This window comes from Camelus bactrianus, chromosome 23 (assembly GCF_048773025.1).
Source record: "Camelus bactrianus isolate YW-2024 breed Bactrian camel chromosome 23, ASM4877302v1, whole genome shotgun sequence".
Lineage (NCBI taxonomy): Eukaryota > Metazoa > Chordata > Mammalia > Artiodactyla > Camelidae > Camelus > Camelus bactrianus.
In genome coordinates, this window is record NC_133561.1 from 11,963,812 (window position 1) to 12,107,990 (window position 144,179).

General features: G+C 43.9%; 1 protein-coding gene across 3 annotated transcripts; it reads left to right on the forward strand.

The window, feature by feature from the left end:
• Positions 1 to 249: 249 nt before the first annotated feature.
• On the forward strand, positions 250 to 79,448 carry TGFB2 (transforming growth factor beta 2). 3 transcript variants are annotated; one of them, XM_010974013.3, is made up of 8 exons: positions 250 to 2,029; positions 16,312 to 16,395; positions 50,255 to 50,418; positions 68,339 to 68,471; positions 68,596 to 68,706; positions 70,354 to 70,416; positions 71,648 to 71,801; positions 74,763 to 74,926. In XM_010974013.3, the coding sequence occupies exons 1-8, from the start codon at positions 1,684 to 1,686 to the stop codon at positions 74,785 to 74,787; spliced, it is 1,080 nt and encodes a 359-aa protein (XP_010972315.1). In that variant the 5' UTR covers positions 250 to 1,683; the 3' UTR covers positions 74,788 to 74,926. The 3 variants fall into 3 exon arrangements, with proteins under 3 accessions (XP_010972315.1, XP_010972313.1, XP_010972314.1); XM_010974011.3 differs by having other exon boundaries at positions 251 to 2,029; positions 70,239 to 70,416; positions 74,763 to 79,448; XM_010974012.3 differs by lacking the exon at positions 16,312 to 16,395 and having other exon boundaries at positions 251 to 2,029; positions 70,239 to 70,416; positions 74,763 to 79,448.
• Positions 79,449 to 144,179: the final 64,731 nt, after the last annotated feature.

Consider the following 144,179-nt stretch of genomic DNA (forward strand, 5'->3'; position numbering starts at 1 on the left):
CTTCAACAGACTGGTCCAAAATGACTATATAAAGTAAATACCATAAATCACCGTTGTCAGGGCGCACACTCCACCTCCTCGCTCCCTTCCCCGCCGCCGTCCTCATTTCCACACCCCCTCAACGGTTCAGGGAGAGCTCGTGGTCTAAGTAAACGGGAGGACTTCTGACTGTAATCCTAGCACGTCACTTTGTTGAAGGCAAACACGTGGTTCAGAGAGAACTTATAAATCTCTCCTCCCAGGCAAGATCGTGATGTTATCTGCTGGCAGCGGAAGGTTTGCTCCAAGGGGAGCTCCAGAAGCTCCCAACGAGAGAGAGAGAGAGAGAAGAAGAAGGGAGACGGAGAGAGGCAGACAGAGATACAGAGAGACCGAGAGAGGGGCAGAGAGAGAGACACGCACAGAGAAGAGCGAGGGAGAGAGCAAGTGAAGGAGGCCAGGGGAAAGGGATGGAGAACCTAGGATAACGGTCTAGAGAGCCATTCGGGGACGAACCGAGGGGCTGCCAGGCTGCAGGAAAGAGACAGCAGAGGAACGGCTGCAGGCTGCCAAGTGCCTACCTACCCTAAGCGAGAAAGTCCAAGTGGGAGAGAAACCAGGAGAGGGTGGCAAAGGGTGGGAGTCCAAGGGAACCCCCTCGTAACCCCCCAGGAATAAATCCCCCCAGTCAGCGCGGCCCGGGGCTGCCGCTGCGGTCCGCGGGGGCTGAAAGCAACGGCGGCGGCAGCCGGTCGTCTGTTGCCGGGTTGGCGTTTGGAGCGAGAGGAGAAGGAGGAGCAGAAGGAGGGAGCTGGAGGCTGGACGCGTTCGCCAGCGGCGGCGGCGGCGGCGGCGGCGGCAGCAACGTGGAGTAACCGGGCGGGTCGGCGCGCCGGCCGGGGTGTCGGCCCCCGAGCGCAGCTCCGGGAGCAGGATCCTCGCCGCCTCCCTCCGCTGTCCCCGCGGCCCCCGCCGGACCCGATCCAGCCCGAGCGCCGCGCTGAGCGCTCCCGCGTCCCCGCCGCGAGCCGGGCTCGCCCCCCAGCGCGCGCACGAGGGCGCGCGCGCGCACACACACACACACTCACACACTCACACACACACTCACACACGTGTGCGCTTCTCCGCTCCGGAGCTGCTGCTGCTCCTGCGCTCAGCGCCGCAGTGGAAGGCAGGGCCGCACGGCTCCTTCTTTAAATATCTAAATTGGAGCCGGCCGGCCTCGGCGGCCCCCCTGACAGCGCTCCCGGCGCCCCTCCCGCCGGCGCGCCAGCTGCCAGCCCCGGGACCTTTTCATCTCTTCCCTTTTGGCCGGAGGAGCCGAGTTCAGATCCGCCACTCCGCACCCGAAACTGACACACTGAACTCCGTTTCCTCCTCCTAAATTTATTTCTGCCTCATAGCCACTCGTCTCTTTTTTCCCCATCTCGTCGCTCCAAGAAAACTTTTTCTGACTCCCCAAAGTGAGGGTTCCCCCTGCCCATCGTGCATGAATATTTCCACTTGGGGAACGACCTGCCTTTTCTTTTTAAAAGAATTCAAGCAAGATACCTTTTTCTCTCGGACACTGACTCTCGATTGTTTGCAAAAGTTTCGCATTAAAAAAAAAAAGCTACCTGATCTGTACTTGGAGAGTTGTTGTTTTCTTTTTTTTTTTCTTACTTGTTTTTACTTTTTAAAAAAATTTTTTCCACCTTTAAAAAAATGCACTACTGTGTGCTGAGCGCTTTTCTGATCCTGCATCTGGTCACGGTCGCGCTCAGCCTGTCTACCTGCAGCACGCTCGACATGGACCAGTTCATGCGCAAGAGGATCGAGGCGATCCGCGGGCAGATCCTGAGCAAGCTGAAGCTCACCAGCCCCCCAGAAGACTACCCCGAACCCGAGGAGGTCCCCCCGGAGGTGATTTCCATCTACAACAGCACCAGGGACTTGCTCCAGGAGAAGGCGAGCCGGAGGGCGGCCGCCTGCGAGCGCGAGCGGAGCGACGAGGAGTACTACGCCAAGGAGGTTTACAAAATAGACATGCCGCCCTTCTACCCCTCGGAAAGTAAGTACTGCTTCACGCTCCCATTCCCCGGGGCTTAGCGCTGCCCGATGCTTCCAGAACCTCAGCCACTCCAGGGATCGCCCTTCCCTCTCCGGGTCCCCGCTGACTCTTTCTCCTCCTCGGGTCCTCCTTCCCACCCACCTCCTTCCCAGCTGTGTGCCCGAGGACGTGAGGCTTTAAAACGTGGACCTGCGACTTTATTTTCTCCATTTTTCCCTTCCCCCAACGCCCCCGTCTTTTATAAGGCGTAATTCTCTTTTTCTCTGCCCTGGAATTCTCGACTCGGCCACCAGCTAGGAGTCAGCCCTCCTCTGTCAAACTAGAGGCGCTCCCTGGGGCAGAGTTAAACTGGGGAACCTTGGTGGGTTTGTTTTCTTTGCTCCGATTGGCGTGGAGCCCGCCGAACTGGTGCACGAAGGGTTAAAAAAAAAAGTGGCTCAAAACTAGCCTCTCCGGAAGGCGCCCCTTTCCGTGCCGAACTATCAGCTGATTCCCCAAGCCTCCTCTATTGTCTGTAACTCCCTGAAAATGTCAGCATCGCCAAGTCAAAACCCGATTTGGAGACCCCTCGGAAAAACCTACCTCCAGCCCCTCAATTCTTGAATCTATGGCCGTAGCGAGGTGTTTACATTCCCCCAAGGCGAGATCTTGTCACCACGTCCCCCTTTGATTTCACCTGGAAAGGTAGAAAGGACAACTTCGCTTCTGACTATGTTTCAAAAGGGTTTTTAGTTCACGTTACTTTTTCAGAATTCACTCAAACCTGCCTTTTTAAAACCGCCGGTGTGGCAGGTCATTTTTCCTTCTGTGTTGATCGTTTATCTTTCTCACTCTCGAGCCCGGTGCTCCCTGCCCTTTCATAGGCTTCCTGCATTACTTCGCTGCATTCCTGAATCTCAGCATAGAAGACAGCCGATTTTTTTTTTAAACTGGCTTCTCTGAGGGCAGTGTCCTCAAAACCAGCTGGCATACAGTAGCGATGGGAGTGAAATGATTTATCCTGGAGTTCCTTGGGGGGAAAGGAGGAGGACAGTTAGCTTAGAATTATTTCCAAGTTCTTAAAAAGAAAAGAAAAGAAGCATCCAATGATACCTGAGAGGGTTAAATACCAGGAAGAAGGGGGAAAAAAAAAAAAAAGCTCCAACATTTTCCTATTCCAAATCCCAAGCCGTGCACTTTTCATTGGTTGCCCATTTCTCTCCTCCCCTTTCCATGGCCTATATACTTGCTGGCTGCCTTCACAAAGTCTCTGTGTCTTGCCTACATAGATTGTATGGCCATCCTGGTAATTTTATCCTAGAGGTTCTAATTGCAGGGTGGTGCCTTTCTTTTGTAACATTTATGGTTAATTTGACAAGTCCTAGTTCCATGACTTGCCATGTCTTGTTTTTGATGGTCTCACAGCTCAGGCTGAAGAATCCAGCCCCTTCCTGGCGACCTCTGTTTTGCTACGCCTCCACCTCTTGTTCCAGAGCCGAGCAGAGGCAGGAGATCCTGGCAAGCAGGATGATTTTGTTATTGTAATTATGGCATCATCCACTGTATTTATCAACGGTGGTGATAAAGGCACTCCCCCCTGGTGATTCCCCTGGGGAAGTAAAGTGGTCCACCTGGGGTGGAGCCAAGGTAATATTAGGAAAGAAAATTCATTGTATTTAATTCAGAATCACTGAGACCCAGCAGGGAGTGAAGTCAGCTTGCTTTCCCGAGCACGTGCATCAATTCTGCTGGAATTTGGGCAGACTGCAAGGGTGTTCAACAGACCTTGAGCAAGCCACCCCTTCAGCGTTTACCTGCAAAAGCTCTAATGAACCACCAGCACTTTCATAGCCGAGAGGAGGTCTGATCTCTTCATTAGACAGGTGTGGAGAGAGCAAGTTACCCAAGAGGGTGTTGATTCTTTGATCTTTCAAGCACTGTTCAGTCTAAAGAACTGAGATGATCCAACCCAGGATCATAATCATCACCGAACTGGACAAATTCTCAAATTATTAGGATTTCAGAGGTTGACATCTAAGCTCCATGTGTGAATTTCCTTCCGCATTCACTCTCAAGTACTAAATTAATGAAACCCTCTGACAACTACAGAATAAAATAGGTACTATCAGTTTGCTTACAAGGAATACAAGCTTTTTAATCCTTTTGTTCCATATGGAAGTTTTGAAGCAGAAAGCTGTATTCAGAGCAGGTCTGATACTACTGTGCTAGGACTGTGGATAATTTTATAGAAAGTAGGTTAACTGATTTTCCAGCACTTTCTAGTTCTACTGGAATATAGTGAACCCTTCCAAAAAAAAGGAAGAAAAGAAAAAAAAATCACTCCACCATATTTTTAAAGGGCAAATTGAAAGTACAGCATTGGCTTGTATACCAACTTTACCTCTTCAGGACTTTTCTGCCTTTTAACTCGGTCCTCGCTGAAGTGGCAGTGGAGAGAGAGCATGTCTGTCATTTCTTGCAGTGAATCCGGGGAGGGTCATAAGCCCCAGAGAGGAAGGCATGGGAAAGATCACTGGTTCATTTTTTACCACCAACTTATTAGCGTTCAGGGAGTGACTTCAGCTCAAATATTACAAAAATGCTCTAATTATATTCAATGAGCTATATATCATTACAGATTGTTGACAGACCATTGTGGGACATTTTATAGAGTTCAGACTAAATATTTTTAGCAATGCGGAGTTTTAAAAGTAAAAATATAAGAGATATTGTATATGCCTTCAGGCATATTTTGTCTTAAATATTATCCTTGGCCCAGTGTACTATATAAATACAGTAAATATGAATAGAACTGGCCAGGTGCCAATCTCCTAGGATGAATTTTAGTCAAGAAGGTATTTATGGGATATAAATAATACTGTGTCAACATTTGAAGAAGGGGCCTGATTAGTTTTAAATGTATTCGTATTGATCTTTTCACATGCTGTTAGTTTAAGGCTCAAAGTGGAGTTATGCTAAGGTTTACGGATACTTTATCCAGTGGGAATTAGTGGACTTCTTGTCCTTTGGACAATCCGTTTGAACTTCAAGGCACATCTGTTCAAAAGACACTGTACCAGGCTCTAGAAATTTAGGAGGAGTGATTCCACTTAATAGAGTAAGAATCCACATGATAAACAATTAAAGTATATAGAAACTTGGTCAGTCAAAAAAAGGAAGAGACAAAAAGTTGCCTTTTCTTTCTTTCCCCTCCCTTTTCCATTGTTAACAAATCAGGTAGTATTGTGGTTCTAATTCTGGTGATTTTGTACCTCCCTCTGCACCCCCTACCCCCAGGGAACGTTTGGGAATGTCTAGAGTCATTTTTGGTTGTCATGGCTGCGAGTAAGGGGCCCTACTGGCATTTAGTGAAGAGAGGCCAGGGATGGAGCTAACCATCCTAGAATGCATGGGACAGGTACCCTTCCCCCATCCATCGAAGAATGATCCATTCCCAAATGTCAGTAATGCCCACGTGGAGAAGCCAGGGTGACCCTGGCATTTATCTGGGGTTACTGAATTCTGCCAGTAGTGCCATTTCAAGAGTACCAACTTAAAAATAAAGCATCTTTAGGATCAAAAGGACATCAAAATTGAACAGGAAGATAATCAGAAAGTTATCTTAAATAACTGAGAGTATGAATTAGACTTTTTTGTATGGAGTACACTTTATTACGAGTATCTTAAGGTGCCTAAGTTAGAGGCAGCAGAGCTTCCCATTCATTTAGCTTAAGTAATGATGTTGCCCCGCCCATCGGTAACTGGCTAACTTCAGTCAGCTGCTGTGTGATGTTAGTCAGAACAGAGAAAAAAAGAAGTGAGGAATTATCTTGGATTTTCCTTGCAAGGAAAATAAGCAGTTCGTGTTAATAAAGAGTGGAATCTCCAAGCTAAGCAGCTAAAGAAAGTAAATAATCGTGTTGGTTTATTCTATCATATCGAATTAGATAAACCAAAATATACAGCCTGCAACATCATGGTGAGGTTTCCTTTGTAACTTTCACATAAATGTTAAACATTTAATACCAAGCCATCACTTTTTCTATTTCCCCTGTAATTTTCCAAGTGAAATCGTGGAATCGAGAATGAATATCAACAGCACTGTGGTTTGGGGGAATGTGACTTAACATTCTATTCATGGATGTGTCTCTCTTTACACACAGCACGGGATGATTGGCCAGTTGCCCAATGAGGAGAAATATTAGTGATTGCCAGAACATAGTAGCACTTTTGCTTTATGTCCAGGGTTTTTTTTCTTTCTTTTTCAGTAGAACTATAGTTGATTTACAATACTGCGCTAGTTTCAGGTGTACAGCAAAGTGATAAGGATTTTATTTTTTAATATTCTCTATGTTTGGGTGTGTGACACACAGAGAGAGAGAGAGAAATAAAAGACAGACTTGAACCCCTTCCCTTGACTTTTACGATGTGATTGAGTTATTACTACACAACAGACCAAACTTTCACTCCCCCACTTGTATTGCATCATCAGTTGTACTAACTCTAGTGCCTAATTGTGGTTACATTTAACTTAGGCCACATTCTCTTCCAGGATTTCCTCTTTTCTTTCTTTTACTTTTCAAAGACTAGGAAAAGCCCTCAAAGAAATAGTGTTTATAACTGGAGCAGTTGGGCCATCTTTGTTGCCAAGGGAGGTCAGACGGCTTCAGGCAGCTCCTGGGGAGTCCCCATCTGATGGAGGCTAGGCTTTGGGAAGCTGGAGGGGTGGCTGGGGGACCACTTGACCTGGCAGAGGCTCCTGGAGCCCTCTGCGTCTCCACAGCGCCCCCTGGGGTCTACTCGAGGAGTGGCACTTTCTGAATGATGCCTTCTCCCTGGTGAAAAGATGCTGATCTAATGTAGTCACAACATCTTTCACACAAAGATATGAAAGGATGACAGATCATTTTTCCTAGAGGAAACCGAGATGTGAGAAAAGGACTAATGACTCATTGTTGATCCCATATCCAATCTGGGTTAGAACGGAGGAGGTCACTGACTCCTAGGTTTTTGCCCAGAGATGACAACACACTTCAGGCTGCATTTTTAGAAGGTTAGGGAAATAGACTGGAAGAGCCTGGCCCTGGGAGAAGTGTGGGAGCTGACCACTGAGGTGGGACCCTGGGTCGGGGAGCGGGAGGAACTCCTGTCTCCTCGCCAGTCCCACCCCTTTCCAGGTTCAGTATTAAGGTAAGCAAGTGAGCAGAGAGACTGCAGGGAAGAGCTCTGGAAACAGCCCCGTCAGCTCTCTTGATGGAGCATTTCCGGTCCTGAGGGATCCTGGAGAGAGGATTTGGACTTGCCAGATGTGCTTGCTCTCCTGGGCAGCCCTTCTGCCGAAGGGTGTATCCACTTTGCAGATTCGGAACAGCTAGATGAAATGTGCCTCTGGCCGAGATAAACAAATGTTTCCATTGTCATTTTGAAACCATATGGTATGCTTTTGTTTTTAGTGTTCTTTAAACAAAGATAGTTTTTCACCTAGAGATGCAACCTTCCCCAGGTATTTTAAATTGAATCACATGCTAGGGATTCTTTGCCAGCTTTGTTTAGACTGAAAAGCTTGCTTCCGTCATTTGTTTGGGAGAAATTCGCATCCCGCTGCCACCACAGGTGGGTTTGGGTGGGCGGTTGCCATTTGCTTCATTTCTTTCCTAACCTCTGGAGAGCCAGAGGTTGAGCCACACTGCACGGGGACCACCACCTTGCTTCCCAGATTGGCACGGTGGCCTCAACTCTGCAAAAAACTCCCCCTTGACCTCTTCCCTACAGTCTCTGAATTGCCTTCTTGTTCTTCTCTGTTCTGGAACATCTGCCTGTATGGCGGTGAACTTCACTTAATCAGGCCTCCATTTCTTCATTTGCAAAGATGAGGAAGATGCTGGCTTCCTAGGGTTGCCAGGGATGGACCATGATGTGTAACGGAACCCCGGCTTCTGCTTCTGGCACTCAGTAGTGCCTTCTCTGTGCTGCAGCTACTAATCATCGAACCTCAAACGCTATTGATTTCTCAGGTGCACCATTATTTTATGTGTCACTAAGAGAGAAGTATCCCTGACAATTGACTCTAACGTGCCATTGATTATAAGCGATATTAAAGAGAGGCATTTCAGAGATATTAAAAGGTGATTAAAAGTGATGCTCTGGGAATCACACCCACCAGCCTGGGATGTCTGGGGATCTCTGTCTCATTCGTTTTTTATTAAGTTCCACTCAGCGGATCTATTTCCCAGACTCACTTGGATCGGTCCTTAGGTGACTTTTGCCACTTAAGGGGCTGGCGACTGAGACTGGCAGGCTTGGGAATCCACCATGTTTGGCAATATCTAGTCCTCATATAAGAAGACCTTGAGCATTTAGGCTTCTTGGTAAGATTTCAGATGTCTTACGGAGCACCAAAGATTTTTCAGGGTCTGGTCCCTCCCCCTTGCTCTCCCCACCTCTCCCCATGAAGACAGCTCCAGCCAGATCACCCTCTTTGCCTTTACCCAAATAGGCCATTTATTTTCGTGCCTCCAAGCCTTTGTTTATGTTGTTTCTTCCACTTGGAGAGCCATCTTTTAACACCTTTATAAACATCTTTGGAGGTTTAATCAGCGCCATCTCCTTATGAAACCGTCTTTGGTTTTCCGAGTCATATTTAATTAGCTCTTCCCCTGCACGCCCACAATACTGATATCCATCTCTCTCTCAGCGCCTCTTTTCTTTTGCTGTGGGTAAAATCCAGCTGTGTTCTGACCTGTCTTCTTCTTCATTGGTTGGTCAGCTGCCTCGAAACAGGAACCAACACGGATGTATCTGCATTCTTCCTGCACACTGGTTTTGCTCAATCCATGCTCAATCAATGAATGAGTATTTCCCTTTAGAGAATAAGGGAAGGGTCCATGAGTTCAAAGCATTAGGGCCAGGAGATGTGCAGAGAAGGAAATCTCACCTTCTCTATCAGGGAAAACATGCCTCATGCATCATGTCACTGTGCTGAAGGCAACACTAGGCTTCTCATAACCATCCATTTTTTTGTTTCCAGTTTTGCATATAATAATGAAAATGATGGCAGTGATGATGATGGTGAAAGCTACCTGTCTTTGGGTACATACTGGGTGCCAAGCATCGTTTTATATATTTTACATGTTATTTAATTCCACAAGTGACCCTATACGGTCCATGCTAATATTCTCCCTGCGACATATGAGGACATGGATGTAACTATTTCTATCAGTGATGTCTTATTGAAAATAAGGCTTTTAGCTACGACAAATCATAGTGACCCTAAACAGAGACCAGGAAATGGAGAGCATGACTTTCCTTGCCCTCTTGCGAAACGATGTAGAACAGCCAAGAAAGGGTGGTGACTCTCCCCTCCCACCGGGAGTTACCTTCATAAAAGCTCTGCATTCTTTCCCTGCAGAAGGGTATATACTTTTGAAGCCTTTCACACAACCCTGGGTCTCTTTGCTTACCTCTAGCACGTTCTGCTTTTATCTCTGCCCTTGGTCGATGTAAAAATTGTGATTTAGCAAGTCTCCTGGTCTTGATCTTTAACTGCAGCTGTATTCTTCACAAAATTTTGGATACATTTGATGGATAGGGATTTGTCTTTGTCTTGTGGAAAATTAATTTCCTGGGGGGCAGGCAAGATGGTGTTGTGTGATGAGCACGGACTTCAGAGCCAGACGGACCCAGTGAGTAAAAGGAGGAGAATGAATGGAAAGGAATCGCACCCGAGGAAACGTGGTCCTCCGCCTGGTAGCCCCTTGGCTCTCAGCACACGTTATTACAGCTGCCCCGCTGACATTTAGGTTGCTTCCTGCTGAGTTCAGATCTTGGCTCTGCCATCACTGGCTTTGTGGCCGGGTCGAGTCCCCTTCCCTTAACCTGGTCTCAGTTTCTTCACTTGTAACGATGAAGAAAATGACACCTGCTTCCCAGGGCGGCAAAGGGATTTTTGATGCTTGTCAAAGAGACGCCTAGTGTGGCCGCTCCTGGCACTTCCTGGGCTGGCTTTTTACGACAGCTATCATTCATTCCTGATCTCAAAGACCGTTGATTTTACGGTGCACCGTTATTTCAGATGCCACCGAGGAAGAAGTCTCATTGCCAATTAATTGTAATGTGCTAAGCGAGGATTGGGACTTTAGAAGTATTAAAATATGAAAAATATGGAAAATCAGTGAAAGCACCTAAATTTCATGGGGCGGAAGAATGGCAGGCCTTGGGCACACAGCAGAGTACTGTACCAGAAAGTCACTGAAAATAAAATTAATTGGGACATGGTATCTGCCTCAGAAAATGCTTCTGCTTAGTCAACTTTAAGAGCTCAAGCTGGGAGTATCCACCGCTGGCACCAGAAGCAGGAGGTCCACATCACACGGTCCTTCCAGCCACGGGGTCTTGCTATGCATACTCAGTGCACGAATATCCAGTTTTTATTTTTTATTTTTTGGTCATCACAAGATGTTACCAGTTGTTTCAAAGGGCAATTACATTTTAGGAAAAAAAAAAGTTGGAATTGTGTTAACTGATCTCTCTGGATATGCACATGTGTCACATAGCACTCACCTCTTAATCTTTCTGGGCCGTAAAGGCTGAAATCCAACGAAGGACCAAAGGATGGGATGCGGGTGAAGGTGGGGGTCATCCATCAAAGGCTAACATGCAGAAGGGGCTTCTGGGTGATGTCTTCTGGGCTGGTTCAGCCCCTCCTGCCAGGTCCCCAGTCTCATCACCTCCCCCTGGTGAGAGTCTGTGCTGAGAAGGAAGCTGGGATGTTTGGAGTCTGGGCTGAGCCAGGTCAGGCGGCTACGATTAGACTCGGGAAGACCTCTGTGACCGGGCATCCGCCACAGCAGTTTCTTTGCTGTCAGGAGATTCATTGAAAAACAGACCTGGGCAACAACATGCCAGTAGGGAGCAGAAGTCTCCAAGAGGAAGACGGATGGAAGGAAGGGGAGAAGGTGGTCAGGAGGCACCATCGCAAAGGGTTTGAAGAGGAAATGAAAACTGGGGAGGTGGTATCAGAGAAGAGAGGCCACACTAGCCCCGGGGCCGCTGTTCACACAGCAAGACCCTCTCTGCGGGAAGTCACATCCTGGCTTTCCTGGGGCGACTGAGTGAAACCACTTCCTGGGTGTGAGAAAACACTGCTGTCCAAGAGGAATGGAGTTTACTGGGTCTAGCATCTTAGAAGGAAGGAAAGCCTTGCACTGGCCAGAAATCTATTCCCTGTGGACCAGCCCCATCCCTTCCTTCTCAAAAACGAGCGCTTGGATTTGGTTCTGCCTGATAAGTCAGAAATGTGGGGCTTAGATGTTCCTTTAATCACAACAACTTGAGGAACTTCAAGCAAATGGAAAATGCTTTCTGGATGTTGCCAAGCCCAGACCTTCTGAAAATAGTTCAGATGCATTTCCAGCCTCCTCAGGCAGCTGTTTGCTCTCACGCCGGCCTGTTCCGCGTCTCTGTTCACAGAGAGAGCGCCCTTCTTCCCCCGGGCCTTCCCAGCAGCCTCCGTGGCCGTGGTGACCAAGCAGGACATCCCTTGCAGGAAGAGACACGGTGTTTCTGACGGGAGGGTCAGGCTGTTGGAGAGCAAGACTGCTTTTTTTGGAGCTGTGGTTTGTTTCAGGAAAGGCTGTAGCATCCTTCCATTCTCATGGAAGAAAAGGAAAAATGTGACTTCGACCGTGGCTCCATTCACTTGGCTTTCCCTATCTAAGCCACAGCACCCTGACAAATACCGCGTCTGTCTCCACAGGCTAGCTCACAAGTCGCTGTTCATTCATAACTTTCGGCTGTTGTAAGAATCCTCCTTGGTCATTTCATCCTGGGAACCAGAATGCAAGGTTTGGTTTTGAGAAGGCCACTGAAGCGATCACAAACGCATTGGTCTTTGCAGATCTCTGACGAAGCGCTGTCTAAAAGAGCAAACAGTATTTTTTTCATGCATTTCAAGAGCACTAAGATGGTCCTTATTGCCAACACATAAATGGGAACTTTCTGGTAAATACAGCCTACTTTTTAAATTTTGGATTCATTTCAGACTTGGTAATTCAGCACTTCTGAGACCAAATTCATCAGGGGTTATTCTTTCTCTACCATATGTAACAGTAACTTGGTCATTCCTTCCGCGGGGCAGGTGGTTCATTCTTATTCAGTCATTTATTTCCACATCCATTGACTTAATCTCATTTTCACTTCTGCTTTGATTTCGTAATGATAATACCATGGAAGTCGTTTCTGCTTGCTTTATAGTAGACTCTTACAGTAAGCTGCTGACTGAGAAAGGCCAAAAAAAAAAAAAAAAAGAAAGAAAAAAAAAGTGAATGACTTATTCTGATTCTACTTTAGAAGGAGGGGAAAAAAAAAGAAAATCACAGACTGAGGACATTTCTTTGCAGAAGGTGGATGATGTGGTAAAGGAACTGCCCCCTTGGAGGCTGGTCAGGGCTTACTGTGGGGGAAGTGACTCCATATCCAAGCTCACACTTTAGCATCTGGGGCTCTGGAAACTAAGGAGAAAGAAACAGAGGTAGGAGTTGTACCCGAAGTAGCCAGACAGAACCAAAGGTGAACTATGGCTGTCTCCTCTGGTTCTAAGACAGCAGTTCTCACCCTAAGGTGTGTCTGTGAATAGTCATTTTGATCTGAGCAGTAATTTAGTCATTCACTTGTACCTCGTAGTATTAAGCTTCAGGTTGTTAAGTGTAGGGTTTTTTAAATTATTTTTTATTTTTAAATTTTTTTTGGGGGGTAGATAATTAGGCTTATTTATGTATTTAATTTTTTTTTTTTAGTGGAGGTACTGGAGACAGAACCCAGGACCTCATGCATGCTAGGCACGCACTCCACCACTGAGCTATACCCCTCGCCCCCTTAAGTGTGTTAATGGAAGTCTCTGGTCAGATCTGTGACCCTTGTCCTGAGCCGGCCTCTGTTCCACCTACCCAGCTTGCGCTTTTCTCCTCCAGAGAACGAGATGACGGGTGCTGGTGTATCTTGGAGGGAGACAGATTTCAGAAGAATTCCACTGTCAGAGAAATCAAGAAGGAAACTCTGCATAGCGTCATGTCTAATTTCATTAATTCTTTTTGGCAGTAGTCCTCAGATACTAGAAAGAGGGTCTGAGCCAAGCTGACCCCCAGTCATTATACACTGGGGATCAGCCATTGGCCCTTTCTCAGTAACAATGGCTGGGAATTCTCTGAGTAGAGTAGAAACTCACAGTCTAGTGCTGGGAGGAACTGATAGTCCCCACCTTGGGAATTTTTAGGATCACGAGAGATGTTTGTGTGCAGGGATGCAGAGCAGCCGAAGCAGGAACTGAGTTGGCACGAAGGTGACTGGAGCATTTTTTAATGACATTTAATCTTCTTCCTTAAGATATCATTGCAGCAAACATGGCTTGATCTCTGTCTACACTTTCATACTACATAAAACCATTCTTGTAACGAGCCACCCTTATGAGAGGATAGGTTTTCCTAGATCCACCTGGTTGCGTTGTTTTGAGGTCAAGGGAAATTTTATAAAAAGTCTTTCTAACCTGTAAGTCACAAAAGCCTATACCAGTGGTTCTTGAATTTCACCGAGCAGAAGAATCACCTGTAGTGCTTATCATATGTGCCGATGCCCAAACCTGTGTCCCCTACCCTCCAGCCACCTTATTATTTCAGTAGTTTTAACGTGAGCTCCAGAAAACTGCATTTAGACAAGAAGGTCAGGTGATTTTCAAGCAGGTAGTTCAGAAACACCTTCTGAAGACACTGCATTTTTGTTTCTTTGCTTTATTTCTTGGCTGTGCCATCACGAGCAAAAATGAGTCCTAACACTTTTATAGTCTTTTAGTTATTTTGTAAATTACCCATGCAAAATGTTCAGGCCCAAACTTATTCTATCTTATGACCTATATGAGCCATAGTCCCCCATTATCAATTAGGGCGTGCCTAATACCCCTACAAGTTATTATTTCTCTAAGATTGTTGATGTGTCAGAGTTTTCATACCGTTTCACATTTAAAAAGCATTTCGCAGGTACCCCAAACCTCATTGATCTGAAAACATTTATCCAAACCACAGTGCCACTTCAAACACGTAGATTGTTGAAAATTGATTTTTAAAAAACTAAGCTGCTTTCTTTGGCCTAAATCATCACTGTTAGCATCACTTATATCTCCATCCAATTCATGGTCTGAACTTCTGAGGCACTGAGTCTGCACCCGAGCACCCTGTCCTTTGGCCCTTCTTAAAAACAAACAAACAACAACAACAAAAAGAGGATGAGGAGGAAAGAAAGGATCTTAATACTGTCTCCTGATAGCAGAGTGAAAGTAAACCTAAGGTGCACACTTGAGGACTGCTGGTTGGAAACTACAAATGGCAGTAGTTACCTTGCCTTGTCCGCACACCGACCTCCTTTGCCCTGGGCGACCTGGGGCGATTGCAGGGACTGGATTCCGGTAATAGAATCGTCCCTCTTCTGCACCACAACATCCACTGGCCTGAAGAAGGTGCTGTTTCCCAGGAAAAGGAGTGAAGTCCCCCCAAGAAACGCACAGGGCCATCGCTGGGAGAGAATGTGCTGCTAACCAAGCGGCCCTCTGCATCCCCTGCCTTCCTCTGGTTATAGTCCTTGAGATTTTTCTTTAAGATAACTTGCAGCATCTCTTCTTAGAGGTCAGCTATGAACGAGAAGACTTTGTTTGACTTGCTGATCCTGTGACAAACAGTTTATACCCAGGCTGTAGCTTCCTGTCTTTGCTGACGGGTTATTTTGAGGGAATTTTCTTCGCTGTGAGTCTGTGGAGAGGGCTCTAAAAATAAACAACATGGTTGCTTATTGGTGAGAACATGTGTGAGCAGATGTCAGCTGGCGACGGCATGTGGTGGCAACGTGATAGCAGCGTGTTACAAAGACCTGCGTGGAGGGCCCTCGTCTCCCCCGCCACGCGGCCCAGCCCGAGTCCCGCGTCTCAATTAAAGAGGCCCCCGACTGGGAGGGGTCATCCACACAGGTGTGAGAACACATCACTAGGATCGTATCAGTGGGCGGAATGTTGGAGATGGGGAGTTACAGGGCACGGAAAAAGTCTTCCTTACCTGTTTTCAAATTGAGAGATAAAAGGCACAAATCTGGGAGAGAGAGATAGAAAGACAGACAGACAGACAGACAGACATCCTCAAGGCCTTTTTCTTTTGTCCAAAGAAGTTTGCAAGGCAGGTAACACACCTTAGGTGAATGGGAGCCAGGTGGGTTTTAAATTTCATGCAAGGAGTTGGGAAAAAAGCATATTCATGCCTGACCTAGGAGGCAGTCAGCGATTCATCTATCAGATAAGTTACATACCTAGCATTATGTCCCTTGATCTCTTTTATCCATCAGTTTCTTTTGACTGTTTCATTGCAATCTTCTAAAAACCTTCAGGGACAGCATTACGTCAGCTTCATTTCATAGCAACAGAGGCTTGGGTGAATCAAGGCACGTGTTCAAAAAGATTTCCCGAGGAAACCCAGTGACAGAGCAGGAGTGTCCGTCTACATTCTCTCGCGCAAAATTCCGATAGTTATTACTGACTGTGCCACAGACAGGACAGCCCTGGAGCACTCAGCAATGTTTTCTCTTCACCTGGAGGTGTCTGGGGTGTAATTTCTCTCCTAAGAATGTGGTGGGCCATATACGAGATCTAGTTGCTGCTGTTGTTTTAAAGAAAGTTCCGAATTTCAGGATGTCATAACTTCCAGGGCAGATATGTTTAATCCATTCCAAGGAGCTCCAGAGTTTTAAGCCATAGCCGAGCAGCCCCAAACCAACATACACTTGAATTTTTGATCATTGGAGAAGGAATTTTCACGTGCGGGTTAGAAATCATGACAGGTGGCTTGAAGAAAACTGAAATGGAGGCCAAACAAATGGAAAAACAGTTACCGCTCTTAGTAGATAAGGCCGTCTTTTGTCAAAGAGGTCAAGGCCTTCCCTGTTCCTCCTTAATGTAAGCCAAGGTATTTATTTTACCATTTCGGTATGTAAATTGCACACTGTCGTTTTAACACTAGAATATGTTAAAGGGAACCCTGAACTCAGGAGCCTGACTGCCAGTGAAGGGACGCCAGGAGATCTGGGGCTAGAACCCACAGTCCCTCATAGACCCTTACGGCCTTGTCCCCTGGCCCTGAGTAGCAGGGACCTTCAGGTTCTGGGGGAACAATAAGTACATTCAGTGAGTCCTTCTTCTGCGTTGAATCTTTGTGTAGCTCTGTACGAGGTGTCTCCTCAGTAAAATAGCTAATGACTGTGCTTTTTAAAACTCCTAGCTGTCTGCCCAGTTGTTACAACACCCTCTGGCTCAGTGGGCAGCTTGTGCTCCAGACAGCCCCAGGTGCTCTGTGGGTACCTTGGTGAGTACACTCGTCTGCTTTATACCTCATTTGATGTAGAGATAGCAATCCATCTTGAGTGTGTGTCTCCTGTGGGGAACTTGTCCGCGGCGAAGTGGAATTCTGATGTGCAGCCTTGTAGCTGACCGCCAGTTTGGGAGTCTGAGTTTGTATGAGAAAAACTCATGAATGCTTTGAAGTCCTATGATGACTTGATCGCAGTGGGTTGTGGGTATCTGAGATCTGTGCTCCTGGGGTTACCAGGTGATGGACAGATTCGTCTCCTGGCCCCCTTGGAGGATGCTCTCTGGAGGGTGGAACAGTCTGGCCAGGATGTCAAGGGTCCTTTTTTTGGTGTCTTCCTTGAATCCATGTTCTTATTTCTGGCATAGAGCAATTGCTCAATTAATGTCTCTGGTACTGAACTGAAAGGGAGAGGGAGATTTTCTCTCCTTGGCAGTTCTGGCGGGAGGCCTGTGGGAAAGTCATGCGGATGCCATGGTTTGCCACCTGCAAATTGCCATTTCTGGGTTGCATGAGAAAATGGGGTTGTGGGCAAGGCGTCAGCTGACTGAACCTGGGAGCTGGCCATTTGCTCAGACCACTTAGCCATGACCATCAGAACAGGTGCAGACTCGTCAGGGCCAAGGCCACAGGTTAGGCTGGGGGCCACCGAAGCCGGAGGTCTCACCCCTTTCTGATTTAGAACATTCATAAATTCAGCCAACTTTTATTAAGTACCAGCGTTTAGTGTATGCTGGGTAGTGAGCCCACAGACAAGACCAGGTCTTAGCTGACCCTGACACTCCAGAGCTCTGGCCCAGTGGTCCCTGATCCATGTCAGGAAGGGAGAAGATGGACTGCTGTCCGGATACTGGGTCACTCGCATTTTTGAGGCCCTGAGGAAGCTTGTATTATATGGATTCTAAATACCGGTGGAGGTCCCGCATAAGGACAAAGGAAATGTCTTTATTAGCCTAGCAGATGTCTGGTTCGCTCTGTTCCCCTTCTGTGCCCTTTACCAGACCTAACCTTGCTTCTTAGGAGTCAAGGAATCAAGAAAAGAAATAGTTTGTTTATAGTGGCCTAAGCTGGGGTTTAAAAAAAAAGGATTTATTGAGAATATACATTTATTTTCATCTAGGAAGCGTCAGAGTGGCTGGAAGCTGCCATGTGAATCAAAAGAGTAAACGGTGTAATCTGTGCTTTTAAAGCTACTTATTGTGTGATAGACGATACGGGACTTTCGTTTTTTGTTTTTAATCTCTAAATTTGTATTTTATTTCACTGTTTAAACCCAGGAGTTAATTGTCTGATTTTTTTTTTTTCTCACCAGCTTTTTGGAAAAGACAAGGGAAGGGGATGAGAGAAGGAAAACATTTGTTGACTTCCCCTTATGTCCCTGGGACTTAAGGCCGTCATCCTCATCCGCCCCATGCTGGGCGGTCAGGGAGGCCCAGGGGGACGACCCCCACTTGTCAGGACACTGTGGCTTGGAGAGGTAAATGCCTGGTCCTCTGCCACCAAGCTCACTGATGACCAGAATCTGAATTCAGGTCTGGCCCTGGGCCCTCCAGCACACCAGAGAGACCACCTTCTTTTTTTTTTTTTTTTTTGTTTTTGGTCTTCCTTTTGCTTTCCCTTGGGAATCCTGTCTTATTAATTTTCTACTTCTCTTATCTACTACTTTGGGCTAATTTCCTTTTCATCTTTTCCTCCCCAGTAAGCAAGTTGAGAGGCCTGCCTACCCTAGTTCCTTGCCTGGTTTCCCTTCTCAGACCCGCCTTCTCACTTGGGGTTATTTTCGGTCACTGAATCCCTGCAAGTTTCCCTCTTTCTTTGGTTAAAAAAAAAAAAACCTCTGGAAACCCACCCTGCTCCTCCAAGTCTGGGAAAATCAGGAGTGCCTCGGAGGGTGTGGCCGGGGAGAAAGAAAGATGCCCGGCTTCCCGGACAACGGGAGGCTCTCTGGCCCTACCTAGCTCCGCGCCTGTGAGCAAACCCCACGGACCCTTCCAGACCTTCCATGCAAGACTGCTGAGCAGTGGGGCTCTGCATTTTCTTTCTTTCTTTCTTTCTTTCTTTTTTTTTTTTTTGTTTCTGTTCTTAGAAATAGTAATTGAGTAAAAATGTAAGTGAGCACATGCCAGGGGGCAGGCGTCCAGGGTCAGGGTGAATTTCTCCATGCTGAGTGTGATTCTGAACACTCGTTAAGTGGAGTCTGGCCTGTGCCAAGCAGCTCAAGGGCCATCCCTGTCACCTTGTGTGAACCGCCTCTCGTTCCAAGGAGATGCTGGGAGCGGCCGCGGGGTGTGTGGGACCTGTGGCGCCCCTGGCTTTTCTCAGTCCCTCCGCAACCTGGGCCTAGCTGATCACAGCGCGTCCTGACCCTGATGGCTGGACTGGCAGTGCTGACGCTTCAACAGCTTTAAGTACAATCCCCTGGAGGAAGAAGTCGTCCTGCTCATCCCAGGCCATGCAGCTGCTACATCATTTTGCTGCCTTTGAGTTCACTCTACCCCAAAACGTAGGGCAAAATGAGGTTAACCTGCCTGAAGGTTTTCCTCCTAAGACATCAGAATCGGGAATCGATAAGCGGTAGGGACAGCCTCTCCATGAAGGAACAGGTCAAAAGCCATGAAGGTGGATTCAACTTTGTTTTTCAAGCATTTCCTGAGCAAGATGGTTTTCACTAGCTTGGTTGAGATTTAAAGATGGGCTTCTCAAAAGGTGGCCGCCATTTGTGCATCCCGAAGGGTCCTAAGAAGCAGATTCCCTGGCCTGTCTCAGCCCTGCAGGGTCAGAACCACTGGGGCGGGTGGAGCCGAGGGGCCGCCCCTTCGGGAGGCTCCCCGGGGAGGCTGGTCTCTCTGCAGCTCAGGCCGCGCGCGCGCTCTCATCCTGCCGGGCTGTTTACTCGCAGTCCTTCAGCACCAAGGGCGCAGGTCCAGCGGGGCCTCTGTTTGATCAGCTGGTCCTGCAAGTGTGAGATCCTGAAGCCATGCAGGGCTGAGGTTTCACCCTGTGCTCTCCATTTTCCCCAGTGCTTACAGATACCAAGGTAGATCTGAGGTTAACCACACTGATCACACGTAGCCCTGGCCCTCCATTCTCCACAGAGGGGGCCACGAGTGTGCCAGCAAGTAAATGATCACACGGGCGTGTCGGAGCCTAGTCTGAAGGTGATGCATGGGAGTGAGATCCTCCATTCGCGTCCCAGCTGTGGATTGGCAAGGGGCTTTGCAAAACTCACGTGTCTTAAGTGGCGTATAACGTATAATGTGTAAGTCAGTGTATAATGTTTAATTTGCTGAGGGAGTGTTTGGTCGAAGCACTGCTGACCTCTGCATGGCCTGAATCCTGTTCTGAGACATTCCATGGGGTAAGGATCTAGCCAACAATGGAATGTAAACTTGACGATCTCAGCCAAATTCAGCTGCAAGGAACTGCAGTTTTCTCTCTCTAAATACTGCTTTTCTCAACCAGATGTATGAGAGCAGGTGAGAATCTGACCCAGATATTAAAAAGAAAAGTTAATGATAAATCAGTTGGTATTTTCTTTGTGCAAGCCTATATACCTCCTGATACTTTTATGTTGTTTGGGAACCATCCAGTATTTGGAATCCAACCATCTAGACCCAGTCTTCTATAAGGACTGTGGTTTTGACCATCACACTAGAGGAATAACCAGTTCTTCTATGTGGTCTGGGTCACTGAACAGCCCACAGGGCTACTGAAGTATGGCAAGAATGACTGATAGTCTTAATTCTACAACCCTACGAGCCTTCCATTAAGAGGTCTCTACGTTAACTACAAAGATAGATGTAGTTTGAAGATAAATGTCAAATGCATGCAGAGATCGTGGGATGAAGATTCATATTCATATTTCACTCCACAGTGTTTACTGTATGCTGTGTGACTGTCACCAGTGAATACCATCAGTGAATAAAACAGCGAAAAACTTTGCCCTTGGGGGAGCTTCACATTTTGGGAGAAAGAAGAGAGCTGACTAATTTAAAAAAGATGGGATAAGAATGGTGGAATCTGATCAATGTTACAGTGGAGAAAAGTAGAGTAGACTTGGGGGGTGGGGAGGGGAGTGGCAGTTTTTGGTGGGCGGGGCACGGAAGGGCTCGTTAAGAGGGTGACATGTAAACAGAGCCTTGAAGGAGGTCGGAGGACAGCCTGGGGCTGTGTGGAGTAGAGCATTTCTGGCAGAGGGGACAGACGTTGTCATTCCTGGCAGACTCAAGGATCATCCAGAGTACCCTAGGAGATGAGGTTAGAGAGAGAATGAGAGATGGGTCAGATGGGGCCTTCTAGGTCATGGTAAAGTCGGTGGCTTTTCCTCTGAATCAAAGGGGGAGAAGGGCGGTTTTAGCCAAGGGGTTCCTGTGGCTCTTAAGTTGAGAACAGTCCCCAGGTGACCAAGGTAGGAGCACAGAGTCCAGTGAGAAGACCTTTGTAATGCACTTTTTTTTTTTTTTTTTTGGATGGGGGAGGCAATTCGGTTTATTTATTTACTTTTTTCTTTTAATGGAGGTTCTGGGGATTGAACCCAGGACCTCGTGCATGCTAAGCACACGCTGTACCGCTGAGCTATATGCGCCCCAACTCCACCCCCAGAAAGGCACTTTGCAGCTGTATTTCTAAGTGAAGCTGCACCAAGAATTTCAAACAGACCTCCCTTGTGCTGAGTTCATTCTTCAGCAGATAATGCGATTGGCCGGCTCCAAGTGGGTTCTATATGTAGAATCTCTTTTTTGTGGTTTTTGCTTGTTTTAAATGAATACTCCTAAGTCATTGGCAACCCATCCCCTTCCTTTCTGGAAAGAAGCTCTCTGCACCCTTCTGTGTATGAAAATAACCTCTTGGGCCTCACATCTTGTGCTGACAAGTGAGGAATGGCAGCTGTTGGAGGTCGTACTTGCCGTAACGCCTAGTCACAGCCATCCTCCGCTCAGTGGCCAGGGACACATGGCACCAAACTCATAGGTGACCACGGCTGGCCTCGGAGACTGACAAACTAACTGCCCCTCCCTTTGTGAAGTGGAAAGTTGGGCTTGGAAGGGTCTTTGGATCTGTCTAGCTGTGCCCAGAGCCTTTGCCTAAACTTTGAAGTGAGGTCATGAGCCAGGGAATTTGTAAAACTATGTCTCTTATCAGTCAGAAAGCATTTCTGTTGGATGAGAGTTTGCTTTCTAATTTTTAAGTTTTGAACAGCAAGACTTTACGCTGGGATGTAGATCTGACTCCTTCATCCATCTGTACGAGACACGTCCCTGGACTCTCCTGTGGACCAGGGGACTAGCTCTGTCCACAGAGGGAGGAACGCAGCATAGACCTCGTCTTCAGGACCCTAAAGCTGAGTGACAAGGTCAGGCAGACAAACAAAAGCGAGAGCCAGCACCATGTGGTTGATTACAAGTAAGGGTGTGAGAGGTCAAAAGAACTGCTTCACTTGCCTTAGAGAGGTCAGGGAAGCCTTCGTGTGGGAGGCGGTATTCACTGCTTAAAAAGATGACCTTTGAAATAATGGTTTGGCAGTTACCCAGTAGCAATCGGAAGCTGCTTATGTTTTCTGGAAGGAGGAGATTGGCCCTGTCATGTCCTTTTCTTCCTCTGTGAGCTCGAGTGACTACCATCTCGATGAAACAGGACACAGCAGAAGCACCTAGCAGTCTTTGAAAAAAAAATCGGTGTGTTCCTACAGGAAACCCACTTTGAAATACTGAGGCTGGAGAACAGGGCAAGATCATTGTATCAAGTATCTGTTATTCAAAGTTGACACAGTCAGGAGCCATAATGGACCTGTTGCATAAGAACACCATGGCACCACGATGTGCTGTGACATAATGGAACTCTGTGGAATGACATTATTTCACAAGTTCAAGGTCACGATCTAGAGCTTTCCTTCTTCATCTCAAGGGCACATCGCCAAGATGGATCTCTCTCTCAAATTATACTCACATCGTACTTGGATTTGTGCGCTGGCTGTGGCTCTGCCCTGTGACACTTTGTTGTGGGACTCAGGCTGAGAGCACAGCGTCTAACCTGGGCATGCTGACCTCTGTCTGGACCTCATGAGATGCGGCAGTTACCCCCACCCACATGGGGCCAAGCCAATAGGACAGGAAGGGGCACAAGAAAGGGTCCATGTGGGAGTGGGCCCATGGGAGAAGGACAGACTCCATTTTGAACGAATGATAGTCTTCTACAGTGTAGGCGGAGGAGTTGGGGGAGAAAGAAGGATTTCTCCTGTGGTACCACCTTTCTGTGTTGTGGATATGCCATGATTGGATCCACAGTATTGCTTTTATCTGTGGGATTATGAGGAGCTTTACAATGGATATTTACTAAATAATTAGTAGGGTGACTTTATAAGACAGACATAAATGTCCTTCTCCATTTTTGTATCTGACTTGTTTGTTCCTCCAACTGAGATAGGTTTGTTTGATGTCGAAGGCACAGTAGGTAGCAGTAGGTTTAGGAAGCAAGTCCTGATGTGTTATGTGAAATTTATGTATGTCAGGGAAGCTCTGGAACTCAGGCTTACCTCCAAAACATGTAGTCATATCCCTTAGCCTTAGGGTCTCAGGCTGCTTCCGTGGTCCTGACATGCCCGGCATGTCTGGTAGATGTTCTTCATAGTAAGGATACAGGCTGAGTTTCCATGAGACTGTAAGTCCGCAGATGCTTCGCTGTTCGCTAGAGGGACCATGACTTCCCTATTTCTTATCTTTCTTGTGTGAGTTCCATTGCCAGTTTAATGATATAAATATCGCACGCCATGTGGTTCCCTAGACTTCTGTGTAAACTGAACCTTCGTCTCCTGACAATGACCTGTCAGGTCGACGCCTTAGACTCAGCCTCCTTCTCACTGTGTCCAGTGAGAAAACTGGAGAGGAGCCCTGCCTGGCCTGGGGCATCTCCTGTGCAGCTCTCAAGACAGGGAGCACCATCCATCCATCCGTCCGCCCGGAGTGCCCCAGAGCACGCTGGGCAACTTGGTGCCAGCGAGGTCGTCGTCGTCACCGCAGCCTATTCTTAGTAGCAGGTGCTGAGCTTTTCCATCCTGCGCTTGGGGTCAGCGGTGGGAAAGAGCAGGAAAAAAAAAAATGAAAGCATTGTTTTGCACATGGCTGGACATCTGTGTTTCTGAATTGCCCTGTTGTGTGGCTGATGCAACTGCTGAAGCTGTTTTGCTGAATGTGAACTTTGTCCACCGACTGGACTCTAAATTGGTTTTGGATCCTTGTGAAATCTAAACGGTCAGACCATATTTTTCTAATCTTCGGCTGGACTGGCTCCTTGCTCTGAAGTGGAGCTGACTCGGATGTGTTCACATTCGCCGCGGGGGTTGCTTCTCTATTTTCCTGGTCTGTGTTTCTTGTTTTCTCAAGACTGCTACTTACCTCGTCCGCTGTGCATGTGCGGGAGAGTGGGAGGGCAGCTCCCTGGGGGCACTGCGGCCACTGCGGCTTCGGGGATGGTTTACTGGAGGGTTATTGTGAGGGAGAGAGCAGACTGATTGTCGGAAACTAAACAGGGGAAGCACCAGTTTACCCACTAGGTCCGCTGGTACCATGGCAAAAGCGTGGACTTGGGCTTCAGATATCAGAGCCCTCAGATCCCTTATTGGAACCGTGGACCCTCGGGGCTGTGGTCTTTCCTTGGTCGTCCTAGTGCTGAGATGCTCAACCCCACTGTGCACGAGAATCAGCTGGGAGGTGACTGACGCACGTCCAGGCTGGGGTCCACCTCCAGAAATTCTGATTCAGTTGGTGAGGGGTGGGGCCTGGCATCTTGTTTTACAAAAGCTCCCCAGGGCATGCTAATGTGCATCCAGAATTGAGAACCTCTGTTTTGGGAGTTAACGGAGCTTTTGCTACCGTGATTTTCTGTCTAGCCATCCACGTTATAATATGAGTGAATTTCTGTATGAAGAAAAGGCATATGTCTGAGTGAGGGTGTTGATAGATGAAGGTGGATTCTGTCTTTAGTAGTAACAAGATGAATACTAATGATCTCACGAGCCGCCAGTTATTGAATACTTAAATTAGGCACTGGGCTAATCTTTATGTTAGCCCTAGAAGAGAAACACTTATTATTCTCCGTTTTCCAGATAAGGAGACCGAGGCTTGCAGACATCATGTAATTTCCCCACAGTCACACGGCTACTCAGTGGCAGAGCCAGAGCTTGAACTCGGTCTGTCTGGTTCCAAAGCTCATCGAATCAATCGCTCCCCTAAGATGATAAACTTAAATATAAACAAGAAGATTTGGGGTGAAAGGATGAGGTGTCAGAATTCACTGAGTGCAAATACGTTATCTGTATGATAAGGAAATCATTCTTTTCTGAAGGAGGGGAAAAAAGATATGTTTGGATGTCTTCCTTTTTTTCTTTCTTTTAAGTCCAGTATTTCTCTCACAAAAACCTCTGGAAATTCAAGGCAGGCAGCAGAACTCAGGGTCTTGAACGCAGATGTCAAAATTAGGCAGCGGCTTCAGAGTTTCGCTCATCCTTCTGTGTTCCTCGTTTGTGGGATGGAGATGGTTTCTTCTTACATGACCTCGTGTGAAGTATGACGCATCCTTAAGTGATTCTCTGGTCCAGACTGGGTAATCCCTGAGGTGTGCAACGTCAAATCTGGATGTTTCTCATTTTGCTCCCTAGATAGGACCAACCTTTTTTTTTTTCTTATTTTTTTAATTTTTAAAATTATTTTTTTGTTTGTTTATTTTTTTGCAAGCTAGTAAATCTGAGTTCTTACTCAAACTGCTTCATTAACCCTTCAATGCCTATTAAGAGATCAGAATGGTACTGGGCCAAGGCTTTAGACATTCCACCCCCAGTTCCTGGCCATCCTATCTGTCCGCATATGTTTGAAGGAATGTTGCAGATCGAGGCATCCAATAAAAATTTGATAAATGAGGGAGTGAATGAATTTTGCAAATATTCATAGAAATAGCACCTTGCATATTGCTAAGGACTTCTTGGGAAATAAGCAAGGTCTTAGTCTGTTGGTCTGCTCCCAAGAGGCCACTTGGTCTGTTAGCCAACTCTTAATTCCTACCTGGGGGAGCTTTTTGTACACTAAGCATAGCAATATTAATAGGGTTAAAACAAATCTTATTATCGCCAACCTCTGTTTATATTTCTCAGCCTTGATGAGAGGATCCTGATTTTTTCTTTACTCTCAGTAGTATGTTTCGTGTTATAAATGATGAATTAATAATTAGTCCCCAGGGCCCACCAAGAGCAGGAGAGAAGCTCTTTGCCAGCCCATAGGGAAGACAAGGCCAACTTTGATGCATTCTTGCCATGGATGGTCCCATGGGGACACCTGGATTAGCCCCTGCTCCCTCTGTGAGTTCAAGCTGCTGTCACTGGAGTTACAAAGGGCCAGTCGGGCCTCTGTTCTTAGGTCCTCAGCCAGACAGCACAAGTATTTTTAGGGCTCATCTTGTCGCAATCTAACTTCTGCTTGAAACTTTTAACACATGCAGTCTGCCCTGAAATGATGTTTAAACTACTCTCTGGGTAGTGGAGGAGGGCTCAGATTAGTCCTACAGCCTTTCAGCATTTTTTTTTTTTTATTACTAAATATCCAACAGGCTGAACAGAGGAAATTCAAGTCTAACCCTGGAGGGACCCCTGTTTAGTCATCTGTCTAGACAGACGAGTTCATATAATGGGCCTCTCTGTTTCTTCTGCTTTGTTATAACAGACGGTGGTCCCTTCCTTTAAACTTTGTGAGGATGTCAGCCTTCGGTTGTTTTGATCCCAGCTTACTGTTGATAAGCCAAGAAAGTGACTCACACATGAGCCAAAGATGACTCTTAAGTGTGACACTTAGTCTGTGATATAACAGAAGGAAAAGACAGGCTTTGCATCAAGGAGAACCCTGGGTAAAATCCTGACTGTGAAATATTGGGCAAGTCAGTTACCCTCTCTGAACCTCGTTTTTCTCTTGAAAATAAGAATTAATTTTGAAAAATAAGCTTCTCTAATGGTACTTTTAAAAAAAGAAATTAACACATAAAAATGCCTTGCCTGTGGTAGGGAGCGAATGAATTATTCATTCATTCAATCATTCATTCATTTCAAGGTGATCAGTGAAGATTTTAATGTTCTTGCTTTTGTGTTCTGAGAACCAAAGGAAACCCAGAAATTCCAGCCCATGTTTTTAATATCAAGTTACCATACATTGAGAAAAGCAAGTGAGATATATTTTCGAAAACTTAGGAAAAAAAATTAAAAGTGGTACCAATTTCTACCAGAGGAAAATGATACTGGAGATACTGTTTAAAAATTGGTAGACGTTAATAAGGCAGAATGCCATCCTATGTCTTGTCAGGAGGGTTCGAAACTCTCAGGACTTGCCTAAAAGGACCATGTGTTTTAGTGACTATTTCTCCAACTAAGGGATACCTCCGTCCCCCTTGTTATTTTAATTTAATTCCTTCCTGGATTGTCCCTGAAAATGATGAAATGATAAATGATAAAACAATGATGCGGAAAATATTGTTTTATTTAATTTAATTCAGTAAATATCCGCCAAGCATACAGGGTCTCAAGGGCTTGCTACCTGAATCACACAGCTGGACAAAAAATAGAGACTAGGGATGGGTCCCTTCTGGAAGAAGCAGCACAGACAGCCCAGAGGAAGGCACTGGGGGTCACGTGCACCAACTGCCTTGCACAAAGCAGAACAGCAAAAAGTTGCTGAATGATATTTACAAGCCGAGGCCAATGGAAGCACGAAGACAAGGTGATTGGTTAATGAAACCAACTCTTTTTTTTTTTTTTTTAACATCTTTACAAGATTTCATTTTCCCATCCAGGAACATAAGATACCTCTTCATTTATTAAAGTTTGATTTTTAAATCCTCCGTACAAAGATCATTCTAAAATGTGACTAAGTCCTGAATGTGAGACCAACTTTTTAAAAAAGTGATCCATGTCGTACATAGAGCAACAGATATGTGTCCTGGAGTAGCCACCGCCTCTGTGTGAAAAGGGAAGGAGGAAAGTTAGCGTCTCCTTCATCTGTTAAAGGACAGAAGGAAATGATGTCTGTGTTGATAGTGAAACTTTTCACATTTCGGAGTACAGTTCCTGACACTCTCGTATATTGAAATTCCATTAGAATCCAGCGCTTTACGTGGCTTCAGATATGGTATGTCTGAGTCATGTCTCTTTCAATACAACTGCAATCAATAAAAAACCCCAGTAAAATGCGGTTAACCACAAGGACATCCCTCCCCACCGTCCCCGCCCCCAATCAGCACTGTGATTCATTCTGTTTTGTGCTCCTCCCCTCAATAAACTCTATATGGAGAGAGACTTATGCTTCTCCAAGTACAAAGAACAGAAAGTCCCAGTCTTGTGCTGGTTGCCTGTTCCTGTGTTGTATAGCTTGCCCCACGCCTGACCCCTGGGAAGCCCCATCCTGTCCCTTGTCCCTTGGGTGGCTGTGGCCAGGGAGAAACTCTGCCTGGGGTCATGGGTATGCAGGATAGATGTTTCCAGAGGAGGTGGCCTGAGGTCCAGAAGGCCTTCCTGAGTAAACAGTTTTGCCCTCTCTCTTCCTCATAAAACTCTGCCTTCCTCCTGTCTCCTCTGTATAGTGAATGCTGAGGCCTCTGAGCCATCACCTCCTTCGTTTTGATCCATTCTGTATCTTGTAGTGCTTTTCCCCTTCTGTTCTTACACAGAAGGGACCTGAGGCAGGAGTTGTGATTGCCTGGGGAGGCCAGAGGGGAGGAGGAGGAGGGTGATAGACAGACAGGTGTGCAGAGGACAGAGACAGCCTTCACCTGCTGGCCCTTGTTTTTTTGTTTTGTTTTGTTTTTGTTTTGTTTTTGTTTTTACCACTTTAACCATTTTAAAAATTTTTTAGGAGGGAGGTAATATTATTCATTTTATTTATTGTCATTATTTTTTATTTAACAGAGGTACTGGGGATCGAACCCAGGACCTCATGCCTGCTAAGCATGCCCTCTACCACTGAGCAATACCCTCCCCTCCACTCACTCTTTGGACTTGGCGGCTGCTACCAGCCTGAGCAGCCACTTCCCTGGCCGGCGAAGCTAGAGGGGAGTCTGCCAGCAGACTCCAGCTGTCATCCCGGAAGTCCTTGAAACATGACGTTCCGTCACCCAGAGGGGAAATCGGGACCCACAATTACCTTTAACTGTCAAAGCAGACCAGGAGAAGGTGCACTTTTTTCTGTGTTCTTGGGAAAATGGTGCGCCTTTCTTTGACCTGCCTCGTGCTCCCAGCCAGCTCGCACATTTCTTCTCAAGGTTGCTATTTAGGGGGAGGTTTTATTTAAAAGTTCTGAGGTTAGGTCTCTGGAAGGCAAGATGAAGCCAATTGAAAACCGTCTCCTTTATCTCTTCTCTTGACCACGGGAAGTTCAGTTCTTTCATCCGAATCAGCGAAGGCCAAAGTTGAAGTCGCTGGCTATGATATCATCTAATTTTACCACTCTCCTCTCCTTGCTTCCAGGTAATGGAGAGAAGTGAATTCACATACGTTCAACTGTGCTTAACTTCTTTTACTTATCGGAGGAGCCAGTTACTCTTTGCTAAGGATCTCTGACTAGTTTCGTTTATTCACACTTGGTATCTGGTCCATAATAACAATAACAGCAGCAGCAATAATAATAATATTTATTCCTTCTACTAAGGTAGTGCCGCTTCTACCCCAGGTTTCTGCTAAGCACTTTGGAGAAACTGATTCATTTGATCCTGGCAATAATAGATAGGCGTTATTCTTTTCTCCATTTCACGTAAGAAAAAAACCAAGGCAGAGAGTTTAAATCACTCCCAAGATCAATAGCTAAAATGTGGACCAGCCAGCACACCCCCCTCCCCCACCACCATAGTTGCCACTGTCATCATGCCTCACTCCTGTTCATTGAAGCTTGAGTCAGTCACCAACCACGTGACACTGAAGCAGCAGGGTGGTGTAATGGCTAAGTTAGGCACCAACACCCGGAATGAAAGTCGCTTAGGTCTGTGCATTGAGGGAAAGGCAGTCCACTCTGAAAGTGGGGTCCACTTGGCCCAAAGTATGGAAATCATTTATATGTTGGAAACCTACACGGTGCGTGGACCCCAGCACTCCTGCGGGTCTCCACTGAAAAGAGCCGTCAGCATGCCCAGCTCTCTTCAGATGGCTTTTTTTTTTTAAAAACTCACCCCTTTGATTAGCAAACAGTACAAATGTTTATAGAGTTGGAGGATTTTGAAGATCTTTATTTGAATTGCACAAAGCAGCCAAATGCAGTTTGGCCCTGGGCTGCAGCATATATGTGTCTGGGTGCCAAGAAGCAACTGCGCTCCGCCTGGGATGCCGAGCATTCCAGACCTGTTACCTTGTAAGTGTAATATTTACCAGATTTTCGCTTCATCTGGAGATGGGGAGCAGAGCTGCCCGGAGTGGGGGTGGGGCCGGCTGCTGGGAAGGGAGCTCATGGGCAGAGGAATCCCTGCGTGAGCGGGGAGCCGGGAAGGTGAGCACAGAGCTGCCAGAAACAAGCCCTTGTGCTGGCAACTTGGAATCGAGGAAAAAATAACAGAGGCTGAGATGCTGGGGCTCAGCACGAACCAGGCCCAGCGCTGGGTCTTTTTGCTTTCACCGTCCTAGTTTATCCTCCCGGCTCTAGGCGGCAGATGCTGACTTGTCCCCATTTTACAGATGGGGAAAGCGCAGTTGAGAGAGTTACATGGATTGCCCAAGGTCAGGTAGCTAGTTCTGTCCCAAGGTCTGTCTGTATTTTTACTTTGGTAAAACTGGTTTAGAGCAAAGGGTGAGGGTGGCCCAGCAGGCCCTAAGCATCCCCTGTAACCTCTGTCTATTCTCTCTGCCTCTGACCTTCCCACCATCCTGCAAGGCTGGTGTTCCTCACATTTTACAAATGAGGAAACTGAGGCCTAAAATCGTTAGAAGATGCGCCCGAGGCCAGCTGTGAAGTGGCAAAGCCAAAGCCGAATCTGGGTCTGCTGAGTGAGTCCCGAACCGTAAATCTCGTTGGTTACAGCGCGATGTCTTCATCGAGCACCAGTGCCAAGATGACAAACAAAAAACCAAATCCTAAAACTCTGGACAAGCCCTGAGCTCTGTGATGTGCCTGAAAGAGAAGGGGCTGGAGGCTGAGTTCCAGGCGGTCTGTACTGAACCCCATATGTCAATAAACAGAGCTAGTAAATGAGATAATGTTATTAGGAGTGTGTGTGTGTATCCGTGCACACACAGTGGGGCCATCCTAGGCTGGAGCAGGGGAGAATTATTTTCAAATTGAAGAGATCAGCAGTTGCCAGAGAAGCACATGGGTAATGAACCATATTTTACTTTCATCATCACTTCGTGGGATGAGTAAATAGTGACAAGATCCCTGAGGTCAGCAAAAGGGGACGGTGAAAGCTGCCTCTAGGTCTTCCTGCCCTTCCGGGATGGGGGCTGCCATGACCCTCAACATCGCCGCAGTTTTTTATTTTTCATTTTTTATTTTTTTGCGGAGGAGTATTTGTGTGAAAATGAGACCAGAGCATTGGAAACGGCCCCCCCGCCCCCAGCCAAAGTGCTCGGGGCCGTCTTCCAACGAGGCTGGAAATATAAACAGAAGAGCCAGCTTGCCCGGAGGCCCCTGCAAGGGCTCTTATTCGCCACTGCTCCCTTTGCTTCGGGGGATCGTGCTTTGGTTGAATCTCACCCAAAAAGCAGTATTTTTAGCCGAAGGTGGAAAATTAGAAAAGCAAAGGTGTGAAATGAAGCTCTTTGGTTAGTGTTGTCGGTGGGAGAGCAGTCCGTCGCCCCCAGCGTAGAGAAGGTGGCTCCAAGACTCACATCCAGACTCGGGCAGGGCCCCTGACGCGCGCGGCGCCCGCTGCTGCTCGCGAGATGGACACAGGGCCTAGTTTTAAGCACTTGGTTTCACTTCCACACTCAAGTGGGTCGTCAGCTTTTTTCTCTGTGGAAATTCAGAGTTTTTTCTCTTCTGGCTTCACAGTGCCTCTGTGTCCTGTATTGGACAGTTGGTTACAGGAACTGAATCCAAAGAATGATTTTCCATCATTTCCATTTTTTTTTTTTTGGCATATACAACAGGCCTTGGTTATGCTACTATTTTTTTGAGTGGGTTTTGTTTCATGAGTGGATTTGGTCTCTAAATTCCCTTTTCTGATTGGGCTTTGGTGGTGTCAGGGGTATACTGTCTGCCTGAGTTGGAGTATTTCCCTATTTCTTTCTCTGGAAGAGTCTGCATGGATTGGAGTGATAGGTTTCCTGAAAGTCTAGTGAGACTCCTCCAGCTGCCTGGGACTAGTATTTCTTTTTAGGACATTTCATTATGGGATTATTTAAAAAATATTGATATGCATTTCCATCCTTTCATTTCTTTTTTCCCCTATTCTTAATGGAAGTACATACTGTGAAACACACAGGTCTTAAGTGTGCAGCTTGATGAATTTTGACAAAAATGTATCTTCAACAAAATCTTTTTTTTAGTTATTGAAGTATAGTCAGTTTACAATGTTGTGTTAATTTCTGGTGTGCAGCAAAACGTTTCAGTCATACATGAACATACGTATATTTAGTTTCATATTCTTTTTCATTGTAAGTTACTTACAAGATATTGCATATAGTTCCCCGTCCTATATAATTTAAACTTGTTTATCCATTTTATATTTAGTAACCTTCAACAAAATTTTAAAGCAGAAGAGGGTGGAGTGACTCTCGTGTAGTGAAACAGCCAGTGTTTAGGGAAGAGTCAGGTTTAGGAAAAGGAGGATCAAAGTTACCAACTCCTGCTCCTGACATAAAGCTGAGATCCTCAGATCCCACCCCCGACTCCCTGAGGAGCGCATGTTTTTAAGGGGCTTCCCTTTCCAAGCACTGGTGGTACGTGGAGCTCCAATGTGAGCTTTCTCTTTTGATCACTCATCTCGACTTTTGAAAGTAAATATTTATGGGGGCCAGGAAGTTGTCTGTCCTGTGACACAAGCCTACTCTAAGATGTTTTTAGAGTCCTCTTGGAAATAATTGGAGTTTTGAATTAAACACTAGAAAGGTTTCAAGGAAGAATCAAAAGCAAAAGGAAGGGCAATTCCCAACGAGGAGGAAAGAACTATGTGCCAGAGCCTCTGACTGCTGGGCCTGCCCTGGGATATTGCAGGAGAGCTCTCGGACTGGATTCACGATATAAACAGGGATTTAATGGGAAGCCTCTGAGCACAAATGCACCCACGTTTAGACGGGATCTCAAACTACTGTTTTGTTGATGTGTAATCCTCCTGGTATTTGGAAGTGATCTTTTAGGAAGGTCAAAACTGCAAGGCAGGAAAGCATGTGCCTTTTTTAAAAACAAATCATCAAATGAACTTATTTACAAAACAGAAACAGATTCATGGACACAAAACAAAATTGTGGTTACAGGGGAAGGCGGGGGTGGAGAGAGAAATGGGGAGTTCAGGACTTACAGATACTAATTATATGTATTAGTATATATCAAACAGATAGACAGCAAGGTCCTACTGTACAGCACAGGGAACTATATTCAATACCTTGTAATAACCTATTAGGAAAAAGGGTATACATATGTGCGTGTGTGTGTGTGTATAACTGAATCACTATGCTGTACATTAGAAACTAACACAACATTGCAAACCAACTATACCTCAATACAAAGAAAAACAATACCTCCATCAAAAAAAAGTATCATCGATTATAAATATGAATCTACATTAAGAAAACCACAAGAACATTTTGAAATCCAGTAGCAAGGTTGCTGATTTGCCCCTCAGAGGTCCCTTTTCTGTTTGATGGGAAAGCAGGTGGCAGGGCGGTAGAGAAGGAAGGAGTCACAGGTCTTCAGTGTCGCACACGCTCCTATTGGCTTCATAGGCAGTGGGAATTCTTACTTAGAAGGGGCAGCCCTTGCATAAACCGTTTATCCCTGTAACCACAATGTCTGGGAGTTTTTTTACTGAAGAATTTTAACACAGCTACATGTCAGAGGATTCGCAATATTTGGTGATGTCTTGAGTCAGGTTTCAAGGAGTTAGAAGTTGCAGCAAAGTTAACCACAGGGTTCTGAAGAACTTTCCATGAAACACATTTTCAAATAAGAAATGTTGCCTTTGGACTTCTTCACCTAAAAAGGCAGAGCGTAAATACATACTGACAAAAAATGTGCCACATTCTGGAGCCTCCCCAAAATTGTGAAATGACACAAGAATGCTTTCCCTCCACCCATTCTTTCATTTCGACCTCACAGTTTGTCATGTGTGGCGATTTTGTGGCTATATGACAGTTCTGTAGTGAAGAGCTATAGGGCAAGTTGATTTAAGGTTGATTTAAATAATATAAAGTAATTCACAGAGTTTTTCCCCCCTCTCCTCTGCTAGAACATCTTGATTCATTTTTTTTAAAAAACGAAAAAAGAAAAAAGGAATTACATAGCATAAGTGTTCTCCATGCATTGGATATGTGACTATTTTTAATGATGGTGCATTGTCATTTATTATTTCATAGGATTAGAAGTTACCATATTTTTGTGTAGATAATTAAACTTGTTGTGTATGTTGGAATAGAATTAGAATAACTTGAGATGGAAAAAGCATTAGCAGGTATGTTGGGAAAGCTGAGAAAATCAAGTACATTAAATGCCCTACTATGTGTTACAAACAAGGTTGTGTATGAAACGGGTCACCCCTTGAAGTGAAGCACTGACAGTGGTACACAGTAAGTCACTTCCACTATGGCTCCACCACTTATTGGCTACATGACCTTAAATAAATTATCTAACCCTCCTAAGCCCCGGTTTCCTGACCTGCAAAATGGAAATGAAAAGAATGTCTACCTTATCGAGTCTTTGCGAGGCGTAAAGGGGGCAATGCAGGTGAGGCTTGGAGCTGCGGCTGGTATTACTGGCATCTTACACTTTGAGAGGCTGACTTTCCAGGCAGTGGATTTACCCTGCATTTGCTTCACGTCATTCTTCATTAAGCTCGGGGGCCGTAGGCAGTCCTTCACAGCCCTAGGGTTTAGCCCAAAAGGGACAGAAGGCAAAACTCAAATCTGTTGAGAATGGCTGGATACAATGCAGCTTGGAAGATGATCCATGGGGGGTTCAGGGGAGCTAGGGAAACAAACGAGAGTTGGCCGCAGGTGCTTTGGAGGCTGTCTGTGGACACGCCGTGGCCCCGGGCAAGTACCGTGCATAGGACTGATGACTCTGATCTCATAGCCACCCTGAGAGTGGCTCAGGTTTTGTGCCTTGTAGCCTGAATGGCCCTTCCCAAGCTCAGCCTCTGAATCCTCAATGCTATCTGGTTCCTTCCCCATCTTTCCTCTTTGAGGAAAACTGAAGATCCAAACTACTAGAACCAGACTTGTCTAATAAACCTTGGGACAGTGTCACAGGTTGTCAGGGTGGTCACATTTCAAAGGCCATCTGGTCCTGTCATCTCTCCTTGACTCTCGTCATAAGCCTCTGGCTGTTCCCAGGGAAGTTTCAGACTCCTTCTGTGGATGGTTCCAACACTTAGAAGCCTCATCACTTACTGACCTTTGGCTGTTCTGGGACTTTCCACCCACTGGTCCTTGAACGAACTTTTATTGGGAAGAGAGGGGACGTGGAACAGTGGGAAGACTGTGGCCTTGGGTTCAGATAGATGTGGTCTGCAATTTCCAGCCACTTCTGTGTTCTCGCAGCATGCACAAGTGACTTGCCTGCTCTAAACCTGTCTTTTCATTCATGCAAGTGGGTGGTGGGAATCATCCAGCTCATGGTCGGCACTGTCAATAAGACAGCACTTGTGTAAGAGCATTTCATTTCATCTCATAGGCATCTCGTGAGATAAGACTATGAGATGTCACTCATAAGAATATGAGATGTCGCTAAGGTTAAAAATGAGATTATATCCAGTAAAACACATAAATGTGAGTACTTTTAATAGTAAAATCACCAAAGTCTCCTTTTACACCTAGTTTTATGTGAGTGAGCCATTGGGTCAGCAAATCTAGTGAATCTGAGAGTGGTTTTCTAAGATGTGTCCTATTGAATTAGGCTCCCCTGTTCCCACAGGTTCTTGATACCAGTAGTTATAAACCAACGAGCAGGGGCAGGTCCAAGGACTGTCCTGGTTTGTTCGACTCTGTAAGGCAGAGGAAATGCCTCCCGTCCACGGGGCTCAGATGCTGCTGCCATTTTGACATATGTGACCTGTCTTTGTTCCTGGTTAGGAGAGTGTTGCTGGCATTGAACTCTGAGAGTAGATGCAGCCCTTCCCCTTCTGCTCCCGGGATCTGTTAATCATATAGGCTTACAAGTCTCGAGTACTCACTGTGTTCAAATCATTATCTTATTTAACCCTTATGGCTGTTCTTAGAGGCAAGAGTTAGCATCACATTTTATAAGCACAGAAAAGAATCTGAGTCCTTGCTCTCATGCTGCCGTCAATCAGGTCAACATCTAAATATCTTGAGAACCATCATACACACCAGGGTAAGCGTTGTCGGGCACCCAGAAGGGAGAGGTGGCTTCTGTCCTGGAGGAGCTAGAATTCTTCTGAAAAGAAGGGAAACAAGGCTTGACCTTCAAGAATGAGTAGACTTTGCCAAAAGTAAAGGGTTTCTAGGTGAAGAATTAACGTGGCTTGGGTGTGGTAGTGCGTCAGTCCTTGCTTGGAGACTGGAAGTAATACGGTGCATGTAGAGCTGAAGGCAGAGTCCCCTGCGGTGGGGGTGGGAGGGGAGGGGACCCTGCGGCAGAGGTGGCAGTGTCACTGCAAAGCTAGAAGTGTAGGCTGGGGTCGCAGGGTCCTGGCAAGACATGAGTTGAAGTTGTCTCTCTGAGATATTTGAAAGTTGTCAAGACTTCTCACTGGTTAAAGGTCAAGAGAGATGGAAGATGGCTGAGAATAAAGGTGGGCTTGCTCAGTACCACGCTGTCTGTACTGCTAGAAGAGGCACGACAAGCTATAGAGGGTTAGTCCTTTCTAATCTTGAATCCCTGTAGCCTCAAGGGCAGCCAGTGCCTCTCCCAGCCCCTGAGCCCAGTCCTCGCCCAACATTCTTTCAGATGCGAGGGAACTGGCGGGAGAGCTTACTGATGCCCCAGAGTGAAATCTACAGAGAACGCGTGCCGCCCCGCCCTCCCTCTTCAGGCCGACGTCTGAAAAGCCCCTCCCACATTGTGCACTTTACTTCTCTTCGTGGCCCACATGGCCACTGTCCAAGACCTGTGACCACTTGTCCTTTTCGCTTCCCTTCCCTCACACCAGGCTTGAGAGAAAAACTGGTCTGATCGAAGGCTGGGGAAATAGGATTCACTCTGTGCGGACAGTCTGTATGCATATTAGACTCATAAAATGCTTTTAGGATTCTGGGATCATCCTCGGAGATACTGGAGGTTGCCGAACACGCCGTGAAGCCCGTGTGTCTGTCTCTGTATCCCTGCCCCCTGCCAGCATTCTCCCTATCTGTGTTATTCTTCATGGAAACAGATTCAGCCTGGAAGGCCCACCGAGAGCAAGCCCACGTGTCTGTCCTCTGCAGGTTAGAAGCTCTAGTTCAAGGACCGGGGGCACCCTCCCAGCTGTGGACATGAGCTTAGACGTGTGTAATTATAGTAGAGCCATGGAGAAGGTGTATTTGCCTCTGAGAGCCCCCAGCTGCCTTCCTGCAGTGAACAAGGAGTAATTAATGTGCGATCAGTTGGTTTCAAAAAAAGAAACAAAGAGATCAGCTGGCGTTTGTGAAAGTCTGTCTGTGTCTGGGCTGCATTGATTGTTCTGTGAGTCCATCTTGAGGGCAGAGAGGTCACAGCTGGTCTCCTACATCCAGAGGTAAGTATTTTTAAGTGCAGTAAACTTCTGGGCAATTGTGGATGCGCTTTGTACACTGAAAAGTGATTTTGTCATTGAGGCTGATGGTGAAAAAGCATCTCTGAGTCTTTGCCATGCCTGTTGCTGCAGCTGTCAGTCTCCCCTTCACCCACCGTGGAAGAAAGAGCAGACCGTCCCAAGGACATCTGAATCCCTCTCTGAAACCTGCTCCCTGCTTCTCTCTCGAATCTCTCTCTGCGTCATTCCCAAAGTCCCAGTTCCAGGGAAGGTCAGTCTATGTCGTGATCCTAAGGTAGCTGCCTGCGCTTAAATCACTTTCTCCATCTTGGTCCCTTCTAGGCACTGTCACCACCAGGCTACTGGGCATTTAGAGGGAGATGCTCCTGCTCTTGGCACTAGAATAGCTCTTCCCAAAATCTATGAAGACTGCTTTCCCCAGAGCGTCAGAGCCAGTGGGAAGCGTGTTTGTGTTCCTGTTGCTGTAGCTCTCTTCACGTTGGAATAGCACAGAGGTCTCAGAACGGGGCTTCCCAGCCTCCATGCATTCACTTTAGAACACACCTTCTAAGGGATCTCCCGCTCCGCCGGCTGCTTTTTGTCTTGCAGAGGGGCAGGTCCCGAGCCTGGTGGCAAGAGAGGAGCACTGGGTTAGCACTAAGAAGTCCCGGGACTCATGTAAATAAAACCATTGGCTTCTGAATTATGGTTCCCTCAGCAGTAGAATGGAGCCAACACTGCTAGTTCACAGGGTTATCGGCTCAGAGGAAGTGATGTATGGGAAAGCACGTTGTGAAACATAAAACCCTAGGACGATGTCAGGGCTTGTGATTTATGTTGGTCATCAACGTATGGCTGAGCTGTTTGAAGAGAGGCGTCACCTCCTTTTCCTTTGTGATATTTATTGAGCACTTATCAGGTGCTAGGAGGCCCTGGGGAGTGAGAAGATGACAGATTCAGCTCCTGTACTCAGGAGACTTACCAAGGCTCCTCCCTCCAAGGTAAAGCCCGTGCTCCCAGCGCCGGTCCTCCTAGTGCTGATTCAGTGTGCAGCCTGGTCAGAGACGGGTCGAGAAGAGAGCCCACCAGTCAGGAGAAATAGGGGTGTGCAGACCTCTTCCTGGCTGTCAGTAGCCTCTCATCCAAGCAGGCACACAACTTGCTCCCTGCTAAAGACAGTTCTTGGGGTGTTGAGGAACACTTGGAAGGAACTGGGAGGAGTTGCCAGGTTCCCCTTGTCAGACCTCCTCTGACGGGAAATGTCCTCGGGACTTGCCCCGTATGTGTTCTGGAGGGCAGGGTGTGTGTTCTTCACTGGGAACCTCTCATTCCCTTGCCCACACGAAACTCAAGTTGTTTCTTATGGTGGGACGGGCTATTTTCTCATTTTTCTGATGCAGGAAAAAAATCTTTCAGATACGTTGTCTAAGCTTTAAAGTTAGTCTAACGTAATATGGCAAGACACGGACATCTTCAGGGGCATAGCGGATGCACCCCAACCTGGTAAAAGTTATTCCACTGACTTTGGGACATCCTTGAGTTCCTTCTGGTAAACCTCATGCTGGTGTTTTGTAAAGGGGCCATCTCATTACCTTAGTTTGCTAGTTATTTTATTCTGGTCCTGTATGTGTGTATACACCATGGTGGCACCCTGGGAGTTCTATTTGCTTCCACCCTAACCCATTTAAGAAGCACTGGCTGATTCAAAGCTCTCTTTAAAGGAGACTCAGTAAATACTTTTTAAGAAGTGTGGGAGAGCCAGTGGATTGGAACTAAATAAAGGCACCTGTCCTGTCCTGTCTACCCAACCTCCTTGAGAAAAGAGAGCAGGGAAAGTTCAGAAAGCACCTGAGTGTTGACCCCTGTCAGTAAGACTTCTGCAGGCTTCCAAATATAATAGAGAGCTGAAGCCTCCTCAAAAAGAAGAAACTTAGTTTTTCTTAAGATTTCTCCAGTCTCAAAATTACAGGGCCTCCCTCCTGGGCTGGGATGTCAAATAACTTGGGTCTGGTTGGATTTATTCTTGGGTGTCCTCGCTCCTGTTTCTCAGTCAGTATTCTCCCCCAGGGTCCCTAGGAGCAGATGAAAATTTGTGCATTTTAAATATCTCTACACCAAAGTCATACGACTGAAGCCAAACCATAGGGCTTGCTCTGAGATAATTAAATAAAAATCAGGCACACGCAAACATTTCAAAGTCCTTCTCTGGGGTCTAGTTCTGCCACAGAGATTCTGACTTTAAAGATTGTCTTTTCTCCTCTCGCTAATGGTGGCCTGACCTCGAACAGAAAGCTGCCTAGTGTCCACATGAATGTGAATTTTTAAAAGAAGCATAACGCCTGTGGCTCCATTCCAGAACTCGGTCATGCCACAGTTCATCTGGATTCCTACAATTCCTGTACGTTCCCGTATCTTAATTGCCCATGGCTGTGTTGCCAGTACAAACAGGATGGGAGAAGTGCACACACCCTCAATGAACACATCTACCAACCCTCAGAAAGCACCATCCTTCAAAATTCTGGTATTCTTTGTACAGTACAGGGTGACCATCTACTAGAATGCTGGTATGGATATCTGATAACTGAAAATTCCTTCCAAGCAGTTCTTCCTCCCTACCACCTTTATAGTCAAGATGCTAGACTAGCTTTCAGCCTAAAGAACAATTCTGATTTTAAGACTCTGTCCTCTGCAGTGTTATGTAACAAATGAATACACAGGTTTACCAAATCAGACTTCAAATCCATCTCAGCATATCTGAAGTGAGGAGTCAAATCAGATAAGTACATATTGAATAGGAGTGTGCTGTCAAATTTGCACAAAAAAGGCTTAGGGTATGAAATATAGGATAATGACGTCTGTGAAATACTTCATGTGGAAAAGACCTAACACTTCTAACATTTAAAACACATGGAAAATACAATATGATTACCAAGTTTAAAAAGAGAGAGAGAATGAGAATAATTCAGTGTTGGGATGCATTAATAGAAGTATGAGTTCCAAATGAGGAAGGTGATAGTTTACTCTATTCTGTGTTGAGGATTACGTTCAGGTTTAAGGGTCCAGTTTTAAAATTGGAGCTAAGAGGAAACCATCCACAGAGAGGGGACCATCCAGGAAGGTCAAAGGCTTTCACGATGAAAGGGTTGAAAGGAATTAGGACTGTTTGCTTAGAAAAGAAAAGAGATGGGCAGGCAGCCATGAGATTTGGCTTCAGGAGTTCTGAGTAGGGTCAAGTGGAAAGCGAATAAATCATCACATGTAGCAGAACTAGAGCCAGTGGGTAGACCTTGCAGGTAAACAGATCTCAGCCCCAGATAGGGAAGGACTCTTTGGAAAGCTGGAGCTGTCAGAGTCTACAGCAGGTCATCCGGCCGAGTTTTGCATTCTCTGTCACTGCAGGAGTTCTGGGAGAGACTGTTTTGTCTTGTCTTGTAGAGAAAACTGCAGCGAGAGGAATTAGATACCAATAACATTGAGAGAGCACGTCCTAGGTGCCAGGCATTCCCTTAACATGCTCTCATTCCTCAGCGCAGTGAAGAATTTCAGAGAGAATGAACGTTGACTGTGTTTGCTTTCCCTTTCAAGCTAGATAATCCAGACCGTCTATTTCTCTTCACGTTTACTCACTCCCGAGCCCTGAATTTAATACGCCAGCAGTAATAGCCCATGCCACTTGGTTAAGTTGGTAAATAGCTTGCAATCCTAGCAGGGTGTGCCCTCTTGCTTATTAGTTTAGCTTTGGGGCAGAGCAGCAAATCAGCAGAGTGCTTCAGAGTAATTAGGCGATGGCCTGACAAAGAAGTGGGGCCACGAGCAGGAAGCTTACAGAAAACCCAGAGAAGAGCTCACAGTACAAGGCACACAGTGGCCGGTATATGCCTCACTGCTATAATTTCAGGAAGATTAGAGAAAGATTTTCAGGCTAATAAGGAGCCACCACACCCATTAAGCATGTCAGAGAGTCCACCCCAATCCTTACAGAGCTGCAGGGAAAGTGCAGTAGTTTCTGGAAAGGGGAGTGTTGAAGTTTGTTTATTCTGGGAGAAGAAGGTCTCTGCAGGGATGAGCACCGATGTCCAAGATTATGCATTTTATCTTGATTTTGCCAGTGTTTGGTGTCATCCTGGAAAGATTTTACTCATTTCTCGGTCTAAAAAAAGATTGAAAATAAAATGTGCTTCTAATCCATAAAGAGATTAAGGGTGATATCCTAAACTTCCAAGTTTAAATTGCTCATGGAATCAACAACCTATTGCCTCCTTTCTGTTGACCTTATTGGGAGCCATTGCTGGGTTCTAGAAGAGATGCCCGGGTCACTGTGTCGTGAGGTCATTGGCTTCCTTAAACACCATCAGTGAGACCAAAATCATGACTGCTTTGCTCCCTGGATGTCCTAGAGAAAAAAAAAAAAGCACAAATTGAAGATCAGTAAGAAAAGAAGAGAGAAAGAACATGGAACAAAGGAAAGAAAGAAGATAATGGGGTTGGGGGGGGAAGAACCCAGAGAGTTGTATGTGCTTTAAAGAATGAGACAATGGCAGAGAAGAGTGGTTTTGATTGCCTAGTCCAACCAGGAGGCCAGTCTCCCACCAGGAGGCCATTCCAAGGGGATATGTCCCATTTGTGGTCCACCTGCCCACAAAAGTGGGTCCAGGTGCCCTCCCCATGCATAGTACTGAGCATCATGGGAAGAGGAATTAAAATAGCTGGTCTCCATGTAGGTGGGGTTTTATGAGGGTGATGGGGAACTTGGAGAAGAAACTAGAAACCCCACATCTGTCATAGTTTGAGAAAACCAACCACCATGGGCCGGCACCACTGCAATTTTACTTTGTTTTGCCCCGTGGAAGAAGGGAACCAAACACTCCTGCTGACACAGTGCATGGTCTCAAATAGCAGCTCGAGAGGGCCAAGTCACATAGGCTGACGCTGACACAGTTGGACTCACGATTGCCAGCACCATGTCAAGGCTGACACCGCTCCTCTCTGGGAGACGCCCGCTCCCTGTCACGGATGCTCGGGGGCGATGTTACATTGACTAGGAGGGATGGCCGGAGAGAGAATCAGAAACCACTGGTGATGCGCTGTTTACTCCTCGGTCATTTTGTGTTAAATTGCTGTGACTTGAATGTCAGCCGTGTTTGGGATGTGGTAGTGAAACAAAATCCATATCCCGTGTGCCAAGACAAATTTTAGAAAACCCCAAAACACAATTGTCTTGGTTTCTGGCTGGCGGGGTTTGTGCACACACAAATAGAAGCTCGTTTACTGCCCTCCAGCCATTCAGTGGGTTGCTGGTCCTGCCGCACTCTGGGGGATGTCTAGTGAACCCCAAACTACTTCCCTCTAAGCGGGGGATGTCAGGAATGAAGGGCCACTGCACTCATTAAGCGCTGTCAGGAGTCCACGCCAGTTACAGCAGAGCTGCAGGCAAAGTGCTGTCATTTCTGGAAAGGAGAATGAAGAGTTCTCTTCTGTTCGTTTGAGGAGCTTGGGGCTGAGAGCTGGTGGATGCTCCTGGGGTGCAGGGCACCAGGCACACCTGTACAGGGCTCCAAAGGGTCCCGGCTGGTCCTGGTCACTCAGAGCAGAGTGCCTCTTATAGGGGGAGCTTTCCCACACAGCGAGCCCCCCGTCTCCACATCAGGGTCATTCTTTTAAGGAGTATCACTGAAAACACTGGGCCTTGCATCAGAGTTTCTTGACTGCCAAAGTCAAACAGACCTCTGGCTGCAGGGGATCTATTTCTTTGTGCCCGTTTGTGATGCTCCAACAGGAGAGCGTGTTGGTATTTCTGCCTGGGGTGGGATTCACGTCCTCAACTCAGGGGACTCCTTTGCCTGGAAGACAGGGTATTGTGGCGAAAAGCCAGAGCTTTTGATTGACAGGCCAGCCTCACCTTGAGCTTAGCCAGGAGTTACTTCACTCTCCTTGCTCTTACTTTCTTTGTCTGTGAAATGGGGGTGAAAACCTTCTTAGCAGAAATGAAGCATGTAAAGCTATTAGAAAATGAGAGGGGATTATGAAGTAAAATTCTGAGGCTGCAGTGAGACCAGGCCACTCTTTTTAACAGTGAGGATGGTGGGATGGATCTATTGCATTCATCCCTCACTAAGTCATGAGACTGAGTAAAGGGAGGGGAAGCCTGGCCAAGTTCATTAGGGTTAGATCACAGTCTGGGGCTGATGTTATCAAACTTGGGCCTGAAACAGAATCACCCAGGAGGTCTGGGATGGAGCCAAGGAATAAGCGTATTAATAAGCCCCCACGAGACTCCTTTGCAGGCGGTGAGGGACAGTCATCTACGGTAGGATTGATGGGGGAAAATCACTTTTTGGAGGCTCCATCTATGGAGAATATCAGCAGGAGACTGATGAAATGGCAGAGCTGCTGGTGAGCTGGGTCTAGCTCAACCTGCCTCCAGGCTGAGGGCACCTCAGTGCATCTTTCTGGACAAGGTGCATCTCGAAACTACATGACTTCCTCCAGTGAGGTGAAGGCCCCCGACCTTGAAGGACAGCACATCCCCCCTGCCCCTTTTTTAACTTCTAAATTATTAGAAAAATTCTTTATATATTGAGCCCAAATGTGACTCCCTGGCTTAGGAACGTTCCAAGCCCCTGAAATATTTGGAATCTCTTAAGGAATTTGATGTCTGTAAGTGGTCTCTTCTTCAAATTAAATACCATCAGTTCTTTTCCATTGAGCTGGTCTCTATCCTGCCTGTGTGTGAGAATCATCTGAGGAGCTTAGAAAAGACCATCCCGGTCCAATCAGACTCGCAGGGGCTGGGACCCAGGCATCAGTATATTTTCCAAGTTCTTCAGCTTGAAATAGGCAGTCAAGGTAGACAGTGCAAATCATGGAGGAATTTTTCCTATTATAAGAGCCTCAGATCTCTTGCTGCAATTTCTTCTTTTCTCTATCTTATTCTCTTTTTTTTTTCTATGTGAAATGTCTGATCAAACGTTTAGATGTTCCTTTGTCTTTTTTTTTTAACCATTTAAAAATATTTATTGAGCTACTATTATGTTCTGTGTATTTTCCTCAATAGTTTGTATACCTTATTGGACAAAACAGACAAAGATTCCTCTATGGAGTTTACAGCCTAGCAGCAGGAGACAGACAATCATAAACCAGAGACTGATTAAAGAAGTCAATTTTATAGTATGTTAGAACGTGATTGGTGCTTTCAAAAAATAAAAAAGTCTCTTTGTCTTTCTGTCTTTCTTTGTCGATTTCTTCTCTTCCATGTTTATTTCAGTGGTTCTCAAATTTTCAGGTACATAAGAATTACCCAAGGATCTTGTTAAAATGCAGAGCATTGGACCTTACCCCATACCCACTCTTGACAAGCCTGGCTGTGTAGGATGTATCCACCCACGCTAAGTAACCGGGGCCTGGGCTGCTTTCTAAGCCTCTTACAGTTTTTCCCTGAGAAAGGAAACTAGCTTGTATTTAAAGTTCAGGTAGATGGCGAGTGCCTTGGACAGGGAGACAAATAAAACCTCCAGGCCTCTAACAATTCCTTTCATTCCCATACCTCCTGCCTGTCACTTTGAACTCCTGCCCTTGGCCTTATCCTGGAAATCCCCAAGAACACTGAGACCAGTTCCCTTGGGGGCTCTGGTCAGCGCCTGCTCCAAGAAAGCTGCTGTTAGAAACTAAGTTCTCTTTCTTTCTCTTCTCTGGCCCCTACTAATCTGCTTGTTGTTATAGCACTGGTCTCACCAGCTGGCAGTCAACCAGTACCTTTCAGTACAGTGATTCTTCAACCTCGACGATGCATTAGCCTCCTCTGGCTAATCTGCATTTATTGCAGGTTCCCAGGTGAGGCAGATGCCCTGGGTCTAAGACCGCACTTCCAGAACCATTGCTTTAGCAAATACAACAAATACCCAGCAATTCTCGACCCAAGATTCCAATGTCTGTCACACACTTTATTCTCCTGCCAATTTTGTGATGTAAACCACCTAGGAGGGAATAAATAACAGAGAGATGATTAAAGCGTTGCCTCCCTAAAGGCTGAGCTCTGGACATCCTTGGGGTGTTTCTTTCAGGCCCCAAATCCACAGGCTCTGTCAGAGCTCATCGCATATCAGCGATGTCGCAAGACTTCCCTCGGGTTTCGTTTCTCACTAACTTGTTTGTTACGTGGTCCTGATATGAGCATTGTCACAGTGGGAGGTGGGGTGACTTGATGCAGAGATGTTTGGCGGGAAGGCAGAATTCTCAGGTCGGCCTTTCTGATGGTCAGGGTTTCGGGGAACAGGTGAAATGTGAAAGCATGGTGGTGGGGGCTCTGAGGACCGAGGTGACTGTGGCTCCTCTCTGCAGGGGAGAGGAACAGGTGGCCGGAGTCTTTTATAAGCTGCCCCCGTGCACTCAGCGGCTTCTGCCTCTTCTCTGCTAATGAAGTCAAGGTGGTAGGAGAGTCCTGTCTCTGGGGACATTCAAGGAAGGCCCAAGGACCACTTGGCAGCTTTGTTGCCAAGGGATGGGAACAGGGAGAGGAAGGGGCCTTCTTGAGGGGATCTTTGTGCTGCACCCAGTGCCCAAATATTCTGTCTGCTCCTTATGTAATCCCGACAACCTGATTCAATACATACGAGGTAGGAAATTATTTACCCCATTATATGGATGAAGAAACAGTCTCAGAAAAGCCAAATAATGTTCCCATTTCCACACAGCTAGGACTTTTTGATTTGGAGTTAAAATTCCAACGGCCTTAAAGGCCCCTTGCTGCGTTCACATCCCACGTGACCATGGCAGGACCAGCTGCGATGGTCCTCCCACTGCGATGCCCTCTGAATGCATCGAGGCGGGGCCAGCCTCGGGGGTAAAAGCTGCCCCGGTGCCCTGCCCCGAGATGGTTCACGTGTGAGTGCCTGACACCGGCTCTGCCAGGGGTAAGGGGTAGGGAGCCAGGAGCCAATCACAGGGAGGCCAGTAGGTGATGGGAGTGGGACAGCCCATGAGCGAGGCTCCGTACAACCCCCACCCCCGCCACGCATGCTCCATTGTCCCATCAGACCTCACGTGCAAAGCCTAAATTCAAAGGTGAAATGATTAAGGACTTCAAGGTGGTGACCCCAGAGCATCAAACTCAAGTGTGAGGTTTTTCTGAGCTTGGGACCCAGGGCAACTGCCTTGGTCACACGCCCAGGAAGCCATCCCTGGGCGGTGGGGAACCGAAGAACTCTAAGTGGAGATTCCTGACCTCAAGGTGCTTCCACGGGAGGAAGATAACTTACTATGAGCCAATACATTATTTGGAACAAATGACAGGTCAAGTTAGCGTGCTTGTAAAAGTAGCTTGTGATTATGGCTATCATTAGGCTTTCTGTACCCACCTCTTTCGTAAATTAGTAACTAGATTTCCTCATTTTCTTTTTTTCCTTTGTCCATTTTCCCCAAGTGGGATTCAGCCTCTGCTAACCTGCTTGTTATTTTAAATAGCACTAACCTGCAAGCAGCCAACCAGTACCTTTTAGGACAGTGGTTCAACTTGTTGGTGCCTCAGACTCCCTGGGCTAATTTGCATTTATGTGTGATGTGTGGCCAAAGTTGAGATGGGGGAACACCCCTCACTGGATGACATTCTGGAATCTTCCACGGGCAAGCTTTTCCCTGGGAGGGAGGCAGACGGGATGGCGTGGTGGGGAGAGGAGCAGAGTCAGCCGGGTGGTCTGAAGTCCACGGGGCTGGAGGAAGATGCATTCGATTGAACCCCAAAATGTCGATCTGAAATTGAGAGGAGCCAGAAGGAGTGTGGGCAGGCTGCCAAGGTCAAACACCAGTACCTGACCACCCGGCGATGGGATGGGAACCGGATTGGAATTCCAGAGGGCGTTCCAGGGGACTCACACTCCAAATAGGGACACGAGTTCTTGGAGAAGGCAGGGGGAAGAGATGCACCCCTCAGGGCTGCCTGAGCTGTTCAGCACCTACCTACCGCCCGGAGCCCTGGGCCGGGGAGCCAAGCCCACGCACCCTGGCCGGGTGGAGAGGGGCTGCCGTCAGCTCTTCGCCCCACGCGTCCAAAAGCTTTTATGAGCTAAGAGCAGGGTCACAGGCTAGGCTCGAGCAGTTTGCTGTGATTTTTTTTTCCCCTCAAATGCAGAAATATTTGGCCAGTGGTTTGAGTTCCTCAGCCAGGCAGGGGGCTGGTGACCCATAGCAGATGACAGCAGGGGACAGCTGGGACCGACCCTTGGAAGTGGCAGTCAGTTCTTTAGTGTCACCAGTCTTTATCCAGTGAGCTCCCACTCTTGGGTGCTGGAGCAGGGGGCTGGGAGAGGCTGCTGTGACCTGCTGGCCTGGTCCCTTCAGTGTGGTCGCAAGACCAAAGCCGAGGTGCTGGGCGGAGGGGTGTGGGGCAGTCATTTGCCCTCCTGCGTTAACTGCTTCGACTTAGAAAACAAGAGCCAAATAGCTGGACTTGTATCTTCAGGCGGTTCGGTTCTAACAGCGGGACTGCGGGGAACGGTTATAATGGCCAGAGGCGAGGAAGGCTGTTGGCCAGTGTGTAGGGAGTGGAACAGAACACCGTCCTTAACCATCAAGCTCCTCCTATAAATATTTGCAAACACCCCTTCAAAGCTCGAAAGGCTTGAACAGGATCATTGGACGATTTGCTTAGAAGAAGGAGAAACAAAATTGACCTCCTGGTCGGAAGCGGCTGTAAAACGCAAGCGTGTGTGTGGGCAGAAGACCAAAAAGGGGGAAAAATTTGTTCAAAGTTTAATAAACACAGAAGAGAATAAAAATAAATCTCAAGAGCACTTATTTACAAACTTGATGAAAGGAAAAGATTGGGGCGAGTGGGTGTGAAAGATGGGTGTTTGTGGAAGGGGAGCGGGCCTGTGGGGGTTCCACTGATGGGAAGGGGGGAACCGAGGAAGTGTTTACTCTTCCTAATGACAGGAAATGCTCTGAAGCAGCTTGGCCCTCTCGGGACGCTTTTTCAAGCATATTTGAAGCTTCTGCTGTCTAATGGGGCAGCCATGTGAAGATGAATGCAGCCGCTAGGCCTGTGGAAGGTTCCGGCCAAACGAGAGAGTGTGTGAGGCCAGGGAGCCTGGCCCCAGCCCTCCCCAGGCTTCTCTGCTTGGGCAACTGGCCTGCTTTCAGCTGAGCTGGTCAGGCTCCGATCAGCCTGTCCAGTCCCCTGGGCTGGGCGTGTTCCAGCAGCAAGAAAGTTCAATTTCTTCTCGAAGCTCGCTTTTCAAATTGCTGGGCGAGGGGTCTCCCACATCCTCCCTGCTCAAGTGCATGTTTGCTGGTCTGAAACTGTCCACCGACGACTTCACAGCCGTGGTGCAGCGGGCGGGCCATCACTGCATCTGTGCGCAGACGTCCTTTTCCCTGAAACCTGGATGCTTTGGATTTTGGGGGAGTCTGTTCGTTGTTTGTGTCTGAGACTCCTGAGCTCAAAGCCTCAATTCACACAGTCCTTGAAGCAGTCATTGAGCTGAGAGTGCGTGGTTTGGAATTCACTGCTTCCTGATGAGCTGTTTCATGAGAGTCACAGGTCATGGGAAAGGGATGGGCGAGAGCCTCTATCAGGGGAAGAAGTGCGGAGCTCTTAAGATGAGGAAGTGTTCCTGCATCCCTTGCTTTTTTTTTTTTTTTGCCTTTTTTTTTTTCAGTATAATCGTCAGGGGATGGATTTCCCAGGAAATCACGAAAGGTGTTTGTTTCTATTTTAAGATAGGCAGGATGGCTCATTTGTTTAATAAGAAGCTAGTCTTGCCAATAGCCAGATGCCTGAGTCTTTCAAGACTCCTGTTGCTGACCAACTGTGAGAACAGTGGCTATTTGGTGAACTGCACAAGTGCAGAGCCCTGTCTTACATGGGAGAAGAAAAAAACCTGGAAAAGATGGTCAGTCCTCAAGAGTCCTCAGATGTCATGGGGGAAAACAAAAATAAACAAACGTAATACTGAAGTAATAGAAACATTTGTAAGGAGCCATAAAAAACCATGAATGATTACGTTGTAATGAAGCGACATGATTAAAGAGAGGGTAGAAAGTAATGGAGATGCCAGAGTTGGATGGAACATTCCAGAAGGATGAAAGTAAGGAGATTTTAGATGAGTTTTAGAGAAACAGACCTGTAGCCGATGGTCTGCCTCATGGAGGTGCTTAAAAAATGGGTGTCACATAGGAAGTTTGGGCAAAGAATTAGGACTTGCTTTGCTTTGGGTGTAACCTCAGGTTGCGCATGAGGCAATGACAGACGACTGCAAAATAAACAGCAAAATCCTAGCAGCCCGTGAACTTGCAGTTGTTGTGTGCGCTCTGCACCTCTGTACTTTTCATGGCTCAGAACAGAAGGAATTTGGGTTGATTCCTTCTCTTCCTTAGCTAGGACCCCCTCCCACCAACGGACATTTATACTGAATAAAGAATTTTAAGACTGGACCTAGTATAGCCAGTATGCGCAGATTTTTATTCAGATGTCCTCCCCCTAACTTGAATAGAGGGTGTATTTGGTCATATGTGTGTGAAAGACCAAACTGTTGAAGCCAAAAAAGATGCAATCCATGAACCTGGATAGAGTGGAGTGTTTGGTTGCCAAAATTTCAAGGAAAAAAAATACGTGGGCAAACTGCTTGCCATTAGGAGCTATTTTCTTGGCACGTCTGATTAAAGCGTATGCAAGCCCGACAGCTCTCTCCAGGCATCAACTGTCATGAACTTGTTCCAGTTCATAACCATCTAGGATTTTCCACCATGCCATCAGCTTTCAAAGGATAGGGTTAACTTCATGCCCTCAAATGGGGTTGGAAGTGGTTTGTTAATCTCTGTTAATCTGCTCCTCCTGGAACCAAGTACACATTATTTTTTTTTCTGGTTAAATTGTTAATGATATTAATTTGGCCACTGGAAACAAAATCATTCTGTAGATATTTCCTGTATGGTTTCTTGAGTCTATCTCATGCTGCATGGTCTTTTTTTTTTTTTTTTTTGAGAGAACAATGGATTTTAATCATTTTCACGATTGCCCTTTTTACAGATGCCATCCCGCCCACTTTCTACAGACCCTACTTCAGAATTGTCCGATTTGACGTCTCAGCGATGGAGAAGAATGCTTCCAATTTGGTGAAGGCCGAGTTCAGAGTCTTTCGTTTACAGAACCCCAAGGCCAGAGTCGCGGAACAACGGATCGAGCTGTATCAGGTACCTTTTGTTTGGGTTGTTTTCATGGACAATCAGCTCGAAGTCTGAGGGTCAGAGACTCCCCCCAGACTTGGGTGTTCTGAACTGAAAGACACCTTTTCTACACTCACAGTCGTGAGGTTGGCCCCCATGTGTTATTCCTCTCATAGTGACAGCTCATTCCTCCATCACTCCGGAAGGAAGAGCCTTGGGAGTGAAGTGGGGAAGCTCTGAGCATGCTTTTCAGTGGCCTGAATGTCTGGAGTGCCCACCCTCGGGAGGGCTTTAGTTGAGAAGTCCGCCCTCCACTCAGGAAAGTCAGATAATGTAGGGCCAATCCCACCCCAAGGAGAGAAGGTGGCTACCTTTGTTTTCTCATCCAATGGCCACTCCCTTCCTCCTTTACTTCCCTCATCTCATCCTTCCTGTCGTCTTCTCTCTCCCCGTCTTTTTCATGCCCTTTTCTTCCTCTCTTTGCTACCTCTTGTCTCTTCATTAACCTCACCCTACCTCCTTTTCCTCTCTGATTCTACCCACCTTTTCCCACCTCCAGCCCCCACCAAATGCACATCCTTGGTTTACCCCGTCCTCCGTTATTTCAGGCAGCCCTGACGTCTCACCTCCTCAGTACCATTGCTGAGCCGCTGTGTCAAAAGATGAGGATGAGGATGAGGATGAGGATAAAGATGAGGATGAGGATGAGAATAATGGCGATGGTGATGGTGATGCAGTGCTGAGTTACTGAGATTTGAGAGCTGTTCTTAACAGCTTGTTACTCAAGTGGGCTACTGGGCAACAGCATGAACGTCACTTAGGAGCTGTGAAGAATGCAGAATCTCAGGCCCTACCCCAGACATACTAAATCAGAATGTGCAGAATGTAGCGCAGAATCTTCATTTCTAATGAGAGCTTTAGGTGGTTTACCTTCTTATCTTTCAGATACTCAATACAGTGTTATTAGCTGTAGTCAGCCTGCTGCCCGTTACATCCCCAGGACTCACGCATCTTCTAACTGGAACTCTGTACCTTTTGACCACCTTCACTCATTTCAAGTATTCTTCCCACTGCTGTATTCTTTCTCCTTTTTACAGAGGAATATGCTGAGTCACAGAGAAATGAAGCCACTTGGCCGGGGTCACACAGCTGGGAAGTGGTGGGGCTGGGGTACAAGTTCTCGGCTCTGACTCCCACACTTGCTGTTCATAGCAAATCCTTCCCTACTTCTTTGCCTCAATAGCATCCAGAATAGTAGAAAAATAAGCAAAACCAGGCCAGCCAGAGGGTGGGGTGATATTTGGAGGGAAAGCAATGATTGAGTTCTCTGAAAAAACATCTTGATCATAGGTAGGCAGAATTATTGCAAGGGGATTTAAAAAATAAAAACCAAAACCCGATTCCATGTCCTCTCTTTTCTTCTTTTTCAATTAAATCTGTCTCATATGCCTCTCTGTACAGACGACAGCATCAGAGATGGTTCTCTGGCCCTGTTTCAATTACATGACTTCAGTAAATTGAAGGCAAGTTCTCTGAGGTTTTGTTGTCTGTAACGTAAGCTGCTAAATCACTGTTATTCTTTGGCTTCTGACCTTATGATCCGAGGAGTGGCCTCTGATAGCGGATTACTAGTGGTCTGTCTTCCTCCCAAAGGCCGTCTCATTTCCGGGAGGGGATCTGTCCCTGGAGGCTGGTAATTTAGCAGACCTTACTGAGTTCTTAGTGGGTGTGTATCATCCCAGAAGTTACTGCAGCCCTGGCCGCCCCATGACAAGAACAGCAAGCTCTGTATCAATGAAAGTCCCCCAGCTGGGAAAGATACAGCCCACAGTGGAAGCTTATTTTATGCAGAGTGTGAACTGGGCTAGTTCACTGACACTGACCACGGGACTCCGGAAGGGGGTAGTTTTAGAGGAAAATAAGGAAGAATAACAACGCCTTATCTCTCTGGAGCTCAGCTCTGCCGCAATCCAACCTCTTGAAACACAGCCAGGGTCCAGGAAGTTAAGTCAGAGAGATCCCTGAGCCTCCTAACAGAAGGCGCAGGGCACACACACAGCTGACTCACCGGAAAGGCAGCCTTTGGCCCTCTCTAGGACCACAAGAAATTAAAGACTGACTTAGAAGGAGGGCTGGAGGAAGACACTCTAACTAGAGTCGATGACCTTTTAGACTTGAGATGTTTGCCTGTGCAGCCCCGTGATGCCAGCCCAGAAGATCAAATCACAGAATGCGATGCCTGTTATGGACAGTTTTCCTTCATCTTATCCTGTTTATGGTTAACTCCCTCTTTATCTCTGTGGCACCCTCCCTGGCTTCTGACATCTGCTTGTTGCCCCCTTATTTGGAGTCCCATTTTTGGCTTGTTATTCTCCAACGTTCTACTTGCCTCCAGTGCATTTGGAAGTCTTTGCAGCTTTCAGTAACACACTCCGCCTTCCAGTCCCAGGACAGAAACTGATGCTTATGGTAAGGGCCTTGAATTATGCAGATGAGCCTAAATTGTATTCAGGAAACTGAACACATGCAGTAAAATACTAGGGAGTTTTGTATCCCAAATTGCTGAAATGTTAGTTTGAAAAATAAAACACTTGGTGCATAAATGGGCAGATCTTTAGCTATTTAGAGAGCTCGACTGTTCAGAAGAACAAAGCCTCAGAAGTGTCTCGATGCCCTTTGATTACTGTGTCACTTGACACATAGTTCCCAGTGCACTTCCTAGAGGAGGAAGGGTAGGATGACTACAGATAGGTTCCCAGGGTGTTTAGATGGTTGTACGGATGATTTATTAGGATTCTTCAAGACACTGATTTTAAACAGGGAGAGAAAATGCGTGTGTGTTTGTGTATGCGTGCACGCGCGCGTGTGCTCACTCCTGCGCCTGTGAAAGCCCTTGGGGAGCTCCTGCAAGGACTGCCCAAGGGTCCTTTCCAGGAGATTCCGATTCGAGGGAAAGATTTGCCTTTAGGCAGATGTGGTTTAAAAAAAAGCTCTCCTCATCATTCAGATGTGATCCTTCTCCATTCTCCATTGGGAATCACAGATTGAAGGCATATTCCAAGATTCTGGAGCCATTCTGTCCCATAAAATGTATATAGGTACTCTGTCCAGGATTAGAATACCAGGCTGGAAAGACCAAAGACAGCATTTCTGTGAGTTCAGAGTTAGTCTTGTCCAGAGCTGTGCATCTGTTGACTCTCCCAGCCTGGGAGGGTCAGGACACCCAAGCTTCTGTGGAAGTCATGTTTAGTTTGGCAAGGGGACTTCACTCTTCTCCTCTTTATAGAATAGTCTGTCGGAATGTTGATGAATGGCGGTAATATAAAACTCGACTGTCCTCTGCTACCTCTGACTTCTGTTAGCAGACTCTGCATCACATTGACTGGTGTGATCAGGGTGTGACTTCAGACGTACACCCACATCAGAGGGAACAGGAAAAAGATAAAGCCTTCTGATATGAAGGGACAGAGGGGAAAAAAAAGATGAAAACTGAAATTTTTCCAAGTAGGAGTGACTCTTACTGTATTTTTAGAGATTTATACCAAAGGCAGCCTTTGCTGAACTACATTCAGATAAAACCCCAGTGCTCAGGGAATACTTGCAAATCTGCAGTATTTAGTATAGTTCTCAGCCCTTTTGGAAAATTGAATCTATCTTTCTTTGATTACGTTGCACTTGAATTTATGATTAAAATCATGCCCAGAGTTATGAGAGGGGAAAAATAGGAAATGGGAGTCTTCTTCAATTGAATGTCACCAACAAGAGCAAGGGTACCTGCCGTCTTGGAGGGAGGTAAGTCCCCAGCGTTACAAGCGAAGAAATGAAGCCCTGAGTAATTACTACCTTATTTAAGGGACCCCACATGGGACAAAGAATACTTATGTTTAGGGGTGCTGACCTCAGAGGACCTGGGAGCTCTCAGCTATTTCCAGCTTCCTCCCACCAACCTACACCCTTGCACATTTAGTGCTCATTCCAAACTTTACCAACTCTAGGATAATAAGATTTGTACCTTTGTAACTGTTTCAGTGATCTAGTCACTGTATGATAAACTTACCCCCCAAATTTCATGGCCTCAGATAACAACCATTTTATTATGTCTCTCAATTTTTAGGGAGTCAGAAACTTGGGCAGGAATTGTTCTTCTGCTCCATGAGGCTCTGACCAGGGTCACCTGGTGGCATTCAGGTGGCAACTGGGCTGGTCTGGAGGACCTAGGATGATTTTGTTCATAAGCTTGGAGCTTGGATGGGATGACTGAGCATCTCCTCCTCTCCACATAGTTTCAGGAGGTATCCAAGTGGTCTTCCCAGAAGAGTAGTCAGACTTTTTACATGAGGCTCAGGGGTCCAAAGCAGAAGCTGCCGTTCCTCTTAAAGACTCAGCCCAGAACGAGCAGAGCATTGCTCTGCGTGAATTGGTCTCATTCAGTTGCAGGTTATTTTGAGATTAATTTATTATCTTCAGACCCCTAAAAATTCATGCAGAATAACTTCCTGGGAGGTCACGGGAGGTACTGAGCTCGTACATCATAAAGTGTCAGGAGGAAGATGTCACTTTCTCATGTGGGGTGGGTGTGAGGCCACAGATGTTGGTGCCAGGTAGCTTGGGAGAGTACAGTCTGCTGATGGTTCCCTGTTCATCAGGAGAAGATAAAGGTGCTGGGATGAAATGATTGCAGTGGGTCTCAGAGGAACCTTAGATTTCCTGACTGTGGCCATAGAAGGAGCAATGGCATAGTTCATTTTTGTAGAGAAAGGGCATCCAACTTCTGTTGAAGTCACATTTGCCTTTACAAGGGAACCTCCCCCCCACCTCCCACAGAGCACTCCATCAGTGCTTCAGTGAGAGAGGAAAATAAAATCTGCCCTCCTGCTTTTTCTGACCTCTTTCTCTGGTCCTTGGACTTGAATGCCTGGTTGAATTTGTACTCAGACAGTAGCCAGCTTGTCCACTGTGATGAAATCTCATCTTCAGAGACCACTCCCAAGGATGTAACAAACAGCGGCTAAATCCTAAGTCATTTATATCCGTTTATCTTTGGCTTCAAGCTGTGTAGTGAATAGGAAATGATTTTTCAGATTTGAGGGTGAAAGGGTGAATTGATGTTTATGGAGCAAAATAAGTCAACAAAGCTTTCAGTGGGGAGGAACGAATCACCAGCCACTTTTAACAGACAATATATCTCAGCTCCGCCGAAGATGTTGAACTGTGGACGCTCCTGAGGCTTTACGGTTAAAATTCAAGGTGGATGGCCTTGGCCTGCTTTTTAAAGGACTCTAGAGCTGCAGAGTGAAGGGTGAGGTTCCTGGCATTGCGAGGACCACGGCGCTGATAGGGTTAATGACAACTGCACCCTTTTCCTAACCCCAGACACATGCGCGTGCTCGTGTGCACTTGTGTGTGCATGCGTGCACACACAAACGCACACAGAGTTCAGCTTCATTTCTCATATTGCCCAAGGGTGTGTAAAATATAAAGAGGTCAGCCAAAAAAACTGACTGTCTGTTAAATGAGTGCTACTGAAAAAAAGAAAGTTATACTGTGCTCCTGTTGTACAGAATTTTACAGCATACAATCCCCTTAACACTGATCCTAGCTCTGGCGCCGTGTTGGAGACACACACCGAATAGTAACCCATTAAAAAAAAAAAAGCCATGAGGTATAATAAACACTTTGTTTGCACAAGGCTATTAATATCTCAGGTTTTTGCAAACTGATCGAATGTCATGCTTGCCTCATAAGGAAATTGGATCGTTACCGTTTGCATTAGGTTATGACGTTACCCAGAGTCTGGTAACCTTGTGAGCAGACAGGACCCCAAAAGTGGTGTGAACAGTAGTCCTTCCCACTGGAATGGGCAGAGAAATGGTAATAGTTGTGCAATTGTCACGGATAATTCTATGTTCTTTTTGCGTAAGGTGATGCAGTAACTGTTGATAATTATCACTAAACATGCAGTGCTTCCTGTGAGCTGGGCGCTATTTTAAGTGCTTTATACAGACTGATACATTTAATCCTTATAATGACCCTGTAAGGTGATTACTATTACTATCTCCAGTTTTCAAATAAGGAAACTGAGGCACAGAGAGGTTGAGAACTTTGCCGAGGCTTTACAGCTAGGAAGAGGCCGAGCCAGGATTTGAACCCAGGCAGTCTGGCCCCAAAGGCCATGCTCTTGACGACTTTACCCTACTGGTGGAGGAGCTGGGCCAGTGTGGGTTCCAGGTGTGGCTTTGCCCCTTGGGGGAGTTTGAGGCAATCACATCACTGAGATGATTTCCGTATCTCTAAAACGTGGATAAATGCACCTACTGGGCAAGGATTTTGTAAGGCATGGAGACGATGCATGGAAACTCCCAGCACAATCTCAGTCCACTCGGTGGTTACTATTATGATTATTATTATAGTTTCCAAAGCATTGACTTTGACCTTTTGTAAGAAACAATCTCTTAAATTTACCATCTGCTCAAAATCTCTTAATGATGAAACCTCATCTCAGCGCCTCGTGCTGTGGGTCCTGGGTTTGCAGTGACCATCCGAGGCGTGAGCTTCCTGGCCTCCATAAATAATAGTTTCAACTCATCCTGCCTGAGGTGGTGTCATTCGGCTGCTGGTGAGTAGCTCGGAGTAGGGATGAAGAGGAACGTTGCAGCCGGTCAGCCCTGGGTTCACCTTTCACCTTTGTTATTTATTGGCCCTCTGATCTTACAAATCCCTCATCTCCCTGAGCCTCAGTTTTTCATCATCAACCAGAGATAACAGTTCTTGTCTGATGAGCTGCTGCGAGGCGAGCACAGCTGCCGAGTGTCAGGCACGCTGGCTACGTCCGGAGTGGATTAGTCTCATCGGGGTTTTGCTTGTCATCTAGGGCCTGGTTTACCGTTCCCCTCGAGTGGGTCTGTGATTGCAAGACTCCTCCCTGATGATGTCAGTCATCTCCTCTGGGTGGACGAGGTCTCGTCTGACCTGTTTCTCGATCATCAGTGGAGCAGAGCAGAGCTGTGGGTAACAGTGCCGTGTTAGCGCTCTGTGTGTTTGCTTTACGAAAGCTCGAAGGGCACCCAAGGTGAGCTGGGGCTGTGGTCTGTCTGGCTTTGCTTTTTGAGAAATGATTACAGTGTGACGGACCCCAGTGGGGATGTCTTTTTACCTCATCCCCTGCCCCCGACTACCTCGCCCTGCTTCACAGGTGTAGTCTTGAGACATGCTTCCTGGATTGATTGTAGCAGCTTTTTTTTTTTTCCACATTGTAAATGTGTGCCAACTTCTCCATAACCTCCACTGGGGCAAAAATTGTTCCAAAAGAGGATATATGTTTATTTCCTGATAGCAGCAGAAAACAGAATCTTTTTGGGGAACTTTTGCTCTAGAACTGTGTTCAGAGCCCACAAACACATAATTCAGAATTCCTCCACTGGGGACAGAGCTGGATTTTCAAAAGATACTGTTGATTTTTGAAAACTGCCAAAGTTCTAGCGAAGAGGAAGATAAAAAGTAATTAAGTTGACTTTCCCATCTGATGGCAGTTTTTAAAAGCTAGACATCTAACCACTTCTCACATCTCTGCTGCAATGACCCTTGTCCTCTGGGCTTCTTGTGTCTCGCTTGGGCTTTTGCAGTGGCCTCCTAGCTAGGCTCGCTCTTTGCACCCTGGCCTCCTTAGAGGCTGTTTGCAACACAGCAGTTAGGGTGACCTCTGCCAAGATGTTGGTCAGATCCAAATGCCCTATTCAAAACCCTGGAGCGGCTTCTCACCTCACTCTGCAAGACAGCCAAAGGCCTCCTTGTGCACTGTGGGGCCATCCCTGACCTATAGCTCACTCGCCCGCCCCCCGAGCCGTGACTTCCCACACTCAGGGGTCTCCGCCATCCTGGCCTCTTTGCTGCTCCTCGGACACCCTGTGCTCACCGCCTCCTAATGCCTGTGACTGCTGATCCTCCACCTGCAGTTGCATTACAGAAGCCTCCCTCCCTTCGTTCCTTCAGATCTTTCCTTGAATGTCACCTGCTCAGAGACCTTCATGGCCACCCGGTCTGACATCTCAGGGTCCCCCCTCTTCCTGACACTTCCCATCCCTGTTCTCCACTGTGCTCTTGGTCACAGGCTGTACCTGGTCTCCCCTCCATCGTCATCTTGTTGATGGTCTTGACTCCACCTCTAGAGATAAACTCCTGGAGCAGCACCGGGTGCATAGACAGAGCTCAGTGAACGTGTTCGAATAAATCGAAGAAAAAAATTCTAAGTAAGATCTAAGTACAAGGAATGTTGTAGAAATAAGTGTGTGACACCATCAGGGGACTCTTGAGAAACATCATTTACTTGGATTTGGAAATTCCACTAGGTTCATTTTAAAGATATTTGTGAAACTGCTTATGAAGGAAGAAATGTGGCTATCTACCCATTTTCTGCTATTTATTCAGAGCTAATTCTGGTTAAGTGAATAATAACCATGGAGGTAAAAAAAATTGTGTAATAAATTAATGAAACTGATATTCTTGGGCAACCCATAAACACTGTAGAAAAAACAGGCTCTTTATTTGTTATTTTAGACTCATTGCTTTATGGTCACACCCCCTAAATTAAAGTGTGCAGCTGAATGGAAGCAGGGACTTGAATTACAGTTTAGGTCACATGTGTGATTGGCAGCCAGGAGGAAGGAAAAGGGGACTGGAAGTTTGTTGCCTAAGTGTGTGTGTGTGTTTGTTAGCATCAAATCAGAGCAGAATTAGAAGGGGAGAGCAAATAAGAAAATCGGAAGATATGGCCCCAGGGAGCTTGGCTCTTTGTTGGGGAGACTCATTCCCCGCAGAGCAGGAAACAACTGGGTAATTACCAGCATCCTTTGGACTAGGCTGCGGGGCTCAGCCCCAGCGACTGCCTTGACCTGTGGCCTTGACTTCATTTCCCTTCAGCTTCCATCACTGACCATTGGACTGAGCAGACCTCTCTCCTTGCCTGAGCTGGGTGGCTTCAGTCTAGTTGAATCTTTTCTTTTCTCCGCTATGTGATTTATATCTGATGGTCTTGTGAATGCTCCTGAGCTGCCATAGTGCAGAGACTCTCCGTTTACACAAAGGGCTCCTTCATCCCTCGGACCTGGAGAGATGCATGTGCTTGCTCATGTGCACGTGCCGCCAGCACAAGGGCCCAAGTGTGGGGGATGAAAAAAGGGGAAGGAAACAATAGGGAATTATGAGGTGTTTTCATCTCAGGCTTTCCTGTGTGTGTGTGTGTGTGTGTGTGTGTAGCCTGTTGGTGTCATTTCCATAAAGGTCATTAAAGACCTCTGTATGCCATACTTTATTATAACGCGCAGGGATCCGTGTAATTTAGGAACTTACCAGTGTGCATTACTTGGTACTGTAAAGAGTAAGAGTTAATACCGGGATGTAATAATGAAGATATCTGAGCTCCAAAGAGACTGTATTTTTACATGAGTCTTAATTTGGAGCTGATGCGTATTCCATAGGCGTCAGCTACGCAGGCTCTCGCGAGCTCTTGTGAAACATGCCTTATGTCTGACCTTTCAGCAGGGTGCGCTCACAAAGGAGCTGTGATCATTACAGGCTGATAAGAGCTGGGTCTGTGAGGCCACTTTCTGAAGGGCTGTCATGCCGTGTTTCAGCCTGGAGACACCCCGAAGTGACCCAGCCTTGTTCAAGGAGGCTGCGGTTAGGCAGAGGCAGAGAGCCACCACCGTGCCTCCACGGGAGAGATGCCATTTACCCAGTTCGGAGTCTCTCTAAGGCCCCTCTTTCTAAAACTGGGAAATTCACTTTCTTGGTTTTTCTCATTTTCATTCCCGCGATGAAACACATTAGGTCGAGAGGGTAAAATACAGTACAAAATTGTTGACATTGTCTGCTGATTCTTTGTCATCATACATAGATTGATAGGATATGGATATACAGACATAGATGTCTGTCTGTCTGTCCATCTACCTATGAAGTCTCTGTGATATACATGTGCAAAATTCTGAGAAGTGTTTCTTCTTTTAATTATTCTTTTTTTTTTTTTTTAAATAGAGGTACTGGGGATTGAACCCAGGACCTCATGCTTGCTAAGCACACACTCTACCACTGAGCTGTACCTTCCCCCATTCCTTCTGCGGATAAGCCAAGAAATCCCTTCACCAATGTGCACTGTCTGCGTGAGACTAAGTGTAGGTGTTAATCAAGATTCCAACCCAGAGAGTCAGATTCCTCTAAAACGAAATCGATGACCTTGTATTCCTTAAGCTACTAGTGGACGCAAGCTAGAATACAGAGTTCGTGGAGATTTAAATAAGTCCGTGTTTCCCTCGGTCTTTTAGGAGCTTGACATTCCTCTGGGAGAAACTGACATTCACATGCACACATACAAGGGGCTGGACACCCAGTAATTGCTTGGGAAGCTGGGAAAAGAAAATCGACTTTGGAATGAAAATAACCATTTCATTGGAAGCTGGACTGAAGACTAGGAATTTTTGTTTGTTTTTTGGCTTGTTTTTGTTTTTAGGTAAAAATCAGAGGAGGGGAGAAGACATTCTGATAAGGATACCAGTTTAAACACAGGGCTTGGGACATGCAGTACATGTTTCAGGGAGAGTGTTTAGATCAGGCTTCCAGGGATGGGAGGTGAGTCTAGGATGGTCGGTTGGTGGCAAGTTGTGTCTTAATTATTCATCTAAGGAATCTGGATTTTATTCACTAGACATAGAAGCCCTCTGGAAGATTTTGACCAGGTAAGGAACAGGTTGCAATAATAATTCACATTTATTGAAAACCAGGCAATGTTTTCATTGAGGCACGTTGCCTCTTCTATGTCATTTAATTCTTTTAACAGACATACAAGTTGGGTTTTACTAAGCCTTTCCTAAATAAGAAAGTCACAGATTCAGTGAGTCATGGTTTGCCTGACTTCAAAGCCTATGAACTTTTTCCCTCCACTAATGATTTCCAAAGGCACTGGGCAAGCCCATGGATGCTTCAGAGAAACCCTAAGGGACCACAGAGGGTATGGAATGCATTGTCCATTGGCAAAGATGAGCAGGACTGTGGCTTAACCTGGGCCTCACGCCTCACTTGCACTAGTAAAGTTCTACTTTTTTCTGCTGTACAGAACAAACCACAGGGTGTTGATTAAAGAAATAGGGCCAAGCAGAAATGAGGTAACTAAGGATACAGCACGAGGTTATGGCTTTGGCTCTGTGTCTTTTAACATTGTTATAATCAACCTGATGAAGACATTGGATGCATCATTGCTGGTACCAGGGCAAGGACAGTTTAGATGCTGAATCACAAACTTAGGTATCAGAGAGATTCTAAAATGCTAAAAACCCAGGTCAAATAAGAAGTTTAAAATTAACAGAGACACGTGTCATTTGCACTTAGGTTCAAAAATAAATTGTGTAAATATAGACTAGAACAGTAGTTCTCCGAGTAGTCCCTGGAGCTGAGCATCACCTTAGGAACATGTTAGAAATGCTAATTCTTCTGCCCCAGGTTCATCCCTATTAAGTCAGAAGCTCTGTAGATGTTTTCATAAGCCCTCCAGGTGTGTCTAATGCAGGCTGAAGTTGTAGCCCCACTGGCTAGAAAAACCAACCTTCCTTCTCTCTTTGCCTTCCTTGATTTCTTTCTCTCTGTTCTGTGTCATTCCAGAAAGGACTCGGGGTGGAAAATCTGATGTAACAGTTTGTGTGAAAACAAAGATTTTATTTTACAAAAAGTTTAGACTCAATGTTGCGATGTGGCTGGTACCCAAAAATAAGGAGCTTGCATTAAAAAAAAGTGATGAGAACAAGGGAAGCCGAAGGCATTCCCCTCCCCACTCGGCATAGTCTGTGTATTTGCCATATTCTGCTGGGCTGTGCCTGGAGTCTAGGACCTGATTTTGAGAGGGATGTTGAAAAGGGCCTTGACAAAGATGGGAAATCACTTCGAATCTTGACTTGAAGGAAGAAGTTGAGGAAAGCCACCTCCTGTGATGGGGGGCTGACACAGAGAAGAAAGAGAATTTTACATCTTGTTCCAGAGAGCAAAATATGCCCAATGTTAGAGAGCCCCCTCCCCTGGTATTAACAGAGCAAGACGTTAGTCCAGGTTTTCCTGCTGGGCTTTGGCGACCCAGGTCAGTACTTCAGGCTTCTCCTTCAGCTGTGGTTTTTGGATAATAAGGGCCATGAGGTCCACCTCACAGGGTTTTGTGAAGACTTGAAAAATGTGCAAATGTTTAAACATTTGAAAGACTGACAGGACTGTATGAAGATGAAGCCATGGTGCTCTTATTAACTAAGACGAGTGGATGGAAATTTGAAGTCCAAGAGAAAGACAAATTTCAACCTACAAAATGGCCAAAATTGGGATGCTCTTTCTCAAAAAGCAGCAAGTTCACTGTCCTGAGACAAAGATATCAGAGGATGCGTTGTGTTGGGTTGGAGCAGGTGGCCCCTAAGGACCTCTCTGAGACTAGTCTTTCATGACGCAGAAGTCATGACCGGAGGCAAGGCAGAGCTTAGAGAAAGTTGCTCAGAGCCAGCAGGGCCAGTGTTTAATTCCTCATCCCCTCACCTCTCCGTGCACGCCAACTGCAAGCATTTGCAACGGTAAACATTAATGCATTAAAAGCATTTAGCTGTACATCAGGAATTGACACATTATAAATGGACTACACTTCAATTTAGACAAAAAGAAAGCATTTAGAAAGAACAAGATGGGTCCACACTAGTTAACCTGGTGTCAGTTTTTCTCTATCACCCTATGGTTAAATTTCTCTTTCCGTTGGAAGTCTGATTGAATGGAGCCCTTGGTTCTCCTGTAGATCTGTTGATGTCTGAATATGGGAAGTAAAATAGAATTCCCAATGCTTTCTTATAACTCTTTGCGGTGTCTCTTAGGAGTAGAAGAAGTGTCGCCCCTTGGGGCCTACGCCAAATCCTGAGTTGATTTACAGCCTATTCCTTTAAGACTGAGATTTCCTCTGTCTACAATTTTGCATCTAGACTTTTCTTTCTTTTTTTTTTTTTCTTTTTTATTTTTTTTGCGCCCCTAAACTATTGGGTAACATCAGTCGCATTTGCCTCGCTCTCCACTCCCTGATTGGCTGGTTTCCAGTGGCAGAGAGATGAATGGATTCTTTTGTGTAGGGAGTTTTGTAATTCAGGGAAGAACTGAGCCTTGCCAAAGGCGATATGTGGGTATTTTACACATATTACAGATAATGTGTACATATCAATAACATAATGAGGGTACCATTCAGCACCCCTGTGGGTGGTAGCTAAGCAAGAGACAGCTATATCTCATGTTTAATGCGATAGAAGCGCTCTTCTGATTCAGTCAGGAACAGCTGTTGGTCTGTTATTTAAAGAAACAAGGCAGTTAAAGCAAGGGATTGTAAAACCTTGAGAAAGAGGAGGGGGAGAGGGAGAGAGAGGGAGAAAGAGAAAGAGAAGCAAACTTTATATTTTATCCTAAGATTATATATATATATATATATGTATGTATGTATGTATAAACACACACATAATTTACATGCTGAGTTGTTTTTTTTTTTTAATAAAAGACCAAGGACTTTTCTTAGACTGTGGCTCTGCCTGTTGCCAACCCACGTCTTATTTTTTGCATAAACCACATCCATAGTGTGTCACCAATAATTTCTAGTCTTTAGTTTCCTTAAAGAAGAGAGAGAAGTTTCAGGACAACTGCTAAGCATACTGAGTTTAGGATCCTTCTAGATTTTTATTCTTTTAGTTCTTTGTTTGACGGCTATCTCTCCCACATGTAAAATTTTTTAAAAAATTTATTGTGGTGAAATATATATAACATAAAATTTAGCCTTTAACCATATTTTTTTAAAGTATACAGTTCAGTGGCATCAAGCAAATTCACAGTGTTTTACAACCATCAATCAGCACTGTCCATTTCCAGAAATTTTCATTGTTCAAAACAGAAACTCCGTCCCCATAAAATGATAGCTCCCCATTCTCTCTACCCCTCCCCCTCCTGGTGACCTCTATTCCACTGTATATCTTCACGAATTTGCTTATTCTAGGTATTTCATGTATGTGAAATCATACACTATTTGTCCTTTGGTGTCTGGCTTATTTCACGTAGCATAATGCTTTCAAGATTCATCTGTGTTGTAATATTCTGCTGTGTGTATATACTACGTTTATCCATATATCTGTTGATGGACACTTGGCTTGTTTTCATCATTCAGCTATTGCCAACAGTGCTGCTGTGAACATTGGCATACAAGTATCTGTTTGAGTTCCTGCTTTTAATTCTTTGGGTATACACCTAAAAGTAGAATTGCTAAAACACATGGTAACTATGTTTACCTTTTTGAGGAACACCAAACTGTTTTCAAAAAAAAAAAAAAAAAAGAGAGAGAGAGAGAAACAAAACTTGCTTAAAGCAACGTGTCTTTATGAAGACTTTCTAAGGCATTCAGCTTGGCTCTCACAGAAGCAACAACTCTCTACTTTTCATCCTGTATTTCATCAGTTTCTAGACCACTTAATTACAATTGCAAGTCTAACTATCATAAACAGGTTTAGAAAAATATGTAACTGATTCTTGGTAAGCATGCAACTCAACTGGTAAGAGCAGAAGTCCTCAGAGCATACTAGAGCAACAGCCCTAGCGTTAACCGATGTGCGTTACAGAACAAACGCAGAATACTGGTTAATCTGGCCAGTAAAATGGAGGCCAGTTAAGAGAGCTTTTACTGTCCAACTAAATTATCTTTGTCGCGATAAGATGTGTAAAGGAATTCGGCAGTGACTGTGGCTCTAGACAAAAACGACAGCTGCACATCCGTGACTGTTAACATTCAATACACTTGTTGTCGGGAGACGGGACAAAGGCAGACAGCAGAGGCTAACATAAAATGGGAAGTTGACCAATGTGGCCATTTTTGTACCAACTATTGAATGTAAGAATGTTCTAACTGACAAGAGCAGTAGGTTGATTGTCTTCCCTTACAGCTTCACTTAGCGTGGGTGATAAATGGACGATAAACAGGGAATAGGGAGGTTGTGCCTATTCTTGGAAAGAAAATAACTTGCAAGTTAAGATTCGAGACTTTGGGTTGTGATTAGAAGGTTTTCTAGCCAGTTCTGAAACGAAATCACAAAGCTGCGGGAGGAGCACTTTTATATAGCATCATCCATCCTGTTGGCGACCTAGGTGATTAAAGGTTTGGGAAATTGCCCCTCTAAATATGGGCTAAAGGAACTGGGTTTATTTAGCTTAGAGAGGGAGCCTTTGCATGCTGAGGGGGACTTAATAATAGTCTCCAAGAATATGAGGGATATTCTATGAGTGATGGAAAGCAGCTGTTTCCTGTTTCCACGGAAGACTGCCTAAGAAAGAATGGAGTTAAATTGTAACAAGTGGGTTTAAGAACTCCTTGGTCGTAAGTTCAAGACAACAAACACACAAGACCACAGTCACTTCCCTGTTTCAGAATGATGTCGCTCACTAGCTGTCTTTCTTGGGTGGTTTCCGTTGGCCTGTTCTTGAACTGGTAGAAAGACTTGGAAGACCTTTCAGCCTTGTGAGAGTGTGAAGCTGTCTGATGTCAGAACCTGCCAGTGGTCTGCGGCTGGGGAAGCACTTATCTTCTAATGAGATTTAAAAAGAAAAAGAAGTTCAGAATCTCTTTGCCCCTCCTTGATCTGCTTTTAAGATAAAATAATCTAGGTTTCCTTTTTCTCTGTGAGATGAAGAATTTCCATAGATTTACCAGTATGTGTTTTTTCTGCCTACTTAGTCAAGGTGGTCATGACTTTAAAAAAAACTCTGTGTTTTCAGTGAGATTTTGTGTGTGTGTGTTTATACACGTATATATGTACACACACATATGTAGACATACATGGGTATCTATGGTGTCTTAAGGTATGAGATATAATATACATAGATCTCATAAGGAGATCCATGGGCATTTGATGTCTGTATGTATTCATCATATGTAATTAATTCAACAATGAAAGCAAGGTTTTGTTCTAGGCAGTGTGTCTAAATGTTAGAGTTACAAAGATGCATAAGATATACACTGCTAATTAGGAGGAAAGCAAATACACAAAGCATTCTGAAATAAAGCATCATTATTGAAAGTCAGCTAGGGGAAGAAATTTTAAGATGGAAAAATGAGTTTGGAGAATGTTATTAGTTTTCAGTCAATGAGGCAGATGGAGATGCCTGAAAACTTCTTCTCAACTATTTTTTTTAACCATTGTTATCCTGTGTTAGGTTGATTATACCATTTATTGTGAATTGGGTAAGCGGTGACTTATGTGCCCAGCGGGGAGTGTTTTCAAGGCAAGGTTTGATTTCCAGAGGATTGACTGCTGTGAAGTTGTACCTTTAAAGTTGCAGGTTTATGTCAGCATTAGCTGTGTATATGTTCCACATGTTAAATTTTTATCTTGTACCAACAATTATTATAATCTTCTTAAAATATTTGCCTCTCTCATGCTGGCGTTCAAAAGTTCAGCACGGAAGTACTCCTGTTTCTCTTCTTCCTTTAATCGACAGACGGCATCTCTTGCCAATGGTAGAATCATCATGCCTCCGACATTCTCTTCACTTATCAGGGGCAGGTTTGTTGAGTGAGTTTTGTCTACAGTTCATGAGGGCATCCAAAGTACAATTGTATGATTTTTTTTCCTTTTCTATCCTTACTTCATCCAGAAAACAATGTCTACTATAATGCCAGATATTCTAAGAAGTGTTTGTGGTTGAACTACTTGAGACAAGTCATGTGCACACGTGGGAGGAAAGGGCATTTAAAAATCAGCAGGAAGATCATGCATTTTTGTCTTGCAAGGTTTAAAGAGAATAAATGCATTTTCTGGACATGCAGATTGTCATTTCATAGACACTGATTACATTGAACACTATGCTTTGAAATGATATCAAATTGAAGACATGATCCCTGCCCTGGAGAAGTTTATGAACTTGTTGGAGAGACCAAACACGTATATATGAAATGACCACAGAACTCTTAGACTCGGTGTCAGGAAAGGAAGAATAAAACAACAGGGCTTGAGCCCCTAAGCACCGAGGAAATGCAGGATACGGGTTTGGGTAGGGATTTAATATAGTTCTAGGATACTTAGGATCGTGGTCTGACTAGTTCATAAAACACTATCCGTTTAAGACAGAATTAAAAAAAAATCTAAAATGTTCTTCTCCCATAGAAACCCAAGAACATACTGCAATTGCTCTTAACTTACTTGAAATAAATGCATCCTTCTAAAATCTCAGCGTTCAGGCTGATTTCCTTTCAGACTCTCACTCCACACTGTGCCAGATTGCTCCTGCCCAAATTCATTCTTAGTCTGCGGGAGATGGAATATCTCTCTAAATCATAACAAGTCACATTGAGAGTAAAAATTCCCAGGGAGAGACTTACCTCAAAAGCTGAGGCATGCCACATACTTTAATGCTGGTGGATTTAGGAACCCAAGTTAGGACCTTTCTCTCTTTATTAGAAGATTTACTTATAATTCAGAGCCTTCTGAAGGTGATCCCGGCTCCTCTGAACTGGACCCACCCTCCCATCTCTCCCCACATCCCAGCTCCCCAAGTGAAATAAGCAGGGAAGCAAAACAACAAAACCTCTAACTTAATGGCACAGAATTTATGGCTGAAATCTCACGAAGCTTATGTCAGCGGAGGAAAATAATTACCGTCACTTTCTTTTAGACACTTGGCTTTATGGTTCCTGTCACCTTTATCATAACACACAGCTGATTTAGTAGCTCTATTTTTCATGGCATCTGGCCTGGTGGTATGTTTTTCTGCATAGGGGCCATGCTGCTGAGATGACAATACGTGGGTCTACGAGAGTGGGGCTAAATTTAGATAATGAATTGGAATACTGTTAATGGTTTGGGTTCAGTCATGCTGTCAGTATGCCAGCTGAGCCTTTTTCTCTTGCCCTTTCCTTCTTCAGATTCTCAAATCCAAAGATTTAACGTCTCCAACCCAGCGCTACATCGACAGCAAAGTCGTGAAAACGAGAGCGGAAGGTGAATGGCTGTCCTTTGATGTCACGGATGCTGTTCACGAATGGCTCCACCATAAAGGTACAGCCACCCTCTGTTTTCCTCCTTAGATGTTCAGCGATCCCAAGTTATTGTCAGATTTGATTGCAGATTTAGGGGTATTAGATGCACAGACCAATGACCTCCTTGACTTGATGTTTTCCAGATAGGAACCTGGGATTTAAGATAAGTTTACACTGTCCTTGCTGCACCTTTGTACCATCTAATAATTACATCATCCCCAATAAAAGTGAAGAACTAGAAGCACGATTTGCAGGTAACTGAAACTTGGTCCTGTGAGGTGCGGGAGGGAAGGGACTCTGTTGATAATCTCAAGGGGGATGAAGTCAGTTTGCACATGGAAACGAGATTGCTGGGTGAGGCGTGGGGAGTTTCATTTATTTGGACAAAGATGTGGTTGGAGAAATATGTGAAGACAGGAAGGTTGGAAAAGGGGGCTGGTTCTCCGTTTACACTGTTCAATACCCAGGGATGCCTTGGTGATACTGACAGATTGGCCAACCTTCCAGATTCTTAGATAGCCTGTTAATCCCCGTAGGCTTCATTTAAGTAATCCAACATTCCATCTACGCGAATATTATAGGAGAAGAAGAAACATACATTCAAGGACATCCATTGATAATCCCCCCAAACCCCATGTCAGGAACCCATAACCGTATTTCACAGAAGGGCGTCTCCTCCCACCCCAGCCTCTTTAACTAACCTTAACCCGTATCAAAACTCTCTGCCTCTCCTTGCTGGTGCCCATAGTCCATGTGGCTTCCTTTGCAGACTTCCATCACAGTTTATAAACACATAACAAGGTTTTAGTCTCCCCCATATCCTTGCTCACCTTTTAGTGAATTAGCCAAAAGTCAAGGAGAACGAGGAGATGCCCGGGGTTCGAGTCACATCTTGTGTTAGGTAACAAGTTGTTGGATGATGCGCGGTGGAGGGGGGAGTCTGGACTGTGTGTCTGTGCAGCACTGGCTCCACGCCCCCAGCTCAGGGAGCTGATCCTCCTTCTCTAACTAACGCTGCCTGGGACCTCCGTCCATTTGCAGAAGGCTGCAGTGACCCTTGCTCATGGAAAAATGCTCCCAGAGGTCTAGAGATTTATTTCAGTCTCTAACCTAGTCATGATTCTCTAGAGTGTGGAGATTAAATGCTTAAACTGGCAATCTCCGGAGCATGCTTGGGGGAGCTCGAGTTTCTCCATCTCAGATGGAATCAGGAAAGTGTTGAGGATGCCATAAAATAAATGAAAAAGCCCTTTCTTCACCGCTTCCCAAAATAGCATTAGGTAAGGGTGACTTCTGTTTCCCTTGAACCCGATTCACTGCAACTGAGTGTAAGTGTCAGTTTCTGTTCACTAGGAGAGTCTTTTGAGTTTAGCAGTCCCAGCAGGAGAGCGGACCAGCGGGTGACAAGGCACGTTCTATTGCCCTGTGTTCAGTCGTTGAGGGGTTGAACACAGCCTAAACTGAGGACCGACTAAAATAAACTGCTTGGATTGCCCTTGGACTAGAGGTCAAAGACTTCTTCTGTAGTGACTTTCATAACCACCAGGGCCTGCCTTGGACACCGAACTGCCTTCTGACAAGAGCCCCATTTAGAAGAGTTCCTTGTCACCTGCAGTAATCCTGTCCGTTTCCATGGGGGATGGCTGGAGCCAGCTGCTGCGGCTGGGGTGGTCATCACCGCTCTTTGTGACCATAGGCAAAGGAAAAAAAAAAAGAAAAGAATATGGCTGATTATATTTGATGAAGGTAAAGCTAAATGTTTATTACCCAAATGCATTTTTTCAAGGTATTGATGGCACCTCCACATATACCAGTGGTGATCAGAAAACTATAAAGTCCACTAGGAAAAAAAACAGTGGGAAGACCCCACATCTCCTGCTAATGTTGTTGCCCTCCTACAGACTTGAGTCGCAACCATCCAACCGGCGGAAGAAGCGTGCTTTGGATGCAGCTTATTGCTTTAGGTAAAAGCAAATAAAAATAAAACCCACAAAGTACTTGTGTCTGTTAACTCTTGTCCTGCCTTCCCCTCCCTTTTCCTAAAAACTAACTGGAACTGCACTCATTGCTCAAAGCTGGGAAAAGAGTGGTAGGGAGGTCAGATTTCGTACCATCGTCCTTCCTGGGGGCTTACAGTGGTCATTTCTGTGTTGCATTCATCAATTCATCAGTTCTTTAGCAATGAACCAACTGTGAAGGGAGAAAACTAGCCCCCTGAATTTTTTTTCCCCCAAATACCCCTGAAGTACTTTGAGGCTGAAGAAGAAAAGGAGCCCCCTGCTCCCCAGAGCAAAAATAAGTTTAGTTGAGGTGCACAATGGTGGTGGCTCCCTGATTAGGAAGACTTAGCCTCCGTAGACACCTTTGCCCCCCCCACCCCGGCAGAGGACACGTGGTCAAACCTCCTTCACGGTCACAGTGACGAGAGAGACAGAAGAGAATGCTATTTTTTGGGTCTTTTGCTGCAGAATATGAGAGAAGGGAGGGTTGACATGCATTTATTTCCCATTCCCATGTGAGTTCATGGAGGCAAAGGGTGCATGTTCTTCTGTGGTTTCTTATCGAGCCTAGTAAGGAAGAAGGCTCTTTCTTTCTGTCATGAGCCACTGGGCAGTGAGGGGTCCTCACTGATAAAGTGCTCCGAGTGTCTGAGTTCACGAGAGAAATGGTGTGTTTTTTGTTGCCGGAGCCAGTGGTTGCTCTAAGCAAGACTCCATGTATCTTGATCTCTGGTTCATTCCTAGATCAAGGGACAGGAAATGAAATCAAGGATTTATTCTCAAAGGAATATGCCTTAAATGGTTTTTTGAAAATAGCTATTGTACCTCCTCTGTTTTATATTTGAAAAGGCAATAGAGGCTGGTTGGTGAAACTGCGCGGTGTTGGCTGGAAGGGGCTGGGTCTCCATCCGCCACCTCTCTGCTTATATCTTGTCATGCAAGGGAAGGATTTGAGTTTTGAGGTCACAGACAAGGGCGATTAGGGTCTAGAAGTCCTAAGGGAAAGCAGGCTAGAGAATCCCCATTAACACCCCACCATGAAAGTCACTCGAGATCTCAATATGACTGATAGGACCTGGCATTTGCTCACAGATATTTGTTGAATAAATGAATGAGTCATTTTTCCCATTTGGGATGAAGGGCAGCAGCAGGGGGAACTCAGCTTTAAAATCTCCATTGCTCTTTCTTTTACTAGAAATGTGCAGGATAATTGCTGCCTGCGTCCACTTTACATTGATTTCAAGAGGGATCTTGGGTGGAAATGGATACATGAACCCAAAGGGTACAATGCTAACTTCTGTGCCGGAGCCTGCCCGTATCTGTGGAGCTCAGACACTCAGCACAGCAGGGTAAGTCCGTGGCTCCCTTGTCTCTTCTGTTCTTGGGCGGTGAATATGAACCTCTTGAAAGCATTTCCAAATGAACTCTAAATAGCCTGGTGCCCTTTTGCCATCGCAAATGAATGCGTGTTGGAGAAATCCTTTTGAGTGATGGGAAAGAATGCAGGTTGTAGGTGAACTCAGAAAGTAACGATGATGAATTTGGACAGTAGGTCTGGTCTTCCCAACTAGACTATAATCAACTCGAGGGCAATTTTGTTGAATGTTTTTTCTTTGTTTTATATTCTCAACAGCTGTAAACATAAATAGGTAGAATCAATACACTGCTTCATAGCAGGTACTGTTAAGATGTGCAGGGACCCAGTCCCCTTCTAAAAAAAAGGCTCTGTTGCCACCTCCATCAGGGACTGTCACATTAGAAAAAACACTGAGGACTTCGGTGGATGCTTTGGCAGAGTGAGTCACTAGTGCATGACGATTATAAAATCATGTTCCTTCTCCAAACCTCAGTTCCATATCAGTAAAAAAGAATGTCTGTAATTAAACATTATCTTTAAAATAATCATGTCAAACTCTAGAATTGATGTGAAGAACTCTTCAAGATGATACATGTGAAAATGATTTGAAAATCAGTATCTCTAAGTCTTTTTTCACACAACCCAAAGTAAACGAGAATCTGAGTGTTTTATTAAGTCACTTCAATGAGGAGAGAAGGTTAATCCTAGATTGGATGCCAGGGGCTCCCAGCCCAGATTAGCAAAGACTTTTTCTATGTAATAATGATGTTTGTCTAGATGCTTCTTCCTGTGCCTCATAATGTAAGATTCTAGAGATGGAAAGGACATCCTAAGTTATCTTGTCCAAACCTTTCATTTTTTAAAAAAATAACTTGGAGTCTGGATCATGTAGATGACTTGCCCAAGATCAAATAGTTGGTGACAAACCAAAGCTTGGAATGCAGGCTTCCTTGTTTTATAACCAGGCCTTCGTTTGCTCTGTCTTAAGAGTTTAATTCCTGAAATGTGGCTACACGTTGGGGTCATGCCTCTGTAAATCTCCTTATTAAAGAAGCATTAGAAGAACTGCCTTCACTGCAGGGTAGGAAAATGCACCTGCTGCCAGCAAGGCCACAGAATGCATTCAGCCGAACTCAGGGCTTCAGGGGTTATCAATTATTTTAGACAATCTGTATTATAAAATTCCTCTTTAATTGATACGAAAAATCATGTGTTAGTGGAAGAGGAAGTCGACTGATTTATAAATGCTGACATAAGCTAAACTCTAGATTGACAAATACGGCTCCCTTCCTTCGGCTGTGTTCCCAGCTCCCCTGTGGATTTTGGCACCCTGGGCTGACCACGTGCCTGGCCACGTGAGGGAAGCTTGCTCATGCCTGTCCCTTTGTCTGAGCTCTCTGGCCAGGCTGCTTCATCTGGGCTGTGGCAACGGTAGCTGTAATGTGGGCAAGGCCCAGCTGCCAAGTAGAAACATAATTCTCCTCCCTGATACACAGAGGGAGTGTGTGAAGGCTGAGACCACGCTTGTTTTTCAAGGAGAGAGGAAGAATAACTGTCATGGTCACAAATATGTGGTTTGGACATTTACCCAAGAAGCCAGAGGTAGCTCAATAAAGTAGTCAGTGTTGCTGTGCTGAACAGATCTTCTGTCTTAGCCTGAAAACATTGCAGTGAATCTCGAGGAAAAGGTCACTTGCTGTTTGACTAACACGTTAATGGCATCCTTGGAAATGTCTCTTTATCATCGCCAGGGGAGCGCCGTACTTCCATCGGGAGAAGTCACATTACGCCTTTGATGTAGAATGGGGTTAAAGGGATAAGATTCACTGTAGAACTTTCTTTTCATTCTAATACCGGCTCTCCACTCCTCCAACTTAGTCACTATTTACCATGTGGAAAGCTACATGGAGGGTCGATTGGTATTATTATAATGTTAGTATAATATTATTATATGATTTTAAGCAAAATGAAGCAAAGTGAATAATTAAGAATATAGATTGCTTCTGAGGGCATTCTTCGCATGGTTGTATTTATGAAGCAATGACAAATGAAAAGCCTTTTTTTTTTTTTTTTACTTTTAAATGAAAATTTAGGTGACAGTAGATTGGCCTGAGAAGACAGATATTTATCACGGAAAGATTTCACTCTGCAGGCAGGTGTCTTTTGCTTTACCTCAGGATAGATGAACGCTCTGATGAGAGTTTTAATTCAATGCATTATTCTTCTGCATACCCATGTATTCATTTCTTCTCCTGGCTCATGAGTCTTACTGTCCAGAGAAGACTTACCAGGGGTATAAGGTAAAAAAGATAAGTGTATGGAGTCCCTGGCCTCCAGGCAACTCTTAATCTAGGTGGGAATTGAAAATATCTACTCATGGAGCAACATCAGTTACAAAGAACGGTAAACACATGATGAAATGCTGTAAGGACCAAGTTTTCCGGGCGCCTGGGAAGTGTGTGCAACAAAGCAGTGGTCAAAGGAAGCCGACTTTACTCCAATTTAAAAAAAAAAAGTGAAGACTTACTGGGAAAACTGCAAAATCTGTTGAATGAGCAATTTTGTCCAATCTGACCTTTGCAGAATTATTTGTTTACAATGAATGACAAAAGGATTCTGTAGGAAAATGATGATTTCTGGGATTACTAGGGACACATACCAATCTGACTATAATTGGAAGATAAGGAAAGGAAAGTGTGGGGGGATGGGCATAACTCAGTGGTAGAGCGCATGCTCCTGGGTTCAACCCCTGGTACCTCCACAAAAAAAGAAAAAAAAAAAAAAAAAGAAGAAGAAAGAAAAGGAAAATAGAAGCCAAAAATGTTTTTAATTGCCTACTGAGTGCTATGACTGCTAAGATAACAAGAGAGGATGGTTCTTTTACAAAATAATTTCTTTTTTTTTCTTTTTTGATCTTTTCCTATGTTTTCTTTCTTCTCCTGTGTCCTTTCAGGTTCTCAGCTTATATAATACCATAAATCCAGAAGCATCTGCCTCCCCTTGCTGCGTGTCCCAGGATTTAGAACCGCTAACCATTCTCTACTACATCGGCAAAACACCCAAGATCGAACAGCTTTCCAACATGATCGTAAAGTCTTGCAAATGCAGCTAAGATTCTTGGAAAAGTGACAAGTCAATAATCACACGATGACGATGTTGATGGTGGTGATGGCGGTGACGACATTGGTGATGTTTGTAACGAGAAAACACGAGAGAGCCTTGCTTCTTCATCAGTGTTAAAAACAAAAATCTGACCAAGCGGTACTAGTTCAAACACTTTGGAAGTTTGTGTTCTGTTTGTTAAAACTGGCATCTGAAAAAAAAAAAAAACACAAAAAGAGTTGAAGGCTTTATTCTACATTTCACCTACTCTGTAAGTGAGAGAGACGAGAAGCAAAACCTTTTTTTTTTTTAAGAGAAAAAATAAACACTGGAAGAATTTGTTAGTGTTAATTATGTGAAAGAAAAAAAAAAAAAACAAAAAACAGGAAAATCCCGTTACGTGGAGTTGCTGTACATACCGTTCCTACCCCAGGCCTCACTTGATTTTTCTGTATTGCTCTGCAGTAGGCACCCTTCCCATTCGCCCTCTTAGAGTTAACAGTGAGTTATTTATTGTGTGTTACTATATAACGAACATTTCATGACCCTTGGAAAATAAAACAGGTGTATAAAGTGGAGACCAAAAACTTTGCCAGAAACTCAAGGATGGCTTAAGGAACTTGAACTCAAAGGAGCCAGGAAAAAAAAAAAAAAAAAAAAAAAGAGGTCACATTAACGGGATGAAAATGCAAGCGAGATAGCATATGACCAAGCAAATCTGCATTACGAAAAAGACCCTGCAACCATGCGCTGTGCACCAGCTGTCTAAGGATGCTTCTTGTAAGGTTCAAAATGGAAAAGCCTGTTAAATAAAGGAAACTTTCAGTCAGAAGAAGTCTGTAAGATTTTTTTCTTTTCTTTTTCATTGTAAATGGTTCTTTGTCAGTTTAGTAAACCAGTGAGACATTGAGATGTTTTGATGCATACTGGTCAGACTTCAGACCTTAAAGTATTGCTGTATAGTTGTGCTCTAGGTTTCTCCTTTGTTTCGGTGTATGTAACCAGACCTATGTTATTACAATAGATGGGTGTAGAAGCCGGTGTAATTGGAAACACGTCTGCAGATCTCTCTTTTGCAAACTATTAAATCAAAACATTAACTACTTTATGTGTAATGTGTAAATTTTTACCATATTTTTAATGGTCTGTAGTACTGTCAACTCTGATTTAGATTGGACTTAAATTTGGGCTCTTTTTAACGATCACTCAGAGTGGTGTGTTTCCTTTAGCTGGCCAGTACTTTTGAGTAAAGCCCCTATATTTTGACTTGCACTACAAATACGTGTTTGATGGTATTTGTTCCACGTGTGCTTCTGCATTGTCCATTATTATGACATAAGCTACCTGAGTCCTCATGTCCTTTTTTCTTCTTGTGTAAAAAGAGGTAGTTTTCCTTCATCATCTAAGCATCGTTACTAATCAATTCAGACATTAACAATCTTCTATTTTAGGAAAATAGATGACTGAGGTGAAATGTTGTAGTTTTAACAAGGGCTTAAGGATCTGACTGGAACTCAGAATCTTAGTGACTGACTTAGGAAAAGTCTAACTTGGTTGGATCAGCATTTTCGCAGAATTCTACTGTTATTAAAGAGCAGACAGTTCATAGGAAACATTTTTTTTCTTTAATCGGGTTTTTAGTGTTCAGGGGGAAATTCAAAGATTAACATTTTTGTTGATTTTTTTTTTTTAAAGGAAGAAAAAAAGCCCAGGTCAGCATAAGTCATTTAGTTTATTTCATCAAAGTTAAGGTTTTTATAGGTATTCTTTGAACGTTGAAAAGGCACAAGGCAAGTGCTCCCATGATCAAAAAATTTTTTCTTTCCTCTGATTGAGTTATCAAATCAGAGGCTAGAATTTCCCTTAACTGAATACATGATTTGCCACATTTTTGCCAAGAAGGTAACCTTATGCCAGGGTTTGTAGGATATGTATGTCACTTTGTCACTTGTCTCTTATTTAGCTTTAGGATAAAAATTAATGGTAAGACAATGGAATATTTGCAGTTTTACCTAAAGAACAGCACAGTGAGGTGTGAATCCAGAGTGAAGTTGTTTGATATAGTATGCTTCTTTCGGGGGGGGGATTTCCTGACCATTATTAAAATGACAAATTGGATTTGGAAGTTTGAAAACTGGAAAAGCAAGAGATGGGACGCCACAGTGCTAAACAACCCTTGGGGTGGCTGTAACCCAATCCCAGATTTGAGTGTGTTGATTTTTTTTTTCCACTTCTCTATTCATTCTATGTAAATCACTTTTATTTCTGCAGGTATTTTTCTATCAGATAGAATGACATTTTGTTTTGTATTATTTTGTCTTTCCTCATGAATGCACTGATAATATTTTAAATGCTCTATTTTAAGATCTCTTGAATCTTTTTTTTTTTTTTTTTAGTTTGAGGGTTCTATAAGGCCTTTATTTCCCATAAGTAAATATTGCCAGGGGAGGGGTGGGAGTTGGGCGGGAACAGGGGAAATGTTAGTATGTGGGTGGGGTGGGGCCGCAGTTTTTATGTGTTAAACAGCAGTACAATTTTATGGTTGGCATGATTTTTTAAACAAAAAAATGGAACATAAGATTAGCTGTTTTGTATTTTGATGACTGATTACGCTGTATTTTAACACAATGTATGTCTGTTTTTGTGGTGCTCTAGTGGTAAATAAATTATTTCAATTACACGTTGATGTGTTTTTCCTATCACGGTATCATCGTGGAGACAGAGAATGCCTCTGATGGCAGTGAGGGTGATCTCCAGCTAGAGACGTCAGCCCATCTTTAAGATTGTGCTTTTTTTCTCAGAGAGATTCACTCCAGAGAGGTCATGCTTTATAACTCAAGAGCCAGGATATATCTGTCCAGGACTGCAGAAAGCCCTGTGCAGTCTTTTTTTCCCCTTGTTTATTGCTGTTTGGTAATTGTTTGAGATTTAGTTTCCATCCAGCTTGACTGTCTACCAGAAAAAATGCAGAGAGATATTTGGACCATGCTTTGGCTCTCTGGGTCTGTGTTCTGCCAACCCCAGGGCCAAAAGAACTGGTCTAGACAGTATCCCCTGTAGCCCCATAACTTGGATGGTTGCTGAGCCAGCCAGATATAACAAGAGCCATGTGCTCTTTGGGGTTGGTCTTTGGGATCAGCTCCTCCTCTCTGTTTCTCCCCTACCACTGCACCAAAAAAACCCCTATTCCCGCAAACTTCCTTGGCTGTTCCCTATAAGACCAGAGTTAGCAAGTGAGTTGCCAGTCTCTGCATAAATAGAACTAATAAAAAAAAAAAAGGACTTGTGGCTCCATCTGGTTGTCTTGCTTTATCTCAAGAAAGAACTAGTTTGTGCCTGTTGTCTAAACATCACATAGAAACAAACCATCCGTTCAAATGTCCAGGGAGGATAGAAACCGGTTCCCTTTTCTACCATCTGTGTTTCATCTTTTAACCTCGACTCAGATAGAGGAAATGTTTGACTTTAGAACAGTTAGTCCATGCTTCTCTGAAGACGGCCAGGACCCAGCTTATCAGCCCAGCCCACATCACCTTTACTTGACCTGTGAGAATAAGAGGGTATCTCAGGGTCATGAAGAGAATCACCCAAGAGCTGTATCAACTTTGGCAAATCTATCAGCTCACTCAGAGCCTCTGTCTCCTTTCTTTAGAGTGAGGATGAGACGACCTGCTTTACAGGACTTTGCGTGTTTGTTTTTGTGCCCTTGCTATTGTTAAGTAAATTGACGTATGAAAAGTACTTTGGTGTTTGGCCGGTAGTTGATTGATGCTCAGTAAATCCGTAGTCTTAACAGTGTTTCCCATGCAGTTCTTGGCTTCTCAGCGATCCTGTTTTAATGAGCTTTTTAACGTACTCAAACTGGGACCTGGAGCCAGACTCCCTCTTGATACTGAATGTGCAAAAACCCTCCTGATCCTAATCTCATCAATGAATCAAGCCATCAGTTCTTCCTGAGAATATTCTGTCACTTTATTTGTTAACATTTTGGTTGCATGACTGACCAGAAATGGTTTAAAATAATAGGGGAAATGCTCAGGTGAAGTTTTGCTTAAGTCCACCAACTGAAATCCAAAGTAGCAGAGACCAGGCGGCACGTTGAAGGACCCATTCTCGAAGATGCGGACAATAAGAACTCCAGTTTGCCAATGGCCCACTGGGTATGGTTCTCTGGTAACCTCACATTTCACCCTATGATATAGATTGTCTTGAGAGAACTCCATTTTACAGGGAAGTGAGCAGATTCTGAATGGTTAAATTGCATGTCCAAGATCACCCAGTGTGTAAGAGGAGGGTCTAGAACCTCATTGTCCAACACACGAGCTACTAGCCATCTGTGGCTTTCATGCAGTTGAAATATGACGCATCTGAATGAAGATATTCCAAGGTGAAATATACACACCAGATTTTGAAGACTTGGTACCAAAGAAAAAAAAAAAGAATGTAAAATGTCTCATTACTTTTTTAATACTGATTACATGTCTAAAGAATACTATTTTGGATGTATGGGATTAAATAAAGTGTATTATTGAAATCATTTCACCTGTTTCTTTTTTTTTTTTTTTTTTTTTAACAGAATTACCAATTACCAGAAAATTTAAAATTACATATGTGGCTCACATTTGTACCTTGCCTTTTAATTCTCTAGCATTTCTTTTCAGTTCTTTCTTAGGATTTCTGTCTCTCTGCTTACTTGCCCTTCTGTTCTTGCATGCCGTCTACTTTATTTATTAGAGCCCTTAGCATATTAATCATGGTTATTTTAAATTCCAGGTCTGATAATTCTAACATCCTGCCATGTTTGCTTCTGATGCTTACTCTGTCCCTTCACATTGTGAGGGTCCTTTTGTTTGTTTGTTGTTTGTTTTTGCCTTTTGGTATGCTTTGCAATTTTTTTATGGATAGCTTGACATGGTGTACTAGGTAAGAGGAACTTCTATAAATAGACCTTAGAAACATGGTGGTGAGGCAGGAGGGGAAGGTTCTATAAGTCAATAATTAGGTCTCAGTCTTTCAGTGAGCCTATGCTTCTGGACTGTGAACTCAAAAAAGTGTCTCAGATCTTTTTCTCCCCTCATAGTTGGAGTAAGATGGCTCAAATGGGCTGGAGTTGGATATATCCCTTCCTGGAGGTCGGCAATTAACCAGTCTCTGACAATAATACTCCAGCAGGTTAGCCTCTGGTCACCTGGAGGGCTTGTTAAGAAGAGAGTGCTCTGGTGTATTTCCGAGTGATTCCTTCTCCCTTTCCCCTGCAAGGGGTACCAGATTTTTCTGTGGTATTGACTGTGACACTCCAGTGGAGCTCCTGGAGGTAAATCTCACAATACTGTGTGCATATGTGGGGGCAGAGATGCTGTGACTGGGGTCCCCCAGAGTTTTTACCTCTCAGAGTCATCCGCACTGAGCCTCCAGCAATTCATCAATTATCATTCAGGTTTTCCTGCCCGGGCCCTGGTCCCTGCAGTGCTTTCTGCTTGTGAGTCTGCTCTGGTGAACAGTGGTGACCTGTAATTTCCTGTCTTTCCAACCTTGGGGACAGCAGTTTGCCCTGTGTCTTCCCCACTTATGGATCCAGGAAGATTTGTGGATTTTTTTAGTTCAGCTTTTTACTAGTTGTTAGGACACGGTGGTGACTCCTGAGGTCCTTCCATGTGGAACCGAAAGTTCTTTCTGTTTCTGTTAGATGCCTCTGGAGTAGAATTTGAAAGCAGCTCTGTTTCAAAGCAAAGGCTAAACTCTACTCAAAGCTGTATTACCAGCTTTTGTTTTCATAATTAACCTATGTTTGAACAACATTGGGTCAAACCCTATGAAGCTGTTTTTTGTAGGTCATGATTTGTTGAACGTTGCCAGTTCTTTAGGGTTCAACCTAATAGTTGGACTGACAGATGTGGTCATGAAAACACAAATATTATACAAGGTCCACTGGCAAAGCTCTTGGTAAAATTGATGGTTACATCCCAGCAAAACACTACTAAGTGAGACAGTACAACCTACTTCTAGGGTAGTTGGACTACGTTACCAAATATTCTCAGGCCACAGAAATCTTCATTAATGCACTGGTGACAGTGTTTTCTGCTGTGTTTAAGGAGGGAAAAAAGCCAGAACACTCACTGTGCCCGTTCAAGTCGCTGATCTTGAGAAGACATTGCTTTTCTATCTGGAAATAAACTGAGCTGTGCTCTCTTTTCTAACAGGTTTTACAAGGCTGGATCCAGGCTTTGTGTTCCGGAAGCTTATATAAGGGAGGTTTTTCTGTTTTTTAAAAATCAAAATTACAAGTACAAAATTAGATTCAGAGCCTTCAAATGGGCCCATAAAGCGAGACGCTGGGACACCGTGAGTTTCAAGATCTTCATGGCAAACTGGCCTCTGGGCTTTAAGCTGACACATGCCTTTGTTTCCATCAGACTGTCGCCCTGTAATTCTAGCAAAAACGAATTGCCACCTCATTAGTGATAACCTACTAAATCACATGTGATGTGCTGAACAAAGGGGAAAACAACTTTTTTTCAGAGGCAATCAAGGCAATGTTATTTTTATACCTCTTCTGTAAACACCCTGTGAGATTGGAGACATGTTAACAGAAATATTAGCTAATTGCATCAATAGATATAAATACCTTTACCTGAAATTGCAAAAGAAATGCTTTTCAATTACCTTTTTTAAGTGAAAGAATTTCTCTGGGTTTCCCCGCAATTGTGACTGTGTCTCTATTTCCCTGAAACACTTTGTAATTGGTTTCTTTCTTTCTGTGTCTCTATTTCCCTGAAACACTTTGTAATTGGTTTCTTTCTTTCAGCAAGTTATGGCTGTTTGGAGAAGAGATGAGTGTGTTCCTGTAATTGGGCAGAGACCTAGTAAAAGGAACAGAATGTACTGAGGGAGACTGTGCTGTGTGATCAAAACGAGGAAAATCATTCAGCCTAAGAGAACAGACATAATTAAACAGCAGGGCAAAAATTAGTGGTCAAGACAAATATCATCTCTCAGGCTTTCCCCCAAAGTTGGGATTTCCTCTCCTGTAGATGCCAACCCAACTGAAAGAATGCAGATGTGTCACTCAGGTGACATCAGAATAGTCTGGCCAGCCCTGGAGATGGGAACCCCTGAGGAGTCAGGCCCAAATCTCCATTCTGATTCATATAGAAAATCCTGACTCTCAGGATGTTAGGAGCAAACAAGAAGTTATGTGTAATCCAATTTAGCTTGAAAGGCAATGTGAAGTCATGCAGTTTGGCTTGTCCTCCAACATGGGTGTAACGTTAATTTCTTCATTTGAAACAAAATTAAGTTCCACAGTACAGAAAACAGAGGAGCACTTTAAATCAAGTGGTGGTGGTTCATTTCATGAGATATCCAATTTCACATCACTATGTGTGTCCGCCTTCCCCTTGCTCACATCCTGGTGTCCCCTAAAGCCACTGGCTACATTCAGATTCCTACAAAAGTGAAACACAGACAGAAGCTGGTCTGGTAGATCTAGAGGAGACCCAGGGAGGTCTAACAAATCCTTGAATACAGGCTCTTATAGTCAACCATGAAGGATTATTCTTGTAGGATTTTCCCCAAGGATATTAGATAGATAGGTAGATGATAGATAGATAGACAGATAGCTAGACAGATTTTTTTAAAATTTATTTTAATATCAATACCCTCAAGGGTGTAGCACAAGAAACAATTCCAACCAAAGGTACTATAGTCGATTTTTATTTATTTCCTCCTGATCAGGGAACTAGAATAGCGAGACCAATGAACACTCAGAGCACAATGGATGTGGAAGGGGGGTACCCAGGGAGGGGGACAGGAGAGGGAGTGGGTTACACTGAGCATCAACTCTGTGTGCACCGCACATTTAATCAGGAGCTTGATGTCTGTCTATAACACCAAAGCAACTAAACAAGTGTAGTAAGAAATAGAGAACAAATTGGTCAAGTGGGCTTAAGCTCAAGCCAAAGATTCAAAGAGGAATCCCACTGTATTATGGGCTTGAAAAAACAAAGAGCTGGTTGCGTAAATGATGTGACTAGGAGAAGTGGCCCTTTGTTCTCTGTCTGTGCCCTGCTGTGCCAGGTTTGGGGAATGGTCACGTCCCACCCCCAGGGGTCTTCCCTCATAACGGCGAGCCACCCCAAGCCTACGTTTCCTAGTCTGGACCTGTCCTTATTTATCTTGTGTTCTCAGCATCTCCTATACAACTTAGCTCACGGCCAAAACTGAAGAAAGGCATGAGATGAAACTACAGCTCCATCTCTGCCCCTGGGTCCCACAAATCTAGGACCCAGAAAAATCATTTTCAGTGTCTCCTTCAGTAAAGCAAAAGCATTAGATTAGATGGTCTACAAAGCCCTTTGTAAACTCTTTGTTTCTGGTTCATTGGTTGCCCTCGTGTGTTTTTCTAGGACTGTGCCAGTGAGCATGAAGCATCTCTTCATTATGATTAATTCAGCAAATAATTATGAGCATATCCTAGGTACCAGATTTTGTTTTAGGTTTTAGGTTCTAGGTTCACAAAAGTGAACAAAACAGGCTGGGCCCCTGCCTTCAGTAGGGTATGCTGAGCAGAGATTTCAGCCCAGTGAAATCCCTAAAGAAGATGCTTTATCGCTCTCCCGCTGCAGCTTCCTTGCTGCAGATGCTGAGATTGGTTTATCATCTTTGGTACAGGCAGAACCAGGCAGCCTGATTTTAGGGGTCCTGGAGAAGGAAGAGGCTCTACTTCTCCCAATATTTTTTCCACAAGAACGACACCTTTCATTTGCCAATCGGATACGTGGCTGGACTTTTAACACCTGTGCAAGGCAGAACCCAACTCTGCCAGTTTACACACAGGAATCGATAAAATGCTCTTCATGAAGAAGAAAGACCGGAACCATGTAGCTTTTGCAGGTGGAGGATCAGCAAAGAGAGCTCGGGGTGTGTATTTCTCGATCTATTGTCATCTTGACTGTGAATGGTAACTAGTTCTGCACCCCAGGAGCTCCTAGCTTAGAGTGGAAGAAACAACACACAAAATTATCATTATCCCTAGTTTTGTTGCCAGCAATACCATCATCCACAAAATCATCACTACAACTCGCTAAGTGTGTGTTTCTTGATTTATATGCCATGGCTAACTCATTCCATCCAAACCAGTGACTCTGAACCAGGAGCCATTTTTCCTCCTCTCCCTTCCCTCGTGGGACATTTGACAAAGTCTGGAGACATTTCTGGTTGTTACCACTCAGGAGGTGCCACTGGTGTCTGGTGGGTAGAGGCTGGGGTTGTAGCTAGACACCCCACAATGCGTGGGACAGCGTCCTTAATAAAGTTATCTAGCCCAAAGATGTCCATGCTGCTGAGACTCTGATCTAGATAAAAAACTTCTGCCACATTTGGTAGTTATCAAATATTTCACAAGACAGTAAAAAATTATGAACACACTTGCAGAAACAAAGTGTGACTAGCTGTAATGAGTTTCTGACATAAGTCTCTCTAGTCACACAGTAGCAGCAGTGACAATATCTCCAAAGGCATTTACCTCAACCGGAAGTTCTCTTAAAAGCAAGTTTCATGTTGATCTGTGTCTATTATGAAGCTCCAATTACAACTGTATATATTGGGATGTTATTTCCATCCTAATGTGCTCAAAAGCCTTAGGTCTCTGGTGAGGGTAGGCTTCAAAAGACATCTTTATTAATAATGAAATGGAGTGGGACCCTGTGGGGCCCTCTTGGGTATAAATCCTTTCTGTGTCCCCTGTTTCTTGTTTGTAGGAAAGAGGCTTCACTCCACCTCCTCGACCTTCCCTGAGTTCCAAAGGATGCCAGCACCACCCCTAAGCCTGAGGGACAAGAGAAGAAGTCTTGTTTCCAGAGCCCAGGGGCTGGTGTCCGAGGGGGCCTGTCTGTTGGGAGCCAGTGCCTTGAGGGACACGTGATCTTTGCTGGAAATATTGTCTGAGACAAAGAAGGAGAAAAGTTCTCTAAATTCTTTCTTCCTTTTGCCCTCATTGTTCTTCTGGGGTCTTCACAGGTTAAACTCAGTGGGAAGCCAGGTGAGACGGGACGCTAGGAAATGCAACATGGAGGGCTTGGCTTCTCTATGTTGGCAGACAGGGCAGGAAACAATGAGGAATGATCTCATGGCAGATAGGCCACGCCCAGCTCGCCATGTACTGTTGCTTCATGTGCTGTTGATGTCAGAGCACTTGCTGTAGCTTCCCTCTTGTCAGGAAAACGTGCTTTACATTCTCCTCTTCTTAACCCCATCTCTCCCCGTGTTGGCTGAGCCTCTCATGTTTCCATGCCTTTCTCAGAGCGGTTGTCTATTCTTACTTGTTTTCTTGATTCAAGCTGACTTCATAAAATTCCCCGGTGCTGCCTTAGGCTCATCCTTTCAAATATCTCCTTCAGTCATTGTTTCCCAAGGCTCAGGCACTATGTTTGACTGCCCTCTGAGGCTTGCTGTCTGGGAAAGCAGGGACATGGGTGCTTCTCAAGCATGACCAAGGTTACAGGACCTCCATCCCTTTCGCATCTTCTAAACCCTAATCAAGTTGCCTCCAATTTCTTTCTTACTTGTGAAACTCATTTCCTTTTGGGAAATAAGACATGCTCTTCCTGTTCCATATTGGACATGTCTTTTGAGGGAGCAGGAATTTAGTTCATTCGTCCTCAGATCAAGAGAAACAGTACTTGGGGAGATGTACCAGAGGAATTTCACCAAAGCCTCATCCATGTCTTACTTAAATAGCAAGATCCTGGACTTCAAGTCTATGGCATGAGACTTGATGGTCTGGAAGGAAGGGTTGTGTGTATGTGGCATGTAGGAGAGATCTGAAATATTGCAGTCCCTAGAGGGAAGATGCAGGAAGATTATATTTTTCAAAGATGGCTGCCACAATGTACACCTTCCCACATGTGCAACTTACCTCATGAAATTTACACTCCTCCCAATACTTGTGGGGTCTATCTCTTGTCTCCTTGGATCTGGCTGGGCTCGGGACCACAGTGGAAGTGCTGCTACGTGATATTCAAGGCTAGGCCATAAAAGATAGAGCTGTTGCCTTGTTCTCTTGGGATGCATCTTCTTGGAAACCAGCTGCCATGCTGTGAGGAAACCCAAGCTACATGGAGAGACCACATTGAAAGCTTCCAGCCAACAGTCTCAGCCAAGATCCCAGCAGACAGTCAATATCAACTGTCCAACTTGGGAGTGAAGAAGCCATTAGAAGGCTCTGGTTGCAGCCACTGACATTTTTCTGCACAAAGACCCTCAAGCAAGAATTGCTTCGCTAACTCCAATTAATACCCAGAACCGCAAAAGGAAATAATAAAAAAAAGATTATTACTGCTTTAAGCCACTGATTTGGGATGATTGGTTACATAATACTGGTCATTGAAACAATTACTATTTTTTCCTTTGTAATTAAGAAGTTAGCTGCATGACTTTTACTAATTAAACTAGAGCCACTGTAAAACAAGAAAGTTTAATCAGATGATCTGTAGGGACTCTTTTCTCTCAAAAAATAACTTTGTGAATTCAGTAACTTAGCAACTTTTAATATTACCAGGAACTGTGTAAATTGCTGGAGATTCAGAGAGGAGAAATCCATAATCTCTGGCCAGAAGACGCTCATAGTCTTCTGAAAGAGATTTAAATATAAATATCTGAAATACAATCTGGAAGTCAAAAGCAATTAATTCATCAAATATTTATTCAGCACCTGCTATGTGATAGGCACTCTACAGGTACTGGGAATATAGTGGTTTTGAGAAGACAGACACATGGAAATGATAACAGTGGGTTATAATAATCCATGCATGAGATGCACTGGGAGTTTATCAAGGGTCTTATTAATAAACAACGGAAAATGACTCTGGTAAAATTATTAGGTTGAACCATATGAAATTGGTTTATTGATTGTTGGTCAAAAAAGATTGTTTATTGATAAATATATTCAGGACTCACAGAATCAGCAGGATTCAGAGATACCAGACTTGGGGATGAGCAGGAATCAAGGGAGCCCTGGAGGGACTGGAGACAGGAAGGAGGAACCAACCTCTTCATACAGGACTTGCCAGTGGAGGCGCCAGGGAGCCAGCCACCACTGCTGCTGTGGGGCCTCGGGGAATGGCCTCCTGAGGCTTCCTCCATCTGTGCCACCCTCACTCAAGATGGAAAGTTCAGGAAGAAAGCATCCAATTTTCTGAGTTTAGGAATCCCTATGCTTAGAACATGGAGTCTTTAAAAAATTACCATAATATTAAGACTAGAAAAAAAGAAGAAACAAACAAAAAAGAACATGGGGTTATGGAGGGAGAATCTTGTTCCCTTGGCTTCCATGGTGTGTGTAGAAACAGGGACTTACCCTCCCAGCAAGATGGCTTACACTAGGGAAATATAATTATACGGGAGAAAAGTTAAGTTTATTAGGAAGGTAGATGGAGGCTGGGCCACCAACTACTGACTAATTTACTAGTTTATTAGCTTTTATATTTATTATTATCATAGGTTATATATTATATAGTGTATTATTACACAGGGTTGGTTCCTTCCCACAGCTGTGAATGAGAGGACCTATTCCAGGCTTCTCTCCTTGGTTTATAGATGAGTGTCTTCTCCCTGTGTCTCTTCACATCATCTTCCCACTATGCATGTTTCTTTCTGTGTCCAAACGTCCCCTTCTAACAAGGATACCAATCATACTGGATTCGGGTCCACCCTAATCACTTCATTTTAACTTAATTACTTGAGTAAAACCCCTGTGTCCAAATAAGGTCATATTCTGAGGTTCTAGGAGTGAGTGTCTTTTGGGGGGAACACAATTTAGCCCACAAACCACTTAAATCAGAAGGGCAGAGGAGCATAAATAATTATCACTGGCAAAGTTAAAGGAAATAATAGCTGTATACAAATGGGCTTTACCAATCTGCTAATGGCTAGATATTTTTGCCAATAATGGAGAAAGATTTGGGCCAATTAGACCAAACTCTGTTACCCAGTCTCCTCTGTAGGACATTTTGAGAAGTCTACACTTTCAGGGTGAAGCAAAACTCTCACACTCCCTCGTGGATGAGCACTCCAGCTACCCTCGGTGGTCCCAAACCAGGGTACACAACAGAGTCGCCTGGAGGGCTTTTAAAATTGCAGATTGCTATGTCCATCCCAGCCCTACTAAATCAGGTTATTTTTGAGATGGAAAGAGAATTTTGGGGCCAAAAAAAAAGATCCCTTCCAAGGAAATCTGATGCAATCCATGCCGGTATTTATCAATTACAGTTGACCCTTAAACTGCATGGGGCCACTTATACGTGGATCTTTTTTCACTAGTAAATACCACAGCACCATTCGATCTGCAGTTGGCTAAATCCATGGATGCGGGAGGGCCAACTGTAAAGTTATATGCAGCTTTTCAGTTGTGGGTAGGGTACACATCCCCGACCCCCGACATTGTTCAGTGGTCAACTGAACTGTCTGAATAAACTGATATAAATGTATGAGAAAGTATTCCTAAAACAGGATTATTTCAACAAGAGATCATTGACAGATGCTATAAATATTTGAACAACTATCAATCAGAAGATGAGTGCTGATAATGTCATGTGGTGATAGACTCACTCACACTCACACCTCTAGGGATCTAGTTTTCTCGGTTCCTTTCTCTGCTAGGAGATGCTTGTGCATCTGTCTAGCTCTCCCTAAGCAATGTTGCCTGTCTCTAAAAAAAGAAGCATCTTTATCTCTAGTCCGTTGCGTGGCAAGGAGAGGGTTGGGTCTCTTGGGAAAATGTCAACTGTGGAACATGAAATGTTTAGAAGACCACAGTTTGTCATTTCCCAAAAAAAGACGTATCCCAAGACGACCAAGAGAGTTGTTTCTTCATATGATGGTGCCTGTAGGAGGCTGGAATGGACGTTTGGCTAATGGGGTGGTCTGTGATCCGTCATCTCAACTAGACATTTCCTGTGGGCCTGAGATTTTCTATGGGAACTTTCTGGCAAGTTTCTCTGGTAGAGAGTCCTTCCCTGATGGCAGCTCTCTCCTAACTGATGCAGAGTTCTTGCTTGGCTACGAGTCTCCAATTAACTCAATCTCCTAGGATAAAAACAGCAACTCAATTTTGCTAATTTGTCCAAAAATTAAATCAGCTAACCAGTTGATTAGCCTTAAGTAGCCAACTGAACTAATTTTTTTAGTTTTGCTTTGTTTTACAATGCGTTGGTGTCTGCATATGTGCCTTTATTGTTTGTTTGCTTTTTTGGAGGGGAAATAATTAGGTTTATTTGTTTATTATTATTTTTCTTCAGTGGAGGTGCTGTACTGGGGATTGAACCCAGGACCTCGTGCATGCTAAGCATGCGCTCTACCACTGAGCTATACCCGCCCCCTTGCATATTCGCCTTTAATGAGGAGTGTTTCTGAGGCAATAGGGACATTACCTGGGCTTTTGGCATATACAATGAATGTTTTCCCGACTATGTTATTGTATTTGGTTCAGGCATCTGTGTTCCTCCCTCAGGACCTGTCTGCCAGGTGCAGAGGGAAACGGAGTGAACAAGCAAAGAACCGATTTGTCGGTGTGGCCCCTTATTTACTACTTAAAGGGCTCACGGGAACCAGATTGCCACAGTTTATTTCTGAGGAAAACAGATCCTGCAGGAGAATGTGAGTGCTTGACCTTTAGAATCCTGAGATAAAACTGATAAAAATGCCAACTCACAGTGCCTGGCACGTAACAGGTGCTCAAGATTTCAGTGTTCTTTCTTCGTCTCCCTGATCGCATTATGCCCTTACCTCATGGCATCTTTCTTACTTAGTGGCAAATCTCTTCCCCGGAGACAACTTCCTTGCTTTCTTCAAACCTGTTCCAATGAGGCTTGCTTGACAGCTATTACCTGCCCATCAGGCGACACTTGTGTAAGAAGCTCATCAATTAAGAGGCTCACCCTCAAAGTGAGCTGAGGTCCATAGACCCCTTGTCTTCACCACTCTCCAATCACCCACTTCTTTTGGAAATCTGCCCTGACTACAATAGTGCCTGAGTACCCCCAGAGTGCAATTGGCCATTGTCTGTGTCCTTGGAAGGAAGAGAAAATCTGCTTTTTCGGGGCCAGGGGAGGTAGCAGTGTTCTGACACGTGTTGAAACTTCGGCACCCTGGGAATTCGTTCAGCTGGTTCTGTGAAGGCTGTCTGCCCCTTACCATAGCAGAACACAATTGCTTTTAAGGAATGTTTGGATAAAACATTTTCCAGGCCACATTCATCCCTTTGCAGGACTATGTTATATGTGACAACATTCCAATTTTGAGGCACGACTTGTGCCAATCCACACAGGCAATTAGAGCTGACACATTCCATGGGCTATTGGTCGAGTCCTCAGTCGACCAGAAAGAAAACCCACAAAGAAAAACTTTACCAATAAAGGGAACCAATTGGAGTCAGGCGTGGAGCCTAAGAGCAGAAATTTCTTCCTCATTCTGGACTCTGGGCTTTTCTACGATTTCACCATTTCTCCTGCCCAGACATCCCCGAGGCTGGTTTGTTGGGTGCTGTCTTGGTGAGCACTACTTGGATGTGGCCCACCTGAGCTGAACCTGCACAGCTCCAGTGACCGATTCTGAAGATATGAGTCATTTAAAACTTTGTGCCTTCCAATGCCATCTCAGTCACCCTGAGCGTGGTCCTCGCACCATGGAAGTAACACTGCAGGCGGTCTAAAAAGAAGCTCCCTGCTCCCGCTCCGTGACCACCAGTCACCCTCAGAAATGCCACGAGATGTGCACAGATTACGAAGTTAACCAACATCCCTCTTGCTAAAGTTGTGACGTCATTTCCAAACTGCGAACCTTGTTAACTGTTGCTCAGCAAGTCTCGCACACAAAGAAAATGCCGTCTGGGGGCTTCTGTGATCTTTTGCAACATAAACCAGCTGTTCAAAAAATGAAGCTTGGTCCACGGATGGTTTTGGAAATTTCTATAGTTCTAGGGGACGCGTTCAGATCACTGACTTATATTTATCCCCCCAGTCTCTCTGCTGCTTTAATGATAGGAATTATTAATTGAGCCGTTGGAATTAATAGAGAATCTAAATGTGAGCTATCACTTAAAAATGCAGCCTTGTTGTTTTCAAGCATTCAAAGTGCAGTGACTCTAGAATAAAGAAAATGTTATGTAACAGAGGATGTGGCGGGACTTACTACAAGGATAACATAGATAAGACGCAAAAGAGCCACTTTTAGTTGTTGTCATTTTGGGGGACGTAAACAACTTACAAAGAGCTTTAAATGATCCTTGAGTATGTTCAGTAAGCTCTGTGCCATCTTGTCTTTCTTAGTCATTTTTTTCAAGCTTTATAAAAACATATTGTTTCTGACACCACGATCAACAGACTCTGCTGGCGCTATTTTTTTTTAATTTTTAAATTAAAAATTATTTTTTAATTTTTAATTAAAAAATTATTTTTTAATTTTTGGGGAGGGAGGTGATTAGGTTTATATTTATTTATTTATTTTATTATTTTTTTGTAATGGAGGGACTGAAGACTGAACCCAGGACCTTCTGCTTGCTAAGCACACACTCTACCACTGAGCTACACCCTCCTCCCCTACACATTATTTTTTTAATTCATGTTTTCTCCTCAAGGGGAATGGATTCATATATTAGCTCTGTTGGGTCTGAGATGAAATTCCGCAAGCTGAGGAGCCCCTCAGCAAACCAAATCTTGACTACGTTTCTATCCCCAGCTCTCCCAGAAGAGAAAGTGTAGGGCAACCAGTGTTTGCCTGCTTGATCCATGTCACCCGACAGGGAGCCCGAACTCCCCCTCGCTCCACGTGAGCAAAGTAACCCTGTGCTCACCAGTCTGCTTTTGCCCAGAGTCACTTCCTTGTTTCTGCTACTTTGGTTTATAAAAACCCTCTCAAATTGCACAACTCCTTGGAACTCCTTTCAATCTGCTGCCTAACTGGACGCTGCCCGATTTATGAATTACTGAACACAGCCAATTAAGATCTTTAAAATGTACTTGGTTGAATTTTCTTCTTGAACCTCTCTATCAAGAAAGAGTGTAAGTAGGAATTATCAACAGCTGTGAAGTGAAATACCGCATTAAGCCACACAGCGTTGTGATCAGACAAGTAGAAGCTACTAAATCAAGGGCAACCTGCTGTATGTGGGGTGATTTATGTTTCTTTTTACAAATATCATTCAGTTTTAAAAGCAAAACGTTACGCGCTTGGAGAGCATCAAGAGAAGATGAGAGACAGTTGCCCGAGGAATATCTGTGTTTTTGGTAAATATTTAAAATACAGCCATTAATACACTCTTGATGGTCCCATATATAAAAGACTGCACAATGATTCCTCTTAGAGCCAACTGCTAATAGAATATGTCTTTCCTGATGTAATAGGAAGCTTTCCTTAATGAGATTCTGAGAGTGTACAAGGAGTTAGTTAGCTAGTTTTTTTTCTGGCTGCCAGTGAACTCAGAGCTAAATTCTGTAATCAGTCACAGGGGTTTCCTAAGCGTGAGCTGCCGGGTAGAATTTCCCCTCCTTCTGCCCCTCTGCCCTCTATTACTGAGCCCCTGTCTGTTGGCTCTCATCTTGCGTGGCACATCCTTTCTGGAGATTAGTCTTTATAATGACCTTGTGAGACTGAGTCTAAAATAGGCCCCATTTTTCAGATAAGCAACATGGGGTCATGTGAGGCTAAACAAATTGGCCAAAGTCACATAGGTCTCTACATGATCCAGCAATTCCACACCTGGGGATATATCTCAAAAAAGCATTAATTCAAAAAGATACTTGCACCTCAGTGTTCATAGCAGTGTTATTTACCATAGCCAAGACATGGAAACAAACCAAGTGTCCATCAACAGATGACTGGATAAAAAAGATGTGATATATATATATATTACAAATGTATATATTATATATTATATTATAAATTATATAAGTACATGATAAATATAATATTTTATAAATTATATAAATATATTATAAATATATATTATAAAGTATGTATTAGAAATTAAACATAAATATATGTATACAGATGGAATACTACTCAGCCATAAAAAAGAACAAAATGTCACCATTTGCAGCAACATGGATGGACTTGGAGGGCATTAAGCTAAGTGAACTAAATCAGACAGAGACAGACAAATACTGTATGATATCACTTATATATGGAATCTAAAAAGTACAACAAACTAGTGAATATAAGAAAAAAGAGGCAGACTCACAGATACAGAGACCAAACCAGCAGTTACCAGCAGGGAGAGGGAAGTGGGGAGGGGCATTAAGGGGTAGGAGAGTAAGAGGTACAAACTATTAGGTATAAAGTAAGCTAAGGATGTGCTGTACAACATGGGGAATACGGCCAATATTTTATAATACCTATAACTGGAGTATAAAACTTGTGAATCACCGCACTGTATACCTGTAACTTATATAATATTGTATAACAACTGTACTTCAATTTAAAAAGAAGTTACATAGGTTTCAAGTGGAGGGGCTAGTAAAAAAGCAGGCAGCTGTCCCCAAGTCTACGCCTTAAAGCTCCATGCGACTCAGCAGAGAAATGCACCCAGATGTTACCAGCCCTTATGTCCGAGGGATGGGAACCACAGTTATTTCCCTGAGTTATTTTTTTGCCTTATAATCTTCATGTAGTAAACATGTGTTACTAGGATAGAAATACTTTTTATTCAAAAGGCAGAATCACTCAACGATATTAACAACCCAAGGCTAGTAAGCAGAGGTTCGCAGAGGTTCACAGAGTTTGGTGAGGATGAAATATAAACTCAGGCCCCTACTTGGTAAGGTAATGCAAAATTTTTGCTAGAATTGTTGTCCAGTGTGGGCACACTTTTTGGTTTGGGTTGCTGACATTCTGAAGAGCCACAAGGCAGAGGAGGCAAGGCCTAAAGGAACGTCTGTGGAACATCCTTAGGCAGGTGGCCAAAATGGTGGCTTGGCCAGCGCTGCAGCACTAACCCCAGAGGAAAGGGGGTGCAGGAGATCTGGGGATCAGGTCCGGTCACCCCAAGTCCCTTGCTTTGAGCCATTAGTCTATTTCCCGTCTGTTTATTGCCTGCCATCTGCAAAGGGTCTGGCCCTGAAAACATTTTATTCATGAAAATTAGTCCCACCTTCTCTTTTTAAAAGTTGATCAGTGTCATCCAGGCTTCTGGCATATTCCCCCTCTCCTGGAAGTCCCCCGGGCAAGACGGGAATACATGCAGTCTGTGAGACCTTGGCAGCCAAGGTGACCTTGTCTGTACGGTGCTCGGGATCCTTCCTCGCCACAGAAATGGGCTTCCAAACCAGACCCAGTATGAGCCAGTGGAGAAGCTTCACAGAATCCGAGCAGGGTGTTCAGCCTCATGCATAGTTTCGCGATGACTCACTACCCAGTGCTTCCTAAAAGAGACTCATTAAGTTACGGTAACATTTCAGAATGGTATTTATAGTGCCAACAGAAAACAGGAGAGGCAAGTTATTTGGCCATTGCCTCTTTCTGCTCACCACCACTCCAGCTATTTCTCTCTCTCTTTCTTTTTGGTTTTCAAGTCTTCTTTGTCCCCTGACCAAAGGCAGAGCCTGCAAGAGACTGCCTTCTGACATCCTTAGGACCCCACAACTGGCCCCTCACTGTCTCTCAAGTACTCAAGCCCTCCTGCGACATCTCCCGTTACCAAGCCCTCGCCCCAGCCCCTGAAGCGGGACCCTCCAATCTGCTATGTTCCTTCCAGCAGTTCTGTTCTCTGTTTATTAACAATTCAGATGTACTGTCCTGAAATGAGTGGAAATGCCAGAGGTTATTTGTTCTGGTTTCCTTCCACTGTGTATGCTCCGTTTCCGTGGCTGTCTGTTGGTTACCTAGGATATGGCCAGGGGAGGCAATGGATTGGCTGGGAGCTTGGATGGATTCCCTGGGAGGCTGTGGAGCAGGACTTAGTGGTCAGTAGGATGTCCTATTTGAGTGCCTGATTAACCACTCAATGACCCCTTCTGGGCTGAGCTCACAGTAGCCTTTCTAGGGTTCCAGGAGCTCCACATATACACCCCTGTTTTGGCTTTTCCCCAATCGGTGGTATAAATTTATATCTCTGCCTTCCTCTAGGCTATGGGATCCTGTATAGCAATGATCATGTATTATTCCGTGCTGTACCCAGCACAGTTCAAATCACACAAAAGATGCTTCAAATATATAAGTCGAATACATGCCTAAATGAATGCTTGTTCTATTTCTTTGGAGTTTGACATAAACAACATTTTATATTCCATCAGTAGTTTGGTTGAAAAACAAAATCAGCATGTATTCATCACCTATAGTGTCAGAACCCTTTTGGATATATTGAGTTGTTTAACTTTCACAACAATTCTGATAAAGTAGATATTATGACCTTCAATTTTAAATGTAACATTACTGAGTTCAGGGAGATTAAGTAATTTTCCCTGAAGTCTCTCTGTTAGTAAGTGATGAAATCAGGATCTGAGCCCCTGGGTGTCTTATTGTTTACACTGCTTTATAATGCCCCCAGACTAGGTTGCTGGCTGCCTGTATGCTTTTACTGTGTGAATTAAACTAGGAAACTGTGTTTTTTTGAAAGAGTGACTCAGAGAGTTGAGATAGAAAATAAACGAATGACCACCTAAAACCTTAAGAAGCTTTTTATTATGGAAAATGTCAAGCCTACACTGAAGTGGCAAGAATACCATCAACCCTGTCCTGTGCCCCTGAACCCTCTGTTCAGCTAGAACTAGTTTTGTCTACATGTCTCCTCACTTCCCTCTTGTTCCCACTGGATTATTTTGAAATAAATTCCTGATATTATCAGTCAACTGGGATTTAAAAAATCGTGAGCATCATGATCCTTCTTTGAAACATGAAGAGACTCAGACAATTTGGGTAAAACCAACTAGAAAAATTGCTTCCCTCCAGGTGCCAGAACCACAGGACTGCTGCTTTCTCCTAAAGAGCAGAGCGAACGGGTCCGTTATCCTCAGATCCCACTCGTCCTTCCGGGGGTGCTGTGTGTTCTAGATCAGTGGAAACCAAAGATCCGTGAACACAAACTCCATGTCTTAGATGAACTCACAGCTTGGGAGTAAGCATGTGATTCTGCGTGTCCCCTGTGGAACCCCCAAAAGAGGTCTCTTGGTCAGCACAAACGAGGTCAATTTTCAAATGTTATTACTTCCTTTTCCATCGCAGGTTTTACATGCTGTATCACGTAAGGAAGCTTTTTCTATCCTTTCCAATGGACTCTCTGCCCATTTTTTCAGAGACTGGTGGTTGGTAGTAACTGCAGGAAGGATCCTATTTTCCTGTTTCCCCCTTAGAGTTCAAGACCGGTTTGGAGAAATCACTAATATTCAAATGCTTATAGACCAACTTGCCACAACCCAGGTGTTTTTTAATTAAGGTTTTATGGGGGGAAGCCTTAGCAAGAATGGTCTTTTTATCTGCAGGAAACAGTTAAATATCTCTACTCTTTATCATAGTTTGAGTTATGATCAAAACTAGGGATGGTGGCAGTGGGTTTGATGAAGAGGTCTGAGGTTGTGTGTACATGTGTGCTATGTCTGTGTGCACACAAATGCAACAGAGCAAGGGCACAGCAGTCTGTGAAGGTGATGGGAGGGGCACGTCCATGAGGATGAGAACCATTTTGGTATCCGTAGCTTTATATACTTTGGAATCTCAGATCTAAAAATATTCTGCGTTTGGAACCCTTGTTGTTTATCTGTGTCTTGGGTTTTCCCATTCTTAAAAATACCCTGACATGCATATAAAGACTGTGTTCCAAAGGTTAATGCTCCTTAATCCTGGAGGGAGTGGTAAGTAAATTCCTTATATATCAATCTAAGAATAGGACTTGGAGCTATTCTAGTGTATGTCATGATCTGAGTAGCTTCTTCTTTTTTTTTTTTTTTTAAAGGAAGCAAATGGTAATGGCTGGGCAAGGAGAGGATTAAAAGGAAGAGATGAATAACAGGGTTTGGACAAAATAAAAAAATATCCTTCACATTTGCCTATAGCTTACAAGAATCACTGCCTCGAAATGGTTTTCACTGGGAGTAGAGGGGAAAAAGAATTGTGTGAGAACACTTTCCCCACGGTGGCATTTCTAATGGAAGCCTCATCAGAAAACTCTGGAAATCAGAGGAAAGTCAGCACATTAAAAAAAAAGTTTTTTCTTTTCTTTCTTTCTTTCTTTTTTTTTTTTAAGGCTGCTTTCCACTCTGAAATTTTGATTCAAAAGATTCTGATTTTCCCCGCATGCAGGGATAACAGACCTCGCTGGGTCCAGCCTGCTGTCTCAACACAGAATCCTTTTCATTTTCCTGTTTCTGGCAACCAGACGTTCTGAATCAGCCTGTCTCTGCCCTGCTGCTCCCGGCCCGCTGGAGTCCCGGCGAAGAGTAAAAGAAAAAGACCTGAAACTAGCGCGACAAGGCTGGTAAAGCTTTCCAATGGACCCCAGTCTCCTCTCTGAACTGGTTACCCTCCTCTGTCCCCCTTTATGTTCCCAGCCACCACCTTCTAGACACACAGATCCACTGTGGTCAACACGCAACGATATGTCCCCACAATACTTGATCTTTGGTGAATTAAAAACAAGCAAAATTTTAAAATGGTGTACATTTGAACAAGTTGGAATGGTCCACTAGAATTTTGTGTTTTTTTTTAAAGGATGTATCTCTGCATGACTCACTGGGGCTTCTCACTTCCCGCTAGAATTATTACAAAATGAATCCGGGAGACAAGGAGCCTGCTGAAAGCTCCAAGGAGTACCGTCAGGACTACCATGGCATCCGGAGTCCCTTTGCCAGTGGTCTTTCCCTGGTCCCCTTCCAAGGTCACTGGCGAAGTCACAGATTGTGCATAGGTAATAGTTTCTTCCTCTAAGCTGACTTGACATGTTGGGAAAACTGGTGGCTACTGATGGTGGTGAAGACTATTGCTCGTGTGCAGCCCTGGGAAATAGTGCCCTGGAAAGGGACTACATGACAGATTGTGATGACATTGTTTATGCTGAGTGTCATGTTGAAATCCGTTCTGTAGTAATTATACACTTCGGCCCTCAGTTTAGATCTCACATTCTCAAGCAAAATCGTGCATAGAGAAAAGGGAGCTCTCTGCCCCTAAAAGCTTGTTCTGGTGTCTCGCCTATAATCATATTTGTTCCTATAGGTTACTGAGATACCTTCTGAGATAGTTCGTTGTACATAGCCAGCTTCTCCTTTTATTTGGAGTCTTGTCAAAGGCGAATCCTATGTCAGGAAATTCACCAATGTGAGAATAAAGGCAGGAACATTTTAAGTGCTTTCAAGATGTCAGTTTAAGCGCCCCAAATAAACTTCCTAACTACGGTTATGTTCTATGCCATATCTGGTCTCAGGGCTATGTCTCCTCTTCACTCTCCCCCCACCATTATTCCTGCCTCCCTGATATGATCAGTTCACACCCTTCCTCCACGCTGAAACTTCAGCCCTAAGTTCTCTTCTGGGCACTGGTCACCCATCTCTAAGGGTCAGTTGAATAATTCACTTAGATGACTGGCTGCCTTAACCCCGAGGGTTACAACAGGGGTGACTTTGCTCCCCAGGGGATATATGACAACATCTTGAGATTTTTGGTTGTCACACTTGGAGGGGGGCTGTCACTGGCATGTTGAATAGAGGTGGGGGATGCTGGCTGACAGCCTCCAGTGCATGGAAAGGGCCCCCCACACAGTGTCACTGGTGCCTAGACTGAGCGAGCCTGCCTTAACCTAAGATGGAACTGATGCAGTTTTCCTCCTAAATTCCAATCCTTCCATTAAACTTTCTCTGGACAGCCCTGTTTTCTCCCTCTTTCGAACTCCGCTATGTATTTGGCGATGTTCTGCACCACGTTGTTCACCTGAACTTACCTACAGATTATCTCCTTGATTAGACTTAAGGTTTCTTGACATCAGGGTTCACCTCCTCTTTCTTTTGTGCCTTTACCTGTACCCAGTCCAACACTCCCCACTTAGCTTATATTCCATATACTCCAGAAAAATAAGTGTATCTTTCTTCAGTGAATGATTGAATCCTGAAGTTTAAAGACGATCCATTGGAGTGAAAATAAGGGTTCCCTCAGAAACTTAGTGATGGGGTGAAAAAGGCTGCTCTTAGAGATTTCAAGAAATTAAGTAAAGCATGTAATGGACGTGGACAGCATGTCTCCTGGCTTCCAAAGAAAGAGCCATTTGATAATTGGTCAATAATCTTAACACTTTTCAATAAAGATATACAGCACAGAAGAAAAGGAACAAGAGAACTAATGATTTATGTTGAGTCTTATTGAGTGGGTTGAAGTGACTGAGTTTGGGAGATACAGATATCTGTGTAGCCTTGTTCCCTGTGAGATGCTGGGAATTTCGCTGAACATTATCTTTGCTTAGATGACATGATCTTCAAGACGTTCCCCACCCATTGGCTTCAGTGCCACGCCAGCCAAGCAACATTCAGATGAATAACCCAGCTTCCTGGCTACTCAGCCCATAGAAAGGGATGTCTGAAATGGGAGGGGCAAGAATTCAGTTCTCGGACATAGATAGTCCCCCTAATAAATTAATAAACTGACCTTTTGGTTTACACATTAATTCCCTGTGAACTTAGTGTGTGAATCTCTCTTCAAGGTTCCAACTGCATCTGAGATTCCTGATAAGGTCCAGTTGCAGGACTGGAAAGGCAAAGGGCCAGATTCCGGTCTGTGACTCATTCACCAAAGCAATGCCGTGTTGGAAACTGCTTGATCAAGAGCTCAGCGGCTCTCCCCCGTGATGTCCCTATTTTGCCTCAAGCCTTTCTGTTCAACTTTAACACACCTTACCATCCTCAGGTTTCAAATCCTGTCCCAGATCCTGAAATTATCTCTCTCTCTCTCTTTTTTTTTTTAATTCTAAAGTCCCTTGAAGATTCCATTCATACTTTATTGAGAAATATTCTTATTGGAAAAAACAAAACACACAAAAACCCATATGCAGCTTCTTTTTAATAAAGGAAACTAAATGGGAATGTCAAATTGCTTTTAGAACTTTTTATAGGCTTGGCAGTACTGGAAATATTTCATCATTAAAGAACGTGTGACAAGTCACTGGGACCATTTACTGAGGGTTTCTCAGGGACAGACCAAGAATAGCAAAAGGGATCTTTTCTAAAAGACTCCATGATTTGTCTCGATTTTCCCGAGAACAGCTAGGACTAATTACACACAACTTACAGCTTGTATTAGTTACATTTGAGTACTTGTGAACAAGCTCTTGTGTGCAAAGCAAAGATTGATTTCAACTTGATTCATCACTCGGGTTCTCTTCCCATGTTCCGCTTCCATCTTTCCATTTAAATGCGAGAGTTTCTGGTTTAATGTCATTAATTAACAGAGGAAGTTGGGATGAAATGATCTTGAACGCTCTGTCTAATTAAAATCCCAGTCATGAATGCTGGAAACAACGTGGCTTCTTAATAAAAAGCAAACAGTCTAGAACAATCTTATGCAGTTTGTAAATTCCACCGAACCACTGTACAAATAAACAAGGCTACTGAATCGTGCAACAAATCATCTCACAATTAGGCCACACAGGACCAGCTGCTTCACAAAGGCGCCCGTGAGCCAAAGAGGAAAACTTTGAAGATAAATATTGCCATATGTGAAAAGAAAAAAAGAAGTTCCCAACAAACCTTAGTTGCACGGAGCATCATTTTCAAATGCTATTTGCCGTGGGAATAACGGAGTTTGTGTTGTGACCGGTGACTGTTGGAAGCATCTTTTTCAGTACGGGGCAGGTTTGGGGGGATAGAATTACAGATCTGATTGGAGGATTGTGGGCCCGCATCCACGTGAATCATGCCTCCTTCTTGCTCCGTCTCTTCTCTTTCCTTAGCCCACCGGCATGTCTCATCTCCCAACATCTAAAATCAATTCTCCATTAATCTGTGTGGATGGTCCACTTTGTACCTCAACTGCAGAAGAAAGTTAAGTGCAGGCTGGCCTCCCAGAACTATGAGTTGGTGGATATCCCCGGGCATAGACTCATTTTCCTGTTTGTTAGAGTTCAACACGAAGGCTCCCTAAATTTGATGATCCATTCCAAAGCCGAGCATTAATGCTCTTCGGCTTAACTGCAATTCTTAGATTATCCTTGCATTTGACAGTAACTGTAGTTCTTGGATTATTCTTGTCACCACCCCCCCCCCCTCATTTTTAAGCCTTGACAGTGACTGCATTTGCAACTTTATTTCTCATTTATGTCAAATAGAGGCCAGGGTGGGACAATCACCAGAGGGAAATTAGAGAAATGCCCAGGGTGCCAAAAGCAAGGAAGTCATACCGAGAGTTGCAGGCTTCAGCCGCCATTGTGAAGCCTGGAGAGTGAAGTCACCCAAAGACTGGAAGGAAAAATCCTTGCTCAAATTTCTAGGGGTGTCTCAGTCTGCTTTTAGTATTGTAATTGAGATACTTGGAGAGCTCTTTGGAAGAAAACCACTCCATATTATTATTGTTTGTGAAATGTTGACGTGTCTAACATCTTGATTGGTAGGTGCACCATCTTTCAGCTTATGTGGAGTCTTCCTCTGGTCGAAGATGGGTGAAGTGGTAACAGTAACATCAAAACTGTGCTTTTAGGGGAGGGTAGAGCACATGCTTAGCATGCATGAAGTCCTGGGTTCAAGCCCTCGTACCTCCTCTAAGAATAAATAAGTGAATAATAAACAAATAAATCTAATTACCTCCTCCCACCCAAAATAAATAAATAAATAAATGAGATTGTCTTGAAAAATAATTTTTTAAAGACTGTGCTTTTACAATGTCATATGTGCACTCTGTTTCCTAAGGCAAGCCCTTTTCTCCCCCCTCATGCTTTACAAAGGACGTCTTTCTCTTTCCTTTTACTTTCTCCTTCTTCAGAGATTCAGGAATCAAATCTGCCTGAATCAAGTTAGAACCTCCCCAAAAGGCAATCAAGCGTATCAGGTAGTTAGAGTTTATTACATTTGTCAAAATATGATGCAGAAGGTTTTAAGGTTGACGGTGGGAAGATGTTCTATTTTTTGAGCAATTACCATAGTTTGTATAATGCTTTATTTCAGAAAGCCTGAGAAGAAAATTAAAGAGTTGAGAAGAGGTTGGATACTTTGCTCTTTTGCAATGGGAGTGCATCATTAACAGAAAAAGTTTGAGAAGCACCTATTTACTTAAAAAGATATTTAGGATTTAAATTATATATAATTTTGGAGATCTTTTCTCCTGTATATTTACCGGTCACAGGTCATTATCTCCAAGAGTGTAAATCAGGCATTCTCCATTATCATTTTCTCAAGGATTGCTTGGGTTTAGCTCTTCCATTAAATCTGCTATATATTTGAAATCAGAAGTGTTAACACAATAAAAATCTGTAGTGATATTGTAAAGAATGATGGTTACCTGATGTTTCTTTCTGTGGCATATATGATGGTTCCTGTTTGTTATGAATTCCAATAGCACAATAGTTAAGATCATGGGTTATGGAGAACATATGTTTGGGTCATAGGGTTGTAGGTGCATAGAAGCATTCCATTGTTAAATGGAAGCAGTATAAACGAGATCAGATCAAAGCAGGTTCTGAAGGCAAAAGTAAGTTGCCTGAGCAAAGGCATAGATGCTCATATGACATCCTTCTGTTGCATTGCTTCTTCCTTCTCAAACACATGGCTCCGTGGGGTTTCCCTATTCTCAGCTGACTGAGGAAGGAATCATTTAGGTCTGGTTTAGGGACAGTTTTTGGCCATTTGATGGGACTACCCCAAAGAAGACAGTTGCAGTCCTACAGCGCCACTCTGGGGGGGCCTTAAAGACAGTAGTACGGCAAAGAACTTAAAGTGTTGTACTTGCTTGTTCATTTTGCTTAGAAGGAGAGAGGGTAAGAGATGTGGATAGACAATGATTCATGGGCTGCAGCTCTTGGTTTGCCAAGATCAGGGACTTGGAACGAGCCCAGTTGGAAAATTAGTGACAAAGAGGTGTTGGGAAGAAGTATGTGAGCGGACCTTTGTGAATGTGCACTAAAGAGCAGCCTAAACAAAGAAAGCTCTGATAATCAGGTGTACACAAGATGGCCTGGCTTATGGACACCAGTCAGTTTCTCTCCCCAGCTATCCCTGTCCTTGCCTGATGGACTCTATGAAAAAGTGGGCATAGAAGTAGGGGTAGAGGTCATGCATGGGCTCAACAACATAGACTCCTACTCACTAAGTCTGATTTGGCTTCAGCCACTGCTGAAGACCTGTCCTGCCAACAGCAGAGAATGACACTGAGCTCCCAGTATGGCATCACTCCCTGATGGGTTTAACCCATCACCCAGTGGCAGGTTGATTACACTGGGCCAATTCTATCATGCAAGGGACAGCACCAGTACTTTACAATCATTGGAATAGATATTTACTCTAGATGTAGATTTGTCTTGACTTCCATCAGTGCTTCTGCCAATACTGCCTCCTATAGACTTACAGATGCCATGATCCCTATGCAAGATTGCTTTTGAGAGGGGACCTCATTTTACAAGAAATTAAGTGTAGCAATGGGCTCATCCTCATGTAATCCACAGGTCTAACTAGGTTCCCCATCACTCTGAAGCAGTTGGCCTGACAGAAAGGTAGGATGAGACGACTACTTTGAGACTTGTTACAGTGCCAACTGGTGTAAATATCTTGGAAGACTGAAGGAATAGCCTCCAACATGCATAACCCGCTCTAAACCAGTGAGTGCTATATGGTACTCTTTCTCCCATAGATAGGATTTACCATGCTAGAAATCAAGAGTTGGAAATGCAAATGTTTTCTCTTATTATCACCCCTAGTGACAAACTAGTGGATTTTTTGTTACCTGTCCCTGTTCTGTTGGTCTAGAGGTCTTAGATCCCAAGAGAGTAGATATGGCCATGGTTTCATTAAACTGGAAGCTGAAAACCTGGCAGCTTCACATGCAGTTTTGTGACAGCGTGCACCAGCTCTTCTGCAGGTTATATGCATCATTGGAGTTGGAGGCTTGGAGGCAGCAAGAGGTTAATATTGGCTCCAGTTCATTCTCATAGATTCCAGCTTATTCTCCTGGATGTAGTTTGTCTTCGCTGTCACCTGCTTCATGTCCATCTTTCCTTTCCTGAAAGCCTGCCCTCCAGCACATAAATCGTTTAGTCGGTGCCTACAACTGTGTAAGGTCAAATATGTATCACTCCTGTTGATTTTGCTTCTCTGATTGAGCCCCAACTAGCTGCTTAGGTAGGAATCCAATATCTGCCTCTAGCTATGATCGTAGAAAAAATTCTCTAAGCAAGTTTCCTCATCTATAAAATGGGGATGATATTTTGTGAGGATTATACAAGCCGAGAGCTGAACACTCTATATAGGAAACACACAATTAATGGTTACTACTACCAACAAAACTTGACTTTGACGCCATATGATTTGACATAATGTTGTTATGGAGTTAGGGGGCTGGCAAGGATTTTTGAGAAGTTATCTGAACCAGTAGCTTGCCTGAAAAAGACCAAACTCTACCCAGTTTTATTTATAAGATGTATACTGGAGAGAAATTCACTCAATGTTTATTATTGCTGAGAGAGGGTTTTTTCAATCAGATATTAGATTTTACAATTCAAATAAATGCTATTCTTCAGAATAATCTCTCTGAGTCTGTTTCCTTCTTGATCTTCTATCGATGAGGGAAATTAGAAAAATTATTACAAAAGTCTCTTCTAATTCTAAAATTTTATAAAGATTAGTCAACTGGGAGGCTATTCATTTATCCAGTGAAGATTCCTTTGCTTTTTATGGGAGGGAGAAGGTGTTTCTGCTTGGACATTAACTTCATATTTGGCTTTTAAGAACAACTCAGAGAAGTCATCTCATTACATTATAGCCAAACCTTGTTTGTGTCTCAAATGGAGCTTGTGTTATGAGACTTGGCATCAAAGGATTCACGGCTCTTTCCAAAAGCCAAATCAATTGTCTAAGGAAGGCGATGTACCACCATTGAAGATATTCTGATAGGCACTTCAAAAGTGAGATTACAAAAATCTTTTGGGTAATATAAATATTATCTTGGGATATTACTGGAGTTTAATTGGACTGTTTACCTTGGCCAATCAGAGGAAGCAAAGACTTTGTGGATGCCCTAAACTGGAACATGTGAGTAGTTAAGAAGTACAAGTTTAAGTTCTGGTTCCAGTGTTTACCCACTGTATTCCCTCAGAAAGCCACTTTATTTGTGGATGTTGTAGGAACTTCATCCATAATACGGGAATAATGTGCCAAACTAAATTTCTCCTAGAACTATTGTGAGGCACAAATGAGATAATAGGTGTGAGAGTGCTTTGCTCATCTGAAAGCCCCTGAGACTATAAATTGAGGTTAGCAAACCACAGGTCAGATTCAGCCTGTTACCTGTTTCAGTAGAGCCAGTGAGCTAAGAATCGTGCCAGTGGACACGTGTATCGGTGTGTTAATAGGGAACGCTAACTTTGAACGCCAGCTATGAAAAATGTTAGTACTCCCTGCACCCAAGAATTCCTTTCTTCTCATTAGTAGATCTATGCCACAAGAGATTGCACTCAATTATTACTATTATATTTTGAATTTCATCAATAAAGATTTTGTGGAAATTTGTCTTCTCTTTGGATGTAGGAATACCAACATAACACCCTCTCTTTTGCTTCTTGGTCCACAAAGCCCAAATCATTTACTGTCTGATTTGCACTGAAAAAGCATGCTGATCCCTGCTATAAAGTGTTGTGCAGAGGGATTTCTGTTGTTAATAATAAGCATAGTCGTGGCTCTCAAGCAAAGTTTGCTATAAACTGTTTACTTTTCCTCCTATTTATATTAAATCCTTTTATTTATTTTTTTGTTTTTGTTTTTATTTTTGAAGGGGGAGATAATTAGATTATTTCTTTCTTTCTTTATTTTTAATGGAGGCACTGGGGATTGAACCCAGGACCTTGTGCATGCTAAGCATGCACTCTACCACTGAACTGTACCTTCTCCCAACATTTATACTTTTAATTTGTATAACACAACAGTTTCTTATGGATGGCAAAGAGAGAGGGAGAGAGTACATTCTGTTACCTAGATGAATTATCATCTGAATTGTATCATCTGAGTTACAAAATTGCAAAATCCAAATTTGCAAAAATTGGAACTTAAAAAAAAAAAGAAAATTAAATAATGAAAAGGATCTAAATTGGAACTTTAAAAAAAAAATTACATAAGGAAAAAGGTTCTGAAGAACCAAACAAGGAATAGGATGCTGGCTTGTCCCAAGCTCTAAAAGGCCCTCTAACAGCTTCTGTGGTGGGTGGACCCCAGGCGTGGCCCTCAGAAAGAGAGATGAGTATTCACATGATGTACCAGGGGGCTTCATGCTGGCAGGTGTGAGGGTAGCTTCCTTACCTGCCTCAGATGGAAAACCAGACAGTCCTAGTTATAGCAGTAATAGCATCTTTAGTGGGTAGAAAAATCTTCAAAACGAATCCAAATCTGTTTTGTCTGAGAACGATTTCAGATGTGGATGTCTCTATTGGAAATACAGAATACCAACGTCATCTTGGGAGACCGCAGCCTCCCTCATGTGGGTCCATGACACATGTTGATATCTTCATTCAAGGAAAAAAATAAAAAAGAATAAAGAGAGAAAGGAAGGGAAAAGATTTTCAAATGTGCACCACCCGCTTTTAACGTTTCAAATATGCGTCTTACGGTATGCCTGGAGTGCCTTTGTTAGAGATGAATTAGGCAAATTTGATTTTCTGAATGATATCAGCCAGAATTGCAAAGGTGGTATTTCTCTTCTCCTGGGAAGGGGAAGTCGGGGCGGGGGGGGGGGGGGGTGGGGGGGGAGGTGAAAGAGAGAATAACCTTTACCTCATAATTTCCCTTCCCCTCCTCTCTGTGTAAGCCACATTAGTCTCTCAGTAAAGGTACTTGGAGAAACTTGCTAAAATTTTCCCTCATGCTTGAAATTTACTTACCCTGGGTAACAGGAAATGTGGAGTCTTGTGATGTAGATTGTTATACCAGATGGTGATCTTAGCACATGCTATTTATGTACATCAGCCATGTGTGTGAGTCACCCATTTGAGGGTGACCTCAGCCACTGTGAAACTGGGTTCCATACCACTGTCATTAATAAATAATAATAATAACAACAACAACAATAATAATAGTGCTGATTATGCATCATTTTGATGCACACTTAATGAGGCCATTCTCTTTACATGGTATTAAATATGAAATCGTTTCCTTTTTCCAAACTGTGCTTTTTTTTTTTTTTTTTTTTACTGACTGGCTACATTGTTCAGTTGCTCTTCCTCAGTGACAAGAGCAAACACAACATTTAACTCAGTAAAATTAGGTAAGTAAGATACCTGTCACGTCCCTTGGTCTCATCATTCATTGATTGCTCTGCCGCCTTTGTTCCTCCTTTCACGCCCCTTTCTATTCCTGTTCCACTGTCCTCTTCTGGACCCTGTGATTTGAGTTCATATTTTCCTGCTGAAGATGAATTTGAGTGGAGTGACCCACACTCTCACCTCCTCTCCTTTTTAACCACAGGCCGATTTAGCCACAAGAGAAGACTTTGCATTTCTGACAACTTCGATTACCTGCTGGTTGCAAAGAAGCCAGGTAGTGAAGGCCGGGCAAAGGTGAGCTCTTCCAAGGCAGGATGTCTGTTTTCTTTGTTTCTTACCATCCCTTCATCCAGCCTTTCTGCCATTCATCTTCTCGGTTTTTCCTTCCCTTCTGCTTCTTTTTCTGACCCATCACAGTGCCTAGAACCATGTTTTGCACAAAACAGTCAATATCCTTTTGGCTTCGTAAGTATCTGCAGACATTTTCTTTCGTGGCCCTTGGCTGACCTCTTGCTAGAAGGGCTTCCCTGTGCCGCGCTGTCCTCTCACTGACATGAGTGCCCCCTCTCCTGTGTCCCCCACTCTCCCTCACACTTCTCAGCACCTGAGCCACGTGCCTTTTCTTTCTTTTCTTGCCCTTCCTTCCCAGCTGTTGTTTACTTCTACGTGTGGTCAGATGTTAAAGCGAGGGAAGGTGCACAGCTGAGATTCTCTGCTCCTCACATCTCCTTCGTCCAGCTCTTCTGTCCCCCGGCTCCCTTTGGTCTGTCACATTCTGTCACACTTCCTTCTGAGAGGACTCAGTCTTTGCCCTCCTTTCTTCCTTCCTCCTCCTTCTCCTGGGACGGCTTTCAGAGCTCGATCCGGCCAGGACACTGTTTACACAGGCAGCCACCACGGGCCATCCCACCTTCCTGGAATGCTTCCTGCTGGTCTTTGAGAGAAACGTCTCCACCTTCTTTTGCTTGGTTTCTCTTAACCCAAAGATAACATTTCTGACCCAACATTGTTACGGTAAGGACTCCGAAGTTTAATGGTGTTGAGTTTACATGCATCTCCCCCCACTCTGGTTGTGACCAGAGTCCTTCATTTTCTGACCCAATTTAGATCTGAAAACCAAGATAGCAGGTTCGGAAGGGGTTTTAAACTGTACAAAGTTACACTGGAGCAACATAATGATTGAGGGCACAAAAGAGACAAGTTTCAGGGGGAAATAAGCGGTATTGGTTTACTTCTTTCTATTGGGAGTGAGGGAATGAACCGTTCCTCATATTGTGCTGCTAATATTTTTTAGCATTAATTTGAGGTGTTTGTTTGTTTGAAGTTGCCTTACTGAGTGAGGCATGGAGTTATGAGGTGTCCGGGATTCTTCGGAGCAAGATCTTTTATCATCAAGACTTTCTAGGCGCAGCCTTCCCCGAGGGTCCAAGCTGTGTCTTGGCACCTTCCCCTCCCTTGCTCCTGCTGTCTCGGGAGCACCCCCTTACATCCCAAAGAAAACAACTCTTCATACTTTACTAAGATCTAAGCAGGGGCTCATCGGAGCCAGTCCCAGCTCCCTGCTGGGGCGGGCTGTCTCCCTCCCACATCGGCATGGAGAGCAGGCTCTGGAGTCAGATTAGTGTAGGATGGGGTTCCAGCCCCTGATGACCGACTGTAACATCTGACAAGCGGCAAAACCTCCCCCTGCTGTACATTCCTCACACAGCAAATGGAATAACATGGCACCTACCTCACAAAGGATTAAGTGAGAGAATCATGTAAAGTCCCTGGCACCAGTAGATGGCAGCTATTTTTATCTATGATTCAGTAGGTAGAACATTTCTGTGCTCTCTCCAGCCTGAAATGGAGATGCCTTTACATCATCCTTCGTGGCTATTCTTAATGATTCTTGTCATCTGGCTTTGCCCATCATTAGCCTCCTATTAAGCCAAATGCTTATAAAACAAGTTGAATAACAATTATATAAGCAGCCTCTGCAGAACTTTGGGATCCTAAAATTTGGTCAGAATTTTTAGATCATCAGTGATTAAAGTCACCAAACAGCAGAGCATTTCAAGTTTAGATTTATCCCTAATACTAACTACCACTTCCCTCCTACCAGGTAACACTAAGCCCTTACAGTCATACACGACGCCTAGGTAGTAACAGGCAGGTGAAATTTAAGAGGTCAGGACTGGAGTCCGGAGATGGTGGTTTCAGGGTCAGTTCTTCCAGCTCTAAAATCCTGTAAACCATAATATGGAGCTCCTTAGCTCGATTCAAAACTCCTTGAAGGACTTGTTCATTCTGGAGGCAGGAAGGTGGTGATGAGAATTTACAGTGATCTGGAATCAAATCAATTTCTATATTTCTTCCTGGGCTTATCAGAAAATTCCACTCCTGTCTGAAAATGAGCTAGTCTCCCAAAACAGTGAGCCTTCCTGTAACCTCTACATGCAGCAAGTGTCTGTCTAGTGCCTCACAGATCTCTTGCACAAAGCTCACACTTCACAGAAGGGACTTGCATACTGATTTCAAGGTCATTATAATAATCTAGTTGGGGGACACGGGAAGCACAGCCATTATATAGAAATTTACGAATACAGACTACACTCACTCCGCTCAGTTTCCCTTAATGCACAGAGTAAATACTCAAGCCTGAGTTGCTTTGCTCTTTTCTGAAGTTCTTTTATTCATTTATACACTTAAACTCCTAACCATCGTGTCTGTAAGATGCTGTAAGAAATAAGAATTAGAAAATTCTTGAATAGGATCATTATAAGGGCCCATTTTAAGGGATCATGTTTTGTTAGTTTAAGATTTTGTGACTACAGTTATCAACATGATGGCTGATCAACATGATGGTCCCATTAGAAAATGCCAAGAATTCAAAGACACTTGTGTGATGAAGTCATTGCCATTTAACTTCTTCCACAAATGGTCTTAACCTAAGCAGGAGTCTTAAATCAACAAATGGTTGTTGCTAGAATAGCATTTGCAATTTAACAATGAAGTTTTAATTATCTTTTCAGTTTCTATCGGTAGTTCTTTAGCCTACAGCATCGAATTCAGAGTCTGAAGGACTAAGAAGTGGGGCCCAGTCCTTATCCAACGTGGAAGCTATCTCCACACCCTTCATGATGCTTCAGCTTCTGTTAATACACCAGCGCTGTTCACTGGGAATAGAATATGAGTCAAAAATAGAGCCATGTATGTAATTTAAAATTTTCTAATGGTCATTTTAAAATAAGAAAAGGGAACAGGTGAAATTAATTTTAATACTGTTTTATTTAACTCAGCATGTCCAAAACATTATTACTTCAGTGTATAATCATTTATCAAGTTATTAAGGAGATGTTTTACATTCATTTTTTTCACACCAAGTCTTGAAAATTCAGGGTATTTTGCAATCAAAGCACATCCTCATTTGGACGAGGCACCCTTCACATACTCCATAGTCACACAGCTGTGGCCACTGCATTGAGCAGCACAGATCTATGCAGTCACAAGGGGAAATTTTCTTCCAATACCCTCTGACCCTCCTCCAGAAACCCATTACACTTTTTAACAGTTCTAGAGATCAGAAAGTTCTTCTTTGTGTTGCACTGAAATCCATATACTTTCAGTTCCTCGCCTTAGTCTTTGTTCTACTGTCTCCGTCCTACTTGGAATACTCTGGAAATTTCACATTGGCTTTCCATAGTGACAGCATCTCATGATGTGTAACACTCGTTATTTTCAAGTGTTCCCTTCTCAAACCACACTTCTCCATTTTTTACTTTTGAAATTGGGTTTTCTTAGATCAGATACAGAATTTTCTATTTAGAGTTATTACATTTCCTCTTGTGAGCTGGCTCGTTGTCTCAGATCAACGCAGTCTCTTCGGGAACAGAATTCTCTCAGCGAACGAATCAGGTGTCCCCCTGATTCATGTTGTCTAATTAGGGCATCAGTATACTATCAGCGTTGTCATTTAATTTAGTGATAAATATGTTAACCCAGTCAGGGAGTTTCTGGCTTGCTGTGAGGGCCTTCCTTCCAAGTTAAGTGTCCTCCACTGTCAGTCAGCCCACGTAGGTGACAGTCATTTAAATAAAGTCACCAACTAACTGGTCATTTCAGTCCACATTTCTTCACCTTCTCCACTAGGACATCGTGACTCACCTGGTCAAATGTCCTTCCCAGACAGTCAAAGTTCTTTGCTGTCAGAACAGGAAATAAGTTAATCCATGGTGAGCTGGGTCCAGAACCACATTTTTCTCTCTCCAGGCTTCTGTCACCCTTCATATCCTTCATGAAATAATTGACAAATGATTCATGGTTGTCATCTTTTGGTTTCCTCATCCCAGGGATCTTGTGTAAAATAAATAGTTGGCTTTCTTTCATTCTTTTTTTTTTAATTTACAATGTTGTTAGTTTCTAGTGTACAGCATAGTGATTCAGTTACACACACACAACATGTAAGTACTCCTTTCCATATTCTCATTCATTATAAGTTATTATAGGATATTAAAAATACACCTCCCTGTGCTGTACAGCAGGACCTTGTGGCTGATCTATTTTCTATATAGTAGTGTGTCTCTGCAAATCCCAAACTTTCAGCTTACCCCTCCCCTCCCTCTTCATTCTTTTTCAGCATTAATTCCTTCCTATTAAAATTTACTCCATTCCTTAGATCTGAAAATTATTTTCGAACATTCTTGGCATAGGTTATATGACTATTAACTTTAAAACTATTTTTATGGTTAGCTTATTGGAACAGGCTTATATGCGTGTGTGTGTGTGTGTGTGTGTGTGTGTGTGTGTGTGTGAATTTTCCTATCAGTGGAAGTTTCAAAAATCAGAGGCTCTTGTAGGGTGGTGAGAAGATATTTACTTCTTGGATCAGAGGAAGAGAGAGAACAAGTTTTTTGCACAGGAAGTCTGATTTCCAAGGGTCTGCTAACATTACTTTCTTTTTCCTTTATCTTTTTCCCCTTACTGATTCACTTTTTTGGCAGCGCGGCTTGTTCTCCTCCTATCATTCCAACGTGCTGCTTCTCTTTAAGTTAAAGGGGTAGGCGTCATTTTTCCTTCCAGTAATACGACCAATGGATCTAAAGATTTGTTATTTTTGGAAGCACAGAAAAGTAACCAATCAGAGGCCCAGAGGAAGGAATATCTATCTCTACAGCTCCTTCTAAAGTCAGGTCCTGTGTGTGGCCCAAAGCTGTGTCATGTTGTCAGCTCATCCCTGACTATATTGTGCTTTAATTTTCTGTCTTGGGGAGTGGCTCATCCACTGGTCTGCGAACTCCTGAATGTCAGGGACGATGTCTGATTCTTCTCTGCATTATCAGCACCTTCTTCCTCACAGGCACTCCATAAAAACCATGCCATAAAGGAATAAAGTAATGAATAAATCACTTTCATGACACTTACATGCGACTTCTACTGGAGTGTTTCCTGTTATGAAATACTATTTTGCTCGTCAGTTCGTTTCTGTGTGGGATAGCTTTGATGATAAAAGACTTTTTTTTTGTATTAGGCAGAAACCTGTCCTCAGAACTTCAGTTTCCCATAGAAAACACCTTTCCCGTGTATTTATTCCAAACATTAAACTGAAGGCTTCAGGCCTGATGGAGATAGCAATTTTGTTTTCGACAGGAAGTACTGTTCTTAACTCCTTTGCTTGTTCAACCATCTTCATTCCAGTGGCATTCCAGTGGCCAGCTTCTGGCATGCCAGCCACACAGGTCATCTAGGGAGAAATCCAAATTCCATTTAGACACATTTTGAACTCCTCTAAATATTGTACTTTCTCAGGCTTCCAGGGAGCCAGTGTTTATCACTGGATGAGTACAGTTACAGAGAGATCAAGGACTTAGTTTATTCTGGGTCACATCCATTCTAACGGCCTAGTTTGGGCCAAGGAGTCCTCTTGTTCCCAACCACTTTCCTGGGTCTTAGGCTGAAACTTTCTGCCACATTGCCCTCCTGCCCAGGAGGAGCCCATGTGCCCGGGCTGCGGCTGCTTTTCCTTTATCCTAAATCAGCAGTGTTGTTTTTTCACTGCTTGTTCTCTCCCCTGCATTCACTGCCAGACAATACAGTATGCGGAACCCAGGATCTGACACTCCTATTTGGCTCAGGGCTGGTTTGTGAATCACATGTCAGAGGAGAACGTTAAATCTCACTTCCAACACAAAGAGAGATGACGCCAGTGCTTTGAAATGTCTTTTGACACAAAATATGTCAATTCAGTGACCCCCCCTCCCCCCGCACTGGCCTCCAACCCTGCCCCCTTCTTTCTTCCTTGCATTTTTTTGAGATGTTTAGAAGTTGAGTCATTTTTATTTGTGAAATATGATCTTAAGATAAAGGCATGTCAATATTGTGAATCTGCACTAAAAAAATACTGCAAGGAACATGAGACCGTGATTATACCGGCTTTGATCAGACTGATTCCACTAATTAAAAACTCCACCGGGAAGAATGCTGTGGAATCATGTAAACCCTGTGAATTACCTAATAACGATAGAAATATTCAAAGCATTAGTGATTAATGAACAGATGTGAAGAGGCAATGCAAACTTATGGGAAACCATTTCTGGTGGTGATGTCAGCAAGGAACAATTTGCAGACATAATTACTAAAAAATTATCAGAGACTTCCTTGTCAAGTATTTTGTATGTTTATAAAGCTGTTGGTGACTCATTTTAGAAGTCTGGGAGACTTATTTGATTTGGAATCAGGATTTTATTATAGCTTAGCTGTTATGTAATAGTTTACTCAGCCTGATGGGGAGATATTCTTCCTTGTCAACATAGCTTGTATGTGTGCAGTGAGATTGCCTTGTAGTTACTTCAGCAATTCATATCTGAACGCTTTCCCATATTTTCCTTCCTGGAGTATATTCTCGGTTTGCAAAATGGAGCGCAAGAGTGGCTGTGAGATTCATTATTCAACAGATCACGATGGCTTCTGGTGGCTTAGGGCATCGGATCAAAGTTGCTTCAGGTCGTGAATTCGGCAATGTCACATGGAGTGACTGCCTCTAGCATGCCATAAACTCAATATACGACTTTTGTGTCATACGTTTGTCGAGCTACTGTGTACAGAAAGTCAGAGTCCTCCATGGCTGCACTAAGGTCAAGGCCATACTTAATCAAGCTTTACTCACTGACCCTCAAATTTAACCCTTGAGTGCCAAGTCACCTGGGCACACCCAGTTTTCAGGTTGGCCAGAAAACTGTTGTTTGATCAACTTCTCTAGTTGCTAACTAGAAAGAAGCATTTCATTTGGCATTTCCAAAACACTAATAGCAACCAGATAGACAATATGTCTGTCCCTTGCCTCAAATTTTAACAATGCTGTTGTCCCCAGAACAACTCCAAAAGGAACACAGCCTGAAAAATATGGTGCTTTCCAAGAAAGGTTGGGTGTTCTCTTTGCTCTGAAGGGGATAATGTGGAGAAATAATTAAATAGAATAAGCAGGAAGGGCTCCTATACTCTGCTCCTGGCTCTTCACCTGCCTAGCTGCTACTGTTCCCTTGCTCATTTTCCTGGTTCCTCTTTCTATAAGCTTCTCTATGCATTGATTCAGGGAAGCAGAATTTAACCATGAAGCTACATGAGTAGTCTGAATATTGGCCTACGTGTGTCTAAATGCAAATATGGGATTTTTAAAAAACACTTTTAAATGGATTTATTTTATCATTTGATATCCTATTTGATAGCCCTTTCTGTCTGTACAATATATGTTAACATGGAGAGGAACAAGGGAGGAAGGATAAGACAGTGGAAAAGAACTTGAAGCAACAGATGAAAAGCAATAGACCCCAGGAGGAGGGTGTAGCTCAGTGGTAGAGTGTGTGCTTCGCATGCATGAGGTCCTAGGTTCAATCCCTAGCATTAAATCCCTCCATTAAAAAAAAAAATGAAGATTCTAAACTAGAGGAAAGTAATGGGCATGTTCCTTTGGGTAAATGAAGGCCAATAATATATTTTGGATGATAGCTACATAATTCTTAAACTCTGACGACAGAAATACCTCTGTTTTGTTGACATGAGTAATAAAGAACATTTTATGATCTAGAAAAGTCACAGAAAGTCACAGTACAAAAGCACTACTTGCTTTTGGCCAGTTTTCAGTTTACAATAAACAAAGCTTCTATTTTAATTCCTGAAGCAAACATTGTCACACAAGATGGTCCCAAGAGGAAGGAACTGCATTTCCTTTTGGCATCTCTTGGAAGTTCTCTAAAGCAATGATGCAGCTCTGACATTTCATGGTGAGCGTCCATACATCCTAGGAATACCCTGTGGGATGGGGCTGAGTGGGAACAGGGTCCAAAGGGCCACTGGTCAGTGCTGTGTATCCAGAGTCAGAAATCACAGTTAGTTTATCATGTGGGAGGATGGCTTGGTGTGGTGGGGAGCAGCATGGTCACCATGTTTCAGGAGGTGTTCGAGAGCTGGAGTCCAGTCACGACACCAGCCAAGAACAGAAGAGGATAATTGGATGCATGTTGGGAACAGGAGAGGAGCTTCAGTTGTGGAGGAATGTGCCCAGTGATGCAACTCTGGCCAGTGGTGGTTTTTATGGTCCCATTTGCCTGGGTGCTGCCTCTCTGTCTCCAATGATCCAGAGGCTGGGGAAACTAATTTATTAGCTCCCATTTCCTCTTGATCTTTGCTTAGCAAGTGGACAAGACAGATAATAATCACAAAAAGAGCAGTTAGCCTCCACTGAGTCCTTGCTGTGCGGAAAGCATTTTACTAAATGATTACCTCATTGTATTACCTCATGAATTACCGCATTGAGTAACACCTCAGTGTATTAGCTCATTGAGTTCTTTTGGAATCTAGTATTATTAATCCTGTTTTAAAGATGAGAAAACTGAGGCTTAGAGAGCCAAGTGCCCAAAGTTGCCAAGCTAGTCAGTGGCAGAACAGGATTCAGACCCAAGCTCTCTGACTCTAGGGCTGATGTTCTTAAACACTACACTACAGAGCCCTCATGGACGGCGTCTGGTGCCGAGGTGATTGACATTATTGACCAAAACAGAGGAAGATGCTGAGTTGTCTTTGGAGTCCACATTATGCCTCCGAGTTCCTGCTTTCTCATTCCCATTGCTGATACAAGAGCTCAAGGTGCCATCACCTCTTACTTGAAACTCTGAAAAATATTATTTCTTGCTAATTATAATATCATTATATACACATTGTAAAAATTATGTAAAATAAGAAAAACATCAGAAGAAACATCACCTTCAATCTCCCTAATTAGAAATAGATGCATGCTTTATTTGAGCTATTTTCTGTGTGTATTTTAGAGGTACACATATATCCATATACGTTACATACACATATGTGTCTGTATATGTATACAAACATATATTTTTAATCTCAAAACTTTTTTCATTTAACCTAATAAGATAAGCATTTTCCTCGTGTTATTACAAACTCCTGGCAAATGTATTTTTTAAAATAGACTTTTATTTTTTAGAGCGGTTTTAGGTTCATAGCCAAATTAGGCAGAAGGTAGAGAGATTTCCTGAACATCCCTTACCCCAACACATGCATAACCTTCCCATGATCAACATCTCCCACCAGAGTGGGACATTAGTTACATTTGATGACCCTGCGTTGACACAACCTCATCACCCGAAGTCCATAGTTTACATTAGGGTTCAACACTAGTACTGTACGGTCTATGGGTTTGGACAAATGTATAATGATATTTATCTGCTGTTATGGTACCATAAGCTGTAGTTTCACTAGCAAATGTATTTTAATTATTGCAGAATATCCCAACCTACCCCTGTTATCGGTCCTCTCAGTGGTTTCTTACTTTCTACTTAATACAAATAGTTACATAATAAACATCTTTGTGCCTAAAGGTTTCTCTAGCAACAATCTCTCATCTCTTCCTCTTTGCTATCTTTCCTGACTCACAACCAGAGTGATGGCAGCTGCCAGAAAATTTTCCTAAAATGCATGCCTTGCCCTGATCAACAGCCACAACACTGTCTGTAGGAACAAACTTCAGTTTTCTAGCCCGGCATCCCGAAGATTTCATAGTCATCCAGTCTCCGGTCGCACCCGCGGTTCTGGAAAAGCCACGCCCACCTGCAGGTCTGCGCAGCCGCGTGCCACTCGCTTCAGCCTGAATGCTCTTTTCTCTTTGTGCGTGTGTCCAACCCCTGCCCGTTGACGAACCCTCACTTCACGTTTCATCTTCTTGAATCATATTGCTAACGTTCTTAATCATACTCACGAGGTATCTGTCCTCCCTCCTCTTAACCCTGACTCTTTTAAACCTGACTTTCTCTCTCTCACTGTTATCTTCCCAGGGGGCCTGGAACAGGTGTCTGGCGTTACTCTTGGGCTGAAGGAATCGTAAAGAAAGGAATGAACTGTGTGCTTCTTGTATGTACCTCTGTGTCTCCTGAGCTCTGAGTCTACGATGTATTTATCTGTGCCCTGTATAGTGTCTAGCAATTTCCTTGCATATGTTAGTGCTTAATTATCAGATGAATTGATCTGTGTCTCCTGTTTTCCTTGAGTACAGGAAACTGTGAGTTTGTTGTAATTTAGGCTAAATTAGAATTACAGGTTTTTCATTTATTGAATATCTAATATTCCTAAATTGATGCTGTATTGGATTCTAAAATATTAGGATATTTTCTGAAGTATATAGCCATGCTAATGTTACAGACTTTGTAAAACCCTGTTATGCTGGAACTGTGTGGGATTTTTGCAGTCGCTGGATTTGACCATTTCATTTCTTGGAGAAGGAAACAGGGCCAGGGAGGCGTCCAGTGTCATCAACCTTTACTATTAGAGCAGGGCCAGGAGGACAAATTTCTATGCTCCAAGTCCAGGGCTCATTGGCTACAACTTGCTGCTTTGACTTTCCCAGAACAGGAAGATCAGGTTAAAAAAAAAAAAAAGGTCTCTGGCCAAATTTAAGTACTTGTTTGCATCTGGCTTGGGAAAATTGAGGGCAGTGTTTAGCAAAAGTAATTTTCTTTTTATTTAGTCACAGCTCTTCAAGACCTCTTAAATTTAAGTCATTTGTATTAAAGTGGATATTTGCATCCAAAAGCATGTCCCTGATTCTACAGGATACTTCAGAGGTCAAATTTCACAATTAAACTTCACTTCCTTCAAAATATACTTTTAGGTGCCAGATTCCTTCTAGCTGAGTAATGAACATTTCTTTAGCATTAAATAATCACAGTCATTGGATCTTAGAAAGGATCTTGAGACTATCAGCTCCAATGATCTTATTTGCCTTGAATATAAGGAAACTGAAGGTTAGAGAGGTCCTGACTTTATGAAGGACCCCCTGGCAGTCAGGACCGGGAACAGAAGTCTTTCCAAGAGGGCATGCAGTTATCATCATTGTCATGTAAAGCCTGCAGAAAGCAAAGGAGCCCTGGGTCTGGTCCTTATGAGGGCTGTATAATGATGCTACAGCTACTGGCCAGTTCCTTTGCTGACGAGCCCAGAGCTGATCTTCCCAAAGTTAAACACACAGGATTCAGACAATGACTTGACCGGGATGATTCAAAGATGAGTATTAGCGACATCATAGAGGGTGATGAGGGAGAACTGAGCTGTGATCGAAACAGCCCGATGCTTTGTCATGGTCTCAGCCTCCAGCCAGTGAGCGCACAGATGTCTGGAACTTCTTTCACTTGGTGTCCCCAGCATTTAGGGCGCTGGTCAAGCTCACAGTAGTGAATGTGTGTTGAGTGAATGAATGGCTGCTTGCTGAGCAAGTATAGATCTGTTATTTTAAAAAGAAAGAAAAGAAACAGAGCAAAAAATGAAACAGCGCAATAAAAAAAAATCCCAAATACATCTCTGGTAGCAGGTTATAAACATTTAAGTTATCATTAAAGGCTTTGTTCATTGAATCTGGCCTGCGAAATTGGACTTTTATTGCTTAGGTCTGAGAAACAAGGGGAAGATGAATAAATGATGCAGTAGAAACCACAGAAACAGTGTGTAGAGATCATACATGATCTCTTAGGTATGCGTTTCCTTCATTCATTGATTCATTCCTTCCTTCCTCCATCCATTCATCAAACACCTGCCTGGTGCCTTTTGGTGGGATACACAAATGTCAAGGTGGCTGCCTTTCAAGAGCTCAGGAATCTACTGCAGTTTTTCCCCTTTTTACACCAAATTTGTATGTTCTATTGCATAAAAATAAAATGAGAAAATGTTGAATGGAAAATATCTAAAAGGAAGTTTGGCATTATTCTTTCTGTATTCTTAATAGGATCTTGAGGATGCAGTCTAATTAATTTTCAGTTTTGTCTCTAGACCTGGGAACTTGAAAATAATTCCGGAATTTCTTCCAAACAAGATACCTTTCCTCCAAAGGCATTTGTGCATCTGAGGAATGTAACGTGGGGTGGCTGCTCTTCCAGCAGGTCCGATGTCATGAACCCTGCAGAAATCCTCACTGCGATTGGGCATGTTCAGACTCTCAGTCAGTCCTTACATGGACAAAAGCGTATTTACTCTGAGCCTGCATCATCCACAGATTAGTTAAGCAAACCCACAAACAATGGTGTGCGTACGAGATATCGTTCTACTTGAGGTGACCTAAGATTTCCAAAAATGCCCACATCCAACAACTCTGAATGACTACCCAGAATGTAGATAGAGTAAGAGAAGGATGTGTTTTAGCTGAAAGCAACCAAGAATCAGAAAATTACTAAGCTATGCCTACGGTTTAAATCTAATTTTTTAAAAAATTATTTTATTGGTAACTTCTATGGAAATGCATAGAAATTTTGCATTATGTATATAATGATGCTGTGTAAAAATTATGATTTGAATGAAAACTTCTCAGCAGAGATGATCATCAAAATATTTAACAACTAGAATTGTTGTTAAAGCATCTAAGAATCAGAACAGATAGTGTTTGTGCTGGTATGTATTGGTTGGATATCAATCCTGCATCTATGTTGCATCCACCAAGCTGTTAGATGGGAGTGGTACCTATGTACCTTGTCCAGGTGGAGACCAACATTATAAATAACACGTAAAGCGTATTCATGCCCCTTCTACAGATGGATATCAATTTCTTTGCCTCACGTTGTCAATTTTTCCTTCTCTACTAGATTAATTCTATTAGTATGAAAACATATCGTGCTATGACTTCCTGCTGAAAAAATAAAATAAACACCATTCTTTTATGCTATACTGTCTGCTACCCACCCTGTTCTATTTCTTTTCCATAGAGCAACATTCTCGGCAAGAGTTTTTCCACTCACCATCTTCCCCTCCTTCCTTCACTTGCTCTTGACAAAGGCTCTCTAGTCAGATTTTTTTCTCTTCTGAAAATGGTCTTGTCAAAGTCACCAAGGACATGCTCATTGCCCAAACTGATGGGCACCTCTCAGATCTCTTCCAGGTGAGTGTCAGCAGCATTCGGCACAGTGGGTTTCACTCTCATTCTCGAAATGCTCCCTGCCTTGGCTTCTTGGCATCTCTGTCTTGTGCCCCTCCTACTTCACTGGCCGCGCCCACCTCCCCTCATTATTTGCTGAATCCTTCACTTCTTAGCTTCAAAATGTTGGAGTGCTGCAGAGCTCAGTCCTTGGACCTCTTATCTTCTCAAACTATAGATACTCTCCAGGTGATCCCCCCAACCCCCCAGACTTCAAGGACTTCTTCTATACCAGTGTCCCAGCAGGGAGACTTTCCTTGGCCATGCTGTCTGCCATAGCAGCCACCGTCAGTCTTTAGCCCTGTGTCCTGCTTTGTTCTTCTTCATTGCCCATGTCACCACGGATATCCTGTTAGAGATCCAGTACACCTCTATTGTATTTTCATTATCTTCTGTCTCTTCCACCAGGATCTAGCTCCAGGAGGATAGGAACTCTCTGGTTCACTAATGTCTCTTCAGTATCTAAAAAAGTGCCTAGCACAGAGTATGGGCTCAGATTTTTGAATAAATACATGAATAAGCACGAATGAAAACTAATGAAAAATATATATGAATTCCCTTTCGTGCTGCATGCATATATGAAAAGTGGTCCTCTTTTTATTTGCAGTGACAGCTTATCTCAGGGGTGGGACAGGCCTGCCCTGGGTGCAGCCCAGCGGTGCTCATTTGTTTACGGATTATCTGTGGCTGCTGTCACTTTGCAACAGTGGAGTAATAGAGACAGAGGTGATAAATGGTCTGCAAAGTTGAAAATATTTCCTCTCTGGGTCTTTCTAGAAAAATGTTGCTAAGCCCTGTGTTATGTACCTTAGGGAGGCCATGTGATGCAAAGGGTAAGAGTGTAGCCAGATGTGTAGCCTGGAGCCAGATGTCCTGGGTTCAAATCCCAATTCCTTCCCTGACCAGCTGTGGCCCGAGTTAAGTCACCTGGCCTCTCTATGCCTCAATTTTCTCAACTACGAAATGGAGATACCACCAGTACTAACCCAAAGGGTAGTTTTGAAAATAAAATAGTGCATGTGAAGTATTTAAGATCTTCCAGGAACACTCTTTCACATGAGATTGTGGTTACCTTGTTACCAAAGCTGGTTTGAAAGACAAACAACATGTCTTAAGTAGCGGTGTGCATTTAATTTATCCCAAGGGATACAGTACCAGTGACTAAGTGTGCTTCCCTCCTTCACTGGGTCACTCGCTTGAGTCTTGGGTAAGTTTGGTATGAGCAGATACACTTTCCTTCTGTTGCAGATGGAAAATTTTACACACAGACTGTTTTGTTTTCGTTAAATTAATCTTTGTGGGATACACACACAGAGCAAATAAACTGGTGTGTGTCATCTACTCTCTGTTTTGATGGAATTCAGGAAAAAAAAACTCAGTTGAAATCAGTCACACAGACATTTTGTGTGGGTGTTTATGTGACAGTTGGTCTGATGCACCTCCTCATTTGGCTTTATACTACCTGGTGGATCGTGTCAGAAGCATCTTAGGATGACATCCCGAGCATCTTTGCAAATTTCTTCCCACTGATCCCACTCATCAGTGTCCAGGTCAAGTTCTTCCTCTTCTGGGATGTTTTCCTGGCCCTCCCAACTTCCCAAGTGCAATGAGCTCTTCATTCTTTAAATGCCTGTGACCCATTCTCTTGGTCCCTGGCAGAATATACTTGTTAATTTCTTTTCCTTTTTTCAGTCATGTAAAAACATCCTGTTTCCACAAACTAAAGTTCTGCTTGTTTGTGGAGAAGGATGGAGCCATACCTTCTCGGTGTGCTCAGCTAAGAGAAGAGTGCCCTACACAAAGTGTCTGCTCAGTAATGGGCTATTCCAGGTGGTATTGTTTAATATGGCGTCTAAGGACCTGCAGAAGGCACCCATGGCCAACATCTCCAGTGCCTCTTGCCTCTCCTCACCTTCTGTGCTCTGGCTACCCCGATCACATTTCAAAATTTCATCTCACCCGCTGTGCTCTTTTCTGCCTCATGCAACTCCTTGTGTCTAAATTGCTCTTTCCCCATCTTTGCATGGTTGACTGCAACTCATCTTTCAGATATGAGTCCAACAGTCACTGTTGCAAGGAAGCTTCTGGAACAGAAGCCTTCTCCCCATTGACCAGGACCAAGCTGGGGCCTCTCTTTCCATTGTTCTGCCTTTTCCGTCATGGTCTACATCGTCGTTTATAAGTACGTGTGACATTTTTACGTGATGATCTGGTTAACGTCTACCTCCTCTACTAGAGTGAGCTCTCCCCGGAGAGGGACAATGTCTGCTCAGAACACATTTCATCCCCAGCAACTGGTGATTGGGTCATAGTGTTTGAATGAGTGAGCAGTGAAACTGACAAAGATGGAAAAAAATAAAGGGGTGATCACACTCCTGTATAGTGTGCAAATGTGGTTGGTAATGTTGTTGAGTTCCCTCCATGTGCCAGCATCGTGCTAAGTACTGGGGACGCGGCATAGAACAAGGCAGGTGTGGAAAGAAGTGTGATTCCAACGTACGCCTTTCTACCGTCTACCTATGCATAGCCCAATGGGCCACAAAGGTTTCTCTCTCAGTGAGCATCCCTGGCTCCCCACATGGAGGGAAAGTGACTGTTTTTGTCTCTAATCCTCTATAATGGTATAACCATGATATATGGTTATCAGTGAGAAGGTATTAAATCCACAAAACCGAGTTGCATTCCTCATAGTTGTACAGCCAATTAATAGCCTTGTACGGAAGATTTTCTGAAAGTTTAAAAATTCATTTATATCTTTCTTCTTTCCACATTGCCAGTAAGTCTCATATCAAATGTCAACAATCTTGCCACCTTTATTCCATTATCTACATTTTACTAATTCTTTGCCTCCATGTGCTATTATGAGTTTTATTTGTTTAATGCTTTTTGTTCAATTTTATGTGCATGGTATTCTTAATTTTTCCCTCACAGACAATCATTTTGTTCAAACATGAGCAATTCAGTCAGACTAACAGCTATTAACTAACGGCACTTAATTCAATTTCCACTTCTGTTTGTTTGTTTTTATCACATTGGCTGCTTTTTACAGATGAAGGAGAGAAACTTCACTGAATCTGGGCCCACATCTGTTCATCCAAGTGTGAAGTCCAGCACAGCCTCAATGTAGGAAAGAGCCAACATCTGATAACAAAGTTCATAAGTCACAGACTCTCGCAGTGGCAGGAGACTTGGGGACAATCCAGTCTAATTCTCATATTTTGTGGATGAGAAAACTGAGACCTGTTGAGGTTGGACCATGTGTCTTCTGAGTCTGGGACAAAAGCCCAGGTCTCCTGATTCCCATCCCATGTACTCTTTCCTCTCTGTTCCACACCATCATACTATTTCTCATGATTCTTATGAAGGGACACATTTCCCCCTTTCTAGTAAGAGTAGACCTTTGACCAAAAAATGAAAAAAGAAAGTGCCTTGAAACCTCCCTCTGTGCTTTCATGCAATGAGGCTCTTTTTACATCTTAGAGAAAGGAGATTTCATTGCAGTTGGCTCCTTGGTGGCCCTGAGCAGTCATTTCTCAGTGAGGACCAGGCCCTCAGTGGCACCATTGAGTGCCTGGCATATTGTGATTGACAGATATCAATTTCCACGTCCGTATCTGTGCTGTCTGACGTCAGCCATTTGGAGATGTGCCTCCAAACATGTCGGTTGGCTGAGGGAGGGAAAGACATTTCTCAGCCCAGCCTGCTGGCTAAATAGCCATTACTTTCTCTAGAACAAGATGGTTTTGTTGCTCTGAGTTTTCCCTCTGGCTGCTACCCTCAGCCTGGTCTGGAGGCACCACAGGCTCACTGACTCCTCCTTGAGTATGTCCCCCTGGGTGGGTTTCAAAGTGTCCTCAGCCTCCTACTGACTTTTTGGCACAAAGCAAATCAAAGCCCTCCTGAATGGTGAGCCAGGAAAGCCCTGCACCTGCCCTGCTTGGCTATTGTCCTCTCCAGCACCCTGGGGAGGGCTGTTCTGCAAAACAGGAGCTGGTCTGTGCCTGCTGCCAAGCAGAGAACCCTGATTAGAATAATGCCCAGCAGGTTTCTGCTTTCTCTTCTCCTTTTCCTAGCCTTTCCCACCCTTAAACAAACGAGGGGATGGCTGTTGCTAAGGGCCCAGCATAGGAGACCTGAATGCTTTTAATCGTTATTTCAAAGACTCAAGCCATCACCCATGGAAGGAAAACTAAAGACTGGGAAGGCTTTGTGACCTACTGAACTTCATGAAGGAGGGCCATTTTATTTGAAGGATGAACACATTGATGTTTGGAGTGAAACATTCTCTATTGTAACCAATATTGGCCAGATCAGGCAATGGGTAAGTGTGTGCAATAATGCCATCAAAGTGCATGATTTGGGGTGCAGGTGGGAACTGTTTTGGATAGCATTTGAAGTGGAGGTAGGCAGGGCTTCAATTCTTTCAGTGTCTTTAATTTTGCTGGTTAATAAAGATGAGAGAGCTGCTTCTCCTCCCATCTTCCTCTCCTTCACTTTCCCTTCCATTCCTCTGGCATCCTCTCCTCTTTCTCCTGAAGCCTAAGTGGACCCTCTGTTGGAGGATGGAGGGTGACTACTACAGTTTTCTTTGTCCTCCGCTCCCTGCCCCTCGAGTTCTGCCTAAGGGCAACTCGAATTGTTCCTGGTCAAAACACCTGCTCACTGATGAGACATGATCTACACAGATTTGAATGTATAAAATGTGTCAAATGAAACTGGTTCTCACCCAAAAATCCCAGGGACTGGGCCTCTCTGAATACTTGAATATTCTCTATCTCCTCTTGGGCAATCTTTCTTAGGGAGACATTTGGATAAGCAAACCTGAACTAGCTGGTCAAAACTGGACATGGGTAAGCTAGGAGAATTACGAGGTATGTAAGGGAGTCCCAGGAGTGGCAACGTGGTGTCTGCATTTTCATGGCTATTAAACAAACAAAAAGCTAAAAGTATGACGAAATGAAAGCAAAAACCAAACAAGAGAGCATCTTTATCATCCAGAGTGGCTGAGCTGTAATTCTGGCCAAAGAAGTAAAGGTCTATTTGCTGAAATGTTATGTTGTTCTGCCAGTGGTTTCTGTTTATTTCTTTTCTTTTCTTTTTTTTTTTTTTTTTTGAGAAGAGGAAGTCTCTCCCCTTAGAAGACAGTTTGATGGGAGCTAATTAGAATAGAGTGGAATCGAGAAATGCAGGGTGTTAAGATGTTTGTGGAGACACTGCATGCCCTAGGAGCTTAAAAGCATGCTGAATTTTCCCTATCCTTGTGAGAGATGGAGACAGAGACAGAGAGAGAGACAGAGAGAGGCAGACAGACTTTCATTCAACCCTTTGAAGGACTGCTACTTGGTAAGGAAGAAAGTTCTAGTCCGTATGACTCAGTTCAAGTCAACATAAGTGATGACTTATGTTCTGAGCGTCCAGAGAAGGCTGCAACCCTGCACAGTCCTGCTGGTAACCTCAGGAAGCTTGCGCTCCCAGTGACCCGATCTGCAGAGTTCCAAGCTGAGACTGTACGTGGAGTCTGTGATGACACGTATAAATCACTACACTTTGTCCTCCGAAAGGAGCCTGGGGTGTTTCAGTATAGGAAGCGGATTAAGTGATCTTTTTTCCACTTGGGATCCTTAAAGAAGAAGGAAACATTGGTGTGCATCTTTAATAGTTCATCCAATTTGTGGAGCCCTGATACTTAATTCAAGAGAAAGAAACACACACACACACACAATACCTATGTATGGACATAATATATGCAGACATACGTATGTGTGTGTAAATATCTTCGGTAAAACTTATTAATAAAATTGATGCAAGTATCTTCTGGTCCCCCCCCAAATCTATATGTGTGCCACAATTAATTAGGGCATAATTTTTCACTTTGCTAAACAGTTTTTTCCTTTACAAAATGATTCCTTAGACGGTTACAAATGAGTGAACTAGTAAGTGCCCACTGGTTTCTTAAAATAAGATTTGCTAGAGTGGTATTAATAAGTCATTGGCGTTTGTAAACCTTTTCTCTTGGGTGGGACAGGTACTGAGCTGAAAGCTCTCTATGAAATATCTCGCTTCAGTCTCTCAGTCCCTGTAGGAGGGAAGAGACTGCCATTATCCTCTGCTTCTCAGAAACTGAGGTTTAGAAAGTTTAGGAACTTGCCCAGAGCCACACTATTATTAAGAGGTGTAGCTGGGATTTGATCCTAGACAGTCAGCAGGTCAGCGCCCACCTCTGTCCGATGGCCTTTCTGTATTTGGGCACCATGGCTCTAATGCAAAGTGACACATCTGCATGAATAGCCCCAGCAAAGCACAGCACACAACTAAGATGTGACTAGAAATAAAAATATTAACCCCTGGTTTGGATCCAAGTGTCATTCAATTTGGCCACTGTTTTCTCTCCCAGCATTAAGGACTTTGCCTTTTTTTTTTTTTTCAATAGGTTTGGAAAAATCTAACATCAAATAAAGTCACTGAACTCATGCTGTGTAACCACGTGGCAAATGCTAGTCCTGGGCATGGAAAGACAGATGCAGTATTAAAAGACAGAAGGTGGAGAAACTGCCAATCTAGATTTTTCTCTGTAATGAGAAAGGACAGTTCTCTTGGCAGGGACCAAAGTATTTGACGACTGGGCAGGAAACTGTTAATTTTGCTGCAGCGAATCATCCCTCATGCACAGATCTTATGGAAGTGAGGCCAGTTCCAGCATCTTGTCATCTGGTCCAGCACCTGCACGCTTGGGAAGTCCACTGGAGCCCTCTTCCCGCTCACATAACCTCTTCATATACACACATGCCTCATATAAAAACAGCCATGAATGAGTGATGGGCTTGAGAAATGACTGATATTTGTTCAGTGAATAGCATCCAGAATCGTTTTCCTAGAAACACCAGCAAGACAAAGGAAGATGGTGAGAGGCAACAACCTGACTCTAGCCGAGGGATGAATGGGTGTGAGAAACTGCGAGGGAGACTTGTTGTATAAACACAACTGAGGTTACAGACCATGGCGGCCCCAGCCAGGCGAAAATATGGAGGGGATGGAGGTCCCGGCTGGGCCTGCAGGGTGCGATCTGTCAGGGGAGGTGAAGAGTGGGGAGGAGGACGGGTCCATGACCTACGCTTATCTATCAGCTGAAGTTTTGATCTCCAGGCTGGGAAAGACACGGCCAGAAATAAATGTTTAGGGCATGACATTCTTTCCATGTTAGGACACCACATTCTTGCTCTTTGGTGACAAATGACTGAACAGCGAGCTGGGTCCCATTTATGATCTAATTCTGTAAAAATGAAACTCTGGGCATCTGCCTCTGAGCATTCCAGGAAAGAGTTAAAACTGAATCGTGCTGCCTGGCTCTCTTCCTTTTTGGTGAATGATGGGCTGGGATGCTGAACTGGCAGTCTTCCAGACGTGCTTTTTCTTTCTTTTACTGGATTTTGTTTTCTGTATTCTGTGGAAGAGAACAGCGCTCTCACCTTATGTTTTCCCCTGGGCTTGAAAGCGCTCATGACGACATATGTCTTCTATCTCAAGACTGCAGATAAAGGGTAAAAGAAGGAGAAACTATTCCCACTTTAGAAAAACAGAGAGAGGTGGACCGAGCGTGTGGGTGTGTCTGGGTGTGCGTGTTCCGTGTAGGAAGTGTTTGGAGAGGAGTCCAGCGAGGAGAACTTGCTTCAATAATCCTCTAACCGCCTGAACAAAGCTCCCAATAATACATGGTGACATTTACACAAATATTTGTGGTTCTGCTTTCCATTGCTCCTTATAGGAAACAAGTGAGATTTTTGAATGCTTGAGCGATGTGATCAGTAGACAGTAGTGGGAAAGAATTTCCCTGAAACTTGACTTGCAATCAAAATAAGGAAGAAAGATCTGAAAGAATTGAGAATATTTCAGCTAATCAGGATGTGGCACTCTCTGACATCTGGGTGTCCAAACAAGTGTTTTGAATTCAATGCTATGCACATGTGTCACTTTAATGAATATTTTCCTTTGGAGCCGATTGGGTCGTTACATTTTTGGCAACCGTCTTGCGGTCTGTTGCTTACAATACCTGACCCACAGTCCATTTTCCTTGTGCTGGCTGTGGGAAAGAAAAAAAAAAAAGTGGAAAATATCTCAGAACCTGGAAAACAACATCGAGAAGGCAACTCATCTTTTAATTGAACCACTTCAAATAGAAGCTCTCTAAGGATTCTCTGCCCCCTGTCCTTGACATCATAGGTAGCCAGAGAAGTCAGTTCTCTTTGTATCAAAAAGATGGGGGAGGAAAAAAAATCCCACAAAATGAGATGTGATTTTTTTTTGTTTTTAATCCTGAAATAGAAAGTCGGGTTTCTGAATTCATCCTTTTGACTTTTAACAAAACCAACTGGAGACAAGCAACTTCCTTGGATCAAAAAGTGTTCTCAAGAGGTCAAGAATAAGATATCTGAATTGATCATTGTAAGAGTCCCACACAGGAACATCACCTCGTGCTCTGAAAAGTCTTTTTAGGCTCCTGCACTTTGGGGAAATTTTAAAGACACTGTACATTTGTAAGGAAGAGTTCACGGCTAATTCCAAGGACCTTTCAGAGGAGCGGGAGGGGAATGAAAATGGCGTCCTAGGCTGGCTGCTCTGGCGTGTGTGTGTGTTTACGAACAGGTGTTGGTGACTATGTGAGTGCATGTGAGTAGATGAGTGGACATGCACACGTGGATGTGTACAGGTGATTGTGTTTCCTGTTGGACACTAGCGCTCGGAGGCAGTTTCTCAGACTGCTTAAAGGCATTGACTTTGGAATCACAGACCACAGGTTAAATCCAGATGTGGTCATTTTCTAGCTGAACAACCTCCAACAGGGGGCTTCGCCTTTCCGGCCTCAGTTTCTTCATCTGTGAATGGAGCTGACAGCAGCACCCACCTCCCAAGGTTGCTGTGAGATAAGACCTGGGACGTGATTCGCACAGAGACTGATAGAAAGAGCCCTCAATCGAGAACGTAGGCCTCACTCTTTGAGATCTCGCCTCTGCACAATTCCTGGAGGAGGTTTTGTTTTTTGTTTTTAAATCGAGTGGGCGTTGCATCTGTGTTATGGATTTTCTGACTCATAGCAGCAAGCCAATTCTTGCTTCAGAGAAGCCGTCCACTCACTCAGCGGGATGTCTGCACCACTTCCCAACCCGAGGCCCAGGGGCACAGGGAACACAGGTCTGCAACGCTAACGCTGCAGTTGTACGCATGGAGAAGGGGCTCTGCCCCCTGCACCCCACCCAGCCCAGGGTACACAGAGTCCTCCACACATGGGAGGGGAGGAAGCCAAGTCTAAGGAAAGCGATGGACTGTAGGTCTAGGGGATCATTTTGTTTCAAACTGACTTTGAATTCCACTGAGTAGCCACTGAAATTCCCACGTGTTGCACTAAGAAGCAATAAAAGAGAGGCTGAGAAGCATTCGAGATACCATTACCACCCTGGTTCAGGGCTGTCCTTTCTGGTGGGACATTCCCTCTGACCGCTCATGGCAGTCACTGCTCAGCTACCTCTCATATCTATACACTATTTCCTAAGTTTCCTTTTGTAGGGAAATATCATCTTTGGAAAGCTGATTTTGGTCAGTTACGGTTTCCCAATTGTTTCCTTATGCATTCAAACAGATCCTCATTGAATATTCTCTAAGTGATGGACACCATGCTGGACCCTGGGAGAAGAGTCATTTAGGACACTGTCCCTAATTTCAAAACGTTCACAGTACAGTTAAGGAGAAAGACAAGTGCATTCGTGATTTCAGTGTGGTGTGATGTGCTGCGATGGCTACTGTAACACAGGTAGGCTTTATGGAGTGGCGGGCAGAGAGAGGAGAGGTTCAGTTATACGTCCAAGGCCATATTGTAAGGGGTAGAGGCAGGATTTAAGTCTGGTTTCTGTGACTGTGAAATCTTACACACTAAGATATTGCCTCTTTCTTCAGTTGCCCACATTGGGGATTTTAATAGATGACTACAAAAATGATCCTTAGATTCTGAGATGAGAATTGTACAATCATATTCATGTGGGCTTTGTCAGTGAAACATTTTAAGTTATGCATGGTTTTTAAGAAAAACCATCTTACAGTTAATAATGGTGATATGAAGGCTAACAGAGTGGTAAAGGCTAAAACATAGCTCCAGATAGAAAGTCAGAATCATTTATGATGTGCCTACAATGTCTGTATCAAATGGCACTTTAATGGGGTCTTTGGAAGTTTCTTCGTCGGTCAGGATGGCGTTAGGCTGCATGTAACAGAAACCAGGAGTGACAGCTTCAACAAGGTGGAAGGTGCGAGTTCAGGGATAGTGTCACCACTCAAAGAAGCCACCAAGGGCACAGGCTTTACTGAGCTTCCTAGCCCATGGTTCAGGCCACGTGGTTTTTATCTTCATGGTTGCAAGATGACTCCTTCCACCACCAGGGAGTGCATCTACTTTTGAGACTGAGAAGAAGGGAGAAGAGGTGAGGGCAAAAGATGCCTGCCTGCTGACTTTGGCCCTTTCCATTAGGAAAACAACCCTGAGCCCTTCCATTTTATCTCCTTGTCCCTTGCTGGGTCATAACACAACTGTTCGGAGCTGCAAAGATTCTGGGAAGGTGAATGCTTTTACTGGGATGAACCCCTACCCTAAACAGAATCTGGGCTCTGTTAGTAATGAGAAATGAAAGCGTGCACACTGGGTAGGCAGCCAACACCGTCTGCCCCATTCCCTTAAGTAAGTTAACTATTTGCTTCGACTCTTGTTTAAACCATTTGCTCCCTCACAAAACTCATTAAAATATACATAGGGCAAGAATTCGGTTCAACTCAGGCTTGTCTGAATTACCATGTTGTCTAAACAAGTTGAGTTTGAAATCCAGAATTCAGTCGTACAAGGGAGCAGGTACTTTTTACCTCTCGTGGGTTTCTGTAGCCTCAAAATGTTCTTTTTGGTGAGAATGAACCCGTTTCCCAGTTATTTTATGCTTTCAAATGAAATATTACTCTCCTTCTTATATTATCTGGGTTTTCTTTTATTCCTAATTTGTGCCATTCATTATTTTCATTGGGTCATAATAAAAGTTTTTATAAAATATGCCTTGGGCTTAGCATAAAAATTAACAGAAGAACTGAATCAGAGTGTGAATGCAGAAACCAAAGAGCTCAATAATGAATCACTCAACACATATTTATTGAGTGTTTTCCATGGCCAAGGTAATTACTTTATAACACAAACCTTTATTATTTCCCTCCACACCTGGCACACTGTACTATATGGGATGGTCAACAGTGTTGCTGCCTGACCAAACCGCATCCCCCAGGGGATTAACTGGTCTGAGAAATCGTGTAATTTCCCCTATCATCGTCATCAACATCATCATTATTACAGTTTTTCTTGGTGGCGAGCATTCACTTTCAACATTAGTTTTAAAATGAAGTGGCCACCAACTGGGATTGTGCAGGAGGAGGAATGAAAGCTCTGGGCTGCTCAGGAGTTCTAGAAAAGAGGAGTGGGAATGAGACAACACCCCCACCCCCAAAGGGCCCCGATGAAGCTCTTCCAGACATTGGGTGCTGCCATTTTAATTTCTGATGACTTGGATTCTTTCTGTTGTAAAGCTATGGAGTCTTGCTTCTGACAGAAAGATGCACAAAATGATGAATGTTTTGCACTAAGACCTGCACAAAAAGTCACCTCTATCTGTGATAGCCCAAATGGAAGTTGGTCCATTGGCAGATGGGCACACCTGACTTTGAAGGCTGTGTAAATCCAGCCCCAATTTTGAGGCGTCCCTGAAACCAGTCTTTCACAAAGGCACCCTGGGCTCCTGTCTCCACCAGCCCTCTTCCATCCCTGTCCATCTCACGGTGTCTGTCTCTTACCGTCGGCTGTTTACAATTCCCTGTGCATATTGGGTGACTTTGCGGGGTTTGCAAAGTATAAAAGGTATCAGAAAGTCAATGGAAGTGACGTTACAAAACTCCAACAAGCATAGTCCTTGACAGTGAGACCCTGCCTGAGTTTGATTAACACAGTGATTACTGTGGCTAACTTGCCAACTTTTCCCCCTGCAAATGATTCGTCGAAACCTATCATGGTAATCTGCTCCTCTTACCACTTAGTCGTTTAATAATGATCGAGTTAGGCAACATTTAAAGATGAAGGCAGAAGGGATTATCTTTTTGAGATTTTTCAAGTTTTGAAAATTTTGCTTTGATGCTGATAGGCATTAAAAAACCAATAATATTCATTGACGTCCAGAACCAATCAGTTTATTCTGCTTAGTTCAATTAACAACTATTAACATGAGTGGGTATGAATTATCCTAGAGGTTTGAGATACTCAAATCTGTTACTAAAGGTAAGCCGTATCTGATTTATCCATATAGTTAGGCACAGGCTAATTTTAGGCAGCAGACAGCATAAAGTTGAGACTTGAGGAAAACACCACTGGGAGTGCCAATTACAGGTTAGAGGTCAGAGTTGAGAAGGTAAGTAAGCATCACTCCTTCTCTTGGGAAAACTTTACAGGAGAAAGTCTACGGACACACCCGGGATACTACTTGGTAAACTTAAGCCCAACAGAAGAGGAGGGAGGGAAGGGAAGGCAGAAATTCAAATTTCAGTTTTGACAAGAGATCACTTAATTGGATATCATGCTTGAGGGTCCACCACTGCCTTTGATTCTCTTTCCCTGATCTCCCATTTCTTTGATCCATAACCCACCCCATTACTGTTGGAGACCATGGAAGCAGCGGTCTCCAAATCTCCATGTTGGTTTGCTGTTCTCCCTGTGGTCTTTTAGAGGTGTCCCTGCTAACACAGCTTGGAAGATTCTAAGTTAATAACTCCCACTTTCTATCTTGTATCCAATACTTCCTCCTCGCTAGTTAATTTATTTTGGAAGCACTTGCAAACAACTAACTAAATGTGTCAAATCAGAGACGACTAATCTCAGCCATGATAGTGGCCTTATATCTTTTCCCTTGTACCAACATTTAGACTAGTAGCTTTTAACTCTGGCTGCACAGTAGAATTATTGGAAGAGGTTTTTTTTTTGAAGGGTCAATGTCCTGTCAGCTTGGGGAGATTAGAATTGAACTGGTGTGGGTTGAACATGGGTGATCTATAGTGCTGCCAAGTGTGGAGAAAACCTAACCCAGCCCTGGGTACTGGCTATCTTTCCATCCAACCCTTTTCGTTGCTCTCTGGTCTGTTTCTTTTTAATTCTCTCCTTTGCTACTAACTCCACAACCACAAAGCAAGATGGGACCCCCCTCCCCAACCCCCTGCCCAGCTCTCTCAGCACTGGTGTGCAACAAACAGGAAGCAGTCCTGAGGCATCATTCCTATTGAGGCTTTCTTCTTTCCAGAATTCTGCATAGATTTCTGAATGCGAAGCTGAAAGAATCAGAGGTAAGTCCCCCGACAACAGAGCTCAGGATGCCCCACCCACTGACCTTCCCTGGGCCTTTCTCTTCCCTCCTTACAACGAGGTCTCTGTTTTTATTTTCAAACAAACCGAGGCTCTTGATCTTTTTTATATCCTCTTTCCGTCCTGCCTCCACCCATCATCCATTCTGTTTCTTTTTCTTAAAATTAGGTCTTTACCTTCTGTTAATTTTTCACACTTTAGTTGCATTTTCCTTTGCTCACAGTATCTGGGTCTAGCCACTCCTTGGATAACTGCTCAGTGAAGGCAGTTCCATCTGTATTTACATGGTTCTGCTATTGTGCTTCTGAACTTCTGAACTGCTTATTTGTTATTTTTTGGGGGCATTTCTATGACTTTTTTTTTTTAACTTCTCAAAAGTTAAAAAGTGGGTATTGTTCATACCTCCTACATCCAATTAAGTGTTCTATCTACAGAAGGCATTCAGTAAATGGCTAATTGACAGCCAGTTCTCTGTTGATCAAGTGTGACACCTCAGTCCTTTCTGCCTGGGCCGAGTTCAAAGTACGACTCTCTTGTCTACTGCGCTGATGGGTCTGCATAGCCATCTGCCCAGACCCTGAGGCTGGAATCCTTTCATGCGGAGATCCCTATCTGTGGGCACAAGCATGGCTTGATGCATGACCAAAAGTGCTTCCCACGCTGAGCACGCATGCCTTTGGTTTCCAGCCAAAGGCAATTATGTGTAGAATCTGGAAATGTTTGTGATTCTAAGTTTCGTGTCCTTCATGCTTTTCTCCAAGAACCACCCCATTTCTAAGGGATTAGCTTCAAGCCAGCCGTTGACTGCTATGGTTGTTTAGCAATCCACAGACCTTTTGCATCGTTTGAAGTGGTGTTTGGGTATGCATTTTCTCTGCTCACCTGAATTATAATTGGCTGATCTCTGTTAACCATATGTAAAAGCCACATGGTCCTCTCCAGGAGTCTGAAGTGTGTGATGCAGCATGGTATTGCGTGCTAACTCAAATTGTTTGGTACCCGCTTCCTATCTGCATGTAACTCCTTGAGAGTGGAGAAGATTCTTTTATAGTCCTACCAAGTCTGGGACAGCTGGTGATCACTAAATCTTTGTGGCTTAGCTGATGGATTGGACCAATGAAGGACAGTATTATGTAGGAACAGGAGAGAGAGAAAAGTCCGTGGTTCTCAAACTTTCTGTGCCTTAGAATCACCTGGGGGTGCTTTTTGTTGAGACACTGATTGCCCAGCTGTACCCTCGGAGGTTTTGATTCAAGAGGTCTGGGTTTGGCTGGAGGACTTACATTTCTAACAAGTTCCCAGGGGCTGCTGCTGCTGCTCCTCTGAGGACCACACGTTCAGAATCGCTGCCCAAGACTCCACCAGAAATCCAGCTTTTCCTTTGGGAAGTTGGCAGTCAGAGTGGGATCTTGTCCAGCTTCAAAATTCTGACCATAACTCATGCCTAGAGAGTGGTGGTCCAATCTTCATTCCATGAGTCTGTGGGAATGAACAAGCTGTTTGGTCTGTTTTGTGAGTCATGCTTAATATACTTGATTATAATGTTAGGGTACCCAGCTCGAAGTCCCAGGAATGCTTCCAAATTTGTCACCACTGAAAAAGTACCCACCCAAGCAACCGGACTAGGATTTTCCACCTACCCAGTAGCTGGAAAGCTTACCTGTGGGTTTTGGACATTTTTGCAGGGTAAGAAGGAAGAAGAGAATATGATGTTGCAGAAGGACCGAAGGCTACTGGAGTCAGCGGCTGTGCGATCAAGTTATTTAAACGCTCAGAGTTTCCATTTGTTCTTAAAAATGGTATACTGATACCTGAGAAGGTATGAGAATTAAACACGTATAAAATGCCTCCTTCAGTATGGGACACACAATACTCCTTCATGAATGGTGACTAGATTCCTATCTTCATAACTTCATATCTATCCGCTCTATGACATGCCTGGTGCTTCCGTGGGTCTCTGTCTGCTCTGCAGAGATAGTTGGGTGCTTGTTAAGCATCTGAGAAGGCAGAGGGCTCCACACTTCGGGTTTTGTCAGATCCACTTAAGAGCAGGTGTAAGGATGCTGGTGATTGGAGCACTCAATGTGGCGGCACTAACCCGAGTCTCCCTGGTGTAGCATTTGTGCACCGGCCGTTCTTTAGCACTAGCACTTCTGCTTTTGGCTGTGGACAGAGCTAGCCATGGGCGGGGTTAAGACGTCCTCCAGATTTATCTTCAGTGTTCTTGACTCCCTCATTCTATGACTCCTTTCTCCCAGTGTCTACCCTCTATCAAATTCCATGCTTTGAAAAGGAATTAGTGTCAGTGATTCTTAAAGCCTTCTGCTCCTAAACCTAAGGAGAATGACTGCCACAGAAAACCACTGTTCTATTGGTGTGTGTCATAGCCTGCAGGTTACAGAGGTAGAGACAGACCAGGTGGAGAACCACCATCTCAGTCAAGATGTTGCTTTACTACACAGTTGCATCTTTAGGTTAATTCCCATCCCTACTTGGTGATTGAAAGGCTCTCTTCTCTAAAGAAGTCACTTCAGGCATCAACAGGCAGGTAAGGAAGACTCGGGTGCCTTAAACCGCTACCCAGTCCACATGAGGATGACATGGGCTCTGGGTTCAAATGAATACTAAAGCTGTTATTACTTCCTGTTGACACATATCATCAAAAAAAAAAAAAAAAAAGCAATACACACACACCTATGCAACCTCCCTTTGAAACCAGTTTTTGTCATGAGCGAAAGCTGCAGGGCAACCCCAGCCAGCCTCCGTTAGTAGGGCATAGCATTCTGTCAGGATAAGAATGCTCTAAGAGCCCCAGTCAGATGAACGAGCTTTGTTTTTACCATCTGAACCTCAGAGAAGAAACTGCAAACACTTCAGGAGAGCAAAAGGACCCCTTCAGCTCTCCAGGGATTCAACAGCGTGGCTCCAGCATGTCTAGGGATTTCAGACCTGATGCTGAGGCCTTAGAGCGAGGAAGGAACACGTATCAGTCCCATGATAAGGAGGAAGCTTGAAATAGCAGGAACAAAGGAGAGCTTACACAGCCCATAGAATATGAAGTGATGACAAGTAGAGCGAGATGAAGCTGAGAGTGAAAAGGAAATTGCACAAGGGGGCAGGATCAAGAAATCCTAAATAGCCTGCGTTTTAGTTTCTAGGAGAAAGAAAAATTCAAAGAATATCCTTACCTTTCAAAGGTGTTTGTTCAAACACAATGGCCCCACTTAGCCAATGTGAGCGCCTTATCTCAGCATGTAGCCCACTTGGATTTGCTCATGAGAGTTGAGCATCGTAGAGACTTCCCTGGTGAGTTTCAAAAGACTCTGCTGCTGGCTTGAAGGGAAGATCGGAGCTCTCTGTTCCGCTGGAATGGGTGACACACACTATTTCTTTTAGCTTTAAGGTAAATAGGAGCTTCTTATCCACACTTTTCTCAGCAGTATCATGGGGCGAGACCCACTGCCCTCCCACTCCCACCCCAGAAAGAAAGAAAAGTAAATCTGGACCATATTTGGTGAATCTAAATCATCTATGATGTTTTTTTATTTTATTTTATTTTAATTTTTTGTTCACTTATTTTTTATTGAAGTATAGTTGATTTCTAATATATATATTAGTTTCAGGTGTGCAGCATAGGGATTCAATATTTTTACAGATTATACTCCATTAAAGGTTATTACCAGATAATGGCTATAATTCCCTGTGCTACATGATACATCCTTGTTGCTTATCTGTTTTATACATAGTAGTTTATATCTCTTAATCCCCTACCCCTATCTTGACTCTCTCCCCTTCCTGTTCCCCACTGGCAACCACTGGTTTGTTTTCTAGACCTATGAGTCTGTTTCTCTTTTGCTATATACATCCATTTGTTTATTTTAGATAATGCACTCTCTCCTTAGATAAACATTACAAGCTTTGTGCAGATAACACCCTCTATTCTCTGCTTAGCGCTATCTTTATGGATACTTTGGGGAAACATCTTAACTTTTGTAAGTGACAGAGCTAGGATGCAAACCAAGACCTCTCTATGCCAGACACGGGGCTATAAGTTGCATGTAATTAACTCATAACATTCTCATATAGACAGAATGAGGTAGCTCTTTTTGGTCCTGTTTTGAAACGAGAGACCTGAGACAAAAAGAAGTTAATTTGTTTAGCCCAAGGTCATACATCCTGTAAGCAGCAAGATTCATACTATTCACATAAGATTACAAATGTCTGCAGTTTTCCTGGTGGCCGTGGGATGGAAGCAGTGTAACCAACCAAGGGCTCTGAGAGGAAAGAGAAAATTAGCACCTGTTGAGATTTAATAATTAATCCTACTCATGTCTTTCTCTACCTTCTAAACGAGATGGACAAATGAATAAGATAAGATAAATGAATATCAGCGTTTGGATTGGAAATAGCAGATTGGAAAACACGGTCTGAAGAAGAGGCTGTAATCAGGTTTCCTAATTGCTTCCCCCATAAGTTGAACTGACTTATGACCAGCCCGAGTACCATAAGCTGGGCTTGGCAGGGGAAGTCCTACCCAAGCTTTCTTGCCACATGGAGGAGCAGGGGTGGAAAGCATGACTGCATCTGCTGGAAGGGGCTAGGGTCTGCATCTTCTGTTCCTTCTTTCCTTCTTGCCAATCTGATAATTCACTCTTTAGCTCTTAGGGAGTGAATGAAAGATAGAAAGGACAAAAACATTTCTCTCATTTTCCCCTTTTTGGGAGTGAAATGGAATTTCCCTTTCTTCCAAGGAAATATGAAGAGCTAGGGCTTAAGTGTCTCCCTAAAAGCAATGAAATTATCTTTTTTTAGAAGTTTCTGTTTTGAATTTGAAAGAACGATTCAAGACTGCTTCTGGTTGAGCCAAGCTGATTTTCAAGCCTATACAGTTTGTGATCCTAAGCAATGCACTGGCTTCTGAACTACAAAAATTCATGTTAGCTCCTCTGCTCAGGGGGAGATAACCCCAGATTTTAGGGTAATCAAGTGAAACAACCAGTAACCAATCATTTCAGTGGAGGAAAGCAGTGAAGCCAGTGACTTAACTGTACTGACCGAAAAAGAATTGGGGAAGGCGGGGAGGGTATAGCTCAGTGATGGAGCACATGCTTGGCATGCATGAGGTCCTGAGTTCAATCCCCAGTACCTCCACTAAACAAACAAACAAACAAATAAATATATAAATAAAAAACCTAATTACCACTCCTCCCCCTAAAAAACCCCCTCAAAAATACATTAAGAAATGAGAGAGGTAGATTTCAGATGCAAGTCATTTGCTTCTATTCCAAGGTGGAAAAAGAAATCAGTCAGGAACATTTGGTGGAGAATGAGAGACTGAATGCTAATTTAGCTGAACACAAAGGAAAAGCAAACAAGAAAGACATAAATATTGAAAAAAAAAAGATGATGTAATAGCCGAAGACAGATGCACAAGTTAAAGATGACTTTGATATTGGTGGAGAATGCTGACGAATTTGGCTGAATCCTTGACGATGAGACCACATTAGAAACTTCTCACCTTTTCACCTTTGCTCAGGGATGAACTCATATGTTCAGATCATGTGGAGCACTGCGTGGGCCAGTTGCATGGTCTTCGAATTTAACACCAAAGTTGCTTGACTGAGGGAGGAGACGATGATAGATTTCCAGTCCGACACGTTTTAAAGCACGTTGTGGCTGATATTTAAATTACATGATATGTTTTTCCTGGTGGAGCTCCAGTTTCCACTAGGATAAGGTCAGGAGTCTGACTTTAGTATATTGTGAACAGCTTGGTGAGACAGCCAAGCTTCGTCGAGTGGATTTTAGCATTTTGTTGGTTCATGTTTACTGAGAGTTCTCGTGCTCCTAGTTATTGAGAACGTCCTCTGACCTGGTTACTGTTCTCTTTCATCTTGAAAGCACATAAATCAGTCCGACCACATGAAAAACTGGCCCTTTACTGGAATCAGAGACTGGGTTCTAGTTCCAGGGCTAACGCTCACCTCTTCCTGATCCCGGGGAAGTCACTTCATTTGTTCTTTTAAGAAATATTTCTAGGCAGCTACCCCAGGCACTGTTTCTCGGCCCGGGGTGCGAGCTCTGCTTTCACAGAACTGAAAGCTGAGTGGACAAGACTGGGCGTTAAACACGGCAGTACCATCAAGTGCATGAAGGGTGGTTTTAGGGGACATGCAGGAGCCTGTGGCTGCACAGAGAAGGGGCTGCATCTGCCCTACAGGGTCAGATAAAGCTTTCTTGTGCTTTAAGCTGAGGCTTCAGAGGTTAAATGAATATTTGAGGAAAGTGTGTGTGTGTGTGTATTTTAATATTTTTTAATTCTTATTTTTTATTGAAGTGTAATTGATTTACAATGTTTCAGGTATACAGCAAAGTGATTCAGTTATACATATACATACATACACATATATTTTTTCAGTTTCTTTCCCATTAAGGCTTCTTACAAGAAATTGAATATAGTTTCCCTATGCTATACAATAGGTCCTTGTTGTTTATCTATTTTATATATAGTAACGTGTATCTGTTAATCCCAAACTCCTAATCTATCCCTACCCCCAACCTTTCCCTCCTGGTAACCACAGATTGTTTTCTATGTCTGTGAGTCTATTTCTGGTTTGTAAAGAATTTTTTTCTAGATTCCACATACAAGCAACATCATATGATATTTGTCTCTGTCTGACTTCACTTAATATGATCATCTCTAGGTCCATCTGTGTTGCTGCAAATGATATTATTTTATTCTTTTTTATGGCTGAGTAATACTCCATTATATATATACACACACATATACACACACACACACACACACACCCCACATCTTCTTTATCCATTCATCCTTCAATGGACACTTAGGTTGTTTCCATGTCTTGGCTACTGTAAATAGTGCTGCTATGAACATTAGGGTGCATGTCTTTTTTCAAATTAGAGTAGGAAAGTGTGTTTTGCAAGGAAGGAACTGCATCTTATTAGCTGGGGAGTCAGGAGAGTGACTAGCATGACACTGACTCGGAATTTCAGTTTGTGGAGGACATGGAATGGGGGGAAGGTGGCTGGGAGTTGGAGGAGACTGGGGGCAGTGCTAAGAGAAATGAGGGAAACGAGCCAGGCAAGGAAAGGGAGATCATTGCTTTCTTCAAACACAAAGTAGGAACAGTAGTGTCCACACCACGTGCTTATTTTGAGAATCAAAGGAGAGAATGTATACAAAAGCATTTTGTAGCCGATAAAGCATCGTGCAAAGGCAAGACACTCGTCCCTGGTGCACTGGTAATAGACTTTGGTTCACCTTTTCGGGAGCATCATGGTTTTGTACAGATCTATGCTCTGGTGATCTTTTCGAATAAAGTTGCAAATTGCCAAGATACGGTATATTCATGAATTTGTTTTCTTTTTCGTTATGCATTTCCATAGACATCTTTATTAATTAATATTGGCAATGTTGGGCACACAAGGAAGACCAGCCTGAGAGACATTTCCCAGAACCCTCAAATCATGCCGTATGGGCAATCATCTCACATAGAGGTGATCTTAAAACCTCCCGAGGCAACTGCTCTCTGCTTTCTCTCCATAAATTCTAGATCCTCTCAGTGGAATTGAATCAGGTTCCAAATTTTTTTAAAGTCTCAATTCAATTCACTTTTTCTGGTTTTGTTCCCAAGAAGAATAAAGTTTAGTAATGTGTTGTGAGCAACTTTCTTTAGAATAGCCAGCCAGTATTTTTCCTCCGTTGGATAAAACCAAAGCCTAGTTTTTTCACACCCAGCATGGGTCTCACATCACTGGGTAAGCTTATGATCATTTTCATATTTTCTTTCTCTGATAAGAGAGACCCAGAACAGGTAAGTGTTCGGAGCCTAGACAAACATTTCACCCTGACTTCAAATGGACTTTGTGTTTTCTAAAGAAAGGCATGTGTAGCGAGTGGATGCTTCTCAGACTCTCAGTACCTGGTTTTCAAGCTATCAAGCTTCCTGAGCAGAGAATGGGAGTTAAGTCTGAAGCTGGAGGAAGGATGCAAAGAGATGATTGAAGTTTAGACTCTGTTACTTCCAAGTCCCATGTTTCTCTTAAGGATTAAGAAAGGGAAGTGCCTCAGAAAGGCTCCAGGGGGTGGGGGTGTAGTTCAGCGTGCACCAAGTCCTGGGTTCAATCCCCAGTACCTCCACTGGAAAAAAAAAAATAGAACATTTCGCTCAGGACAGACACTATGGCATTTATTAAGATTAATCTGTACTGTATTTTTTGGTCTTGACTCATTTTATTATTTTTGGAATCACTAATGTCTCTTTAACTTTGAAGTATTTCCCTTTATACCTGAAAGGCTGGGGAGCGCGGTGAAGTGTCTGAATTTGTGGCGGGCCCATATTGGAAGACAGGTTGGGAAGAGCCATGCGTAGGTGCTAGGTGGGGTCAGCTACCCTGGGAACTGGGTGGGGGACGCAGGTGATGTGTTTTCTGCTCTTGAGAAGTCTGATTAGCTTCGGCCCTTGAGACTGTCACTCTGGGAATGTGTGTGGGGTAGGGGTGGGCAACAAAGGAGCCAAAACAATGGGGTCCAAAGAGATCTTGCAGTGAGGCCCTCCACCAGAATTGTAATAACTTTGGTTCCCAGTATCCACTCTCCCCTCTTTGGCAGACTACCCGGGAGGCTCAAATGTCCTCTCTTGGAAGCTAGTAAAATTCTTTCATTGTGGTTGCTGAGGCCCGTGTCTGATCAGCTGCGTATAACCATCACTGTTGCTTCTGTTGCTCTGGCTGGTGGCCTTGGGGCCTCCCGGTTGCCAGTGGCCTGGCCTGCTTGGCTGTGCCCTGTCCCTGCTGGGTTGGCTGGCCTGACTCTGATGGTTAGACCACCCCCATGGCACACCCGTCCTCACGTGGTCCTCGCTGCCTCGCTGACCTTTGCAGGGAGGGGAGGCCCTCTTACCAAGAATGAGAGGCCTCATCTCGCTCCCGCAGCGGCCTGGCGCTCGGTTTCTTGCAGCGCCCCCTAGTGTTACTGCACTTCATTTGATTGTCTCCTCTCCCTGCCTCTTGAGGTTCAAGTTCCTCAAGATAAGGGTGGGAATCACCAAAGAAGGTCAGATTTAACAAATGAAAATAGAGGATGCCCAGTTAAACTTGAATTTCAGATAACCAATGAAGAACATTTCAGCGTATATATGTCCCAAATGTTACATGGAACATACTTCTACTAGAACAGCCTTCCTTGATTCCCAAAAAATCTAACTGGGTGCCCTGTACTTTATCTGTCAACCCTATAAATATTAAATCTAAATGAGTGCTTGTCCCACCTTCAGACCCCTTATCACACTGACGATGTAACTGGGGTAACAGATTACATATGGAAAAGAGACAAATCAACCCTTTTCTTAGGCATATTAGCTGCCACATATGGGTACACTGACAAAGGAATTGTGCAGGGGTGGACCAGGGCTGAGTTAATATACTTATAAAAGATTTGTTTTCCTTAAGGCTTGACATCCAAAAGCTAACTCTGTACCGTTACAACCTGAATTTCCAGAAGCATGGACCTTGAGTTTGGCCTACTAATAAAGCCTTATATTCTAATCATTTTTTATTTAGATCAAACAGGTGATTAAAAAAAATATTTATATACTGATTGAGTCAGGCAAAATCATTTTGTGGGAAATGCAGTGTAAGCCATCATTTTCCATTTTCCCTTTCTGATATAAACTATCACTTATTTCAGGGGAAGAGAGCAATATGTCTCCATGGTAACAACAGATGAGAAAACATCTTTGCAAAAATCTCTCAGTAAAAACAAACAGCTTCCTGATGGATGCATGGACAAATGAGATGTGCTATATGCAGACAATGGAATATTAACCTGAAGAGGAAGAAGCTTCTGACACATGCTGTGACATGAATGCTTCTCCAGGACTTACTTATGCTAAGCGCAACAAGCAAGTCACAGTGGAACATACTGTATGATTCCACTTATATGAGGTACGTAAAGAGGTCAAATTCATAG

Coding starts and splice junctions, on each gene's coding strand:
- TGFB2 (XM_010974011.3), top strand. CDS start 1,684: ATGCACTACTGTGTGCTGAGCGCTTTTCTGATCCTGCATCTGGTCACG. Junction 68,472..68,595: donor CGAATGGCTCCACCATAAAG/GTACAGCCACCC, acceptor GATGTTTTCCAG/ATAGGAACCTGGGATTTAAG. Junction 70,417..71,647: donor GATGCAGCTTATTGCTTTAG/GTAAAAGCAAAT, acceptor TTCTTTTACTAG/AAATGTGCAGGATAATTGCT.